The following is a 138,164-nucleotide window of genomic DNA, read 5'->3' as shown; positions in this document are numbered from 1 at the left end:
AGCCACTCCTCCTCCAGCCTAGTTTTGTTTTGTTGTTTTAGATTACTTTGGAGACGGAGTCTGGTGGTTTCCTGCCCAGGCTGGCTCCAGGGGTCCTGCAGATCTCAGCTAGGATTACAGCGTGAGCTACGGTGCCTGGCTTCAGCTAACAGGCCAGTCCTACAGCTCAGAACTGCATTGGGGAGGGGGTGCATCTGCCTCACGGGAAAACCCTGGAGACCACACACGCAGCGCAGGGACAAGCCCCGACACCAGTGCGATCTTAGCAGTCAACTAGGCTTTTTAAAAAATGTTTTGCCAGTCCTGGGGCTTGAACTGGGGCCTAAGCACTGTGCGTGGGCTTTCTCAAGGCTAGAGCTCTGCCATTCGAGCCACCGCACCACTTCCAGCTTTTTCTATGTACGTGCATGCTAGGCAGGCTCTCTACCACCAGGCCACACTCCCGGCCTCGATTAGGTTTTGAGAACGCGTCTGACTGGGCTCCACGCAGCACTTGGAGCTCCCGTGGACTACGTGGGGCTCAGACTCCAACCCCACCTGCTGTGGGGACTCAATCCCGAGAGGTCAGAGGCAGGAACAGAGCCTAGCGCAAGTGGGCCTGCGGCCCCTCACAGAGTGGCTGTGCGGGGAGAGAGGCAAGGAAGGGGGTCTGCGCCCACTGGGCCCTCGCTGGGCACTCACCTGAGGGGCGTGACCACCTGGAGGTCTGCCGTGGGCTGTCTGGCTCAAGTCAGGGCTCCTGATGCCGTGCATCAGGCTCACGTGGCTCTGCAGGAGGGAGGGCCGGGGGAAGCTGGGGCTGTCCTCGGTGCAGTACCTGGGGGCACAGTGCAGTCAGGGCCCGTCCAGGGCCATGGACAGGGCGGGGGGGGGGTCTGCGCCCTGCCTTGCTGGCCAGGGGGTGGGGGGCAGCAGCAGCAGCATGGGGCTTTCACCATGACCCTGGTCCTCAGCCCACAGGTGCCCAGCTGGTCCCAGGGGCACGGGTCTGCCACCACATCCGAGGCCTCAGGGCTCTCCTCTGCCAAGCAGGGCAAGGGCTGGAGAGTGAGGAGAGGGCTGGGGAGCCCGCGGTCCCCACTGCCTTTCGGGGCCCTGGTCTAGCTGGCGGGGCAGCGGGCGAGGGGACTCACTCGCAGGTGTAGACTTTCCTTCCGGTGTCGTGGCTGTTGCGAACATGCTTGCGAAGGCTGCTGGGGGTGTGGAAGGACTGCCCGCACTGCCGACAGGGGTGCCGGCGCAGCGTCTGCGGAGAGGAGCGAGTCGCAGGTCATGGCCCCAGGAGCGCGGGGCCGGCCCCAGGGGTCCTCAGCCCTCAGGCTTACCCGACCGTGGCTCTTCTTCATGTGGGACACGTAGCTCTCCCGGTCCGGAACCCACTCCTGGCACTCCTGGCAGGTCCACCCTGTGGCCCGCAGCCGGGGCCTGGCTTCAGCCCTGCGATGGGCATCGGGCCGGCCCCAGCGGCCGGAGGACAGGGCGCTGCCTCGGACGGCCACACTGGGGGCGGGGGGCTCGGCGGGAGGCCGGGGGCCGGGGCGGCTGGAGGAGGCGTCCCCCGACGACTGCAGGCTGGACAGCTCATCCACGTTGCGGGGAACACCGTGGGTGACCTGGGTGGGAGAGGTGCAGGGTGAGAGCCCCGCCCAGGCCAGGCCCTCCTCCTCGCCCCCTTCCTTTGCTCTCCCTGTCCCTCTCCCTCCCCCCACCCCAGGCACCACCTTGACGTGCTGTGTCAGCTCAGGCTTCTGCAGGAACAGCAGCGGGCACTCCGGGCACTTGAACACGCTGGCCTGCGTGGCGCTGACGCTCTGGTAGAAGTGCTGCTGAATGTGCCTCTTCTTGTTGAAGACCATCTCACAGGAGCACTTGTAGATGAGCCTGGTGAGACAGGGCTGGGGTCAGAGGGTGGTCCTGCTCGGGGCAGGAACAGAGCGTTCAGGCAGGCCCTCCCCCCGCCCCCCCACTCACTGGGAGGGCCTGTGGGGCTGGGTGGGGTGCTGGGCGGCGCAGTGCTCCGCGGTGCTGCTGGCCGTCTTGAAGGCCATGGGACAGAACGCACACTTGTGGAAAACCTGGCAGTGTCGCTCCTGGATGTGGCTTTTCAGCAAGGCCAAGGTCAGGTGGACCACGCCACAGTGGATGCACCTGGACAAGAGGCGGAGGGTGTTAGAGCCGGGGCGGGGGTGCTGCGGGGCCTCCCCTCCTCAGCACCCCGCATGGCCCGGCCCTTGGGCCCTTATCATGCTCCCTAGCTCAGCCTGGAGAAAGTCAAGCCCAACCCCAGTGGCCAGGGAGTCCTGCTGCAAGTCAGAGACGGGAGGAAGGTGGAGCCGGGAGGAGGAGCATGGCTCAGCCAGGCCACTGAAGAGGGCACACGTCTTGGAGGAATCCCGGGGGCCACGGGAGGGGGCCACGGCGAGGGCAGCCACACTGCCAGTGTGGCTGGTCAGATGTTTAGCCACATGGACTGCATTTCAGTCTCAACAGTCACAGGGAGCTGGCACCACTCTGGACAGTGTGGCTCTGGTGAGAGCTCTTCCTCACGCCAGGATTCTGACCAGTCCTTCCTCTTCCTTTTGGAGTAGGGGCTGGTGAGGGGAGTGAGGGACAAAGAATCACTGTTGCACACAGCTAGCACGGAGCGGAAGTCCAGAGAACGAAGGCTCCTCATTGTGAGGCTGATACGTGTTTTAAATTACACATTTTTTCTAGGGCCGACACATGCCGGAATCATACCTACTGGGGAGGCAGAGATGAGGAGATGGGTTCAAGGTCAGCCCAGGAAAAAAGTGAGCCAAGCACAGAGTTGTATGGATGTGACCCCAGCTCTGGGGAAGCCAGACAGGAAAATCATGCTCTCAGGTAAAAACTTAAGAGATCCTACGTAAGTAATGATCAAAGCAAAAACCAAAACAACCCACTTGGGACATGGCTCAAGTGGTAGAGTGCCTCTCTTGCAAATGCAAGCCCTAAGTTCAAACTCCAGCATCATAAATTTATAAAACTTCTTTTCATTCCTGCCAAACAAAGGAGTGAACTCTGAGGAGGAAAAAAAATGCACATATGCCTATATTCACCCAGTAGCCTTGAGCTGAAGAGCTCAGGGCCAGCACCAAGGCCCAGAGTTCAAGCCCCATGACCGACCAAAAAAAAAAAAAAATTCTAAAGCAGACATACATATATGCTTACATTTTACACAAGCGATATAAACTATAACACACACGTACATATGTATTTTTATAGGTTTTGCATTGTCTTTAATAAAAAGTAAACTAGTACAAAATACCAAGTAATTTGGTACTGAGGAAAGCAAAAGAAGGAGTGAAATTGTCCAAAAGAGAAATGTACACGTTACCTAAATTGTGAAATGGTAACCCCTCTGTATAACACCTCAATTACAACAATAAAATTATATTTAAAATAATTTGATAAACTGTTTAGTATAGCTTAGTGAAATTAACGTAGTATCCTTTAGAATTTACCAAACATTAGCTTCAAGAGAACAGGACGAAACCAGTCACAAATCATAATGTAACAAGGGAATGTTTAGAACACATATTTGTTTAACTCTTACAACTCATTAAGATGGTAAATGAACCAATTTTTTAAATGGACTAAGGATCTGTATGAACAGTTCTCCAAGTAAGACACATGTTCACACTCAGTACCACTAGCCATCAGAAAAGGGATAGGAAAGACGGCAGGGCAGGAAAAGGAGGGGAGGGGCAGGAAACAAGGAAGGAAGGAAGGAAGGAAGGAAGGAAGGAAGGAAGGAAGGAAGGAAGGAAGGAAGGAAGGAGTGGAGAGGAAGACAGTCAACCGGTCAAATGTTTACACCAAGTCTGAAACCTGGTATCGGCACTAAGCCTTCCTGGTCACGAAATCTTCACCCTGCTAATTCCTAAGTCCCTCACAAACCCAGCTCTCCGGCCCTGTGGCGGAGACTTCTTGGAGGCAGCCTCCACCGTGCATCAGCTTCTCAGCTGGCCGGATCACAAGTCTCTGTCCAGGGCCTCACTGTCCAGCGGCTGAGCTCACAGCCACTCATCCCCGCCCCAGGTCACTGGACAGGCCTCTGCTTACTCTGTCGGCACAGCTGGCTGTGTTTGCTGGACTCTGCCTGTGCCCTCGCTGATGTGCTGTCCTCTCTCTCTCCTGCCTGCTTATTTAGAAAACCTCCCTGCCCATCCTACAGTGAGGCATGAAGCCCCCGCCCGAGGTGAGGGAGTTGTCTGTTTTCAGACAGAAGGGCTCCTTACACTGCCCAGACTGTTCTCAAACCTGCGGTCTTGCTTCAGCCTACCGCGTGCACGATACAACGCATGCGTCTAGCCGGGCACTGGGGGCTCGTGCCTGGCATCCAAGCTACCAAGGAGGTTGAGGACTGAGGATCACAGTGAGAGGTCAGCAAGGCAGAAAAATCCAGACTCTTATCTCCAATTAACCAGCAAAAAGCTGGACGTGGAGGGGCTGGGAGTTCGGCCTAGTGGTAGGGTGCTTGCCTAGCATGGATGAAGACCCGGGTTCAATTCCTCGGTACCACATATGTAGAAAGAGCTAGAAGTATCTTCTATGACTCAAGTGGTAGAGCTCTAGCCTTGAGAAAACCCAAGGAGAGGGCTCAGGCCCTGAGTTCAAGCTGTAGGACTGGCAAAAAAAAAAAAAAGTTGGACACGGAAGTATGGACAGAAGAACAAGTGCCAGCCTCCATTGAAAAAGTCAAGCAAGCCGGGTGTGGTGGCTCATGTCTGTAACCCTAGCCTCTCAGGAGGCTGGGATCTGAGGATCATGGTTCAAAGCCAACCTGAGCACTGAAGTCCCAATGAACCACTAGTTTGTTGGCAGAGGGTCTATTTATACCACCCAAACTCTTGCCCCCGTTACGACCCCACCTCAGCTGGACCTGGTGGTTCACCCTGCAACCTCAGCTATGGAGAGGGTCGCACCCCAGTTCAAGATTGGCCAGGGCAACATTAGCATGAGGCCTGTGAAAATCAATCCAAAAAGCAGAAGGACGGGGTATGCATAGCTCAAGTGGGAGAGCAAGCCCAAGGCCCCGGGTTCAAAGTAAAGCAGAGAAGATCTAACTAAACACCACGTTCCAGCCTCGGTCTGGGCCTGGGGCTGGGGCACCCAGGGCCTGAGCTGGCAGCACCCACCTGTAGCCCGCCTTGCGGGCGTAGTGCAGGCAATTCTCCTTCACGTGGGTCTGGAAGTAGGCCGAGCGGCAGAGGACCCCACACTCCGGACAGCAGTAGGGCGACTTGTGTGCGTGGATCCGCTGGTGGGCACAGAAGCTGCACTGGTTGGGCAGCAGCATCTGGCACACCTGGCAAGTCTAGGAAAGAGCACCAAGGAAAGCAGGTCGTGCGGGCGGCCGGCCTGGCTCCGAGGCCGTGGGTCTGAATTCTTTCCTCCCATCCATTTCCTGCCCACATCTCCCTGGACGCTTGTGCCACCACTGGACCTCACTAGAAGGGCTTACACTGGCACTCCGTCAGTGCCACCTGCCACCCTGAGTCACGTGGGCGTGAGGCCTCTCTCTTTCCTCTGCATCCAGACAGTGTGGGGTGGCAAGGCCGGAAAAGGACACTGCCCCTGTGGCTCACAACTCCCTGAGGCCCCTCGGGCCCATGGTCACAGGAAAGAACGGAGGAGAGCTTGGCTCTAATCAAAGTAGTGCAGGGGCTGGGAACATGGTAGAGTGCTCGCCTAGCATGCATGAGGCCCTGGGTTCGACTTCTCAGTACCACATACACAGAAAAAGCCAGAAGTGGTGCTGTGGCTCAAGTGGTAAAGCACTAGCTTGAGCAAAAAGTGTCCAAGGGGGGGGCCGGGAGTTTGGCCTAGTGGTTAAAGTGCTTGCCTAGCACGCATGAAGACCCGGGTTCGATTCCTCGGTACCCCACATACATAGCAAAAAGCCAGAAGTGGTGCTGAGGCTCAAGTGGTAGAGCTCTAGCCTTGAGAAAGTCCAAGGACAGTGCTCAGGCCCTGAGCTCAAGCCCAGGACTGGCAAAAAAGAAACAAGCAACAAAAAAAAAAGTGTCCAAGGACAGTGCTCGGCCCTGAGTTCAAGCCCCAGGATTGGGGAGGGGGGGGAAGTGCAGTGAGAAGGTGTGGTGTGGTAGCAACCCCAGCACGTGGGAGAACGAGGCAGGAGGGCTGAAGCTCAAGACTAGCTGGGACAGCGGAATGAGATGAGGGAGGCAAGGAGAGAGGAAGGCAGGCGGATCTACATAATAAACTCACCATGGCCCACCCGCTCCCTTGAAAAGGCTGTTTCTGAGCCAGGTACCTGTGGCTCACGCCTGTAATCCTAGCTACCCAAGGAAGCGGAGCTTGGAGGACTGTGGTTCAAAGCCTGCTCAGACAGGAAAGACAGGAAAGCCCATGAGACTATAGTCTCCAGTTAACAAAAACCTAGAAATGGAGCTGTGGCTCAATAGAGAAGTACCAGTCTTGAGCAAAAGTAGCTAAGGGACAGCACTCCAGGATGGAGTTCAAGCCCCAGAGCCAGTGGGGTGGGAGGGGTCTGTTTCCTAGCTCTGACCACTGACACAGAGATAAACCAGGAGCAAGAAAGTGTGTCTAGTCCTAGATACCTGTGGACTCTGGCTTAGCAAAGGTGATGTGCCTGGAGTCTCAAAAATCACCAAGTGTGCAGCAGAGGACCAGTGGGGGGGACCCAGGCACCACCCCCACTCAACAGGGAGAAGCACCGCAAAGCCTCACGGGTCACCCAGATGCTGACACCACCAGAGGAGGCTGCAGATGGTGGCCAGGGCACGTGCCACGGCAGAGCTGTGGTGGAGAACAGCAGGGGCTCCTCAGAGGTCCCCACAAAAGCACCCCCACCCGGCTGGGCCACTCCCAGACTGCCACCCAGAGAATCAGAGCTCAGAGGCCGACATGCAGAGAGACGTCCCCACACTCGAGTCTACGCTGGACTGTTCAGACCAGCGAGCACCAGAAGAGACGCAAGCCATCACAGACAAATGGGCAGCCGGGAGGAGGGCCACACATGGACGGAAAACCCCACTTCAGACCCCTGGCGAAGTCCCTCGGAGGCGTGGCCACCCCTGGCCAGTTTGGGACCCTAGCCAGTGCGGAGCTCATCCCCCACAGCGCCGGTGGGCGCCGCTGGGCTCCCCTCCCCGGCCTTGCTAGGCCCTGCTCTCTGCAAGCCTTTCGTCCTCTCTGCTGGGCTTCACCTCCAGGCCTCACTCCCCTGCGACCGGCTGGTGCTATACCACTTGAGCCACGAGCTCCACTCCTGACGTTTTGGTGATTAAATTTGAGGTGAGAGTGTCAAGGATTTGTGTACCTGGGCTGTCTTCTGACCTCGGTTCTTAGATCTCGGCCTCCAGAGTAGCTAGGATTAGAGGCCTACACGGCCAGCGTCTGTCTTATTTTGTTGTTATTTTGTGCCAGTTCTGGGGCTTTGACTCAGGACCTGGGCGCTGTCCCTGAGCTCCCCACCACCACCACCAAGACTAGTGCTCTACCTCTAGAACTACAGCTCCACTTCTGGCTTTTTGGTACTTAACTGGAGATAAGATTTTCCTGCCTGGGCTGGCTTCAAACTGCAGTCCTCAGACCTCAGCCCCCTGGTAGCTACGTAAGTTATAGTCACGAGCCACCAGGGCCTGGCATTGTTGTTATTATTATCAACAAGGTCTCATCTATGTAGCTCAGGCTGGCCTGGAACTCGTAGTCCTCTGGCTTTTCCCTCAACTACTGAGGCCATAGGATACACTGCCAGGCCTGCTGGAGGCCTCCTCCTCACTGGGGCCAATCAACACGGAGAGCCAGGAACACAGGGCACACACAGAGGGCACAAAAGGCTGCTCTCAGCTCCCAGCAGATTCTCTTAAAAATATCACACCTGTCATCTTAGCTGTTCAGGAGGCTGAGAGCAGAGGACTGTAGTTCAAAATCAGCCTGGGTAGAAAAGTCTGGGAGATTCCTTCTCCAATTAACCAGCAAAATGCTGGACTTCAGCACAGCTCAAGTGGTGGCGTAAGCAGGCAAGGCAGGCCTGAGTTCAAGACTCAGCCTCAGCACAAAAACACAAAACAGATCTTAATCACTGCCAAGAAACAAGCAGATAAGCCCAGAGGACCCCTGAAGCGCTGTAAGCAAGCAAGCAGGGGCAGCGCCTCGAGGCCACGCACGGTTCTCCTTCCACTGGGCCCTGCCCCCGGTCCGGCCCTCCCAAAGGGCCTCTGTGTCCATCCCAGGGCAGAGCGACCTCTGAAGACAGATCTGAGACTGGGGCAGGGACATAACTCACCTCCCTCCCTCCCTGGGTTCTCTGGGAAGAAACCATGATGACCCCACCCAAGAGGAAGCCGACAACCCCTCCCAGCCCACTGGCGCCTTCGCCCACGGCTCACTTGCTGAACACTTGTGGCGGTTTGAGCCGGGGTCTCACTGAGGTGGCTCAGGCTGGCCTCTAGAGTGCTGGGGTCCCAGGCTCGTGCCCACACCTGGCTACACCCGCTCCATCCTCCACCGGGGCACAGTGCATTCCTCTTTCTAAATGAACACCGGGCTTTCCTGCACTGCCCCCCACCACGCACGCAATCATGGGGTCCATGTGGGCCAAGAGGCCTGACGGGGTCACACGCGGGCGGCTTACCAGACCCTCGGTGTCCTCGGCTGTCCTCTGGAAGTGCGTGGCCAGCACCAGGTAGTCCCTCATCGGCTTGTGGCACTCTGGACACTTGGTTCCGTACCGGATGAGCCGCACTGGGTCCGGGTAGAGGGGCAAGGCCGGGAGCAGAGGGGCAGCGCCACCGCCGGCCGCGGGGCTGGGCTTCGGGGAGGCCGGGGCTGCAGCCGTGTTCAGGGGGGCCGGCACAAACATCTGGTCGGCGGAGAGGGGCTTGACCAGCAGCTGTGAGCACTGCATGACCAGGCCCTTGCCCTTGTGGTCGCGCGCATGCCGGAGCAGACTGCACTTGTTGAAGAAGAGCAGCGACTTGGAGCAGAGTGTGCACAGCACCTCGATGTGCACGCTGCGGCGTGCGTAGTGCTGGCTCAGGCTCTTCTCCAGGGCAAAGGCGTCCCCGCACTCCAGGCAGCAGTAGCCGCTGGCCGGCACGTGGATCCTGCTGTCCGCCGGCGGGCTGAGGTTGGGCGCGTAGAGGGGCACGGGGTTGGAGCTGTGGAGCACCTTGTTGAAGACCTCCACAATCAGGGGCGCGGCCCGCCTCACCTGATGCACCAGGGGCACGGACAGGTGCGGGGGCTGCGGCTGGCCCCGTCCCTGGGGCGCTGGCTTGGCCGCCACGGACGCCGCCACGCTGTGGGGGACCAGGTTCAGGTTGGCCAGGTGCACGGCTTTGGGCAGCAGGGTGGCGGGGGCTGCGGTCGTGACGGGCCTCTTGCCTGCCGGAGAGCCCCCCGCTGCCCCCCTTGGGGCTGGAGGCCCAGAGCTCTCCTCCCCTTCGCTGTCTCCTCGGGAGCTCCCGGGACCCGGGCCGGCCTCCAGGGGCTGCTCCGCGGGCAGGGCCGGACCCTGGTCCCCAGGCACCTTGCCCGGGGCCTCGGAGGCGGCAGTCCCCCCAGGAGACGCGGCGGGGGACTTGCTCGGGTCATCGGGGTCTGGCAGGACCCTGGTGACGGTGCGCTTGATCTCCCCGGAGGAGGTCTTGATGGTTTTGATTCTGACTTTGGGGATGGCGGGCGGGGAGCCCCTGCTGCTGCTGTCGCTGCAGGCGCTGTGCGGGCTGGCGCTGTGAGGGCTGTCCAGTGGTTTGGCGCTTTTTCTCGTGGCCTCCAGTGGGCTCCGGGGACTCTTTGGTGACTTGGGCATTTTGGGGCTGCCTTTAGAGGTCTCTTTAGCTGACCCCGCAGGATCCCTTGTGTGGCCAGGCTGGTCCTCCTTGGTGACACTGGCCACCCGTTTGGCCTGCAGGGCCACCAGTGCAGCAACACAAGAGGACAGCTTGGAATGCGCTGGCTTCAGGCGCTGCCTGGGAGGGACGGCGGGGCAGGCACTGAGCTCTGAAGCGAGCTTCCTGGGCTCTCCACTGCTGTTGGGGCTGCTGAACTCTAAAGCGTCCCCAAAACACCTGCTGGAGTCCAGCTCCTTGGGAGGCTCTGAAGCCCTCTGCCCCGTGGGCCCGGGCTCCGGCCGGCTTTCTGAGGGCAGGGGCTCCGGCTTGGGCTCTTTCTTACAAAAGTGGTCAAACATGTGCAGCTCTGGCACGGGAAACTTAGCCAGTGCCTCGAGGACCGGGCCCGCCATGGTCCCACACCCAGGCGGCGGGGGAAAGTAACTGTCGGAGTGCTTGGACTTGATCACAAACCCGTTGTCTTTGATGGGGTCCTCGGGCTCCGGGCTGGAGATGGGACTGAACTGGTTGAAGGTAGGTAATGGCTCCGACTTGAGGGGCTCCAGCCTGCCAGAGAAGCTCCTGGCGCTGTCTCCGTTCACGAACGTGGAATCAGACTTCCCGCAGTTGTGGGGCTCTGGAGGCAGCTCTGAGCCCCGGAACCCGTTGTGCAGGAGGCTGGGTACCATGTGGTCTTTCTCCACTTCAAACGGCTCCTGGCGGCTCGTGTTCTTGACGATGACACTCACAGCAGGCACGTCTGGGGCGGCCCCCGGGTGTGACAGCACGGCGCTGTCATCCATGCACAGGCCAGTGGGCTTGAGGGGACTCTCGCTCTCCTCGCTGGGGGTCTGGATCGCCTCCTTGGCATCCAGGCTGGTGGGGTCAGGGATGTCGAAAGCAGCCAGAAGGTCGTCGAAATCAGGGGTTTTCATGTCCCCCATGGCTGGATGCTGGTGAGGTGAGAGCAGAGGGGGACAGCTCAGTGACCCCAGGAGCAGAGGGACAGGCCCATCTGCCATGCAGAATCCCAGCTCAGCTGGTGGCTGGCGGGGAAATCACACCTGCAGGTGACACCTGTGTCTTCCCCAGAGGGTCTATGCTGCTGGGGATGGGGGAGCTGGGGAGACAGGCTCATGCCTGCAAGGCCTCACACTTCCACCTGTACACCCAGGCTAGCTACCCCACGTCCTTGGGGGCATCACCGTGTCCAGGTCACAGGCAGACGCTGGGCTCAGCCTCTTAGGTAGAAAGCAGCACTCAGGCCTGGTGGTGCTCTGCTCACCCTAGCTACCCGGAAGACTGAGTACTCGGACTGCAACCCAGGAAAAAATGGCAGAGCCCATCTAAAATATGCCAGAAGCAAAAAGGACCTGGCTCAGGTGGTAGAATGCCTGCCTAGAGAGCACAAGGCCCTGAGTTCAAACCCTAGTGCCTAAGTAAGTAAATAAATGAGCAGATCAATATAAACTGCATTAAACACTTCTTAAGGAAATTTCTGATTCATACATGAATCTTCACTTTCTACCATACCCAAATACCTTTTTCTCTACTCAGCGAGTAGACTTGATTCCTTGAAGCCTCCCTGCTGCCGGCTCTCAACATTTGCCATTTGAGTTGGACTTGCGACACCGTGTCACATAGTGTAATGGTTTCAGGGTTGATGGTCCCCCTTTTAAAAAGTTTCTAGACCTTTCCTGTTGAGAAGTCTCTCTGAAGAAGGCCTAGTGCCAATTTGCCAGTCTCGAGTTGTTCTTTATCCCCAAGGGGGTTCACCATCTCTTCTGTAGGTGAAGTTTGCTCTGAGCTCAGACACAGAGCTAGAGCTCCTTCCTCGACCCATTCAATGGGCCAAGTCAAGGACAGTGCTCAGACGCTGAGTTCAAGCCCCATAACTGGCAAAAAAAAAAAAAAAAACAAAAAAACAACAACAAAAAAACCAAACCAAATCAAAACACAGGGTAATGCTGGTTTCATTACCAAAGGCCCAGAAGACCTCAAAGCCAACTCAGACCTGTGGTCCTGCCCTGCTGTGCACAGCTGCCTGGCTGCGTGGTTTCACTTCCTCACACCTACCAAAGGCACCCCAAAACAGACACCATGCCAAGGGCTGAAGCCAGGGCTGTGAGCAGGGGTGCAGTTCATCGGGGGTCTCGGGGACTGACTGCACTCTGCGCTCACACAACTACGACCACCGTACCCAGGAGGAGGAATAGCCAGGGACCGAGGACGGCAAGTGGATGGGAACAAGGGGTCATCTGCATACACCTAACATTACTGGCCTAAAAGGGGCTGGGGCTAAGTGTCACTGACTCACACCTATAATCGTAGCTACCTAAGAGGCTGAGGATTGGAGCCCAAAGCCAGCCCAGGCAACAAAGTCTGAGAACCTCTTCTTTCCAATTAACTGGCAAAAAGCTACAAACAGAAGCTCAGAGAAGACTCAGGCCCTGAGTTCACATCCTAGGACCGGCGCACACACACACACACACACACACACACACACACACACACACACACACACACACACACACACACACACACACACACACACACACACACACACGGGAAGGGGGCTGGAGACATAGTTCAGTGGTAGTGCCTATCATGTGTAAAGCCCAGATTCAAGCTCTACCCCCCAAAAAGGAAACGTGATGTGTAAGACATAGTCTGGAAGAACCCTGAAACCATTACACTATGTAACACAGTGTCGCAAGTCCAACTCAAATGGCAACTGCTGAGAGCCGGCAGCAGGGAGGCTTCACGGGGACAGCGTGGCAGTGGTGGGGCTACAGTTCTGAGGCAGTGGCAGGCAGAGCTATACACTGAATGTACTCATGCCAACTGACGCATGGTGTCGCCGTCATCTACCCACAAACCAAGGGAAACCCAAGGCCAGCTGAGGTCAGTCAAGCACGTACCTCTGTGCGGCCCTGAGAACAAGGCCGGTGAGTGCAGCTGCTGGAGTAGAAAAGTGACCTGACCTAGGCGCAGGGTCTGGTGTCCACACACCACCTGCGGAGAGAAGGAAAACAAACGCTGCTTAAGCAGGCTTAAAGGTACGTGTTAAAGGGAGGAAAGGGAGTTTAAGAAAAGTAATTGGTGGTATCATCTGTTCTCGTCCATGTGTTCCACTGCGTCCAGGACTCCTCATCCCTCCCCCTCCCTTCATTCTTCCTGTCATCATCCCACAACACCACATCCTTTACCATCTCATCCCGACGACTTTTTTTTTCCCCCAGTGCTGGGACTTGAACTCATGGCCTAGGCACTGTCCTTGGGCTTTCTCAAGGCTAGAGCTGTACCACTTGAGCACCATTTCTGGCTTTTTTCTATGTACGTGGTACCAAGGAATAGAACACTGGTCTTCATGCATGCTAGGCAAGCACTCTACCACTAGGCCACACTCCTGGCCCCTCCCTATAATTTTTAAGTGACAATATATTGTTGTGAAGTAAGGGAAGGCCACCTCTGCCTCCTGGACCTGAGCAGTCACACTGTGCCCGAGCCAGCAGGGCCTGCGGGGCCCCACCAGCAGGAAGCAGTCAGACAGCAGGTTACCTCTACTGCCCGCCAGGACTGGGGTCCTCAGTCCCCTAGGCCCCAGGGGCCTGCTGGGTACTTCTCCTACTCCCTGTCTCCCCTGGATTAATATGTAGGAAGTATAGCCTACTGCTTGATGAGCTGCTAAGCCTGGAGCTCTCTGAGATGGAACCGCAAAGCCTCTGGCTCTAGGGGCTGCAGGGCAGTGGTGGAATGGGGTGGGAGATTCAGCCCTTCTCCTAACAGGGTACAGGCATGCCAGGAGGCAGTGTCCATGAGAGACCGGTGGCTGGCGGAGCAGCTCAGTGCTAGAGCATGCTTGATGCCATCTCCAACACCACCAAATAGGACTGTATGGGCGTCACCACCCTCTTCTCCCAGTGGTTATGTGGTCCATCTTGGGTGCTTGAGAATGTTCCTGAGAGGTAAGAACCCGGGACACCTCAGACTTACACACAGTAGCCACCACCCACAGAAAGAAAGCCTCTGTAACATATTTCTGGTTAGAAACAAATTATTTCCTAATTGCTTTCAGCAGGAGAAGCCCTGAGGGCAAAGTTCATCTCACCATTGTCAAGTTCACAGAGCACCAGCTCTGGGCTGGGCCAGAATAGGCTTTTCATAGCTAACTGAAGGTGAGCGGTCAGGGTTGGCCGGGGTGCAAGAGAGCTCTGCAGGATTTTCAACACAAATACAAATTCTTGTGAGGAGGGGAGGCCACAACTGTGATCTCAGAACAAGGGAGGAAGAGGCAGGAAGGTCTTGAGACCCAGGGCCAGCCTGGATTACTTGGCAGAACCCAGTCTCAAATCAACAACAAAATTCTAATTAAGAAAACAGTGGGCCTGGGAGTGTGGCCTAGTGGTAGAGTGCTTGTCTAGCATGCATGAAGACTCAGGTTCGACTCCTCGGTATCACACTCACAGACAGCGCCAGGCCACACTCCCGGCCCCAGTTTGGCTTTTTGCTGCAGGATCTCCACAAATAACAATCCACTGTCTTTGTTAAAATGAGATATTTAAAAAGCCTTCACAAAATGTAAATAGTAGGAAGAAAGTAAAAAGAAGAGAGTAAAAGCCTCACTGACCCCAAGACCCAGAGGTGAAGGATTTTGCTGAGTTCTGCCCCACAGCGCGCAGCACATCTACTCAGTCAGGCCTGAGCTTCCACTCCCGCCTTGGCCTGAGCTGGTGGACACGTTTTGGGGGAAGATCTCTAACGCTACTTCTGGCCTCACCGGGACCTCCTTTCACTTTTTTTGTGTCAGCCTGGGGCATGAACTGAGAGTCCAGGTGCTGCCCTGACATTTGATGCCTGAGGCTAGTGCTCTACCACGTAAGCCACAGCTCCATTGTCAGCTTCTAATAGAAGAGAAAGTGTCTCACAGACTTTCCCACCCAGGCAGGCTGGATTTGAGCTGTCTACCGATCCGCCTCTTGAGTAGTCAAGATTACAGGTACCATGACCTCTCGCTACCACCTTCAGACGTCCAAAATGGAGGAGGTAAGGGCTTGAAGACAACCCAAACTTGGATCCACAAAATGGACTGGAGATGACATTTTAAACACGTGGTTGGTTAGAAACAATTCTCACACGTGGCTAGCTCCTGTCACTCCACAGCAAGTGATGGGGAGGGCACCGGGCCAGGAGCCCCACAAAAGACACGTCCACAGGTTTGGCGGACCTCACTGCTCTTCCATTCAGGATGCTCCTAGTTTGTTTCAAAAAAAAAGGAAGGAAGAGAAAAAAGAAAAGAAAAAGAATAGTTAAAAGCAAGTGTTAAGCCGGGTGTGACGGCTCACGCCTGTAATCCTATGTAATCCTAACTACTCAGGAGGCTGAGATCTGAGATCAAGGTTCAAAGCCAGCTCCAGCACAAAATGGGAAGTGGGGCTTGGCTCAAGGGTGGTAGCCGTGAGCTGAAGAGCTCAGAGACAATGCCCAGGCCAAGTTCAAGACCCAAGACCCGTGACCCACAAAAAAAAAAAAAAAAAAAAGTGTTCATGTAAAAAGAAGAATGGAAGGGCTGGGAGTGTGGCCTAGTGGTAGAGTGCTTGCCTAGCATGCACGAAGACCTGGGTTCAATTCTTCGGTGCTACATACATAGAAAAAGCTGGAAGTGGTGGTATGGTTCAAGTGGTGGAGCTCTAGCCTTGAGAAAGTCCAAGGACAGTGCTCAAGCCCTAAGTTCAAGCCCAGGATGGGCAAAAAAAAAAAAAAAAAAAAAAAGAAGAAGAATGGAGATAAAGATCTAACACAAACATGGAAGGGCTGTGGGATGTAGCTCGAGGGTGGACACCTGCCCAGCACTCCCCAACACCTGGGGTTGGCCCTCAGGGCCACAAACAACCACAAACTATTAAAATGTCAGTGGTGCAGTAGGCATATCGGCTTTATTAGTGAGCTGGATTAACTATATATTATCAGCATTTCCTAAGTGTTCTGCATGAATATGTATTCCTGTGTATTTTAAGAGTTTTAAGAGGAAAATAACTGGGTATCCATTCATTTTCACTGAAGGGCTCTGTGCATCCCAGTGCTAGAGGCAGAAAGCAGAAAGCAGTGAGTGCAAAGCTGACAGGAGTTTTGTTTTGTTTTTGCCAGTCCCAGGTCTTGAACTCAGGGCCTGAGCGCTGTCCTTGGGCTTTCTCAAGGCTAGTGTTCCACCACTTGAGCCTCAGTACCACTTCTGGCTTTTTTTGTGTATGTGTTACCGAGGAAACGAACCCAGGTCTTCCTGCATGCTAGGCAAGCGCTCTACCACTAGGCCGAACTCCCAGCCCCTGGCAAGAGTTCTGAGCAGCAGGAAAGCCTGCTCAGGATCAGGTTGAGGCATCAATTATTACAGAATGGAGGTCAGGATCAGTCTTTCTTCAAATGCAACTCAAAGTTCCTTTCAATCTCCAGACCTCACAGACCTGGCTCCTCCACAGTTTCAAAGCCCCAGCCTGGGCCACGGCCCAGCCCCCCACACCCCTCAGCAAGCATGGCCTTCCAGTATCCTTCATCCTCAGAAAAGCTTCACGTCTTTAAATTTCACAAGTTGTTACTGACAACATTGAAGGTGCTGGAGAAAAGATTCCTGCTTATGGGAAGCATACATTTTGATGGGACTTGAGAAAAACAAACAGAAATGAAGCAAGGGGTCTGCTGGATCCCGCAGGCCAGAAAAGGAGCGAGGGCCATGCCACAGGGCAGAAGCGTGGGAGCTCCGCAGCTTCACCTCTCACGGTCAGTTGGCACCCTAAGTTCATTCACTGTCTCTTATTCTGCTTCGTGAGTCAGTCTACCTGAAGCCAATGAGCTGAGGGCCTGCAAAATGGAATTTCTGAAATAGAGCAATCCACAGCACGTGTGACCGCTGTGTGACACCCCACAGCATGTATCTGATGTACCCACTTCTCTCTGTACCTTCCTCCTTGTGGCCCACAGAATAAAATCCAGGCACCGGGGCTCAAGTGCCAACCTAACAGCACTTGAAAGGTTCTAAGGTTCAAGAATGCCCCCGCTCCCCAGTGTAAAATCCAAACACTGGGCTCTCACTCAGCATTTCATTTTCACTGCTTGTAAGAGCTCTTCAGCCATATGTGTAGAAGAGAATTGTAACTTTTCATTGTGGCTTGTCCTCTGAAAAACCTGACCACTCCTGGACACTCCAGCTTCTAGAGGAGAGGAACTCATGCTGTTCCCAAGTTCCAACACCACAGTGGAGCCTGGGAGGAGATGTCAGTGCAGAGCTGCGCTTTAGGTTATGGGAAGAGGACAGATGCCCGAGCTCAAGACCCGAAACCAGCCACACTCAGTCCATTCGGATGACCACACATGGTGGAACGACCCCACAGGTGTTTACCACTTCAAATGGTACTCAGGAGACTGAGACCTGGAGGATGGAAGTTCAAAGCTCACCAAAAAGAAAAGCCTCCATCTCTTTAAGTAATCAGCAAAGTGGAAAGTGGCACAGTGCCAGCCATGAACAAACCTGAGGCCTTAAGTTCAAGCCCTAGTACCAACACAAAAGAAAATCAGGACCTGGGGGCCGGGGGTTTGGCCTAGTAGTAGAGTGCTTGCCTAGCATGCACAAAGACCGGGGTTCAATTCCTCAGTACCACATACATAGAAAAAGCCGGAAGTGGTGCTGAGGCTCAAGTGGTAGAGCTCTAGCCTTGAAAAAGCCCAACGACAGTGCTCAGGCCCTGAGCTCAAGCCCAGGACTGGCAAAAAAAAAAAAAAAAAAAAAATCAGTCAGGACCTGGAGTGTGGCCTAGTGGCAGAGTGCTCGCCTTACCTGCATGAAGCCCTGGGTTTGGCTCAATTCCTCAGCACCACATACACAGGAGAAGCTGGAAGTGGTGCTGAGGCTCAGTAGGTACAGAACCAGCCTTGAGAAGGCTCCAGGACCAGACCCTGAGTTCAAGCCCCAGGACTGGCCAAAAAAATTTTTAATTAAAAAATATATACATACATGGGGCTGGGAGTTTGGCCTAGTGGTTAAAGTGCTTGCCTAGCATGCATGAAGACCCGGGTTCGATTCCTCAGTACCACATACATAGAAAAAAGCTGGAAGTGGTGCTGAGGCTCAAGTGGTAGAGCTCTAGCCTTGAGAAAGTCCAAGGACAGTGCTCAGGCCCTGAGCTCAAGCCCAGGACTGGCAAAAAAAAAAAAAAAAAATATATATATATATATATATATATATGTATACACACACACACACACATCTCAATAACGTAAACCATTGACTGGAATCAATTTGTTCCACACACAAAGGCTATTAGATAAGTTTTTCTCTCAGTAAGGATGAGGAAATTTGTATATCTGACTCCAGAGCCAGTGAGCTGGGTTTGAATCCAGGCTAAGTGGTCTATGAACACCTCCTTCTCCCACACAGTATACTGAGGACTGAGTTAAATGTAATAATGTACACACACACACACACACAAAATCATTAAAATAGGCTCTCTCACCTAGCAGACACTCCAGAAACGCTAACTGATTTTCCTTTCCCTCCCCAGAAGCTGAGTGGAGAAGCCTCGGCATTGAGGCTCCCCCTCCGCTGCCACAGCCTTCCCAAACCAACCAGGAAGTTAGCCTGGGCTGACATCTTATCTCACAGGACTTTCACGGTAGAGACCAGAGACCTTTCAAATTGTAAATATTCCTAATTACACTAGAGATACAGCCCAGACTTCAGCGGGAAAGCAGCCAGGACCCTAAGCCAGAGGACTGGACCCGGCCCACCCTCCCACAGACAGTTCCCGCCCCTCCCTCCTTCCCTCCAGCCCCTAGATTCTCTCACTTCCTCCAACTGGCCAGGCCCTGAGCCGTTCCACACACAGCTAGTTCACCAGCCCTCCTCAGAACGTCACTTCCTCAGGTTAGCCTTCCTGTACCCCTATTCAGCCAGCCTCTCCTCTCTTCATCTTTCTCTTCTCTTTCACCTGGTACTCACCACAGTTTGAAATGATTAGTTTAACACGTCTTTCAAAAGTTTGGCTCCCATGACACACCTGGGGCTGTTAAGAGCTGGGCTCGGTTTCTAGCTAAAACAAGCAAAACACTGAGTGCTGGTGACTCAGGCCTGTAATCCTGGCTACTCAGGAGGCTGAGATCAGAGGATCTTGATATGAAGCCGGGCTAGGCAGAAAAGTCTTGAGACTATCACCAGCAAACCAGCAAAAAGTAGGATGTGGGAGTGTGGCTCAAATGGTGGAGTGCTAGACTTGTATGAAAAAGGATAGCTCCCAGGCCCTGAGTTCAAGCCCCAGTACTAGCACACACACATACATGTATGCATGTCTGCACACTCACCCAAGACACTTTCTTAAGAGCTAACCCCTCCCCAGGCTACTCGAATGTAAATTTGACCCTGGCTCAAAGGGAGCCTAGTGCTGCATGCCTGTCATCCCAGCCTCAGGAGGCTAGGGCAGGAGGGTCTGCAGCTGCAGGCCAGGCCAGCCTGGTGTACACACGCACACACGCACAGCGCACGCTTATGACTGTGAGACGCACAGGCACACACACAGAGACACGTCTATACCCAGCCACCCCTCCTACACCCAGTGCTTCCCTGCTTAGTTCTGCTGAGCACTTAACACCTCACGACATGCTAGGTTTTTATTGTGCATTTTATTTACTGTCTTCTCTCGCACAGGGGATTGAAAACTTCACAAGGGGCAGCCATGCCCTGCACGCATTTGTTGTCAAGTCCCGGCTGGCTGGAACCAAGACCTAGGGCCCCCCTTCCAGGCTGGCCGCCGCGCTCACCCACATCGGCTCAGCCATGAGCACGGGCCGAGCGCACCGAGGCGGCGGCCTCCGTGGGGAGGCCCCGGGACCCGAGCCCGTCCCGCGCGCACCTGCCACGGCGCCCCGCAGGTGCCGGCCCGCGCAGGCCCCACGTGGGGCGGGACGCGCTCCCCGCGGCTTCGGCCGCCGGCCGCGGTGGTCAGAGCGCGGACACCCGGAGGTCGGGGTCCCTCCCGGCGCGGCTGGGCGAGGCCCGGAGGCCGCCCGAGGCCCCACGCCCGGCCGGAGGGGCGCGCCGCGCGACACGGCCCGACACCCCGAGTCCGGGCGGGGACCCCGGGCCGGCCCCGGTCGGAGGGCGCCGGCGAGGGGCGCTGCTCCGCGGGACGCGCCGGGACGGCGCCGGCTCTCGGGGCGGCGGGGCCCGCGGCGCTGTCAGGGCGGCCGGCGGGGCGGGGCGGCACCGTTATCCGGCGCGGGCCCGCCGGGCGGCGGCGGCCGGGGTCGGGGCGGCCGCGGGCTCCGGGGCGGGCGGGGGCCGCGGGGCGCCAGGGCCCGGCCGCGGCGCGGACGCGGGCTCGCTCCCGGCTGGGGCTCCGCGGCCCCCGGCCGCCGCCGCCCGGCTCCGCCCGGCCGCGCCGCGGGGCCGGGGCGGGGGGCGTCCGGGGCGCCGGGCGCGGGGCGCTTACCTGAGGGCGGCGGCGGCGGGCCCCGGCTCGGCCGCGCGCGTCCCCGGCGCCGGCTGCGGGAGCCACAACATGGCGACGGCGGCGGCGGGCGGGGCTGCGGCTCCGGGGGCGGAGCGGGGGTGGGGGCGGGAGCCGGGAGGCGGGCGCGGGCCGGGCGCGGGTGGGGGCGGCGGGGGCCTGGGCCCTGGGCCCGGCGGGGCGGCGGCGGGGACGGCGACGGCGGCGCGCGGAGCTGCCACCGCCGACCCCGACGGCCCTTGCGGCCCCGGCCCGCGGGGCTTCACGCGCCTTCTGCGCCCCGGCCTTCAGTAGTCGCCCTGGCCGCCTTCTGGGGGGCCGCGCTCGGCCTTTCGCCCCCGAGGACCTGGGGCGCCTAGGCCGTGTGCGGCCTAGTGACGGCCGTTCAGTGGCGGCGCGGCGCGGCCTGGCGCCCGGGGGCGGCGGGACACCCGGGGGGTCGGTGGGGCCTGGGGTCCGGGGGTTGGCGGGACACCCGGGGGTCGGCGGGACACCAGGGGGGTCGGCGGGACACCGGGGGGTCGGAGGGGCCTGGGGTCCGGGGGCCGGCGGGACACCGGGGGGTCGGAGGGGCCTGGGGTCCGGGGGTCGGCGGGACACCGGGGGGTCGGAGGGGCCTGGGGTCCGGGGGTCGGCGGGACACCGGGGGGTCGGAGGGGCCTGGGGTCCGGGGGCCGGCGGGACACCCGGGGGATCGGAGGGGCCTGGAGCCCGGGGGTTGGCGGGACACCCGGGGGGCGGCTGGCTGGCACTCCGGGCAGGCGCACCCTGACCTGCCGCCTCCAGGGTGACCTAGGGGCGCGCCGCCAGCAAGCTGGACCCAGCCTGGCCAGGTTTCTGCAGGCAGGGCCACCGGGGAAAGAGGAAGAGGAGACACTCGGGGAGGGCTGGGCCTGGCCGCCAGCTGGGGCCCGCTGGTCCTTGGTGAGGAAGCAGGGGAGCTGCAGAGTGGCTTTTCGGCGGGGTAAGGGGAGGGGAACGCTGGCCTCCCGCTCCAGTAGTAAAAGCGGGGTTGTGTTTTGCTGTAACGGTTCCAGAGTGAAGGAATGACTCCCGAGCCGGGGGTTCGAGGCCACCAGAAGCGGCCTGCAGGCCGGGCTGCGCTCCTGGACCCCGCCGCGCAGGGATCCCGGAGCCCGGAGCCCGGAGCACGTGCAGCCACCGGTTCTGAAGTGACCTCCTGTGCGCTCTTAATGAGATGGGGCTCCCCTCTCCAAGCCTAATATTTGGACATTTGATGGACTCAAACAACGAGGTAGGGACACACACAGCGTCCCAGCTGTTTACAGAGTGAGAGCAGGGTGTTCCTTCTCTGGTTTTTCATTGCTCGCTAGATGACCACAGAGTTGGGGAGAGTGTAAACCGGTGAAGAATGAACAGAAATGTGGGTTGGGAATGTGGCTTGGTGGAAGAGCGCTTGCCTAGCATTCATGGAGCTCTGGGTTCGATTCCTCAGTACCACATACACAGAAAAAGCCAGAGGTAGCACTTGGCTCAAGTGGTGGAGCACTAGGCTTGAGCAAAAGGAGGAGGAAGAGGAGGAAAACTTAACTGTTTAAAACTTGATTACAGTCCTCTAGAACTAGACATCTAACATTTAAAATGGAACTGGAACTCTTGATGAGATGGGCGGGACCGAGTGGGAGGACGACTCTGATGGCAGTGCTACTCAGGAGGCTGAGATCTGAGGATCAAGGTTCAGAGCCTGCCCAGGCAGGAAAGCCCAAGAAACACCGATCTCCAAATAATTGCCAGGAGGAAAAAAAGAGAGAGAGAAAGAGCCATAAGTGGAGCTGTGGTTCCAGTGGTACACTAGCCTTGAGCAAAAGAGCTCAGGGACAGCCCCAGGTCCAGAGTTCAGGGCCTAGGCCCCAGCTCACACACCAAGTACACATTGTTAACATTAATGGGAATGCTAAATTGCAATTCCCTTGTACACTATTGTGAAATTTTAAAAAACGCCTTACATCTTAACCAAGAACATTTACCATGTGTGTACACACTCACATTCATACACACATATACCTCAGACTAAGTTTCAGGAAGTTTTACCATAAGCTTAGGCACTGCATGCTGCGTGCTGATATTTTCAACTTTATTTTCATGACTTTTGTTTTGGTGGTTCATGGAGCTTGAACTCTGGGTCTGGGCGCTGTTCCTGAGTTCTTCAGCTCAAGGCTATCGCTCGACCCTTGATCCACAGCCCCACTTTCTGTTTTCTAGTGGTTAATTGAAGAGTCTCAAGTTCTTTAGTGCCAGGCTGGCTTTGAACCATGATCCTCATATCTCAGCCTCCAGAGTAGCTAGGATTATAGGTGTGAGCCTCGCTTTTTCATGTCTTCTTAAATGCTGAAAGGACTTTTTACATTGGGTCTCTTGCCCACTGTAGGTCACAAATATTTTAAATCATGATCAAAAGAAACCAGATTATTCCATTATCACTGCAGTTCTTATTTTGATTGGTTACACAGCCCAGGACCTTAAGCTTGACTTGTTGACATCCCAGAAATCAGGAGAACAGGCAAGGTTCTCCCAGGATGCTGGAGGGGGGGACAGGCGCCATATTAGGGTTCCTCCTCAGTGGATATCCCTAATATCAACATCACTCAAGGGCTTGAGACACAGATTAAACTTCAAATGGGGGAAACTACTGCTTGCAAACCAGTAACAACTTTTGTGCTTAGTTGGGGGTTTTGTTTTTGAGATGACATCAATACGCATCCAGGCTGGCCTCAAATTTGGGATCTCTGTTTCAGTATCCCAAGTACTGGGATGACAGGCTTACATCCCCACACCTGGCTTCATATCTGGTTTAAAAAGTAATTTGGGGGCCAGGAGTTTGGCCTAGTGGTGGAACGCTTGCCCAGCATGCATGAAGACCCAGGTTGAATTCCTCAGAAGGGGTGCTATGGCTCAAGTGGTAGGGTTCTAGCCTTGAGAAAACCCAAGGACAGTGCCCAGGCCCTGAGCTCAAGCCCAGGACTAGCCCCCCCCCCCAAAAAAAAGTAATTTTCAACTGTACTGTAAGCTATTCTAAACCTTTCAAGTAAGTGCTATAGAATAGCTTTCTTTTCATGTTTATGTCTCATTAGTGTACATAGTTTTAATTAAAGGAATCACACTGGGATGTGGCTAACATAAACAGATTTAGGACCAAATATGTACAATAATATTCCTATAGCCTTACTTGAGAAAGCAGAAAGTTGGAACTATAATACATAAAGTCACTGATGAGGTGCAACACTGTATAACTTAACACTCAGTACACAGATGTGGGGGGGCTAGGAGACATTTGATTACACAGTAAGTTGAAAGAGATACAATTGGCTAGAGTGTGTCTAACTGGAGTAGTAGAAAGAGGAGTTGAAGAGAGTAAGCGGGTCCAAAGCACTTGGGGGGGGGGGATGGCAAGTGGAGATCCAGGGCTCCAGGAAGGGGAGCAGGCTGTCAAGTCATTAGCATAAGCTCCGCCCTCTCAGCAGGCTTCGCCCATCATTCTTTCAGAAATGCTTGTCAATACTGAGAGTGGTAGTGCCAAGCACAATGCCCAGCTGTGGAAGAAGCCCTGCTCAGGGACTGGATGAAGAAGGGAGAGGAAGTAAATCTCTGTCTCCTCTCTACCCATCCCCTGGAATGACTGTCCCTCTAGGACCATTTAACTGAAAAGGGCTTTAACCTGCTTTCCCTATTTACTGATCTACTTATGGCTTCACTGTGTGACACAGGCTTGGCCTAGGTCTCCCAATTATTTCACTCTTTCCGAATCTCTCCCTTCCTGGTTTTTATTGTTTATCTGGTTTTGTTGGTTGTGGGGCTTGAACTTGGCTGGGCACTGCCCTGAGCTCCTTTGCACAAGGCTGCCACTCTATCACTTTGGGTCACTGCTCCTCTTCCAGTTTTTGAGTGTCTAATTGGAGATAAAGAGTCTCACAGACTTTCCTACCCAGCCTGGCTTTGAACCGTGATCCTCAGATCTCAGCCTCCTGAGAAGCTGGGATTATAGACGTGAGCCCCCAGTGTCTAACTTCCCTCCTTGTTCCATCATTCTGCAGTGCTAGGGATAAACCTGGGGCTTAAACTAGTGTTGTACTATCAAGCCCCCATAATTAAATGGCTGCCATACAGGCTCACATGGTAAGCTTGCCTATTTAATTAGCAAAACCTACTATGCAAAAGCACTCTCCAGTGTTTAGGAGAAGACGCTACATTCAGAGAACGCTCCAGCACTATCAATTACTGTTTAAAGATTCCTTTTAAGCGCCGCGAGTTTGGCCTAGTGGTTAAAGTGCTTGCCTAGCATGCACGAAGAACCAGGTTCGATTCCTTGGTACCACATACATAGAAAAAAGCCGGAAGTGGTGCTGAGGCTCAAGTGGTAGAGCTCCAGCCTTGAGAAAGTCCAAGGACAGTGCTCTGGCCCTGAGCTCAATCCCAGGACTGGCAAAAAAAAAATTCCTTTTAAAAAGCGACTTGACAGGGCCGAGAGTTTAGCCTAGTGGTAGAGTGCATGCTAAGCAGCATGCATGAAGACCTGGGTTCGATTCCTCGGTACCACATACATAGAAAAAAGCCAAAAGTGGTGCTGTGGCTCAAGTGGTAGAGCTCTAGCCTTGAGAAAGCCCAAGCCAAGGACTGCTCAGGCCCTGAGCTCAAGCCCAGAACTGGCAAAAAAAAAAAAAAAAAAAAAAAGTAACTTGACAGTGCCTATTAAGAGCCTTAATAGAGATGTGCTTCCCTTTTAGATCAGTCTGATCCCTCCCAGAAACTACTTCCTTCTGTGGAAGAGTCCCTCCCAACCGGGTGCCATGGCTCACACCTGTAATCCCAGCTACTCATCAGGCTGAGATCTGGGGATCAGCGTTCAAAGCCAGTGGGTCCAACCAGTCTCTTACCTCCAATTAACCAGCAAAACATAGCCATAAGTGGAGTTGTGGCTCAAGTGATACCGCATGGGGAACTGCCGGGCTTGGGGATTGTTAGTCTGGAAAGGAGTGAGGTCAATGAGGCAGAGTTCCAGTGCGCGCGCGCTCTCTCTCTCTCTCTCTCTCTCTCTCTCTCTCTCTCTCTCTCTCTCTCTCTCTCTCTCTCTCTCTCTCACACACACACACACACACACAATGCCCGAGAGAGGCCACATGCAGGATATTTCCTATCCCCTTATTTGTGGAAGTGGAAAGTTGGAAACATAATAAATGGCTAAGTCACTGATGATGTGCAACATTGTGTAACTTAACACCAAGCACAAATGATGGAGAAGCCTGGGAGACATTTGATGACATAGTAAGCTGAAAAAGATACAATTGGCTAAAGTGGGCAGAGTACCATGAATCTCAGTAGAGAAGTAGCCAAGTGGCACTAGTTCTCCTAAGACACTTTTATGGATCAGAGGAGAGCAGCAAGTGTAGGAAACATCTCCATGGAAATGTGTAACCAAGGGGAGTTGTGAAGGTGCCATGTACAAAGGCAGAGGTCAGGGGAGCAACAGCCAGCCCCAGGTCTAGCCTTCTGCTGAGAAGCACTGCCAGTCAGCCTGTGGGAGAAAGGGAGAGGGAAAGAGAGGGGAGGGGGACAGAGTAAGAGAATGGTAGTTTGCACTGGTAATCCAGCTTTCAGGAGACAGATTTGGAGGAGCCTGTGGTTCAAGACCAATCCAGGCAGAGGTCCAGACCCTGGCTCAGCCAGTAGGCAGGATGTGGGGGGTGCACTGTCCAGTGACTGGAGTGGCACAGATAGGTCCAGGTGGGCTCAGGGGAACCCCAAGAGAGGTCTGAGGATCGCCTCAAGTGGTAGAGTTCCTGCAGACTGTCACAGCCAGGAAGATGGGACACACTGCTGGGAAGGCAAGAGAGAAAGGAAGGTGAGGCCCAGAGCAACAAGCCATCCAAGAACACAGTCCCTGAGAAGGGAAAGTAAGACATTAACCAGAGAGAATTCCAGAGTCAGGTGAGGTGCAATTTTCTTTCTAAAGGTCACGAACACTGTATTTTTTTTTTTAAGGCAAAGGTAGCCACTGCAGATGCTGCAGGAAGGGACACGAGTGTGAAAAGGTCATCCGAGGTATGACAGTATTGCAATGTGGACCTCTGGACCAGCAGCTGCTTTAGGACACTTGCCAAGGGGAAGCAGCTAAGGCTCACAAATGTCCACACTGCCAGACAACAGCAAAGGCAGGTTTGCCCCAGGTCAAACTGTGACTCTGAAGCACCAACGCTTGCCTAATCACAGACACACCTGCAGGTGAAGGGGGCTTTTGTGAACCCTGAGAAAGGCTAGGCGATGTACCTCACAACTGTCCTCCTAGCCGCTCAGGAGACTGAGATCTGAGGATCACAGTTCAAAGCCAGCCCACATAAAAAAAAAAAAAAAAAAAAGAAAAAAAAGTCCATGAGACTCATCTCCAGTTAACCACCAGGAAACCAGAAGTGGAGCTGTGGCTCAAAATGGTAGAGCACTAACCTTGAGCAAAAGATCTCAGGGACAGCCTCAGGCCCTGAGTTCAAGCCCCATGACTGAAAACAAACAAATACCAAACAAAAAAGATGAAATGATGTACAGTGTGGTTCCATTTAGGTGAAAGGAATGGATGTAAAATTGAAGCACAGAAGGAAGAGCCTGGTAGGGAAAGCTATTGATAATAGTGATCAGATCAGAGACGAGAAAGAATTGAGAGGAAAGAGAACATTCACTACTGACTTACTAGTAAACTGGAGGCAAGGCTCAGCAATTCCTGCTGGGCAAATGCCCAGCAACCCAAAGCCCCAAGTTCAAAACTGCAGTACTACTACAAAAAAAACAAAACAAAACACTACTTAGTGAAGCCTGAGGTCTGTGAACAAGCTCAGTCCTCCACTGATGCTGAGTCCCTTGATGCTGCATCCACCTTTTTGACTCACAGGATTACTCTTTGAACATGGATATACAGATCTCTCTCTGTCTCTCTCTCTGTCTCTCTGAGACCTTGACTTTTCATTTTCTAGTAGACGTACCCCATCAGGGGAATTTCAGGATTGCTTGTCTTTGAGCTAAGAGTCTTGCTATGTTGTCCAGGCTGGTCTTGACATCAGGAGTTGGAGCAATCCTCTTGCCTCAGCCTCCCAAGTAGCTGGGACTATAGGCATGTAACAAGCACCCAGTTCTTTTATCCTGTTTCAGCCTTTTACATTGAGTATGTACTCCTATGTTATTTGGATGCTTTGAGGCAGGTGTGGTGGTTTGTGCCTCAGCTCTTGGGAAGCTGAGGCAGAAGGATTACAAGTTAAAAGCCAATCTGGACTACAGAATGAGACCCTGTCTCAAACTTCCTCCTCCCCAAGAGGGAAAAATACATAGAACAATAACACTAAAGGAATCACCAGAAGTCTACTGTGGAGTGGTACCAGAGTTAACCATAGGTAGAAATTGTGTGCTGCCAACACATGACATGTTAGAGATGATTGTCCCGCTCACCGGCCAAAGATCACCTGTGGGTCAGACTGTGTCTAGTCCTTTCATGTATGGATTATTCAAATACACTTTCCAGTTTCCTATCTCAATACTTGTTTTCCTTCAATTTCTCCTTTGGTAATATTTTTTTGTCTGTTAAATTTCCCCACATGTCAAATGAGTTTTATATGCATCTCTATTACCTCCTTCTTTCTGAGAGGCCTGTTAAGTTCTTCATAAAGCTCCCCAACTAAACTGGCTTCTTCCACCTGCAGACACACACAGGACTTTAGCCTCAGGAGAGAGTGGACTAAAGCTCACACACACTTAAGTGGATGTTGGCATGTACTGCATTAACAAGCACAGGGCAGGGGCTCAAAGAGCCAGAATTTAGACTTGAACATATATTCCATTACTTTGAGTATCAGCCTACTCTGTACCTACTACAGAGCTAGGGAGGAGAGCGGGACAGGACAAGCTCTCCCATGCAGAAGTCACTCACTGTTCGGCTCAGTCAATAGGGGGTTCCTGGGGACGGCAGCTGGGGGCACACGTACGCATTCAGCAAAATACTGTGCCAGGCTGGGTGGATGTTTTTCCCGATCAAGCGGCGTTATTGTGGCGTAACTCACACGCTCTACTATCTACCGATTGAAATGTGCCAGTCAATGGTTCTCAGTACATTCAGAGTTGCACAACTTACCGCCCTCCTAAAGAAGCCCCCGGGCCATGGGGTCAAGGTCTCCACGTGGGATCAACCTCGTTTACCCGGCCGGGGACCCCAGGCGGCGGAAGGGGGTCCGGGGAAGGGGCGCCCTCGGGGCGGCCGCGCGGCCCGCTCGTTCACAGGGTGCTCGCGGGGTACAGCTCGGTCGCCGGCTTCGCGCCAGCTCGGCGCGCTCCCGCGGGCGCCCGGCGGCCCGGGACACGCCCGGCACCGCCCCCGGCACCGCCCCCGGCACCGCCCCGGCCGGGGCGACGGCGCCCGATTGGCCAGCGCGCACCGGGGCCCGCCTCCCGGAAGCGGCAGGGCCTGTCAATCCCCGCTGGCCTCCTCCGTGGGCCGCCGGGCCAGGCGCGGGAAGTCGGCCCGGGCCGGCATTTCGCCGACGAGGGAGGGCCACCACGGGAAAGCCCTTCCCCTACCGGGAGCCCGCGGACCGCTCGCGGGCGGGAAAGCCCCTTCCACGGATCGCCGCCCAGAGCGGCTTTCCTCGCCACAGCGCCGGGGCGGGGCCACGTCAACTTCCGGTCCGCCCCGGAAGCGGAAGCGCAGGCGCCCTGGGGTCGTGTCCACCGTGAGCCAGTCCCGCGCGCCCGCCGTTCCGCCCGGCGATCCCCACCGCCCCAGTCTCCTGCCGGTGCCCCGCTCGCCGGCCCCGCCATGCTGTCGCTAGACTTTCTGGACGATGTGCGGCGGATGAACAAGAGGCAGGTGAGTTCCCGCGGCCTCCTCGACCCGGCGACGCGGCCGCCGCGGGGCCCAACGGACCCGCCGCGGAGGGAGGCCTGCGCGGCCGTGCGCGGGGCGGGCGGCGGGGGCCGCCTCGCCGGCCCCGGGCCCGACCTCCGCCGGGCGCCGCCGGAAGCCGCGGCCGCTTCGTCAGTGCGAGTTGGGGTTCCTCATTGTCTCCGGCTCGGCGCGGCGGTGGGGTCCGCGACGCGGGCAGCCTGCAGCCCCGGCACTGCGTCCCGGCGCCTCGGGCTGCCTTCCCCGGCCGCCCTGCCGGCCCCGCCGGGCCCGAGGGCCACGTCCCCTCTCCTCCCCACCACCACCGAGGGCCGCGTCCCCTCTCCTCCCCACCACCACCGAGGGCCGCGTCCCCTCTCCTCCCCACCACCACCACCACCGAGGGCCGCGTCCCCTCTCCTCCCCACCACCACCACCACCGAGGGCCGCGTCCCCTCTCCTCCACCACCACCACCACCGAGGGCCGTGTCCCCTCTCCTCCACCATCACCACCGAGGGCCGCGTACCTTCTCCTCCACCACCACCCCCGAGGGCCGCGTCCCCTCTCCACCACCACCACCACCACCACCACCACCGAGGGCCCCGTCCCCTCTCCTCCACCACCACCACCGAGGGCCGCGTCCCCTCTCCTCCACCACCACCACCACCGAGGGCCGCGTCCCCTCTCCTCCCCACCACCACCACCACCGAGGGCCGCGTCCCCTCTCCTCCACCACCACCACCACCGAGGGCCGTGTCCCCTCTCCTCCACCATCACCACCGAGGGCCGCGTCCCCTCTCCACCACCACCACCACCACCACCACCACCACCGAGGGCCCCGTCCCCTCTCCTCCACCACCACCACCACCGAGGGCCGCGTCCCCTCTCCACCACCACCACCACCACCACCACCACCGAGGGCCCCGTCCCCTCTCCTCCACCACCACCACCACCACCACCACCACCACCGAGGGCCCCGTCCCCTCTCCTCCACCACCACCACCACCGAGGGCCGCGTCCCCTCTCCACCACCACCACCACCACCACCACCACCGAGGGCCCCGTCCCCTCTCCTCCACCACCACCACCACCACCACCACCACCACCGAGGGCCCCGTCCCCTCTCCTCCACCACCACCACCACCGAGGGCCGCGTCCCCTCTCCTCCACCACCACCACCACCACCACCACCACCACCGAGGGCCCCGTCCCCTCTCCTCCACCACCACCACCACCGAGGGCCGCGTCCCCTCTCCTCCCCACCACCACCACCACCGAGGGCCGCGTCCCCTCTCCTCCACCACCACCACCACCACCACCACCACCACCGAGGGCCCCGTCCCCTCTCCTCCACCACCACCACCACCGAGGGCCGCGTCCCCTCTCCTCCACCACCACCGAGGGCCGCGTCCCCTCTCCTCCACCACCACCACCACCACCACCACCACCACCGAGGGCCCCGTCCCCTCTCCTCCACCACCACCACCACCGAGGGCCGCGTCCCCTCTCCTCCACCACCACCACCGAGGGCCCCGTCCCCTCTCCTCCACCACCACCACCACCACCACCACCACCACCGAGGGCCCCGTCCCCTCTCCTCCACCACCACCACCACCGAGGGCCCCGTCCCCTCTCCTCCACCACCACCACCACCGAGGGCCGCGTCCCCTCTCCTCCACCACCACCACCACCACCACCACCACCACCGAGGGCCCCGTCCCCTCTCCTCCACCACCACCACCACCGAGGGCCGCGTCCCCTCTCCTCCCCACCACCACCACCACCGAGGGCCGCGTCCCCTCTCCTCCACCACCACCACCACCACCACCACCACCACCGAGGGCCCCGTCCCCTCTCCTCCACCACCACCACCGAGGGCCGCGTCCCCTCTCCTCCACCACCACCACCGAGGGCCCCGTCCCCTCTCCTCCACCACCACCACCACCACCACCACCACCACCACCACCGAGGGCCCCGTCCCCTCTCCTCCACCACCACCACCACCGAGGGCCCCGTCCCCTCTCCTCCACCACCACCACCACCACCACCACCACCACCGAGGGCCCCGTCCCCTCTCCTCCACCACCACCACCACCGAGGGCCGCGTCCCCTCTCCTCCCCACCACCACCACCACCGAGGGCCGCGTCCCCTCTCCTCCCCACCACCACCACCACCGAGGGCCGCGTCCCCTCTCCTCCACCACCACCACCACCGAGGGCCGCGTCCCCTCTCCTCCCCACCACCACCACCACCGAGGGCCGCGTCCCCTCTCCTCCACCACCACCACCACCACCACCACCACCACCACCACCGAGGGCCGCGTCCCCTCTCCTCCACCACCACCACCACCGAGGGCCGCGTCCCCTCTCCACCACCACCACCACCGAGGGCCGCGTCCCCTCTCCTCCACCACCACCACCACCGAGGGCCGCGTCCCCTCTCCTCCACCACCACCACCGAGGGCCGCGTCCCCTCTCCTCCACCACCACCACCACCACCGAGGGCCGCGTCCCCTCTCCCCCCACCACCACCGAGGGCCGCCGTCCCCTCTCCTCCACCACCACCACCACCGAGGGCCGCGTCCCCTCTCCCCCCACCACCACCGAGGGCCGGGTCCCCTCTCCCCCCACCACCACCGAGGGCCGCGTCCCCTCTCCTCCACCACCACCGAGGGCCGCGTCCCCTCTCCCCCCACCACCACCGAGGGCCGCGTCCCCTCTCCTCCACCATCACCACCACCGAGGGCCGCGTCCCCTCTCCTCCACCACCATCACCGAGGGCCCCGTCCCCTCTCCTCCACCACCACCACCACCGAGGGCCCCGTCCCCTCTCCTCCACCACCACCGAGGGCCGCGTCCCCTCTCCTCCCCACCACCACCACCACCGAGGGCCGCGTCCCCTCTCCTCCCCACCACCACCACCACCGAGGGCCGCGTCCCCTCTCCTCCACCACCACCACCACCGAGGGCCGCGTCCCCTCTCCTCCCCACCACCACCACCACCGAGGGCCGCGTCCCCTCTCCTCCACCACCACCACCACCACCACCACCACCACCGAGGGCCGCGTCCCCTCTCCTCCACCACCACCACCACCGAGGGCCGCGTCCCCTCTCCTCCACCACCACCACCGAGGGCCGCGTCCCCTCTCCTCCACCACCACCACCGAGGGCCGCGTCCCCTCTCCCCCCACCACCACCGAGGGCCGCCGTCCCCTCTCCTCCACCACCACCACCACCGAGGGCCGCGTCCCCTCTCCCCCCACCACCACCGAGGGCCGGGTCCCCTCTCCCCCCACCACCACCGAGGGCCGCGTCCCCTCTCCTCCACCACCACCGAGGGCCGCGTCCCCTCTCCCCCCACCACCACCGAGGGCCGCGTCCCCTCTCCTCCACCATCACCACCACCGAGGGCCGCGTCCCCTCTCCTCCACCACCATCACCGAGGGCCCCGTCCCCTCTCCTCCACCACCACCACCACCGAGGGCCCCGTCCCCTCTCCTCCACCACCACCACCACCACCACCACCACCACCGAGGGCCCCGTCCCCTCTCCTCCACCACCACCACCACCGAGGGCCGCGTCCCCTCTCCTCCCCACCACCACCACCACCGAGGGCCGCGTCCCCTCTCCTCCCCACCACCACCACCACCGAGGGCCGCGTCCCCTCTCCTCCACCACCACCACCACCGAGGGCCGCGTCCCCTCTCCTCCCCACCACCACCACCACCGAGGGCCGCGTCCCCTCTCCTCCACCACCACCACCACCACCACCACCACCACCGAGGGCCGCGTCCCCTCTCCTCCACCACCACCACCACCGAGGGCCGCGTCCCCTCTCCTCCACCACCACCACCGAGGGCCCCGTCCCCTCTCCTCCACCACCACCACCACCACCGAGGGCCGCGTCCCCTCTCCCCCCACCACCACCGAGGGCCGCCGTCCCCTCTCCTCCACCACCACCACCACCGAGGGCCGCGTCCCCTCTCCCCCCACCACCACCAAGGGCCGGGTCCCCTCTCCCCCCACCACCACCGAGGGCCGCGTCCCCTCTCCTCCACCACCACCGAGGGCCGCGTCCCCTCTCCCCCCACCACCACCGAGGGCCGCGTCCCCTCTCCTCCACCATCACCACCACCGAGGGCCGCGTCCCCTCTCCTCCACCACCATCACCGAGGGCCTCGTCCCCTCTCCCCCACCACCACCACCAAGGGCCATGTCCCCTCTCCCCCACCACCACCGAGGGCCGCGTCCCCCTCTCCCCCCACCACTTTGACCTGGGCCTCTCTGAGCACGGAGTTGAATACGCAGTCGAGGTGGCACCCCTCCCGTCTGAGACCTGCGCGAAGTCCATGCCATGCTTGAGGCACGGGGCTCTTGTAATGGAGGTCTCCTGATTTCTACTTGCCTTGACTCTTGTTGTGATATTCTGTGTCAGAATACTTTTGTAATTCTGTGGTCGTTACAACGTTGCACGTTTTGGCCTTCCACATCAACTGGAGACTACTTTTGCCTTCAATGGATCTTTTTCTTTTTTTCTTTTTTCCCCAGTCCTGGGCTTGGGCTCAGGGCCTGAGCACTGTCCTTGGACTTTCTCAAAGCTAGAGCTCTACCACTTGAGCCTCAGCACCACTTCCGGCTTTTTGCTATGTATGTGGTACGGAGGAATCAAACCCAGGTCTTCATGCATGGTAGGCAAGCACTCTACCACTAGGCCAAACTCCCGGCCCCCTTCAATGGATCTTTTAAAAGTACTTTTTTTGCTATGAAGAATTAATCACCGTTAAAGATTTGTATTTTAGTTTATTTTTTAGGCATGCCTACAAGATTGTGTGAGATTTCAGTTGTACCTAGAGTTTAAACTGGCCTCAAACTTGATCTTCCTTCTCCTGTTTGTTTTCTTGTCTTTCTTTTTTTTTCTTTTCCCTCTGTTATGTGGCATGATCTCAGGACCTGGGCGTGGTCCCTGAGCTCTTTCACTCAAGACTACCACTTACTTTGAGTCACAGCTTCACTTCTGGTTTTCTGGTGGTTACTTGGGGATAAGAATCTCTGGGACTTTCCTGCGGGGCTGGCTTTCAGCTAGCTACCATCTTCTGATCTTAGCTTTCTGAGCAGCTAGGATTACAGGCAATTGCCACCAGCCCTGGACTGGATAGAATGTCTTAGTTTCTTGGGTGCTGGGGTTACAGACTGGCACAGTTAAGTCTGGCTGTAAATGTTTTTTTATAATTTGGACTTTTTTAAAATGTTTTTTGGTGCTTTGAATGAAGCAAGATCTAATCAGATTTCATGTACTACAATTAGTTTTTTGCTTCTTTCTAATATAGAACATTCTTCCATTTTTTTTTTTTATGTGACGTTTAGTTGGTTTTTTTTGTTTCTTTATTTGCTTTCCAGTTCTGTGGCTTGAACTCTGGGCCTGAGTGCTGTCACTGTACTCTTTTTTTGCTCAGTGTTAGTACTCTTATTACCTGAGTCCCAGTACCAATTCTGGGTTTTTCTGAGTAGTTTCTTGGAAATAAGAATCTCACTGATTTTCCCACCTGAGCTGGCTTCAAACTGTGATGCTCAGGTGTCAACCTCCTGAATAGCCAGGATTACAGGTATGAGCCACTGGCACCTGGCTAGCATTTAATTTTTCAGAGATCAAGACAATTGCTTTTGGTTCTGTGCATGTATCTTAAGTACCAACAAGTGAGCTTTATTTTACTTATTCTTGAAGCTAGTTTTTTTGTACTTTAAAGTGTATTATGATGCTTTGGGGTGGGGGGGACTCATGTTGTCAGTTTTGTATTTAGTGTTATCCCCAGTCTGACTTTAATGCCATTTTTTAGTCCTGGCAGTGTCCTTGAACTACTGGCCTTTATGAGCTTCCATCCTTTTACCCATTCTCCAGATGTGGCCAAATCTATGTGCTCATGTTATCTCTCTCACTCCAAAAACCTTCCTGCTTTCTGGCTCCTTGTTCAAGTCATGGCAGAAGGCTGCTCTAACAGTCTGACCCTGTGACTGATGAGCTATATGACTTTGACCAAGACTCTTCTCTCTGAGAGGAAGTTTTCCCAATTGGAGTTAAATGTTGAGAGAACAGTGTAGAAAATTAGCACGGATGTATTATTATTGGGTGTGAATTGAAGCTGAAAACTCCTGTGAGAGGTTATGAGCAGTCCATCGTTGCACAGATGTCACTGGGGTATTAGCAAACAAGCTGCACTGATACTTTGGGAGAAGGGCCGTTCAGAGACTGACTTGAGCTGCCCTAGTACTAACTGATGCTCTTCTGGGTTACTGTTGAATACCTAATCTCTTCCTTTTGTCCTTACAGCTGTATTATCAAGTCCTGAACTTTGGAATGATTGTTTCCTCTGCATTGATGATCTGGAAGGGCTTAATGGTAATAACTGGAAGTGAAAGCCCCATTGTAGTGGTGCTCAGGTAATACGCTTTCTCTTCAAGCTTAGAATCATGTGCCGTTGCTTGGGGAAAACTCGAGATTGTCCCTTAGAAACTGTTGCCCAGAGAAAACCTGGAAGGAAAGTGTCACCTTGTCAGGTGCTCCCCCTGGGATCTCCAAGGTCTAGGCCCTGCCTGTGAGAAGCTGGCCATAAAGCTTACTGGCCTGCAGGTCTTCTGCTTCACGCTTCCTTACTTGAGTCAAGCTGCTGCTTGGTGTTTGGTCCTTAGCTTGTGTAGACCAGCCTAGCATGTGCTCAGGATGTCACTGTGACACTTTGTTACCTTTAAATGCTACTGCTGGCTAGGTTTATGGGATTTCAGAGATGCTTATACCATTGTTGTTGGAGGTGGTAGTAGTGGTTTGTGTGTGTTTGGTTCCCATACTGAGGCTTGAACTTGGATTCTCGGTGTTGCCCCTTTTTCACTCAAGGATGGTGTCTCCACTATTCCTTATGCTAGAAGATAATTGGCCAGAAATCTGCTTTCCTATCTTCATTTACCTCCTTAGAGCTGACTATGAGCATCATTTACAGCTCTTGTCATTTCCTTCTTACTCTATTGTTATGACCTTTCAAGAGATGCCTTTATAATCAGAAAAAAGTTAATACATTTTCAGTGCCAGGAGTTTGGCCTAGTGGTAAGAGTGCTTCTCTTTGTGCATGCACAAAGACTCTGGTTTGATTCCTCGGTGCCACACACATACGGGGGGAGAGGGGGGGAGCGAGAACTGGTGCTGTGGCTCAAGTGGTAGGGCTCTAGCCTTGAGAAAGCCCAAGGACAGTGCTGAGGCTCTGAGCTCAAGCCCAGGACTGGCAAACACACACACACACACAATGGTTTCTAGACTTGACATTGAATTATTGGAGTATTGTTACTGTTCTTTGAAATGCTGGAGTTTGAACTTTGAACTTGGGGTTTCACACTTGCTAGGCAGGTGTTCTAGCCCTTAAGCCATCCTACTAGCCCTTTTACTCTGGCAGTTTCAGATAGTATCTCACTTTGGCCTCAGCCAGCTGGGCCCCTACAGCTGTGTCCATCCCCATGCCCAGGCCCAGCTTCTTCAGTTGAGGTAGGGACTCAACGTTGTTCTGTTTTTAGGCAGGATTTCACCATGTAGTCCAGGATGGCCTTGAACTCATGATCCTCTTGCTTCAGCCTACCAAGTGCTGGGGTTATAGGCAGATAGCACCCTGCTCAGTTCATCAGTGAGAATCTTTACAAAATGATGCTACCTCTTGTCCGCAGACATTTTCTGGGAACAAGAAAATGGTTTGGTGAGACCTGGATGTGAGATTTTTCTTTCTTTCTTTAAGTTCCTTAGGAATTTCCAGTGTTTTGTGAAGCTCGGGAGCTGCTGTCATACTTTATGTAGACAGACTTAAGAGTTTCAAACAAAAATGTTATACTTTAAATTTTATTTCCTACAGATGTTTTCTTTTTTTTCCCCCGCCATCCTGGGCTTGAGCTCAGGGCCTGCGCATTGTCTTTGGACTTTCTCTAGGCCAGAGCTCTACCATTTGAGCCTCAGCACCACTTTTGGCTTTTTTTTCTATGTATGTGGTACCGAGGACTTGAACCCGGGTCTTCGTACATGCTAGGCAATCACTCTACCACTGAGGCAAACTCCCGGCCCCCAGATCTGTTTTCTTTTTATGCAAGTTGTTGCAATGGAAAACAAGCTGTGTTTCTGAAATATATTCAGAAACCCTGCATATGAAAAAAAAAAAGGAAGGAGTGAGGAAAGGAGAGAGAAAAGGGAAAGGGGCACATTTGTTAGTGTGGACATTTTCAGTTCTGTCAGGGCTGTGTAGGGGAGAGCAGGCCAGAGCTCCTTGGTGAAATTCCTAGGCAGAAACCTCTGTTCTGGCCTGTGGCTGTCCTATTTCTCTTTTGGGAATAAATGACTTGATGGGCAGGTGTTATCTCTGCAGCTGCTGGTGTGGACAGTGTAGGTGGTGTGGACAGAGGCGCTGCTTCCTTCTGGAGGGCCTGGTGCATAAGGTCATCTAGCTCTCCGTCTTTATAAATGGCAGACAGTGATCCAGGGCTCATTTGAATATTTGAATATGTTTAACGTTTTCAGACAAAGTACAGATCAGGGCAGTGTCTGTAAAGTTCACTCTTTCTGTTAGTCAGTGAACATTTTTAAAGGTTAAGACATTTGTAACAGTGCTCTTTCCAAGACTGCTTTGTGTAGTGCCACTTGAACTGAAACTAACTCATGAAGGTAATAACTAATAGTCCCAGGGTAGTCTTGGGAAACAGATTTTGAGAAGAATACTAAGAAGTCGTGGTAGCGTTGTCACAGTATGCCTAGACCCCAGAAACGGTACTGTTACTCTTGATTGTGAAAGTCAGTCCCATCTCTCACTCCCTTTTTGCTGTTCTGCTCTTTCCCTCCCAGTGGCAGCATGGAGCCTGCATTTCATAGAGGCGACCTTCTCTTTCTAACGAATCGAGTGGAAGACCCCATACGAGTGGGGGAGATTGTGGTGTTCAGGATAGAAGGAAGAGAGATCCCCATAGTGCACCGGGTCCTGAAGATTCATGAGAAGTAGGTGCAACTCTGTCTTCTCCACAGGACAAGCTTTGAAGTATACGTTATGGGAGATGAGGACGTACTAGTGCTTCCCAGCCTTTGATCACTTTCCCAGTTAGGTCATCAGTTTGTTACTTCATGCTTAATATTTTAACACTAAGTACTGCCAGGAGGAGGCATGCGTGGTTATGCCACTGTTTTCTCCCTCACCTTTGCTGTATACATTCAGATTGGCCTAGGGCTAGCATAAGTGTTTGTTCCACCCCAGATCCAGATGAGGTTTCTGGCTATAGCTGGTTGAGCCTGACTATTTCATCCAGAGTTTCCTCTGCCAGTACATCCCTGTACTTCTCCGTAATCCGCGCGTGTGTGTGTGTGTGTGTGTGTGTGTGTGTGTGTGTGTGTGTGTGTGTTTCAGCCCTGGGGCTTGAACTCAGGGCCTGAGCACTGGCCTTGGACTTTTGTCACGGCTAGTGCTCTTGAGCCACCGCTCCACTTCTGGCTTTTTCTGTGGATGTGGTACTAAGGAATTGAACCCAGATCTTTGTGCATGCTAGGCAAGCACTCTACCACTGGACCATACTCTTGGCCCCACAATCTACTTTTGAGTGGCTTGTAATCTTCAGTTTTCTCCAACATTGCTCTCTGTTCGTTGTCATTTTCCAAGTGTGCTGCTTCCCCAGCAGCTGGAGCATCTCCACCTTTCCTATGTCCCATGTGAATCACTGGCGCTCTGTGCTCTGAAGTTCATCTGATAAGTCCTTTACTAAGGAGCTCCTGGACTTGCTTGCAGTTTGTCTGGAGTGGCTTTGTGAAGCAGAACAAGACTGTGGAGCTCGTCCCGGACTTGGCCCCAGTGACTGCAGGGCCTTGTCTTTCCTGGCCAATCTCATGACTTCCTGCTTCTTTTCATGGTCCTTGGGCAGCATCCCGAGGCCTGGAGAGCAGCGGTGACTGCTGCAGCCTCATTAAGATGTCAGACAAAAAGGAAAAGAAGCTGCAACCCCTTGTTCTTGATGCCTGCATGGTATTTTAACTTGTAAATGTGGGACTTTTAGGGGGGCCTGGAGTTTGGCCTAGTGGTAGAGTGCTTGCCTAGCATGCACGAAGACCCGGGTTTGATTCCTCGGTACCACATACATAGAAAAAAGCTGGAAGTGGTGCTGAGGCTCAAGTGGTAGAGCTCTAGCCTTGAGAAAGCCCAAGGACAGTGCTCAGGCCCTGAGCCCAAGCCCAGGACTGGCAAAAAAAAAAAAAAAAAAAAATGTGGGACTTTTAGTTTGTGTTTGTTTGTCTGTTTGTTTGTTTATGGTGGGTCTTGGGGCTTGAACTTGGCCTGGGCATTGTCCCTGAGCTTGAGCCAAGCCCCACTTGACGTTTTCTAGAGGTTAATTGGAGTTTTAGATCCTTTGGTGCCTGGACTGGCCTTGAGCCTTGATCCTCAGATCTCAGCCTCCTGAGTAGCTAGTGTGACAGGTGCGAGCCGCCTTACCCGGATGTGTTTATCCTTTATTAGGAGCCATGCAGCTTTAAGCGTCCTTTTAGCCAATTAGTGCAAGGCGTGATCAAATGTTACAGTGCCACAGGAACTTCTGGCTAATGAGCAAATTGTGTGCCACAAACGTTTTGGGTGACTTGTATTTCCATTATTCCTTTAAGGCAAAATGGGCATATCAAGTTTTTAACCAAAGGAGATAACAATGCTGTTGATGATCGAGGCTTGTATAAACAAGGGCAGCACTGGCTGGAGAAGAAGGATGTCGTGGGGAGAGCCCGGGGGTAAGTAGAGGGGGAGCGCTTTCAACATGGCCCGTTCCGTGGTGCTGTTGTGCCCCTCACAGCTGCACCCACAGCCACTTGGTCCTACTCTGACCAGAGGTGCCCTTCTTCCAAAGCTGCTAACTCTCCAGCAGTGCTCCCGGGAGGGGGCCCGGACACCATGAGAGAGGAGATGGGGAGGAGCTGGAGTTAGTGACAAGATGGGGAGTTCACTTTTGTTCAGCTCACTCGGGAAGTGTTAGGGGCCCTGGCCAGGCCTACCTCGCCCAGGCTTCTGTGTTCACACTGGGCTGAGCTGTGGGAAGCCACAGTGGTGTTAACATTCTTCATGGGACCTAGCTCTAGACTTGAAGTTGATGAGGTCGAGTGAAGGTTACGCATCCATTAAGCCCGTCTATTTCAGGTTTTGTCAGAGAAGAGCAGTGGAGGACAGGAATTGTAAGTCACTGGTGCTGTGGGGAAGTACGGGGTTGCTGCTGCCCTAATATACTAAGAATGTCAACAGAAGCACACCTTCATCAGGGCACACTGGGCGCCAGACACGCGCTGAGAATGCTTTGGGATCAGACAGCCTGCTGGAGGATTTGGGGGAGGGAGGTATTGCCCTGGGGTCTGGCTCGGTAGCATAGCCCAGGCTGTCTTGAGTCCCTAGTCTCACGCGGTCCTCCCGTCTGCCTCCCGAGTAGCTTGTGAGTGTCCGGATGGTAGGTAGGCACCACTGTCCTGGCTTGTTGTCTTTTTCTGAACACATGCAGTGTTAGGATGATAAACCTAGACTCCAGGGCCTCTGTCTTCACCCCGACTTGCAAGAGGGAGCTGCATTACTGGTGAAACAAGTACATGTTTTAAGGCCTTTGCTGTGCTGTTTGACATATGATCCTACCAGCACAACTCTGTGCCTTTAAGTGACTCAAGACGCAAGTGTTTATTATTTTGTTTTGTTACTTTTTTTTTTTTTTTCCATATAGCAAGTGTTTATTATTGCTCCATGTTTTCAGTCAGACCCTTTATTGGGTAAAAGATCCAAGGACTGACAGAGATAAGCTTTTCATTCAAGTAACTTAATCACAGATTATCTAAAATGCTTTTTCTCAGATCCCAACTTGAAGCTGGGCCACACAAGAACTTGGGAGCCTCAGACAGGAGAATTGTAAAGATTGGGAATTTGAGGTCAGCCGGAACTAGAGAGAGAGACTTTGTCCCAAAGATAAAGAATAAATTAAATCCCAGATCTTTTGCTGGCTCTTAATAAAGTAAATAAATAGGTAATGCAATTGTTCTGAGAATTTAGTGTGAAACAGCTGAAGCAGGAACAGCAGGAAGGCAGGATCTTAGCTCTGCAGACCACTTCCCTCTGATTCCACTCTGCGTCACACGCCCGTCGCTCCATCTGTGGAAATTACATTTATAAAACACCAGCACTAAGCCACATTCCAAGTCCTGTTGCACCCAAGCCCAGAGCGGGGAGCTCTGCAGGCAGGTCTGACCAGGCAGAGGTCTCAGGGCACTTTCAAAAATCACTGCACACCAAGGCCTAAGGTTCTAAAACACTTTTTAAGATTAAATCCGCATGTATTGAGATATAAAAGTGACCATGTTGAAGTGTACAATGCATCGGTTTTTCTGATCATCTGAGCAGAATTAGCAGCTGTTAGTCTTTTATTGCTGTTGGTCCTGGGACTTAACGTCAGAGCCTGGACGTTGTCCTGAGTTCTTTTGGTCAAGGCTGGCATTCTACCACTTGGGGCCACAGCGCCACTTCTGGTTTTCTGGTGATTAATTGGAGATAATTGGCCCACCGACTTTCCTTTCTGGGATGGCTTTGAACCACAATCCTCAGTGCATTAGGAAGAGCAGTAGTAATGTACATAAATCCCAAGCATTAACACATATAGAACAAACATGTAGAAGACATGACTCCTGCTTCCTAGAGCTTACTAGCAGGGCCATTTTGTAGCAGCTTTTATTTTTATGTCTGGAGGACCCAGGAGTTAGGACTGATGCAGGGCCTTCAGGAGTGCTGGGCCACCACACTGGCAGAGGGCAAGAGTGTCATTTGGAGCTCTCCTTCAGCCCAGGAGCTGGGGAGATGCCAGAATATGCATTACAAGCTAGCTAAGTGATTATGTCAGTAGATGTCTAAGTTTTAAGAAACCAGGGAGTTGGGAGAGTGCGTCTGATGAGGAGAGGAAGTGACACGCTGTGCTAAAGCTCACCCTGGCTCTGCATGGGCAGAGGCTGCTGTGTCTGCTGCCTGTGTCATGAGATGCGGGGCAGAGGCTGTGAGGCAGGCAGGCTCCTGTGGGACGTGCAGCACTCAGCCTCCGTGCCGGCTTCACTCTAGAGTCTAGCAGCCGAGAAGAAACAGCAGGACTGTGTTGTCTAACCACCTTTTCCTCCCACACCAAGGTCACCCTGCTGTTTCCTTGTTCTGCCCCCGGTTATTACCACGTGGAAGAATGGCACAGAGAGGAGATTTGAAGCCAGGGGAGAATGAGATTTTCCTGAGAGAGGAAAGAAGAGGCCCCGGCTTTCAAGCATCCAGTCTGGCAGTTTGGGGTGGATCTCAGTGGTAGAACACTTGCATAACTTGGCCAGGGTCCTGGGACTACAGAAGGCTTTTCAGCCAGTATTTATTAGAAGCCTGAGATGTGGCCACGGGCAGGGCCCTGTGTTGGCCTCAGGACCTGGGAGAAGGGGTCCCCGGGGTATTGCTTCACAGAGCCTAGAGTCCCTTAGGGAAAGCAAGCAGTGCAACTGGCCTCAAAAGGAACGCCACAGGCCCTGTAAGATGAACAGATGGAACGACCTAACAGTCGTAGACCCGGGAAGTTTCTCCCTTGGCTGAGTCAGGATGCAGGAGGCTGCACTGAGGGTGCTGAAGTGTAGGTACGGTCGTAGAACTCTTCCGCTCAAGGCTGTACAGCCATACCTAGCCCCTGGAACTTGGTCAGCATGTGCCACTGGTCACCACCACCTAAGACCACACCTGTACTGGGCCCTGCCACAGAAGCAAGCACCCAGGGCCCAGCCATCAGTGTCCTTGTCTGTAAAATGCTAACCATCCTAACTTCTGCCATGCAGTGGGAAGGGTCAAGTCTTGTTGCCTGACACAGCAACATGGAAGACGCAGACCGTGTCCCAGCCTGGCAGTGGTGCTCTCCTGGGCGCGGCTGTGCTGACCAGGGTCTTGTCTGTTTTAGGTTTGTTCCTTATATTGGAATTGTGACGATCCTCATGAATGACTACCCTAAATTCAAGGTGAGAGCTTGGACTATCTTTTCATTCAAAATGAAGTAGAGGGGGTAGTGGTAGAGCACTTGAATGAAATCTGGGGTTCTACCCCCAGCACTGCTCCCCTCATCAAAAAAGTAGCTGTGGCTGAAGGTGACGCTGGGCGAGAGCTTGGGCTGACGTCTGGGTGACAGTCAAGACATGGGAGAATGCCTGGACAGTTCCGGAGTGTCTCTGACCTGCGCTTCTGTGCTTTGTTTTCTAGTACGCAGTTCTTTTTTTGCTGGGCTTATTTGTGCTGGTCCACCGTGAGTAGCAAGCCAGCCTGGCGCTTCTGACCCGGGAAGCCGCGTGCTGTGTTCCTGGTCGTCTGCAGTGGACGTTGGCCTGTGGTTGGTGGAGAGCAGGCACACTGAGGACGCTTCCCAGGAGCGCCGGTGTGCATTCGTTTATGTTTCCACGCCAGAATGTGTGTGGGCGGGCGCACGGGCACCGAGGTGTGCACGCAGGGGACTTGCAATCACAGGACTTCATACCTTGTCATTGTCCCACTTTCACATTTTGTACATCAGTGGATTTTTTTATATTAAAAGGTTGAGCCAAAGCCCCCAGTGTTTGTATTTCGAAGCCCAGCTTCACTTCTAAAGTGCCTCAGCGTGCTGCACACGGAAGTGCAGCTCTGCACGGGTGGACCGCAGATCCTCGTGATGCCACCGCGGTTCATGAAGGTGGCTCCAAATCTTAACTTTTCAAACTTCCAATAAAAGACTTTGCACATTTCACCCCTTATTCCTGCAGTGTGTTTGTTGGGAAAGTTCCCGGAGGCCGCCTCTGGCTGGTCTTGGTCCCCGTGGAGCAGAGGCTTTGTGCACAGGCCTCCGCTAAGTGCACCAGCATACGAGCCACTTGTTTGTTCCGTTTGCTTTCGTGAAGCAGAAGGCGCGGTTGACATCCACGGGAAATGTCTTAGTCATAAAATTGCTTTTCACAAGAGCGTGACTCCGACGCGTGTAAAGCAGCAGTGCTGCTGACAGGTCTGGGGGCTGTCGCGCTCGTCATCCTTTGTACCCTCTGCACTCATGGCAGCAGCTGTGAGGTGCGCTGGAGAGGGGGGAGAGGGAGGAAAGGAGCTGGGCGGAGGTACCCCACGGTGCTGGCCTGCCTTCCTGTCTGGAAACGGCATTGCCTGGACCTGCCCTGAGTGTTGGGCTTTGCTTTTCTCTGACATAAAGGTAGGGAAGCAGAACACGTGTGTGTTTCCATTTTTAAGCTTTCAAAGATGAATGCCAGGTAAGCCAGTGTGTGAGTAGCTCAGAGTCCTCTTTAATTCTATCTCCTCTGGGCCTCAGGTCCTGTGGAGGAAGTCAGTCCTAGTGGAGGGGAGGGGAGCCCCCTCTGCAGCCCAACTGGGGTACCCGCCCATGGAGCAGGGAGCACTGCCACCTCCGGTTCTCCATGAGACAGCCCAGCCCACAGGTCTGCGCCAGTGCCCAGTGCTCTCAACCAGGAGGAAGCTGGCAGATCACTAGCAGATGCTTTTCTGAGCTGTCTCGGCAACTTACGTGGGCCTCAGATGTTCTCATGTCCAGAGAGTACAGGCACACTGTACTGCCGCTGGCCGGACACCATTTGTCACCTTTGCAGGACAGGCCAACTACTGAGCATGGGCTCTGATTGCTTCCTTCCTGCCTCCTAGGGATTTAACACAGGGTTTCATAAGTGTTGGGCAGGCACTCTACCTCCTAACCCTTTTGGACTTTGGTTGTTTTGGTAATTTTTTTCCAGGGCCTTTTGCTCCAGTACCTGAGCTATATCCTAGCCCATTGCATTTGTTTTGGGGGTAAGGTCTTAATTAACTTTGCCCTGAATGACGTTGAACTCACAGTCCTTATACCTCTACTTCTCCCTCCCCCAGCCTCCCAGTAGCTGGAATTACAAGCATGTATCACTGCATTTGGCAATGGCTCTGTTTTTGCGCCAACCTGCTTTGCTAGACAGAGTTGAGCTCTCTGACACCTGTCTGAACCTCACCTCCCTGAGTGTAAATACCATTGTACTCACGTCTTCACCTGTACTTGCACTTACACACAGGGCTCTGTGAAAGTATCCTTTTTTTTTTCCTCCTTTATCGGGTGCTTTTGTTGCAAGCAACAGCTACATGTCTCTGAGAAGGCAACTAAAGCATTTAAGACATTTGAATCACTAGTAGCCAAAAATAAAAAGGTTATTTTAGGGGAGAGGTATTATGTTTCTGTTTTTTATATTACTTAGTTTAGCACTAAGGCATAGGACTTCAAACTAGCAGATTTTATTTATATATGTAATATAGTTTTTATATATTATATACATTCTATATGTAATTATATACCTTTATATCCTTTTATCTTCTCAGGTAGGGATTGAATTAGAGTATCATAGCAGGCAGTTGCTCTTCCATTCGAGCTATGCCTTCAGTCTTTTTTCATTTATTCTTGTTTTGACTTTGCCAGGCTTGACCTCAAACTTGCTTCTTCTGTCTGCCTTCCTAGCAGCTGGTATTACAGGCTCGTGTCGCCATGCCCAGCAGTAAATAAATTTTGTTTTGTTTTGTTTCGGCCACTCCTTGGACTTTCTCAAGGCTCAGGCTCTACCACTCAAGCAACAGCACCACTTCTGGCTTTTTTCTATGTATGTGGTACCGAAGAATCAAACCCTGGTCTTTGAACATGCTAGGCAAGCACTCTACCACTAGGCCAAACTCCTGGCCCAGAAGTAAATAAATTTTAGTGACTTTCTGAAACTATAAAAATGAAACCAGGCACTGGTGGCTCACACCTGTAATCCTAGCTACTCAGAAAGCTGGGACCTAGAAGATCACATTTAGAAGCCAGTCCAGGGAGAAAAGTCCATGAGACTTCAATTAACCAGCAAAAAGTTGGAGTGGAGATGTAGGTGTAGGTCAAATGATAAAGAAGTAACCGCAAAACCATTGAGGAGGAGTACAAGGCTCTGAGTTCAAGCCCCAGTGCTGGCACACAAAAAAAAGTAAAAGGCAAAGGAAAGGAATTTTTCAAGTATGATTTTTGAATTCCTGTAAGAATCTCAGCTGCAGGAAGCTGAGGCAGGGAGTTCATTTTATTGTTTTTTTTTTTTGTTTGTTTGTTTTGTTTTGTTTTTTTTTTGCCAGTCCTGGGCTTGAGCTCAGGGCCTGAGCACTGTCCTTGGACTTTCTCAAGGCTAGAGCTCTACCACTTGAGCCTCAGCACCACTTCCGGTTTTTTTCTATGTATGTGGTACGAGGAATCGAACCCGGGTCTTCATGCATGCTAGGCAAGCACTTTAACCACTAGGCCAAACTCCCGGCCGGGAGTTCATTTTAGTGTATGAGTGCAGGGCTAGCCTAAGCAGCATAATAAGACTAATCTTTAAAAAAAGAAAGAAAGAAATTCCCAGGGGAGTGGGGGTTAGTAATCAAAGAACTTAGAAGCACTTTTAGGTTTGTGCAGGTCAGGTAGGAAGCTTAGTGGCTCACTCAGGGCAATCTGAGAATTCATAAAATGTTTAAGAACTTACAATAGGGTCATCTGGTTGTTACCCATCCCCTCTCATTACTCAAAGCAATGCATCTCCACACTATTTCCAGATGCCTGTCCTGTGCTCTGGTCATGCTTCTCTGCTTCTCCTTCCATCTGATGCTGTCACTTTCTGTCCCATCTTGAAACTCGTCATAGCTTTGGTTTTGTTTTTTTTCCCCTGATTTTCACATGTTCAGTGGAGTATTCACCTAGACTGAAATTGTCCTAATCCTAGTCCTGCAGTCTCTCCACTCTAGTTTCACTGATGTTGCATGGGTCTGGATAATCATATTCAAGTTGATGTTTAGGGCCACATTGCTGTGTTTCCATGCAACTTTCCAGCGTGTCCCTTGTGGATAACTAGTCTCTGTGTCCTGGGTTCCCAGTGTCTGGTGTGTCTGCTCGACTCCATGTGTTATACCCCCTTATCTGCTGGGCGGAATCCTCCATCGTGGTCAGTGTTGTGGTCTTGCACCAGTGAAGCGCAGGTACGGCCTCGAGGTCATGCCCTGGCAGGCTGTAAGCTCCTCTGTGTAAAAATCCCTTTGGACGCCCCTCCTCTTCCCCAGGAGCGCGGGCAGAAACGGTCGAGACTCCCGCAGTGGAAACGTCCTCCTCAGTGCCCTGCCTGGGGCGCTTTCCCAGCGTGGGCCCGTCCTGGAGCCGAGGAAGAATAACCCTGCCGAGCGCGGCCCACGGCTCGAGGTCACCTGCCGGAAGCCCAGCTGGCTGCGGGCCGGGCCGGGCCGGGCGCGGGGCTCCCCCCGGGGCTTCCCGGCTTCCCAGCTCCCGGCCTGGCCGCGGTGCGTCTCCGGGAGGTGGTGAGAGCTGTCACCACGGCGCGAGGCGAGCTGAGAGGCGGGGAGCGCAGAGGTGAGACGGCCGCCGCGGGCCGGGGCCGGGAACCGCCCGCCCCGCGCCCACCCCAAACTTGTTTCCGGAGACGTCGGCGCAGCCCTCGCACCGCGCCGCCCGCCAGAGGTCCCGCAGGCCGCGCCCGCTTCCGGGAGGGCCCCGCCCCGCCTCCCGGGGTGCGCGGCCCGCGGGCGGGGGACGTGGGCGGCCTGGGGAGAGGACCGCGGGCCGCGAGGGGGCGGGGCGCGGCGCGATGGGCGGGGCGTCCCGGCCACGCCCCTCCCGCCGGCCCCGCCCACCGCCGGGCCCCGCCCGCCCGGGGTTTAAAAGCCGGGAAGGCGGGCGGCGCGAACCCGCAGCCCCGCGGCGGCGTCGCTCCGACATGGCCCGGCGCGCGGGGGGCGCGCGGCTGCTCGGCCGCCTGCTGCTCGTCACGCTGCTGGCTGCGGGCGTCGCCCCGCTCGCCTGGGACCCGCCCGAGCCCCGCGGCCGCGCCAACAAGGTCCGGGTGCACCCGCGGGGCAACCTTTGGGCCACCGGTAAGCGGGGAGGGGCCCCGGGAGGGAGCCCCCGACGGGCAGGGACAGTCCCAGGCGCCCCTCCCTGACTGGACGGCACACCCGGCCCCGTGCCCTCTCCAGCCCGCTCCGCCTGCACCCCTGCCTGCCCTGCCCGGAGCCCCTCCAAGCCCTCGGCCGCCTCCCCGCCCGCCCCGGCCCCCCCTGACCCTCCTGAGCCGGCGGGGGACCGGCGGGCCGGGGCCTCACGCCCAGGGCTTCCCCCGCCCTTCCTAGGGCACTTCATGGGCAAGAAGAGTCTGGAGCCGTCCGGCCTGTCCCCGGTGGGGTCAGCACGCCCCCCCTCCCTGGGGGACCGGCGGTGGCCGCTGAGTCACGACCTGCGCCGAATCCTCCTGCTGAAGAAGGCCCTGGGCGAGAGCCTCGGCCGCCCGGCACCCCGCAGCCAGGTAAAGCGGGGAGGCCCGGGGCGCTGCACCCAGGAAACCCTGCGTCCCCGCCAGCACCAAGGAAGGCAATGGCCTTCCCCAGACCCCTTCCGCCTTGCCGTCTACAGCCCTAGGCCCAGCCTCGTCTGCCTCTTGCCGCAGTCGGGGCTCTGCTAGGCCTCACAGCCGGCTCCAGGTCTGGGCTGAGCACGCGCAGCTGGACCAGCGCTCAGAGGCCCACCGCAGGGCCATCAACGCCCCAACCCCCACTCCTGAGGTGGACTCGGGGGCTGGTGCCGGTTTGCTGTGCTGTGGGAGGTTTAGCATCTACCCACCAGGTGCCAGTAGCATCTTTCTCACCTCTCTAAGTTGTGATAGCTGACGTTACCTCCAAGCCAGTCATGGTGCCATGCCCCTGTAGTCTCAGCTACTCGGAAGGCTGGGACGACAAGATGGCCTGAACTCAGGGATTTGAGGCCAGACTGAACAACATGGTGACACTTGGTCTTTATTGGGGAAAAAAAATGCAAACCAGTGCAATGGATAAAGAAATCCCAGCTACAGGGGAGGGGAGATAAGGAGATTACAAAGCAAGACCATCCCAGGCTGGAGAGGCCACACCACTTATTCCACCATGGAGCGCACACGTGTGTGTGTGTGTGTGGCCAGTCCTGGGGCTTGAACTCAGGGCCAGGGCACTGTCCCTAAGCTTCTTTTGTTCAAGGCCAACACTCTACCACTTGAGCCACAGCCACTTCTGGTTTTTTGTTGTGTATGTGGTACTGAGGAATCGAACCCTGGACAAGCACTTTACCACTGAGCCAGCCTTAGGGTGTTGCTTGGTTGGTGGGAGCTTCTCTGTTCCCTGTTGCTGGCACACTCCTGGCTGCAGGGGGGAGATATGGTGTGATCTGCACCCAGAGTAGAAGGTGGAATCTGGAAACAGATGTCACTTCACTGCTTAGCCTCCTCTTCCCCATTACAAAATGGAAATGCCAACAGACCCATTTCCTATCAAATGGGGCATTTTGTTTGTTTTTTATTTAGATGGTACTAGGGATTGAATTTAGGGACTTGAGGCTATCACTTGAGCCAGTCTTTGAGCCCCAGTCTTTGATTTTGATTTGTTTTTCAGACAGGGTCTCACAGTTTTGCCCAGCCTGTCTTGGACTTGGATTCTCTATGTCCACCACAGCTCATTAAGGCCTCAGTGAGTCTGTCTGTACTCCTCACAGTGGCGGTGGCTGATTCCCTCCCTTCCCCTCTTCCATGCCTATCTTACATCATGCTCCTGTTGAAAGAGGGAGGGGCATTCCCTAGAGGTCCAGCTCCCTCCCCAGCCAGCATCCCTGGCTTCCTGAAACACAGTTGCTCAAGGGCCTCAGATGCAGGGGCAGGAGCATGGGTGTAAAGGAAGGCGGTGTCACCTCTATGTCTGCTCACTTTGAAGGCTGAGACACTCAGACCAACTGGAGAGTCTCTGGGAAGCAATGCCTGCCTGGGGGAGAGGGGGGCGCGCTGGGGCAGAGCTGCATGGGGAGTGATGCTGACACCTGGCAACTCTATCAGGCCTGACATCTGAAAGAGCCTTGGTCACTGCTACCTGTAACATGGAGGGTGTAATGTGAAAAAGCAGCGTGCTGGCTGGAGCCGCCCCAGCGGAGAGTCCGCCTCTGCTGGTGTCTAAGGAGCAGAGCCCAGCACTTGGGATGACAGGGTGCCCCTCTCATCTGTCACTGCCCAGTTGTTCTCTGTATTTTCCTCCAGTACAGGAGGCCGACAGTGCAAATGCTGCAGGAATGATACCAGGACCCCGCAGGCTGACAACACGGCTGCCACAGCACCCAGCCCTGCAGGTCGCTGATTGGAACCCTAGTGCAGCGGTGGCCACCTCTGGATAGAAGTCCTGAGCGCAAATCTGTTGCTGTGGTATGGCAGTTTCTGGCTGGGTCACTAGAGATGTGATGCAGACACAAATGACGTTCCTGTTTCTTGTTTCCTGATGATGTTGTGAATAAAACCCTGCTCTTTCCATAGAATGCCTGCCCTGTCCTTTTTAGGGAAGGGGAGGGAAAAGGGTGCTGGAGGGCTGCGTGTTTGTGTTCAGTGAGTTGGAAGACTCCCTGCTAGGGCATCACACAGCCACTGACCAGGACTTACTCTGCCGCTCAGCAGGTGGAAACTGCCTGCTGGGCTCCTGGCTCTGCACTCTGCTTTTCTGCCACCAGCTGGCTCAGGCAAGGACCTCTGTTTCCCATGCTGTGATGGGGGCTGTACATAGCACCTTGTGTGACACACACACACACGCACACCGTACACACACCCTGTGTGACACACACTGCCCAGCACACACAGAGCACATAGCACCCCGTGTGACACACACACACACACACAGCACACACACAGCACACACGGCACAAAGATCCAGCATCATTCTGTCCCGGGCCCCCCTCGGGGCCACCTTCTCCTCCCGAGTCCCCAGCCTGGGGTCCCCAGGGCTGACAGGAGAAAGGAAGGTACAGCTTTATCTTCTTTCAGCTTGCTTGATGGTTTCTGGCTTCAGGACACTAACAGCCCTTCTTGGACGGCAAATACCCGGCCTTAAAATAAGAACTCGGGGCCCCCTCAGAGCCCATTCGTGGGCACGTTTCAGAGAACCTCAGCCCAGGGGAAGCCCCGCGGGGCGCGAGCAGCTGTGGGATGGGGGCTGAGCTGGCTGCGGAGCGCTGACCGCCGAGCGCTGACCGCCAGGCTCCGCCCCACCGGGAGGCCACGCCCACCCGGCAGCCTCCGGAGCCACGCCCACCGGGCAGTCCCAAGGCCACGCCCACCCGGCGGTCTCCGGAGCCACGCCCACCCGGCAGTCCCCGGAGCCACGCCCCGTCGTCGTGACGCCCGGAGGCCACGCCCTCTCGTCCTTTCCCGGAAGTGAGGGGCCGGAAGCGGCGGTTGCCATGGAGTCCGCGGAGGACTGGCTCGTGGAATCCTTGCGCCTGTGAGTGCCGGGTCCTGGGCGCGGAGCCCGGCCTCCCCCCCCCGGGGAGGACGCCGCTGTCACAGCCTTGCCTCACCCCCTCGCGGGCCCCGGAGGGCTCCACGGATGAGCCGGGCCCACGCCGTGGCCGCCCGCGCTGCCCCCGGCCCCGCGTGACTGCAGTGTCCCCTGCAGGTACCAGGACTTCCACGCCTTCGAGCTCTCGGGAGCCACGCGAGTCCTGGAGTGGGTTGGTGACAAAGGTAATCGCCCTGCCGGGCACTGGGAGGTGGGCTCTCCTTCCCGAGGCTGGACTGAGGGGAGCGGGCCGAGGGCCCGCCGCCCCCGACGCCGAGTGCGCCTGGCCCGCCCTCCTAACCGTTTGTCCCGTTATCTTCTCCTCTCCCCAGGAGTCCTGGTTGCCGGTTATGAGAGGCAGAAAAAAAATGAGATTCTTCATCTGCTCCTGCCGCTCAGACTTTCAGTAAAAGAAAACCAGGTGACGGGGAATAGGAACGCTGAGCGCATGGGTCAGGTTTTCTGTTTATGAAGCATTTAGGACCGCCTGTATTGCCTGCTGACTAGAGAGACAGGCGGGCACTGGGCTGGTGCAAGTAGTCTAACAGTCAGAGACACACGTGCGTAGAGATAAGCTCTGTTGAGTGGCACATAGTTTACCAGCCTAGTGAATAAACCCTTCAGACTTCCTCCGAATGACTCCACTGCATGCCGGGCACTGGTGGCGCAGGGCTGAAAGTAGAACTGCTCACAAGGCTGAGATCTGAGGATCAACGTTCAGAGCCAACCTGGCGAGCAAGTCTGTGATATTCTTATCTCCAATGAACCCCTAGAAAACCTGAAGTAGAGCTGTGAATCAAAAGAAGTAGAGGGCTAGTTTTGAGCAAAAGAGCTCAAGAACAGCACCCAGGCCTTGAGTTCAAGTACCACAACCAACCTGGAAAAAAAAAAAAGTCCCAGCCCAGTGCTCTTGACCACAACCAGCGCCTTTTCTATGTGGCCACCATTCCTGATCCTTAAATAGACATCCACTTTGACCTGGCAGACCTGGGCTGCGGCTCACAGCTCCATTCCTATGTGGCCTTACAAGTGGAGCTTCAGCAGCTGTGTTCTTGTCACATGGATAACGACTGTGCCTGCATCACAGGGGTCATGAGAATCAAATGGGGTACAGCCTGGGCACAGTGCCTGGCAGTAGACTGTTGGTAGGTGGTGCTGGCTGTACCCCCTGGAGGGAATCACCCGGGCTTTCCTGGATGACTCTGGAACACTGGGGCTCCTCTGGGAGGCCGGGTTGTCTGTGCTGTAGGAGCACTGCCGCAGGCTTTGGGGGCCTGGGGAAGGAGGCTAGCATGAAGGTATGCAAGGTCAGCTGTCAGGTGATCACCACAGCATCTGCCAGGCCAAGGTCTGCTCTTCCCTGGAGCTCCTGCATTGTTCCTTGAACAGCATGCTCTGTCTGATGGCTGCCGCTTTGCTTCTCGTCCTAGGGCTTATTCCCAGAAAGGGATTTCACAGTGCGCCATGGTGGGTTTTCGGACAGGTCTATCTTAGCACTAAAGCACGTGCCCGGCACCAGGTAAGGCCAGTTCTGCACCTCACACCTTGTGTTCCTGACAGCATGGGTGGCAAGGCTGGGCGCCTACCTCCTTATCACCACCCCTACCTCCCCGCACAGGGTTGTATTTACCATACAAAGGTCTTAGGCTGTTTTGGGGTCCCTGGGGTTGTTTCAGGGACTGAAAGCCCGCAGGAAGGCTGCCCTTCTCCTCCCTGGAGCTGACAGGGCATCGGTGCTGCACCCCTGGGGCTGGATTACAGGCTCTGACCCCCACTGGTGTCACCTTCTGGGTGACCACTGGGACTGGAGCCGGCCTGGGCTGGTCCCGTGGCTCTTGGTGACCTGAGCCCGCCAGGGCGAGCCTGCGCTGGGACCCATGGAATGACGGCGGGCATTTCCTCAGAGGTTCCTTCTGGCCAGGCGGGTAGGAGCGGACTTAACACTTCCTGTCTGTCTGGAATAGGTTGCTGGTGACCAGTGGCCGTCCGGGGGGCCGCTTGCAGGTGTGGCAGACGGCAGAGGACAGCGGTGAGTGAATTCTTAGTGGTGAGATAGAGGATCGCGTGCCTGTTCAGAGAAATGCTTGGAGCCAGAAGTGGGGATAAGGCTGCGTCTGCCTTCATACAAGCAAGGGCCAGATGTTAAATGGAGCTTTCTAACCTGGCTGGGGCGCAGCACCCGAGAACTGCAGGCTCACCCTCTGGGCAGGGCGGGGACAGACACCTGCTGCCCGCCTTGCTCCTTCCCCCGGGTCTAGCCCAGGCTTTGCACCTAAAGGCGAAGCCCTTGCCTGCCCAGCCCTCTGTGGTGGCCTGGGTTCCAGCTGTTGCAGCCCCTGTAGTTGTGGCAGGTGTTCTTAACAATTTTTCTGGTTTTGTTTTTTGCTATATTGGGGTTTCACCTCAGGAGCTTATGCTTGCTAGATATTCCCTGTACCGCTTGAGCTACACCCCCAGACCTTCCAACTTTATTTTTCAAACAGGGTCTTACGCTTTTGCCAAGGGCCACTGCCGACTACAGCTCTGCCTCCACCTCCTGATATGACGGGCAACAACCACCCGCTGGTTCTTTTTTTTGTTTCCTTTGCTTGGCTAGTGCTCTACCACTTGAGCCACACTTCTAGATTTCAGAAGTTTTGTTACAGTTGTAGCTGGGTTTATTCAACTGTGGAGTTCATCTTTGTGCATGAGGATCTTAAGGCTGTATGGCTGTTCAGTGTTCCACCCTCCTACCCTTGGTTTGCCTTGGCATCGTTGCTGAAGATCAGCTGGCCATAATTATAAAGGTTTCATTCTAGATTCATTGATCCATGTCTCTGTCCTATACCAGTTAGTTACTTTTATCTTTTCCCCCAAGTAGGCAGGGCGGGGCAGCAAGGGACAGACTTGAGGGAGAGGAGTCTTGCCATCCATTTGGTCTTTGGTGTCAGGGCCTGCCCTGCAGCCAGTGGCTTAAGGCTGTGGTAGGGACACAGAGGGGAGCGGGCAGGGTCAGGGTGGGAAAGCGTCCTCTGACAGACATATGACCATCTTCCTCCAGACGTTAACGCAGCAGATGGGAGGGAAGACCCGCCAGCTTTGTTTAGGATCCTAAAAGGGCAGTGTTTTCTTGGTGAATTTTCCAGCATCTATGAGTTGACCCCCAGCTCTGGTGTGCGCACAACCTGATCTGTGGGTACACAAGTACAGACCTAATCTGTCTGAAACAAAGAAATGGAAAATGGGAAATCTGAATTTCCCTTTAACTCATTGGTGCTAAGCAGGCTGAGGCCAAGACAGACCAAACCTGATCTCATCTGAGGCCAAGCATGGGCTTGTCTGGTCTGCCAGAGTCCAAGCTGCTCTCATTACCCAACTTACACTGCAGTCCGTGGTCTCTGGCCCTCAGTCCACGGCCCGAGGCCTCCTGGTGCATCCTCCAGCGCCAGACGCCGGCACATCACCAGCGGTCCCAGCACCATAATCACTCCCGAGTATTCCTGTTATTTTTCACTAAGGGTGAAAGTGACATCTGCAGTGTCATTCATTCTTTTCCTGTTATCCACCAAGAAAATGCCAAACCTGCTTGCTGAGTTCTGAGCTGCCCGTGTGAACAGAAACAGCTCATAAAACTAATGACGAGGAAATGACGTTGATCTGAAATGTCGATAGAAGCAGAGTTCGCACCTCAGTGTCCTCTGCCAGCAATCAGCCTTCCAAATGTCACCTCTTCCCTGTCCCCAGATGTCATTTCAGCTGTCAGCAACATTGCTGTGGATGAGGAAGAGGGACGTCTCTGGCCCAGGTTGGCCATTGTCCCCTCCATGGCGCCCAGCGTCCTCCACGGGGCGCGGCTCCGTGGCCTGAAGATCATAGACCTGGAATCCGGGAAGACCACGTACTCTTCAGGTACGGGAGGCAGCTGCCAGGTAACGGCACAGCTCCATGGAGTTCAGCACCCTCTCTGGCTGCTCTGCCAGGATGGGCTGTCCACCCAGCATCTGTGGGGTCGCTGGGAAGCAAGCCCTGGCCATGGGGTGGGAGGGCAGCCCATGGCACCCACCTGATGGGCATGCCCGCTCATGCTGTGAGCAGGAGGAGGCCTGGGGTCTGGCACACATCCCACAGCTTCTTGTGGCCTTGGCCTTCCAGGGGTTGAAGACGGGGAGGAACTGAGCAGCCTGCAGGCCCTCGACGCGGACACCTTTGCTTTCTGCTGTTGTTCGGGCCGTCTGGGGCTGGTGGATACCCGCCAGAAGTGGGCACCAGTGGAGATCCCCAGACCCAGCCCTGTGTCTGAGGAACAGAGGTGGTGTGCAGAAGTGAGGGCCGGGGACCAGCCCAGCATTGCCAGCCTGGGCTCAGCTGGTCAGCTCCGCCTCCTTGACCCCCGGCAGCTGCACTGTCCAGTGGGCAGCGCCCAGTGTCCCGTGTCTACACCCAGCCCAGACCCCGAGCTGCTGCGAGTGAGCTGGGCCCCGGGCCTGAGCAACTGCCTGGCCATCTCAGGTACCACTGGGCGGGGGGTGACAGCCGTGCTCTCCACGGGTGTGGGCTCCACAGAACCTGGTTCCCCTTACAGCTGCCCACAGGCGGCCAAGTTTGCCTCCACGGGCGTGGGCTCCTGGCCACTAAACTTGCACACACTGGCGAGGGCCTAGCAGAGAGACCCACGTCAGGTGGTGGAAAGACAGGGAGCTGCCATGAAGTGGTCCCAGAAAGAGGTGACAGAGTCTCGGATGCTGCTCTTGTGCCTGTGTTCTGAGGGGTGGTGGATGAGCTAGCAGGGGGCCCCCGCTCCTAGGCTGGGTGCTGGAGCCATTGCAGGGCCCATGAGGCCAAGAAATCCCCTCGATGGCAGGGAAGGAAGCAAGGGGTTCCACACAGCAGCAAAGAGCCAGGGCAGGTGGCATGGCGTGGCGTGGCGTGGCACCTTAGGCTGTGTTGGGGAGGGGGAGGCTAAGGCCACCTGCCGTGCCTGTGAGGGCCCAGGGCAGCGCCCAGCGTGAGCGCAGGGGGCAGGGAGCAGCAGACCACGGAGCTCGGGGCCCAGGGACTCGTGCAGGCTCGGCAGCCTCTCCCTGCTCCTCCTCAGGCTTCGACGGCACCGTCCAGGTCCACGACACCTCGTGCTGGGAGCCGGCCGGGAGCCTTGCGGAGCCTGTCTTCACGCACCGAGGCCACGTCTGCCTGGAAGGAAGTGAGGGGGACCCTGCCCCACTGGTCACCACCCACACCTGGCACCCCGGCAAGCCCAGGATGGTGCTGTCAGCAGCCGGCGACGCCTCCCTGCACGTGTGGGACTGGGTGGACCCGCGCCCCTCCCGCTGACCCCGAGCCTGCCTGCCCCGCCTGGGGGGCTGATGGGCCTGTGTGACCCCAGGAGCCTCCACTTTCTTTCTTCTCTTTTTAAATTTTTTTTAAATCAGGGTCTCACCAGCTATCCCAGGCTTGCCTCGAACTGAGTTGCTGGGATTACAGGTGTGCACCACTGTGGCCGGCCCACCAATTTCCTAAAAGGACAGGGATAACCACCACCGCTGGGGTAGAAGTTGGCCAGGCTCTCAGCACAGTGACTGCTCGGCCGGCCCTGCCTCCCCCCTGCCTCCCCCAGGGTGAAGCGGCAGCGCTTGCCCGGACTTCCTCATTGTTCAGCTCGGATGAGGACCAGTCATGAGGGCTCCTGATACAGACCGCTTCCCACGGTGCGAGGGCTTGCACAGCATTTCCCTCTCAGCCTGGGCACGAGCCACAAAGCAGAGCTCCAGTGCAAGCACCCCGCCAACTACGCTGTGGCAGCCACCAAGTAAAAGCAGAGCTAGTAGTTTAGAAAGTAGGATTGAGGCTGAATTTACAAGCTGCTTTGCTGAAAAACATCCGTCAGCCCCATCAGTCGTGGCCTGGGTAAGGAAGAGGTAAATCACCTCTGGGGAACTGAACGGTAAGACCTGCGTGGACAGCACCTGCCACACCTCAAGGGCGAATGACACGAAGAACGTGGGAACAGTGTGCAAACCTGGAGATGAGTTAAAATGTTTAGGAATCTGAATTGTCCAGTACATAGGACATGAAAAGCGGCAGGTGCTGGTGGGTTGCGTCCCTACTCGTTACTGGTATTTTACTTGAGTGTCCATTCATGTAATTTGTAGTAGTTTTGAGTTTCATGTGTTTTGCTTCTAGGCTAAAAGCAAAATAAATGTTTCATGTTAAAGGGGAAAAAATGTAAAGGCTGTATTACTCACATTTTGCAAACCTAATTAGGTATAATTATGTGTAGACTGTGCCGTGTTTTATGTTACTAGGTTTCTGGAGGGTTGTGGGAGGTATTTAATAGGAAAGTGTTTGGAAACAGGAAAGCCGAGTCCTCTCATCTCCCAGCCCCATGTCTGCTCCAGCCATACGCGCTGCAGTACTCAGCCATCAGAATCTGGGGGAACCGGTGCCTGCACCTGCTGTCCTGCTGGATGGGGAGCCCTGAGTTCAAGCCTCAGGACTAGCATCTACACAAAAAAATACAAGAAAAGGGAAGGGGCTGGGAGTTTGGCCTAGTGGCAGAGTGCTTGCCCAGCGTGCATGAAGACCCGGGTTCAATTCCTCGGTACCACATATATAGAAAAAAAGCCAGAAGTGGTGCTGGGGCTCAAGTGGTAGAGCTCTAGCCTTGAGAAAGTCCAAAGACAGTGCTCAGACTCTGAGCTCAAGCCAAAAAAAAAAAAAGAAAAGGGGAGGCCCAGCTCCTAACTATATACCCATGTTGGTGTGGCCTGTAACTAAGAAAATACAGGCATATGTACTCAAACTGGCATGCTGAATTGAAATCACTTTGTATAAAGACAATTTAAAAAAAAATAAAATTTAAGAAGTGGAGGCCAACCCAAGGTAAACATTCACTTTAATCACTTTTCTGGACTCAAACCTCTACCAGGAATAAAAGGCCAGGAAAGGTGATGGTCCTGCTGCCGAGGAGATGATGACTACTGCAGAGTTTTTATTTAGTGTTCTGCTCTTTTATCCATTGTTCCTATTAGGTATGTCTTGTGGCTTTAATAATACAGTGGAGTTAAATAGCCTCAGGAAAAGAACTGAGATGCTGGCCAAGTTAGCAAGCCCTCTTACCTACCTACCTCAGAGGGCTGGAGATTGCAGGTAGACATCTTAGCTCCATGTTTTCACCATGATGAAGCTATTATGACTGTAAACTGTAAACGTTACCTAAAAAAAATTCTATGAGACACATCATCTCCGGGCTGGGCACTGTCCCTGAGCTTTTTCTGCTCAAGGCTGGCACTCTACCACTTGAGCCACAGCCCCATTTTTGGCTTTGTGTGGTAAACTGAAGTCTTACAAGCTTTCCTGCCCTGGCAGGCTGTGAACCTTGACCCTTAGATCACGGCCTCTTGAGCAGCTAGGATTACAGGCATGAGCCAAGAGCACACGATACAGTTCTGGGTTTCTTACACACATTGAAAGGGCAGATTCAAAAGCCAGCTGGTCATAGTGGCTCTCATCTGCAGTCCCAGCCCTTAGGAAGCTGAGGCCAGATGATCACAAGTTCAAAGACAGACTGGGCTACATTGTAAGACCCTGTCTCAAAGTAGAGAACGGGACTGCAACACAGTACTTGGCATCCATCCCAAGCTGCGTCTGGAGAATGAGGCAGCTTCACGTTTCCCAGAAACGCCTCGCTCCATCCTGTCCCTCCACAGCACAGCGTCGCTGCTCACCTGAGTGTGTTCAGTGTGCTAAAGGAAACACAAAAACCACGCGTGTGACTCTAGGGCCAGCTCATGGCTCAAGCCCAAATTTCTCCAGGGATTTTAATGTCCTCAAAACTGACATGTTCTTATAAAGTGTTCTTAGGGTACAAAAGCTACTGGATAGGATTGCAGTGCTGCACTGAGAAGATAAACAGGACAAGGAGAAAACAACAAACAACTCGGCATGCAGGCTGGTTCACCCTGGGTGAGACAGAAACCACCACGCACCACATTTAGGCACTTGGGGTGTGTAAACCCCACACTCCCTACACAAAGCACAACAGTAAGTGTGTTCCCAGCAGCAAACTCCCCACAGAACAAGAGAGACAAGTGAAGCACATCTCAGTTTACACTGTTTTCGGGTGGATCCTGACGCTGATAGTACTGTGGTCCTGCCAGCTCGTGGAAACAAGAGCTTTGCTTCGCTGAGAAGACCCACCAGGTCTGACAGGAATCTCATCAAGTATGGGGGACCCTGGGGTGCCGGCTGCGTGGGGTAAAGGCACCTTAGCCTCTTCAAGTGGCAGCAAAACCACCAGAGCCACACAAACCAGTGTCTATTATTTCTCCAGCAACTCAGCTGAGAGTTGACAGGCTTCTTTCCCCATGGGAAAGCATTTCCACCCCGTTTTGCCAAAGCGGACCCTGGAGAGAGGAGGCTGGTCATTTCTGTAACCAGAAAATGACCAGCTTCCAGACCTTTCCAGCCCCTGAACACCCTGGGGTTTGAGCTAACCAAGACGGCTGCCCCGGAGGCCATGCTGACTGGGAAGAAGGACCGACCGCTGGGGCCGCCCCCTGCTTCAGCGCAGTTTCTCCCGCGCGTGCGTCCTCTGGTGTGTGATGAAGTTGGAGCTGTTGCTGAAGCCCTGCCCGCACTCCGGGCACCGGTAGGGCCTGTCGCCGGTGTGGATCCGCTGGTGGATGATGAGGACCGAGTTCCAGCTGAAGCCCTTCCCGCACTGGGGGCACCGATAGGGCTTGTCGCCCAGATGCGCCCGCTGGTGCATGACGAGGATGGAGCCGCGGCTGAAGCTCTTGCCGCACATGAGGCACTGGTAGGGCTTCTCGCCGGTGTGCGTGCGCTGGTGGACCCGCAGCTGCGAGCGCTGGCCGAAGCCTTTCCCGCAGCCGGCGCACTTGTACGGCCGCTCGCCGGTGTGCGTGCGCTGGTGCTTGGTGAGGTTGGAGCTCCAGCTGAAGCTCTCGCCGCACGCCCGGCACTCGTAGGGCTTCTCGCCGGTGTGCACGCCCTGGTGCGCGATCAGGCTGGAGCTCTGGCTGAAGCTCTTGGCGCACACCCCGCACTTGAAGGGCTTCTCCACCAGGTGCGTCCTGCGGTGCGTGGCCAGGTTGGAGCTGCGGCTGAAGCTCTTGCCGCACTCGGCGCACTGGTAGGGCCTCTCCCCGGTGTGGGTTCTCCGGTGCGTGATGAGCGCCGAGCTCTGGCTGAACCTTTGGCCGCAGTCGGTGCACCGGTATGGCTTCTCCCCGGTGTGCACGCGCTGGTGGCGGATGAGGTTGGAGTTGTAGCTGAAGGTCTCCCCGCATTCCTTGCAGGCGTACGGCTTCTCCCCGGTGTGGATACCCTGGTGCGTGTTGAGGCTCGAGCGGTTGCCGAAGCTCTTGCCGCACTCGGGGCACGCGTAGGGCTTCTCGCCGGTGTGCGTGCGCTGGTGCGCGATGAGGTTGGGGCTGCGGCTGAAGCTCTTGCCGCACTCGGCGCAGCGGAAGGGCTTCTCGCCGGTGTGCGTGCGCTGGTGCGTGATGAGGTTCGCGCTGCGGCTGAAGCTCTTGCCGCAGTCCCGGCACTTGTAGGGCTTCTCGCCGGTGTGCGTCGTCTGGTGCCGGCTGAAGTTGGAGCCGTCGCTGAAGCTCTTCCCGCACTGGCCGCAGCGGTAGTGCTTCTCCCCCGTGTGCGTGCGCTCGTGGGTGAGGAGGTGGGACTTGCGGCTGAAGCTCTTCCCGCACTGCGGGCACTCGAAGGGCTTCTCGCCCAGGTAGGTGCCCTGCAGGCCGATGAGCTGGCCGACCGCCCCGTCCTCCGCGGCCGCCTCTCCGCCGTCCTCGTCTCGGGGGCTTCTCGGGAGCCCCCCGGAGCCCAGATGTCTCCCGAAGCCTCTGCTCCCCCAGCCAGGCATCTCAAACGACTCCACACCCCCAAACGTGTCCTCGGAGGGTTCCCCATTGTCACTCTGTATCTCGGAATCTGAAACAATGAACAGAACGCCAGGTCCGCTCAGTACCCTGTTATGCTGGGAGGAGGAGAACATCTTTAAAAATCGCTGAAAAGGCCCCCCCCCAAAAAAGCGAATGACATGTATTCACAGCTGCCCTTCACTTTTTCCTGGCCTGCTTGGAAGCAGAGCAAGAATATATTTTATAGCATGCACTTGACTGAGTTTCAAGGTGCCCTTCTCTCCCCATTACTTTCAACTATAATTGTGCTGACTTTATATAAAATATCTCGGCCTTAATTTTATTGTAAAGCTAACAGCTTGATCACTGGTGATACCAATATAAGACCCGACAAAGCAGGCTCCATTACTTCACAGCCGTGTGTCCTTGCTGAGATTCCATTTCCTAGGAGTAATAGAACACCCCCACCTCACAAGACTTAGTGAGTTTGGCATGGAAGGTGCCCAGGGCAGAGCTAGGGCTGGATCACAGTCAGTCCTTGTCAGTTACTTCTCATCTCTCTGTCCAGCTCTACACTTCTGCCTCAATCTACCTCTTCCCTTGCCCTCTCAGTCTTAGTGTTCCGTGCCAGATGCCTCGGAGACACTCGCCGTCCTGATCCTGGAAAGTGTTTTCTTCCGCACACACATTAGAACTCACTACACCTATGGTACAGCTATGTGCCTATTGAAGAACTTAGTGTCTCCCCTAGTAGAACGAATGCCTCAGAACACACATAAAGTCCAATCAAGCTCTGCCTCCTGCTAGCTGCATGATCTTAAAAGTCACCTAAGATGAGCCCGTGGCTGCTTGGGAGGCCAAGCACAACACGGGTAGATCAAGGTTCGAGGCCAGCCCTGGTAGAAACGTTCTCGACCTCCTGTCCTGAACTCTGGAGTAGCACGGTGCACACTGCGTGGCCTTAAAGCACGAGGGCAGGCTGGCTGCGGGGCGGGGGGGGGGCGGCTCACCACCGTCCCGCAGAGCCCGGGCCTCGGCTTCCTCGCCGCCCTCCGGCCGGTACTCCCGCAGCCAGGCCTGGATCTCGCGTGGCAGCGCCGTCAGCATCTGCTCCTGGGTGTGCAGCTCGGGCCTCAGCCAGCGCCGACACAGCTCCCGCAGGCGGCCCAGGGCCCCCGGCGGCCCCCCGGCCCCCCTGTGCTCCCCAGCGCCCCGGCAGCCGGGCTCGGGCTCCGGGCCGTCCTCCCGCAGGACGGCCTCCTGCACCCAGCACTCGTCCTCCACGATCACGGGGGCCGCCCGGGTCGGCGAGTCTTCTGGGCGCAGCTGGACGGGAGGGCCGAGGGGGCCGGGCAGCTCCGCGGCCATGGCGCGCCTTCGCCGGGCGCGCTCGCCGCCGCGCCGCCGGGCTCCGCACGTCCTGCGGAGAGGCCCCGACGCGGTGCCCGGCGGAGCGGACCGGGAGAGCGGCCGAGCCGGCAGGTCGGGACACGCCCCCCGCGCCTCCGCTTCCCCGGCCCGCAGCGCCCGCCGCCAGGCGCTGGGCGGGACGTCCGGAGCCTTCCGGACCCGCGCAGACCCTCCGCCTCGGGCGGCGAGAACATCCGCGGGTTCGCGGCCAGGCGCGCGGGATCCCGAGCGCCCGGGCCCGCGGAGCCCCGACAGCGCCCGCGACGCCCCGGCGGGCGCCGGGCCCGTTACTCGCTCTTCCCGGGCTGCCTGCCGCGGCCCCCGCGGTCCCGGGCCGGCGCCTCCGCCTCACCCTCCCGAGGCCGCGTCCGGCTCCAGCGGCCGCTCGGCGCGCAAAACCGGCCGGGGCCGAGCCCGGCCCCTCAGGATTCGCCTCAGCTGGAGCCCGCGGGGCGCCGAGAACAATGGACGGGAGAGGCCCGCCCACCGCCGCGCTCATTGGCTGCCGGGAACAGCCCCTGGGAACTCTGCTCCGCTATTGGCGGAGGCGGCGTCCGGCCTGGAGGCGGGAGCGAGGTCTGGCCCGAGGCATTGTGGGAGGTGTAGTCTGCGCACCGAGTCCCGCCGGCAGGGAAACCCGCGGACGGCCGTCGAGTCCCCAGTGCGGGGCTCAGCTGCAGCCTGAGGAGGGTCGTTCGCGTCCGTCCGTCCGTGCAGACGAAAGATGGGCAGGGGAATCTGGAAGTGCTCTCGGACCCGGGGGGACCACCGAGGGTGGACGCCGCCGCGGCGCGTCAGAGCCGGCCGAGTGGGAGCCGAGCCCCCGCTGGGGGAGCCGGCGGCGGCGTCGGGGCGGAGGCTCCCCGGCCGGCGAGGCTGCGCCCCGCTCTCCCACGCGCAGTCCCCACGCCCGGAAGCCCCACTCCGGTCGCCTCCTGGGAGCCTTCGGGTCTCTGCCGCCCCCTGCATCCTGCTCGGAGCCCAGGTAGGAAATGTGTGGGGAGTCCTCACGGTGGGGGGGGGGGCATGCGCGCATGCGCGTGTGTGCGCCTGCCTGTGATCTGATCGTTACCGACGTAACCACCAAATGACTGAAAACTATCAGCGACTACTGTTTCCAGTGAAATCTTGCATATCACGTATATGCATATTATCAATATGCATGTGTCATACATATGTTATGCATATATATGCGTACGTAGCACCAGGGCTTGAACTCAGGGCTTCCAGCTTGCTCTGCTCCCACTTGACTGGCACTCGACTACTTGAGCCACACCTTCTACCCAGCTTTTTGTCGGTTAATTGCAGATGAGCGTCTCTAGGACTTTTCTGTTCCTACTAGACACCTGGTCTGCATCTGATCCCAGGATGAATTGTTTGTAAGAGGTCTTTGTATGCTAAGAAACATATATAGAAATATAAGGAAAGAGTAGTAATGGCTCTGTCACAGAAATTACTGTTTCTTGGTTTGTTCCTTGCTTTCCGATTAAACAGATTCTTGATTTTTATGTGGCCACTTTTGTTCCTCTTGTCATTTTATAGACCCTGAATTTGAGGGTTAGAAATTTCTCTGCAGCACTCCCAAGATCATTTGAAATCCATTTTAACCTCCTTAATTGATATACATAACTGATCCCCCACATCACCTTTATAATACAAAGTATATTACAAATAAATACAAATAAAGTAATTTTAAGAATACATACCTGAAAAGTAATGTTTACTTTGTTCCTGGGTGCAGGGTTCAATCCTGTTGCCCACAAATGCACTCTGGTGACGTCTTATTTGCCTGAACTGTCCATATGGAAGCAGCTCCCCCTCCAGGCCAGCCGGAGAAGTACCTACACTCAGTGCCTGAATATAATTCCCCTCCACTGCTGGCAGTGGGTGCACCCAGAAAGGGAGGTCCAAAAATAATGATCATGGCTTTAACAGAGATTTAATTCTCCATTTACCCATCCTCACCAAGAAAGGAAGTTAACGCAAGAGGAAAAAGATTGGCAGGTGTAGGGAATGCTAAAATAATGAAGTCCAAGCACCCACGGATTACCAACTGTTACCATTCCTGATCAAGCATCATCCCGAAGAACTGCTGCTTGCTTGTCATAGGGTAACACCGAGTCCTAGAAACACAACCAACTTTGGGGTTGCTCTTCCAGGCAGTTCCTTTCTCCACTGGGAGAATTCCAGGGACTGCTCTTGGTTAAAAACTTCTAAAGCCGGGCATGGCTGGTGGCTACTGAGGAGGCTGAGATCTGAGGATCACCATTCAAAGCCAGCCCGGGCACTAAAGTCTGTGAAACTCTTATCTTCAATTAACCATCAGAAAACCAGAAGTGGTGCTGTGACTCAAGGGTAGGGAGGTAGCCTTGAACTGAAGAGATCAATGATAGGACCAGAGTTCAAGCCCCACAACTGACAAAAATAAAATAAAAATAAAACAAAACTTCCTCAAACTTACTCTGCCTAATTTTAAATAAAAGGCACGTATAGTAAAAACATCATAGTAGATAGAAGCTGAAGAGTCAGGCTTGAGAACATTTGGGAACCAGGACACAAAATACAAGGCTTTAAGAACTACAACAATGCCTTAGCAAAAAGAGTCTAGCCTGCCTGCCCTGTACCTTTATTTCATTTATTTTTTTTGCCAGTACTGGGGCTTGAACTCAGGGCCTGGCACTGTCCCTGAGCTCCTTGAACTCAGGGCCTGGGCGCTGTCGCTGAGCTTCTTTTGCTCTAGGCTAGCACTTTACCACTTGAGCCATAGCACCACTTCTGGCTTTTTCTGTATACATGGTACTAAGGAATAAAACCAAGGGCTTCATGCATGTGAGGTAAGCACTATACCACTAAGCCACATTCCCAGCCCCCCCTTATCATATACTGCATCTCCTCACCTTCTCACTCAGGGTGCTAAGTGAAGGGGCTGGGGTGGGGGAGAGAATTTAATTGGTGGAATTTAACTCAATGCCCACCCTCTCTGAACCAGCTTCTAGCTTCTATTAGTTATACCTGGTACAAAGGACAAAAACAGGATTGCCATTCCAGGGACTTAAAACCTAACTTGGTAGGCAGAAACTACATGTGTCATGATTTTAGACGTCAAGCAAGAAGGGGCCTTGTCCCAGGGAATGTCCAGCCTAAGGCCATCTGAGCCCCTTAACTCATCTCCACTTGGTGGAGGTGTTGGGGGTGGTGGTAGGGAGGCCCTGCTTTCCAGGAAGACCTGTTTGTGATCTGGACCAAATGATTCCTGAGTAGAGGCCTGGCATCAAGACAGAGGGTCCTTGGGTCACGAAGCCACAAGAAGTACCTCTGCCAACCTAACACCCTATCACTGCTTAATCCATGCTGCTGTGTCCAGGGGAAGTCTCCTTTCTGCTGTTAAAAAACAAACAACACTTGAATGACTAGAGTGTAAACGATAACATGCCTGGGACTGGACTGAGAGGAAAGAGGAGGCTATATGGTCCCTTGCAAGCATGCTGAGATAGAGAAATGAGGACTTGAGATTGTGGAAGCGTTTATTGTGAAGAGGGAAGAGTAAAAGTTAGTTCAAGAAGTGTCATGTGGCCGGGAGTTTGGCCTATTGGTAGAGTGCTTGCCTGGCATCCATGAAGACCCGGGTTCGATTCCTCTGATACCACATACATAAAAAAAAAGCTGGAAGTGGTGCTGAGGCTCAAGTGGTAGAGCTCTAGCCTTGAGAAAGTCCAAGGACAGTGCTCAGGCCCTGAGCTCAAGCCCAGGACTGGCCAAAAAAAAAAAAAGTGTCATGTGACACACCCATGCTATAAAGGCTAGAGAGGAATTTTTGTTTTCTTTGAGTGGAATTTTTTTTTGAGGTTGAGATCCAGAAGATTGAAGTTTGAACCACCAGGAGCAGGAAAATCTATGAGACTCAATCTCCACTTAAACAGCACAATGGCATACTGGAGGGATGGCTCAAGTGGTAGAGCACCAACCATCAACAAGAAAGCCCTGGGAGTGGATTGGAGCTCAAGTGGAATATTTTCATCCCCAAGGCCAATATATTTTCCTACTGTTATTAATGGTTTGTTTTGAGTGTGTCAGAAGGCTTTCTGGCTCTGGACTTGTGGGCAGTTAGCTTTTCTCTTAGTCATCGTGTGCCAGCCAGGGCTTCCCTGGGATTGTACACTGCTCCTTCTCACCAGAAAGAGGAAGTAGAAGGGATTTATAACCTCCAGCCAATTTCTACACTGTTCTGAGCTGCTCTACTCAAGGACATTTGTGAGCAGGTACGAGGTGTTTCTGGGCTTCACAAAGCAGCTCAGAGGTGTCCCCAGGGTGACACCAGACACTCTGTCTGTCTGCCAGACAGAGCCTAGAAAGGCTAGGGATAGAGTATTTGGGGGATATTTATTACCATAACCTACAGTGACCACCTTCTGGCAAGATTATAAGTAAATGGGAATTATATAGATAGGAAGGGGGAGAAAGGAAGAAAAAAATACATATGCATGGTCTTGAGCATAAACACTCAAGGACTGTACACAGGCACTGAGTTCAAGCCCCAGGACTGACTGGTACACACACACACACACACATACAGAGTTACCTCCCTCTCAGAGCTGAGTTCCCCAGAATCACTCAGGACTGAGAGAGTGTTGGTGATAGATAGCCATCTGCATCCTCTGGACATTCTCTCAGCCCGGGCAGGAGATAGCCTCTGTTCCTGCCATTGCTCCTCACTTCCACAAGGGGCCACTGTTGACGCCCCTGTAAATTACCACCAAGGTGACCTTGCCAGCTAGGCCTTCAGCAGAGGTCTAGGAGATCACTGGAGAGAGAACTGGACTCTCTGGGCACCACTTGAGTCACAGCTCCAGCCTCTGCTGCTATTATGACTATGACACTGCTATTATTGGTATTGTGTGTATGTGCTAGTACTGGAGCTTGAGCTCAGAGCTTGGGTGCTTAGATTCTTTGCTCAAGCGAAGCGTCCACCCCTTGAGTTCCATTTCTGGCTTTTGGGTAGTTAAGTAGAGATGAGTCTCACAGACGTTTCTTGCCTGGCTGGCTTCGAACCATAGTCATCAGATCTCAGCCTCCATCAGCTAGGATGACAGACTGAGCCACTGGCACGCGGTGGGGTTTCCTTTTTGCCACCACTTGGAAATGAACATCCCAGGACTCAGTCTTTAAAAATCTAGTTGGGGGGCCGGAAGTTTGGCCTAGTGGTTAAAGTGCTTGCTTAGCATGCACGGAGACCTGGGTTCGATTCTTTGGTACCACATATATAGAAAAAAAGCTGGAAGTGGTGCTGAGGCTCAAGTGGTAGAGTTCTAGCCTTGAGAAAGTCCAAGGACAGTGCTCAGGCCCTGAGCTCAAGCCCAGGACTGGCAAAAAAATAAATAAATAATAAATAAATAAAATAAAGTTTTTTAAAAAAAAAAAATCTAGTTGGGGGCCCGGGAGTTTGGCCTAGCGGTTAAAGTGCTTGCCTAGCATGCACAAGGACCCGGGTTCGATTCCTCGGTATCCCACATACACAACCAAGCCGGAAGTGGCAGAGACGAGACACAACCAAGTCGGAAGTGGCAGAGACGAGACTGCAACAAGCGACAGAGAGCGAAAGCAAGCAAGCGGAGCCCAACCGAGTGGTGGCCGGAGCGAGCGGGGCCGGAGCGAGCAGGGCCAGAGCGTGCGGGAGCGAGCCGAGCCAGAGCCAGCGAGGCCGGAGCGAGCGGGGCCGGAGCGAGCGGGGCCGGAGCGAGCGGGGCTGGAGCGAGCAGGGCCGGAGTGAGCGGGGCCAGAAAGAGAAGGGGGCCAAAAAAAAAAAAAAAAAAAATCTAGTTGGGAGGGCTGAGAATGTGGCTTAATGGTAGAGTGCTTGCCCAGCATGAATGAAGCCCTGGGTTCAATTCCTCAGTACCACATACACAGAAAAATTCCATTGGTGGTGCTGTGGCTCAAGTGGTAGAGCACTAACTAGCCTTGAGCACAGAGAGGCTCAGGGACAGACCCCCAAGCCCTGAATTCAAGCCCCAGGACTGGCCAAAACAAAAATCTAGTTGGGAACTATTAGAGTTCCCAGAGATGCCTTGTGAAGAACAGCTGAATTACCTGCTAGGTGGGGAGACTTGTAGTTTTGCTAATTGAGAAGCCAGTGGTCAGAGCCTAGGGGCAGCTGCAGGCTGATGAAACCCGAGTCACACCAGTATCCCTGCAACCCTGTCAGGGAATCTAGTGTGGTTCTGGGAGGGACCATCTTGGTGCCAGGGGCTGGAGGACTCATTTCCGGCTGCACCTCTGGCAGGGCCCAGGGGTAAGGGATGGGTGGGGCTGCTGAGGCCCAGGGCCCAGGGAAGAAGAGTCCTGTACCTATTAAACCCCAGGCACAGACTGTGCTTCTCACGGCAGCCACGGGAAGCAGCACCTGGGTGCCTGTGGGGGGTCACCTGGAGGGTGGGGGGAAGGGATGGGAACCGGGATTTCTATCTACCAGTCTTGGAGTCCTCCCTTCCTCAATCCCACCAACACTGACTGAGTGCTATGGGCTCTGCAGGTGTGCCTTGCAGTGCATGTGCAATGCGCCTTACAAAAAGTTACTATCACGGAATTAGGCCCATCTGACACCCAAGAGACTCCCAGTTTAAAACCCCAGTTCCCAGTGTTCTTGACACCCTATCTGCCTCTTTATAGGTTTATTGAAGGCTGAGGATGTGGTTCCAGTGATAGATCCTGAGTTCAAACCCTAGTAATCAGTAATAAAAAGAAAACAATCAAAGTAATAATTATGTATCTTTCATATTCAAGTACATAGTGTATCCTGTTGCTTTAAAAAATCAACACATGGCTGGATGCTGATGGCTCACACTTATAATCCTGGCTATTCAGGAGGCTGAGACCTGGGGTTTGCGGTCCAAAGCCAGCCAGGGCATAAAAGGCCAAGAGACACTTTATCTCCAATAAATGAATCAGAAAAGGTTGGAAGGGGCCCCATGGCTCAAGTGGTGGAGCACTAGCCTTGAGTACGATGAGGCTTGGGGAGAGCATGTCGGCCCTGAATTCAAACCCTAGGACTAGCAAAAAAAAAAAAAAAAAAAAAAAAGAAAAGAAAGAAAAGAAAAAGAATCTGGGCATCTGAAGCTGGGCATTGGTGGTTCACATCTGTAATCTCAGGAGGCTGAGATCTGAAGAGCACAGTTCAAAGCCAGCCAAGCCAGGGCAGGAAAGTTCCTGAGATTCTTATCTTCCATTACCCATCAGAAAAGTGGAAATGGATATGTGGCGCAAGCCTTGAGCAGAAAAGCTCAGGAACAATGCCTAAGCTCCATGTTCAAGCCCTATGACTGATCAGACTCACACACACACACACACACACACACACACACACACACACACACACACACACTGGCTTTCTTCAATATCTTATTGGAGATAAGAGGTTCACAGAGACTTTTTTTCTGCCTGGGCTGGCTTTGAACTTCTATCCTCAGATCTCAGCCTCCTGAATAGCTAGGATTATAAGTGTGAGCCATGGGCGACTGGCTTCTGTGAGGCTCTTATCTCCAACTAAACATCGAAGTGCCAGAAGTGGAGGTATGGCTCAAGTAGTAGAGCACTAGCCTTGAGCACAGCACTGCGCTCTGAGTTCAAGCTTCAGTACTGGCACCAAAATGAACAGAGAAGCCATTGTGTGCCTCGAGGTTGTTGAAGTCAGGGAGCTTTTGGTCTGGGAGATTGGTGGCTTCTGACAATGCTAAGGATGAGCGTCTGGGAGCTTAGTAACACACCGAGGTCTCCTGCTTTAGGAACTGACGACCCTCGATGACATGGCTGGCAACTTCATGGAAGAGTGGGCTACCCAGACACCATCCAGAAAATCCTCTCCATGCATGCCATCTAACACAGCCAGAAGAACAGGCTTTCTAATGGTAAGAGTGCAGTTCTTTATTTTTAACACTTAGGTACTTAGCGAGGGTCCAAGTCTGAACAACCTTACGACATTGGTTTCTATGAGATTAATTGTTGCCTTCCTGACATGAAAAAAAATTATCCTGGTCTGGGAATATTGCTTAGTGGTAGAGTGTTATCTTGAGCTACGCTCAGGGTCAGTGCCCAGGCCCAGAGTTCAAGCCCCATGACTGGCAAAAATAAATAAATAAATAGTCCCTTCTTTGTGTGACTTTATGCAAATGTCTACAGTATTTGTTGTGAATATCTCCAGTCACCTTTTGACATACATAGTGTTGTTCCCCTGTTCTGACTGATAGTTCCTAAGGTAAATGGCAAACATCTTTGTTTGAACTCTGGGCCTGGGCTCTGTCCCTGAGCTCTTCAGCTCAAGGCTACTGCTCTACCACTTGAGCCACAGCGCCACTTCAAGTTTTCTGATGGTTCATTGGAAATAAGACTCAGACTTTGGTGCCCGGGTTGGCTTTGAACTGTGATCCTCAGATCTCAGCCTCTTGAGTAGCTAGGATTATAGGCGTGAGCCACTGCTTCTGGCTGGTGCTGGCTCTTGAACATCATGCATGGGCTGGAGATGGAACGGGAGGAAAGCCTAGGCAGACGCACACAGCATCATATGCACACAGAGAACATACGACTGTCATTCCTGCTTTTCTTCATAGCTGTTACACAATACATGACTCTGCCCAATGCCTTCCAACAAGATTGAATCTATTGATTTATTATCATAAGCAATGGAATGGCTATTGCTTCATAGTCTGCCCCTCATACTGGTTTTATCATTTAAGAGTTTGGGTAAAATGACAGTAAGAGTTCACATATACTGAGGAGTTACTACTGAATCCTCACATCAGTTTCATCCTTGTCCCCATTTTGTTAAGCAAGGCATTGAGACACAGATCCATGCCTGCTGAAGGAAGTGGCTGAGAATCAGCCATCTAGTACAGTGCCCGCTGCAGAGTAGGTAGCCAATAGTAATGGCTGGTATCTGAGGATTTGCTCAGTAGTAGAATGCTTCCCTCATAGGTATGCATCCTGGTTTCAATTCCCACACTGCAAAAACTAAAATTGAGGTCTTCTGTAAAGTTTGATGTGATATTCTCACTTGAAACCCCAGTATGCACATACTTGTACATACTTGGTGGGGTTTATTTATTTTGCCAGACCTGGGGACTTGGGCACTTTCCTTGAGCTTCTCAAAGCTAGCATTCTACCCTTGAGCCACAGCTTTTTCTGTGTATATGGTACCAAGGAATTGAACCCAGGGCTTTGTACATGCTGGGCAAGCACTCCTGGCCCCGCTTGGTGATTTTTATCAGCCTCATTACTAAATAAGCAGTTGGGTTGTTCAGCCATCCATGTCCAGATCTTGCAAAAAAGTAGACTGGAGCTAGAAGGCTGGGGATGGAGCCCAGATTGAATGAGACAGAGCGCTCATCCACAGGAGTACTCCACAGGCCTGAGTCACCTGTGCACCATTACTGTGGGGAGGCACAGTCCAGGCAGATGTCTGTGGTTTTGTGACTGAGAGGCACCAAGAATCTCATAGGCTTAGTCTGTGGAGTGTAAAGGTTGCTTCTGTTGTATTGGCTGCTAGCTGATTGGCTGCAGGACACATACAGATGTCTCCTGATGGACAGGGTTCTGGCTTTGGGTTCAATCCCCAGAACCTCCAAATGAAAAAGAAAAGAAAAATGGGCTTGGCGCCCAGCAACAGCCACAAATCCTCTCGTGAGGGGCGATAGTTACCAAAGACCATAGCAAATGGGCAGCAGAACAAAATGGTGAGTCAGTAAACTCTCATCATTCTGGCTGCCTCAAATAATTCTCCCCTGGCCTAGCTTCACTTTCCTTCCCTCTCATTACCAGGCTTTCTTCTTCTGCACACTCATCTTAGAACTTCAGCCATTATCCGTCAGAACATGCCCCTGGCTCAGCCTGGGACCTACAAGTCCAGCTGCTTGGCAGATACTCCCTAAGGCAGACACTCCCTACGGCTCACTTGTTTCCCAACCCAGGGCTTGGTGCTGTAAGATACTGATCCCCCCTCCCCGGTCCCAGTCATAGGGTTTAGGGAACTCCCTGTCTGTAGACATATGCAGATCCCCTCCATCAAGTCCCCTGGCTACATCTTGGGTCCCCCCACTTTGTGTTGCAATCATAGTACATGTGTGCAGAGGATAGGAACTGATTTTTCCTCTTTGTGGGTAAGTGAATACTCCTCTCCTGCTCATAAGAACTTTTAATACTTTCTCCTGATCCACAGAATAGAATCAAATCTCCTTCAGTATCAAGTTCAAGACCCTACGGGGGGGGGGGTCTGACACCAGCCTTCCTTGTCTGCCTGCTTGCCTGGGATAACCCTGCCTCCTGTCCCAGATACTGGATTCTTGGTCTACAATGAGGGCCCAGTCTAGAAATGGTTGGCTTGTTTCTGTGCAGCTGCATGGCTGGTCCACCCCACCTATTTCAGTTGCCTATCAGATTGTTGAAGGGACAGTCCAGAGGTTCCATGCCAGAACCTTGCTTTTATTACTGAGCAGAGCTTTGCCACTGAATCTGTCATTTGTGCTCAGGTGGCTTGGGCTCAGATGAGGGAAACCTGAGCCACTAAACTTTAGCATCGAATCCTTGAGGTTCGCCCAGGCACAGTCTGTCCTTGCTCTTAGGTCAGAGGAATATGAATATATGCCAACTCCATGTTGTACTTCTTCAGTTTATTCACTTGTTTCAGTAAATGTTATTCACCCAGTATTTCTGGGCTTTCTCCTGCATGCTGAGGAATACATTCATGAACATGACAAGTCTAGAGTTTTAGTACAAGGATTCAGAAGCCTGCCTAGATCAAGGAAGGCTTCATGGAGACAGTGCCACTTAAGCTGGTTGGTGAATTGCTTTGATTTTTCTTTCTTTCTTTTTTGCCAGTCCTGGGCTTGAGCTCAGGGTCTGAGCACTGTCTTTGGATTTTTCTCAAGGCTAGAACTCTACCACTTGAGCCTCAGCACCACTTACGTTGTTTTTTTGTTTTTTTGTTTTTTGCCAGTCTGGGCTTGAGCTGAGGGCTTGAGCACTGTCCTTGGACTTTCTCAAGGATAGGGCTCTACCACTTGAGCCTCAGCACCACTTCTGGCTTTTTTCTATGCATGTGGCACCGAGGAATTGAACCCGGGTCATCGTGTATGCTAGACAAGCACTCTACCACTAAGCCAAACTCCCAGCCGGCTTTTTTATTTTTCTATGTATGTGGTACCAAGGAATTGGACCAGGGTCTTCATGCATGCTAGGCAAGCACTCTAACACTGGGCCAAACTCCAAGCCCCTTGATTTTTCTTTTTTGGTGGTGGTACGAGGGTTTGAACCTAGGTCCTCATATACTCAGGGCACTGGGCCATGTCTCTACTACCGTTGGTTCTTGTTTTTAAGCTTTGCTTAGCTTTCACAATGAATTGTATCACATAAGTCACTAGATATCATGATGCGTGTAAGCACAAAAGCTCAAGGACAGTGCCCTGAGTTCAAGTCCCAGGATTGGCACAAAAAATAAAGACCCAAGCTGGTACTTGAAAGATCTCTTTGGTGGTGGTCTGTAATTTGCTATCTATTGTCTCCTTTGCTCTTTCTTCTAGCATTCTTTGTCCAAGGTGTTCAAAGAAATGAGGTCAGAGATTGCATAGGCCACAACCACAGGAATGCACCTGCACAAAAGTTGATTAACTCCAGAGTGGGTCCTGCTGGGGAGAAGCCAGGGTTTGGTTAGCTACTTTGCTTATACTGCGGCTGGTGTGCCAGGCGGGCACGATATTCCCCAACCATGGTCTCCAGCCCTGTTAATTGCTGGCTCTTTTTGAGATGGAGCCTCACTTCCTGCTTGTTCAAGTGTGGCAGTTTGGGTCCTGCTTGTGTCCAGTGAAAACACCCAGGTCCACCTGAAGGGCCATCTTCCCAGAGACTGGGCGCAGGGGCGCTTACTCAGCTGGCAGGAGAAGAAGAGGCCTGAGGTTCTGATTTCAGGCCTGCAACACTCTCAGCCAAGGCGCTGGCACTGAAGACGGGGCGGGGGCCAGGGAGAGCGGGACTAGCTCAGAACCGGCCTTTCCGGCAGGGCTTCCAAGAGCCCGGTAACCCATAGGTGAGCCCGCTCCGCCTCCTTCCTTCCGCCAGTCTAACAGGGACCCAAGGGCGTGGCCGGAAGGAGGGGGCGGGGCCTTTGGCTTGGGCCCCACCCCACCCGCCCTTGTATCTTCGCGGTGGGCGGAGTTTCCAGGGCGGGTCTGAATGGAGGGGCGGGGCATAATTATCTGGATCCACCCCTATTGGCTTCTGCAACTCGGATGGGCGGGGCCTAACGGGGCGTGGCCGTAGACTCCGGCCCCGCCCTCTTCCTCCCGCCAGGGCATTGCCACAGGGCGGGGCCCCTAGGGTGGGGCTGGTGGCGGTGGCGGAAGGCGGGGCCTCGGGGACCCCGACAGCCCGCGCACTCAACAGGAGCCTCCGCCGCCGTCGCCCGCGCGTCTTCAAGCTCTCGCCGCTTCCTTCCCGGGGCTCCGCCGCCATGTCCGCCGCCGTGGACGAGGTTGACGGGCTGGGCGTGGCCCGGCCGCACTACGGCTGTGAGTGCGGGGCTCAGCGGGCTGGGGGTTCCGAGGCGCGGGTGGGGGCCCGGTGGCCGCGGGCCGCGCGGACGCGGAAGCGCCGGCCGGGCGGCGGGGCGGTGTGAGGCGCTGCGCCCGCTCCCCTCGAGCGAGCCGCAAGGTGGCGGGTAGGACGGGAGGCCTCCCGGCCTTCCCCGTGCGCGGAGGCGGGAGCCCCACCCAGAGCCTCGGCAGGCCGAGATTGAGGGGACGCCGGGTGAGGTGGCCGCATGGAGCAGGGCGTGTCCCGGACCTGAGCGGTGGAGGGGTGCTGCCCCGAGGGCCGCCTGCCAGGCAGACCCGGGGCCCGCGGAGCCCCACGCAGGCTGCCTGCGAGGTCTTCCCGGCCGTCACTCCCACCCTCCAAGCCTTCCCGGGATTTCAAAAGTAAAAAGAAAAGAAAAATGCCACAAAACTCTTGACTTCCTCATTTTCTGTGGCCATCCCCGGGACATCAGTGAACTGGGTGGGGGATTAGGTAATTAGGAGAGTCTTGGGGGTGTCTGTGGGGTTTTGATCCTTTGTGTTCTTTTAGAATATTTTTTAAGAAAGGACAAATGGACTCATCCACAGCTATTGTGAGGTTTTGTGCCATGCTTGTGAAATTAGGATGAAAAAGACCTTTAGAGAATTTATCACCTGAGGGGAACGACAGGTGTACAAGCGAATAATAAACTTAGGATAATAAAGACGGAAGAGCTGGGTGGTGAAGGAGATGGGGAGGAGATGGACACATGGTGATTTTGAACAGAGCCTTTTCGTGGTCCTTGGAGAAAAGACTGACTACAGAGCCAGACTGGAGACAGGACATAGAAAGGAAGAGGATGAGCTAGGATGTCAGCGTTCAGGGGTGCTGATGTGGATGTGTGTGTAGGAGGAAGCAGGAGCGTGAGAAGAGAGAAGGGTAAACAAGTACCTTCCTAAAGAAGTCAAGGCCTGACTGGAAAACCTTGAATGCTTTCAGATGGCATTAGGGATTCCATTTCATACGCTGGGTGACTGAACTCCCTTGCTTTAAGGTTGATCCCGCAGGCTGATGACTACAGTTTGAATTCAGGTCCCTCCCCTTAATAGCCATAGGGCTAAGCTTCAATTTCCTCATCTGTAAAATAAAAGTGTTAATCTCAGCATTGTTGTGGGCTTTAGTGAGAGAATGCACTTACATTGCTTAGCATAATTACTACCAGTTATCTTTCAGCAACTGCTGGCTTTTGGTTACTAATTTAAAAGGGAGAAAGTGTGATCTGATGTGTATTTATAAAGGTTCTGACAGTGACACTTTTAGGCGACATTCTCGAAGGTACAATAAAATTTTGTACGTGTTCCTGTTAACTTACATTTTTACCAAGAACAGGCTGAGTATAGTTGAAACTCCATAGTTTTTGTTTTAGCTATCCACACGTCCACTAGTTGCCTTGACTTTCTGGGTGATTTGATAGGTGGAATTTGATGGCTGTGGCATTCTTTTGTCCATGGTCTTTTTTCCCCCCTCCCTTCCTGGGGTTTGAACGCATGATGGCCTGTGTGCTGTTCCTGCACTGCTTCTGCTCAAACATATCACTGAAGCCACAGCCCCACTCCTAGCTCTTTTGGCAGTTTAGTGCAGATAACAGACTCATGGGCAGGAAAGGCTTTCCTGGCTGGGCTGGCTTGAAAACAAGATCTTCAGATCTCAGCATCTCAGTAGCTGGAATAACAGGCCTGAGCTACTGGCACTGGCTCTGACCCTGGTCTTTACATTCCTTCTTTCATGTTTTAGCTGTCCTGGATAACGAGAGACTCACTGCAGAGGAGATGGATGAGAGGAGGCGGCAGAATGTGGCTTATGAGTACCTTTGTCATTTGGAAGAAGCAAAGAGGTAAAGATGGGCTGTCTGGAGGGAAGACTGGGAAGGGAGTGATGTGAAAACCCAGGTAAGGTTTGCTCTGCGTATGTTGTGGGTGAGCCTGGGAGTAAGTATGGATAGGATGCCTTTTCTTGGTAGCAAGTTTCCCTTTAATCACGAGATACTGTCTATGGAATCATTTCCACATTTGTGCCCTTCCATTTCATGCTCTGGTACATATTTTGGGTCCTGCCAGCTGTCCGTGAGAAATAGCTTGAAGTTTTTACTGTTCTACAGCTCCGCACTGGGTTTGATGTCTCTGTGAATTGGGTTCCTCCCCCATGGCTGTGGAGTGGGTGGTCTGGGAAGCTGCTGCCCGTCGTGCTGTCCATCCCGCAGCGCTTAAGGACAAGCATGCATGGCCGCTGCTTTCTCAGCTACCTCAGGACCTTGTGGTCTTAATTGTAGGGTGTCAGCTGGCATTAAAGATTCCTTTTGTTCTCCATATATGTTTTTTTGGCAGGGAGGAGGTTTGCTCCCAGAGCCGTCAGATAAGGTTCTCTGGAGGTGAGCGCTAGAGGATCGGGCATGAGAGGTTCAGTGAAAAGGTGTGGTCATCCTTGAGAATCAAGGATGTGTTAAAAGGGGCCAGCAGTTGCTGAAAGATAACTGGTAGTAATTATGCTAAGCAATATATAAGTGCATTCTCTCACTAAAGCCCACAACAATGCTGAGACTAACACTTTTCTTTACAGATGAGGAAATTGAAGCTTAGCCCTATGGCTGTTAAGAGGAGGGACCTGAATTCAAGCTGTAGTCTGATGCGTGGTGGGTTTGTGGTGTGTATGTAATGATGATGGTGGAGATTAAACCCAAGGCCCAGCACATGCTAGGCCACTGTTCTGCCACTGAGGTACATTATCATCCATCCTCTCAGGAGAAATACTTGTTGACCCTTGAGGTCGCCCTCTGTTCTAGATAAAATGGCAGCCCCAGTTGGAATTCCCTTTGTGCCCCTTCCCAGGGGGCCACTCCAGCACTGGTGTGCCTGCTGCTGTTCCAGAAATCAGGGCCTGGTGTGATTTAGGAGAGGATCAGATGACAGGTTGTAGAGATCATTTTACTGGTGCTGGGCCTTGAGTGTATCAAGCAGGTATTCTACACTGCACCGTGCCCCTAGACCCCGCCAAGTGCAAGTTTGTGATCGCAAGAAACAAATGTATATTGTGAGAAAAGGAACACAAGTGTTAAGACCTCTGCCACTTAGGAACTTCTAGTCGTGGAAGCATTTGCAAGATGCGAGAGACTGTCTTGTGCTCTGTGTAGCAGCAGAGTCTGTCCAGGCCACCTGCGGGTGAGCAAGAAGCACAGCTATTGGCCCTCTCCTATCATTGCTCGCTGTTTGTTTTAGGCGATACTGTGGATTTAACTCACTTTGTACTTGGTCTCTGCCACTCCAGCCACTCTGTCAGATCTCTGTGTGTGCGTTTACTTATTTATTTATATTGGTACTAAGATTTAACATGAGGTATCAACTCAGACTTGCTTGTCATATCCTCCTGAAACCCCACAGCAGTTTTTTAAATGTTTGTATGTTTATTAATCTCTTTATTATGCAGAGAATCATCTCATGCTTGCCAGTCCCATCCTTAGGCTGCTTGTTAGTAAAGTTTCTTATTTCTTTATTAGTTTTACACATTTTAACTTGGGGGTTCCACCTCGGGCCTGCTAGGTAGAGACTCCCCCTTCATCCAGAATCCCCACAATCCCATTTAAAGGACTATCACATTGCCTTGACTACCTGTGTTGTTATTATTTTTTTAATGCTCTCAGTGTAAGTTTATTTTTAGTAAAATTACAAATGTATTTAATGACCATAGTTGTCACACAGAGGATTTCCATGACTTTAAATGACTGCGTTGGTCTTTTGAGGTTGGATCTAGCTTTATGTCTGAGCTGGCCTGAACTACAATCCTTCTATTTGTGCCATTCCACATTTCCCTGTAGCTGAGATGACAGCCAAGATGGATTCTCAAGTGAGCTTTTTCTGCTTGAGTGTCCTCACTGGATCCTCTCAATCCCAGCCTTCCTAATAGCTGGTATTAGTGGTTCTGGTAGAATTTATAGCATCTTTAGAGAGCTGCTGAAAGCATTGCATTTGCATCTATCTACTCCTAAGCATGTTATTCCATGTCAGGTGTCTCTTCCAGAATAGGGAAATAGCCCATTTACTTGATGACCCAGAGGTCATGATTCCTGGGGTACCCCCTCCCCCCTACACCGCCTTCCATTAGCTTCATTGTGCAGCTTTGCCTGGTTCATTAATGGAGTGAATCGATGAAGTCTGATGTGTGGTGGGTTTTGTCACCATTGTTTTCCATAAAACTTTGGTGAGAAAAATCAACTTTGGACTGGTTTTAGATTTTCCATCCAGAAATAAATAAAAATGTTTTGGTGAGAAAAGAGGACTGGGATTCCCTACCTGCCTTCTAATGTGGCTGCCTCCATCCCTCACCTGGTAGGCTGCTCTTCATGAGAGCCTGGGTTTCCTCTCCTGCCTTAGGGAGCTGGGCTGCATCCCCGGTGCCTGCAGCACCCTCTTCCCTAAAAGCACAAGGCCCCTCAGCTTGGAGGAGCCCCAGGTATGAGGTTTCCCGCTGCTTGGAGGCCAGGGATGAAGATCAGAAAGGTGGAGGGGGAGGTTCTCTGAGTTCTATTTATATCCTCCACTCCTCCTCGGTCGTCCCACCCAGAGCTCCTCCTCTCAGCACAGTAGCCCCATTGTGCATCTGTCCCCAGGGTGTCTGTTTCCCCAGTACCTTAAACCAGCTCACTCTTGGGAAAGGAGAAGGGAGGGGAGCAGGAGCTTGTGTGTGTGTGTGTGTGTGTGTGTGTGTGTGTGTTTGTGTGTGTGTGTGTGTGTGTGTATTGAGTAGATGGTAGAGTGTTTGGGTATGGGTTTTGAACTCAGAGGGAAAACAGGGTAGGCATTACAAATGAGCTCGGGAATGCTGGGAAGTAGGAAATTCAGAGCTCTCTGCTGTGTGGCTGAAAATAGCTTCTGTGTAGAAATGAAGCTGCTGTTCCTTAAATACTTCATTATTTAAAGAGTCCAGTCTTTTTGCTAAGGGCTATAAGCAGAACAAGGCCTTTATAGAAGGGGACCTTGTGCAGAGATTTTTTTGGTCGTTTGTGGGGCTTGAACTCAGGGCCTGGGCATTGTCCCTGAGCTCTTCAGCTAGCACTCTACCACTTCGAGGCACAGTGCTACTTCCAGTTTTCTGTGGTTCATTGGAGATAAAAGTCTCACATACTTTTTTGCCTAGGCTGGCTTTGAACCCCAATTCTCAGACCTCAGCCTCCTGAGTAGATAGGATGACAGGCGGGAGCCACCAGTGCCCAGCTCACTTGTCTTTTTGGCCGATTCTGACTGGGTCTTGTGTTTGTTTTCGCTTAGGAGCAGCTGGGTAGGAAATGAAAGGAAGTTGAGGAATGCAAATGCTCAGGTACAGGAACAAGCAATGAAGAGAAGAAGCAGAGCAGGGAAAGGAACCAGGATAAGGACTTAGTGGGCAGGGCAGAAAAGAGGACCTTAAGTGAGGAGAAATTGTAAGTTGCTGTTAGTGGGAATGGAGGAAAACTCCTTTAGGCTAAAGGTCTCTGAATGAAGATTAATTCTGAACACTCCCTGAAGTGATTTGTGTGGTGTTGCTTCTTCCAGAGACTTTGTCAGATGTTCTTTCAATTCTTGCCTGGGCTACTGTCTTCCTGCCAAGTGCCCATGCCCTCAGCTGCTCTTGGAAAAGGGCTGGTAGGGTCTGTGGCTGCTGGAGACCCAGAAAACACATGAAGTTAACAAGAACTTAGCTCTAAACAGAAGCACTCCACCATCTGTAGTTTAAAGGAATTGATGTATCTTGGAAACAGTCAGGAAAACAAATTCTCTTTTGTGTGTATGTCTTTATGGTTGTCCTAGGACATTTTCTGGGTTGGCTTTTTCAGATCTCTCCTGAGTGGTGTTAGAATAATTCCAGGAACATCTGGATATTTCTAGGTTAACATACTGCAATTCAGAAAACAGATGTTAAGACATTTAAGATGAAAGAAGCCAGGCCAGGTAGTGAAGAGGAGGAGGCATCACTTAAAGGTTTAGGGAGGAATCTGGGCTTGGTGGTGCTTGCTCTGAAGTCTGGCAGTATTTCCACCACTCTGTAGAGGAAGGTAGGAGGATTGCAAGTTTGAGGCCAGCTTGGGCTACATAGTGAGACCTCACTTTAGAAAACAAAGGGTGAAGCTGGGTGCTGGTGGCTTATGCTCGTCGTCCGAGCTACTCAGGAGGCTGAAATCTTAGGACCACGGTTCAAAGCCAGCCCGGGCACTAAAGTCCATGAGACTCTTACCTCTAGTGAGCCACCAGAAAACTAGAAGTGGCATTGTGGCTCAAAATGGTAGAATCCTGGGACAGGGCCCAGGATTGATCCAAAGAAAGAAAAAAGAAAAGAAGATAAAGGACAGCCTAAAGAATTAAGGAGATCCTTTTAGTAAGTCTTGATCTTAGGGCCCAAGTACTGTGTCTCTTAGCTTTTTTCATTCAGATCTAGCACTCTCCCTCTTGAGCCACAGCCACACTTCTGGCTTTTGGTGATTAATTGGAAATATGAGTCTTGAGGATTTATCTCTTCAGGCTGGCTTTGAACTGTGATCTTCAAATCTCAGCCCTCGTGGGCAGCTAAGATTAAAGGTATGAGTTGCATTAGGTGGGAAATTTACCTTGGTTGGCCCAAACTTTCCGTAACAGCTGAGTAAACGAGTCACTTCAGGAACCCAGCTGGAGTTAGGGACCAACCATTGTACATAGCCACTGAATGGCACCTTGGGGCTGGAAGCTAGATGCATGTGCATTCATAACCAAGGGAAAGCCCGAGTGGGCCTCATTCCTAGTTCTTAAAGTGGTAACATAGATGTAGACACTCATTCTCTCCTCTGAAACTCAGTGTTACTGCCTTTGACAGACTCACTACCTCTGACAGATTTGTGAGAAATTGTTGCAAAGTCTATTTGTCAAAGTGCTTGAAACTTGCATTTTTTTCCTTAGTAACTATGTTACACATGAAGTATTCACTCCTAGTAGAGCCATGTAGATTTTATCCAGACCTTACCTTACAGCCTAAATGCTGCAAAGTTTAACATAAACTTGGAGCCAGAGTTGAGTGGCTTCTTAGTAATGCAGGCCCCACAAGGCCCCCAGCATATGGCAGCACGGCTTTCCCAGACACACAGGCACTGCAGAGCAGTGTGGCGTAAGGCAGACAAGTTGTTAAGTAAGCTATATTATTACTAAGAAAGTCATATGGCGTTGCTTTCTTGATACTTGTAATGAGGTAAAACAAATCAAGAAGTCTCAATCGGTGTCCTTGAAAATCTTGACTATAGAGCTATCCTATAGAGGTGGAGAGCTGGAGAGGGGGTCTGGCCTGGCAGGTGTGATTCCTGATCCTGGTTCTGCAGGCTGTCTGACCTCAGAGAGTGCGCCTACATGTGTCCTCTGTACTTCCTGCTGGGGGAAGGCGGTGTGGGTGAGTGCTAGCCCAGCCATGTGCACAAGGTGCGTGTGCGTGGGCTCTCTCTCTCTGTGTCTCTCTGTCTTTGTCTGTCTGTCTCTGTCTCTCTGTCTCTCTCTCTCTCTCTCTGTGTCTCTCTGTCTCTCTCTGTCTGTCTCTGTCTCTCTCTCTGTCTCTCTGACTCTCTGTCTCTCTCTCATTCTTTCTTCCTGGTCCTTGGACAGGAAGAGGTTTGATATGGAGGTAGTAAGATGTGAAATGCACTCTGGGAGAGAGTTTCCTAGGCACTCTCAAGACCCTAAAGGATGGGTAGTCTTAGTGTTCTCACTTGGGACTTAGGCTTTTGTCTGAAAGGAAGGGCCAGGGCAGATAGTTGCAGACTTGTCATTTTTATTTAATGCTGTGCCTAACTATGTCTAAAATCATTTTCACAATGATGTTTGGCATGAAGAAAAAGGGAAGAGATCTTTTTAATTACCGTATTTTTTTTAAAAAAATACTGTTTTTGGTGTGTATATAATATCTATACCTTATTTAGGTTTATTCTAATTTAAAGCTACCTGGCTGTAATGACTGTTTATCAGTTCTATTTTCATAGGAGAATCTTGTGTAGCTGTCCTATGTCCTGTCTTTTTATGCTGCACACAGGGGCCACCTGTCATATTTGCTGATTTTCCATCCTCTTTGCTTTTTTACTGTACAGTTTTAGCTTTTTTTTGGGTCACATTTAATATATGTGCTGCTGAAGTAAGCCAACAGATTTAAATGTTTTGGTGTTTTCTATCAGTTCTAGGGACCCTTTCGCATGCTGTATATAGTTGGAGCTTAAATGTTTTACAAGTTCAAAGCCCAGAGTTTAGTTTCTCCAAAACTTTTTTTTTTTTACTCTGTTAGCTTTTCTATTACTTAAAAAAAGACTCTAAGTCTTTGAATCTCATAGTCATATTAAAATTATTCTAATATGATTTCAAAGCCATCTTTACCTGTTAGCAATTAATGTCTGTTCTGTAAAATTAAATTATATCTAGTTGTAGTGATGGGCTTTTTATCTTGTTAGGATGAACTCTATTTTCTCTTGTTTTTTTTTTTTGAAAGTATGCTCAAGCTCCTTATTACTGAGAAACCATATCTGAAACTAGTGTAATTTTAGCTCCTTGAAAAGTAACTTAAATTCCTTTTTTGCTTCTTTGTGATTTGAAACTTCCTTTTCCCAAATTACATACAAGGGTCAGTGTTGGCTTGGCAGTTTGTCTGTAATGTGCTGAGACCATTTTCTCAGTGGTGCTAAAGATCAGACGCAGGGCCTCACACATCTCCTGCGTGCTGGGCATGTGTAAGCACGTACTCTGCCACAACTAAATCTCCAGCCCAGGCTTCTGTGAGATCTATAATGTCATTTTTGTTTATTCTAGCTGTGGGATATTATTCATTATAGCTTTAATAACTGATTCTGATTCATGGCTCTTCTTGGGGGTGAGCCATGCAGACTGCCTTACCCGACTGCTCTTCATTTCATTTGTTTTTGTGAAATGCTAACAACCAGTGGCAGAACATAAGTCATCTACAACATATTTTAGGGGTGTGTATTTCCCAAGACTTCTTTCACTGTGTTAGTTTTCTACAGTCTGATTTTCTGTGTGTCTTACCCTGTTACTTTCTTCACTTAAGAACTATTTAAGTCCTTTTCTCCTGCTCTTGTTCATGGATTAAGTGATCTTGGTTTGGTTTAGTTCCTGGTGGGTAAGAGTTCCTTTGGAAGTGGAACAGAGCATTGGGTTCAGCAGTGTTGAGTGGATGGTGTGAGCAAAGAAGCCTGGTACTTACTGGCCTGCCCCAGGTGAGAGGCCTCTGCGTGGGTGTGCAGTCTGACCAGCAGTCAGGGGTGGCAGAGTCTTGCTGGCTAAGTGGCCCATTCATTTCATTTCGTTTGGCATCTGTTTCTTCTGGCTTTAGAGATCAGAATGGCAGCCATGCCTGCGAGTTTTTAAATCCCTAATGACAAAATAGTAGCTGTGTATCGGTGTATTTGAAGTCCTAGACTTGCTTGGTGATCCATCTGATAACTGTATGATTTCTTGGAGGTACTGTAGTTGGTAGCAGGATGGTTTTTGAACATTTCTAGGCTGACAGGTTTTTTTTGTTGTTTTTTTTACTGTGTCCTGTTGGGGCTGCCTAAATAAGCCCTTCAACAAGTATTTGTGTAAGCAAGTACTGGTAGGCAAAGTGAGACCTTCCGGAAGTGATTCATGTTACTGTGGGCGGTTTGTTTAGTTTGGGACTCAGTTGCCTAGCAACCATATCTTTAAGCAAAAGGAGTGTGAAGCCCTGGGCCAATGCTGTGGGCCTGGCAGACCTGACCCAGTAAGTCAGATTCTAATTGTGGAAGGCTCCTACACATGGTTTACCAGTGTGTTAGTAAAAAAAGATTTAAACATATACATGAAACTTTTGGCTAATGATCTGTTTTGAAGAGCAAGTGTTTACTTCAGTTTGAATTTAAAAAAAATTGTTATGTTGGACAGAATTGTTTTACTTTAATAAGGCCCTTTAAGACAAATGAAAGAAAGCAAAAAAAAGAAATTCGTGCCCCCCCCCCCAAAAAAAAAATCCCTCTCGAAACCAAAGTCTGACCTCATGGTGGAACGTGCATCCCATGTATTGAGTCAGTGTTTCCTCTGTCCTCGCTGGACCAGTACGTGGAGGGATGACGAGGACCCACTGTTCGCTCAGCACTAGATAGACATGGACTCTGCGTACTCTACATTTGCACACGCCTGTGTGTGTGTGCATGCAACCTATTGAGCATTGTGATGCCTACAAGTACTTCTTATTCACACTTGTCAGACAGAAGAGCAGAGCTCAGAGAGGGTAGGCAGGCAAGCCCAGCTCTCGGATTTGTCCAGTCCCCCAGCCCCCGTTTGTCACTAGCCATACTTCCTGCTTGTAGTTAAAGTATCACGGACAGCAGCTCTATACAGACTCCTGTTGGCAGCAGAGCGTCAGCAAGGAATCTCACACTGAACATCACTCTTCTTTGAAGGCGGGAAGAGTGACTTTTTATCCTGCCCTGGGTTCAGTCGAAAGGCCAACATCTGATCCACAGTTACCATGGGGCAGCACTGAAGTCTGGTGTCCAGTCATCTGTGGCCCGGAGTCCTCGGTGACCACCCTGGCTGTCAGATGAGCCTGCAGGAACCAGAGCTGTTTCCTGTCACCTATTGCAGAATCTTCCACCCAGCAGTCTGCAGATGGGCGGCTCTCCAGGCTGTGTTTGTTGAACACAAGGTTGAATTTAGGGCCTTGTGTGTGTCAGGCAAGTGTAGTACTAGGGAACTGTACTCCTCGTCCCATACCTCAGTTTTCTGAGCAGTGAGCACATCCACCACACCTGACTTATCTTCATGCTTGTTGTGTTGTTGTTGTTTTTGTGCTAGTCCTGAGTCTTGAACTCCAGGCCTTGCACTCTTGCTTGGCTGTTACCACTCGAGCCACAGCTCCACTTCCAGCTTTTTGCTGGTTAATTGGAGTTAAGAGTCACCATGGTTTCTCTGCCCCGAGCATTTATCTGCCTATACCGGCTTGGAACCCATTTTCTCCTAGTGCAGATTCCTGAGTAGCTATTATTATAGACCAGTCCCAGAGGGCCGCCTCCCCTTCCGTATTTTGCATCAGATTAGATAGTTGGAGTCCTCTCAGTTATTCTGCATCCTCATAACCTGGTATCTGCCTCCAATCCAACTTGGAGGGGATTCTTTCCTACCAGTATCACATGGTGCTGTAGTGACCTCATACAGACAGGAGTGGCAGGCTGGATTGGAAACCGCCTTGGATCACTTGGCAAGAACTGTCTTTTGGGGCTTGTGGGTGGAGGACAGACATGTCTAGAGGCCTCCATTTCTTCTTTACTCAGAATACCTTCCTGTTGACTCACTGGAAATCATAACGAAAAGCAGAAGGAACACTGGAGAGGCTGCTGCCAACCCAGGGCTCTGCTGCTGTTGGGTCAGACATTTGGGATTTAGAGAAGGAAAACTATTATTGTGATAGGCATTTACCCATAATATATGTGTGTGTGTGTGTGTGTGTGTGTGTGTGTGTGTGTGTGTGTGTGTGTAAAGTATCAGGCTGTTGCTTGGAATCACTGATTAACAACATAGAATATTAGTTTTTTAACATGATCTAAACACAAAAATAGAAGGAATGGGGAAATAATTAAGAGAATGGGGCCAAGCATTGATGGCTCACAACTATAATCCCACCTACTTAGACTTAAAGGATAGAAGTTCAAAGCCAACCTGGACAGAAAATCTGTGGGATGTGAAACTCTCATCTCTACCCAGTTAGCCATTAAAATGCTAGGCTGGATATGTGGCTCAAACATAAAGCACCTACTATGGGCAAGAAAGCAGAGAGTTCAAACCCTGATACACATACACTCAGAAGAAACAGACAGAGAAATTAGTATGTGTGTGAGATCCAGGCAGATGCTACCATGCTGACTGTAGAGAGGTTAGGGACTGATGTCGGCACGGCAGAGACCTCAGGGTGAATCCTGACTCACGCTTCCCTCCATAAAACAAAAGTAATATTCTATGTGAGATTCCTTGCTGCCACTCTGCTTATTAAAGCGGGTCTTTTTGTTGTTGTTTTTTGTTTGTTTTTTGTTCATTGTGGGGCTTAAACTCAGGGCCTCAGAGCTGTCCCTGTGCCTCTTTCTGCTCAAGACTAGTGTTCTACCACTTGAGCCACAGTGCCACTTCTGGTTTTTGAGTGGTTAATTGGAGATAGGTTTCACTGGAACTTTTCTTCCCCAGGCTGGCTTTGAACCAAGGTCCTCAGATCTCAGCCTCCTGAATAGTTAGGATTACAGGCGTGAGCCACCAGCTCCTGGCTGAGGAGGGCCTGTGTACCGCTGCTCTCTGTGTTACTTTAGCATCAGAAGCAGGAAGTACTGCTATAGCAAAGGCGCTCTGCCTCTGAGCCACACCCCTGGTTCTTTTGGAGTGTGTTTTAGGTGTAAAGAGTTTCAGCATTTAATTTTGTGATCCATTTGGAGTTTATTTTGATTTGTTTCTGACTTTTGGGTGTTGTCCTAAACTGTCAGCGTGGTCCCTGGTCTTTGATGGTGTGCTATGCACTTTGCCTATCTGTTTGGTATGAGCCAAGGCCTTAAGGTTTTATATTAAATGGCAAGGCTAGGGTAGCCTTGATTTTCTGATCATAGCGCTTAAATAACCCTTGAGGGAAATGGATGGCCAGGGTTTCCCAGCATGCTTCAGGCAAGTTGTGCTGTAATGTTAAACAAGTTGAGGAGACAAGTCTGGGTAAACAGTTTTGATATAAAGACTGTAAAGAGATGTACAGACTTGCCAAACTGACCTATTTTATTTTTTGCTGAAAGAGAGTGCAAGTTTGGGGTTTGAAAAACTCCATGGCTATACAGTTTCAGGAAGTTTGAGTGAATCTAGTCAGAACTACTTAGCTGGAGTTGGAGTTGGCTATAGAATCCTCTTACACACAGTCTTTCTTAGGGTCTTCTGTCCCCATTCTCCATTCTTCTTTGTGAAACACCCTGACGGACAGTCAGAGACTGCTTCACAGGAGAATTTGGACAAGCTCACTCCCAGCCATTCTTGAGCTTTGTGCTTTGCTATCAATTCTTCCCATTCTCCCGTGCTCTCCACTCATAGCATTAGTCCCTGGCGAACATCATGTTTAAGACGTTGTGAGGGACTGGAGTGTGGTTCTGAAAAAAGAAGACGTGACCAGTTCTGTCTGGTGACCTAGTGTTGGGCAGCGTACCCAAGTGACAAAACTGCGGGGTACACGTGAGAGCTGCAGAGCCCAGGAGCAAGAACAGGCTTTGGCTCGGATCCTGACTCCTCCAGGATGCCAGCGTGGGGGCCCTGGGCCTTGGGGGCCAGCTTGGAGAGGCAGAGGGAGCCAAGTGGCATCCAGAGCTCTACACCTGAGCATGCCTGTGACTCCTGCAAGGAGAGTGGAGGACTGACTAGATGGCAGGTTCAGGGCTGCTGGGCCGAGTGATGCTGGTGGGGTCAGCTTATTTTTGAGTGTGAAAGAGTTGTGGAAATTGATCACTGTATTGGAAGCTAAAGTGGTTAAAACTGGAGAATTTGCAAAATGTAATTCCAAAACAAAAACAAAACCACTCCGATTGAGATGGAGTCTCAGGGACTTCTTTTTGCTGGGGCTGGCCTCAGACTGGCATTCCCGATTTCCTAAGTGACTAGGGTATAGGCTTGAGCCACTGTGCCCAGCTGAGACCTCTATTATTTATTTATTTATTTTTAATTGCATTTTATTGTCTGGGTGATGTATAGAAGAGTGACAGTTACATCGTCAGGTAGTGGGCACAGTACTTCTTGAACATGGATATCCCTTCCCATGTTTTTCTCCCACTTTCCCTCCCCCCACTCTAGACCTTTATTTATAGTGGAAGAGCTGCTTTAGGATAACTCTGGGTTGCAGATTTTCAAGCGTAGCCTGTGTAGTGGTTCAAAGGAAAGTCATTGCTATGCTCTAACTTCAATATTTCTCAAGTTATTTAAAATAATCATTATTTTCATTTCTATATAAAAAAGCTATTTTTATTTTGAAAGACTTAATGATATTCCATCGCTCATTTTTTTCTGACATGGCATGAAAGTTGGGGAGAATACATTAAGTCATTAGTTTAAAGCAAGTGAAGAACATTTTTAAGCTCTTGCTCAGGAAGATTCAGAACTATGACGTATTCTCGCCATGCAGACAGAGCACTTGGATAGACAGGACCCTAACATTTGAAAAATTACACAACAGAAAAGGCAGCCTAAAGGACAGAAGAATGGAGGAAGGAAAGGTCTAAATGTCATTCGCTACACTGTACATGATAGATTGATAAGAGAATGGAGCAAGCCACACTGTGGGAGAGTTTAGATGAGGGAAAGATTATTTTATGACTGCATTTTGCAAGGGAAGCTGAAGTTGTAAGGGAAAGGGTAAAGCATACCATACATACGTAGACTTTTTTTTTTCTTATGCCAGTGCTAGGGCTTGAGCTTCTCACCTGGTGACTGTCCCTTACCTTTTTTGCTCAAGGCTGGCACTCTACCACTTGAGCCACAGCTTCACTTCTGGCAAACACTTTTGGTGTTTGGTGATTAATTGGAGATGAATCTTTCAGACCTTCTACCCAGGCTGGCTTTGTACCTGGGTCCTTAGATCTCAGCCTCCTGAGTAACAAGGATTGCAGACATGAGACACTGGGCCCCACTCCTATGTAGACTTTTGTTCTCCTTGAGACTTGGGCTTTTTTTTTTTTTTTTTTTTTTTAACTGCCATTACCCAGTAACACCTCTGACCACAGAGCTTTTCACAATGTAAGTGCTCAGGGACCTGAGTGGGTTGGGTTAAGGCAGTTGGGCTGAGAGTGGCTGTGGTAGGTAAGAGGATTGCAGTGGTGTGATGAGAACTTGCTGTAGAATTGGGACCAGAAGGCCAGGAGTTTGGCCTAGTAGTAGAGTGCTTGTCTAGCATGCTCAAAGACCCGGGTTCGATTCCTCGATACCATATACATAGAAAAAAAAAAAAAGCTGGAAGTGGTGCTGAGGCTCAAGTGGTAGAGCTCTAGCCTTGAGAAAGTCCAAGTGCTCAAGCCCAGGACTGGCAAAAAAAAAAAAAAAGGGACCAGAAGTAACAAATCCCTTAAGCAAAAGAAGTGAACCGTTTACGCTTTTCAGTAGTTGGAACTCCATGCTGCAAAGACAAATTAGTAAATACCTGTTCTAGGAGGCAAAGGAACACAGAGATCCTTGACATAGGAGAAGAGTTTGCTCTGGTGGTAGATCCTGGAGGAGTCTGTGAAGAGGAAGCTTTCCAGATGCTGACCAGATAGATGCTTACCTAAACCTCCATTCTAGTCCTATAACCCTAGTCGTGGCTGGATGACATCTCTTTTCTCTACCAACATCCTGGAGTTTAGCCCTAAAAAATACATGTCCCATTTCATTTAGCAAGCTGCCTTGGCCTCCTTCCTGTAGCTGCAGGCCAGGTGTGCTTCTTCTAGGACTCGGCCTTCCCTGCATGCCCAGACCCTAACTCCTTCTTGTCTTCCTATCGTGTTCTTCCTCACCGTATGGAAGCACTCCTAGGCATTCCAGGTTTACTCCCTTGCTGCAGAACTTGCTCCCTTTTTCCTTCAAGGAACACATCCTCTGTCAGCTTATCTAAGTCCTGTGGACAAAACTCTTCCTGCTTTCCTTTCCCTCCCTCACCTTTGTCTCAATCCTCATGACCTAATTTCTGTGTTCAGAGGACCTGTCTTACTTCATCTCTGCAGCATATCCTGCTTTCTTCAGGAGGAAAACCTCATGTGAAACATGAATTTTTTTCCCACCGAAGAAATTAAGTTGTTATTCCTGACCCCACCCTTTCCCCTGTGCTGAGTTAGAAGGTCTTCCTCAGGTTTCGGTATCCTCTGTCTAAATGCCACATACTTTTCTCTTCCCTAAATGTTGGGAACTTTAGAGGAAGGGCTATCTATGCCCTTAAAGGTTAACCTTACCTCTTAAGAAATAGATTTGAGCCGGGTGCCCGGACTCCCCGCTGTAATCCTAGCTACTCAGGAGGCTGAGATCTGAGGATCGTGGTTGAAAGCCAGCCCCAGCAGGAAAGACTGTGAGACTGTGTGTGTGTGTGTGTGTGTGTGTGTGTGTGTGTGTGTGTGTGTGTGTGTGTGTGTAGGGTCATAGGGCTTGAACTCGGCCTGGGCACTATCCCTGAGCTCTTTAGCTCAAGGCTACCACCCTACCCTTGAGCCAAGCCCCACTTCCCATTTTCTAGAGGTTAATTGGAGATAAGAGTCTCAGATCCTTTTGTGCCCAGGCTGGTTTTGAACCTTGATCCTCAGATCTCAGCCTCCTGAGTAGCTAGGATTACAGATGTGAGCTACCACCTGGGCAAGACTCCTATTAGAAACCACCAGAAAACTGGAAGTAGCTCTGTGGCTCAAAGAGGTAGAGTGCTATCCTTGAGTGAAAATTCTCAGAGAGAGCACTCAGGCCCTGAGTTTAAGCCCCCCAGTGCTAACACAAACAAACTAAAAAATAAAACAGCATACATAAAACACAACATTAAAGGCTGGCTTATATACTATAATGTTTATTTGTTTTTCAATCTACAATTCAGTTATATTTAGTAAATTTCATTGTGAAACTATAACCAAAGTATGGTTTTCATCATCACACTTAAACCAGGAACTAAGCTGAGTGTTGGTGGCTCACACCTGTAGATCAAGCTACTTAGAAGGCTGAGAACTGAGGATGGAGGTTCAAAGCCAACCCCAGGCAGAAAAGTCCCTGAGACTCTTATCTCCAGTTAACCACCGGAAAACCAGAAGTAGAGCTGAGGTTCAAAGTGGTAGAATATTGGCCTTGAGCAAGAGAGCTCAGGGATAGCTCCAGGTCCTCACTTCAGGGCTCAAGACAGATGAGAGAGGAGAGGAGAAAGCCGAGGGTGGAATGGGGAGGGGAGGGGTGGGGAGCCAGGCAGCCTGTGGAATTATAATTACACATTTAATTCTGGCAAGAGATTTTACCTTATCCAGTTCAGCTAGTAATGAATTGCTTTCCTCAGGAATGGTCCTGTATTGTGTACAAATAAGCAAAGAAGCCAACTTATCACTTAAGAAAAAACATTTCCATTTTTTACTTCTTCTTATAACATTTCCCATCTTTTAATTTACATGTGAAAACATAAAATCAAGATTTCTCATTGTTCTGGCCTGGCTTGGGAAATAAGCTTTTTATCAGTTCTTGGCAGAACTGTTGCCCAGCTGTCTTCAGAGGCTCCTCTCCCCACCCCCACTTGCCCCTCCCCCTAACCCTTACTGCTCAGTAACTGAATTTTTTCCTCCCAAATCCCTTGAGGTCTGCCTGCAGTCTTCCTAGCCCCCAGGTTCCCTCCACCCCCAGGCGAGTCCTTCCTAGCCAGGTGCCATTTCTCTGTCCCCTCCCTCCTCAGGACAGGAATGCATCCTTAGGTGCTCAGCATTCCACACCACCAAAGTCTAGGCTGTCCCTGAGCCCCGAGTGTGAATGGTGCGCCAGGACCAGTTGCAGGGGAGCTTTCAGCCTAGGGTAACCCTATCATGGGGCTAGGGGTGGGGCACAGAAGAGGGGTTCCTGGAGGAACTGAATCTCGGCATTGCCTTGTTCCTCTTCTGTATTGTAGAGCTGGAAACCGCTGAGGTCATGTGCTCCACGGAACCTGCTGGGCGGGTTTCCTCCATGCAGACCCCTCATCCCACTCCCACCCCATTCTTCTAAGCACATGCCCTGGGTCTGGGCTTGTCCTAGGCTTCCCATTTCCTTGTCTTGCTAGTACGGCAAGTATTTATTCCCTTTGAAAGTGCTCTCTGTAGTACTAGGCGTACTAGTATTGTGTAATTGTGGGTGTCAGACTCTGGAGTGGGTTTGTTTCTTGAGAAGTAGCTGTTCCACACGTGCACACACGCACACAAATAGCCACCATCATTAGCATCTTCTGCAGTGTCACTCATATAATCCCCACAAGAACTTTGGAGGCTAGGTGTTGTGACCCTGCGGTAGAGACCGGAGAGACCGGAAGCGGAAACCTAGAGAGGTTAGCTAATGCATCTTCTTGCTTTGCTACTTCCTTCCCCTTGCTCAGGGAAGAAGCAGGGTGTCCTCCTTTCTCAGCTCGCCACCACCTCTGCCCTATAGGGCCGTGCTAATGCTGTTGCTCTTTGACTTGTATTTCTAGTCCCCTTCCTCTCCTCTTGTTCCTTTCCTATAGGCTACGACTGTGTGCTTATTCCATAGTAATTAACACCTATACTTTCCCTGGACATAACACCATCTCTGATTAACACTTCCTATCCTTCCTATTTTTTAAAAATTTATTTTTATTATTATTATTGTGTGTGTATGTGTGTGTGTTGGTATTAGAACTTAAACTCAGAGCCAAGATGCTGTGCCTTAGTTTTATTCTGCTCCAGTCTGGCACTTTACTGCTTGAGCCACAGCTCCACTTCCAGCTTTTTGGTGGTTAATTAGAGATAAAGAGTCTCATGGACAGTAATGTCTGGGCTGGCTTGGAACTTTGATCCTTACATCTCAGCCTCCTGAGCAGCTGGGATTGCAGGTGTGAGTGACTGGTGTCTAACTTGTTTTTGTGTTTGAGTCATGTTTTTGTGTTTGAGTCAGGGTCTTACTATATAGCCCAGGTTGGCCTTGAACTAATAGTTTCCTGCTTCAACCACTCAAATGCTGGAATTAGGGGCAGGCACCACCATGCTTCTTCCTTGCCTTTATTATTTTCCTATCGTTAGTTCATTTATGTCTCTTATTAACAAAAGGCACAATAATGTATGTGTCTCCAGGTTTGTTGATGCAGTAAATCAGACAACACCCGCTTTAGAAACATTTGTGGGAGTGGCTGACCACAACTGTGTCCAGCAGTGCCCATTTTGCTTTTGTCATGCAGCCAGCTTAACCCTCTTTCTTCTTGGGTATGGTCTTCTCCCCGCCTGTCTCAGTCCTCCAGGGGTCGAAGGCTGGACAGCTTCTTTCTGTATTTGCCCACATCCTTTTCTGTCTTACCAGCTTTTTGAAGCATTTGGTGATGAGGACATCTTCCAGATTCCTGGAATTTTTTCTTCCTCAATGGCCATCATGTGCCTCCATTCTGACTCATTCCACTACAGCCGTCTTCAGTCCCTCAAGAGCTTGTCCCCCCCCCCCCCCCGCATCAGAAAATGCTATTTCTCAGACCTAGATCTCCCCCACTGCCTACAGGATGTCACCGTTGACATAGGAGGCTGGGCTCGTTTCAGATCTGGATCCTTCGCCTCCCCTGCTTTGTGGGTCGATGGCATCATCTCTTACTTAGTCATCCTTGCCACAAGCTACCACGTCCCTTTTTAAGAATAAAACCTTTTCTTTTCCTTTTATAGAAGTTTCTGTAGTTTGTTGTAGATGGGACATGGTGGCAGATATTTTCTGGAACTTCTGTGAGAGTGAGGGGTTCCCACATGCTGGAAAACAATTTTTTCCATCTCTGACAATTTCTAACTGATGGTTATATCGGTAATTTGCGTTTCTTTGATTAGCATAAGATTGAGAATTTTTCATTGTACTTCTAGCCACTTCCTTCTTTTAGGACTGCTGTTTGCATTCCAAGCCTCTTTTTCTAGGAAATATTTGTCAGTTTATTTCAAGTGTTTAAAATGTACATATGTGTATAATGGTTATAAGAGACAGTTAGCATTTATATGTATATTGCATATTTTACCTTGTTTCTTTTAAAATTTCAGTTTTTAAAATAATTGTTTCAAGCCAGGCACTAATACCTTTCACCTATAATTAATCCTAGCCACTTAGGAGCCTGAGCTCTGAGTATCATGCTTTAACCTCCAATTAACTGAAAAACTGGAAGTGACACTGTGGCTCAAAGTTGTAGAGCACTAGCTTTGTGTGAAAAAGCTTAGGGCCTTGAGTTCAAGCCCTATGACCGAAGCTCCCCCCCCCACAAAAAAAAGTTTCATAGTGGGGCGGGGAGTTTGGCCTACTGGTAGAGTGCTTGCCTAGCATGCACGAATACCCGGGTTCGATTCCTTGATACCACATTCATAGAAAAAAGCTGGAAGTGGTGCTGGGGCTCAAGTGGTAGAGCTCTAGCCTTGAGAAAGTCCAAGGACAGTGCTCAGGCCCTGAGCTAAAGCCCATGCCTGGCCAAAAAAAAAAAGTTTCATAGCAATTTAAATATTTTTCATATAAATGAATGATTTTTTCCTTTCTGATTTCTATTTCTGTAGACCTATTTGTAAAACCCTTCCAATTTTTAGGATTGTACAACTAATTTTGTGTGTGTTCAAATGTATATACAACTATTCATGTAGGTGTGAATATATATATATATATATATATATTTAAATCTCAAATCTATGTAGGGTTCATGTTAATTGAAAAATGCCAGGTCTAAAGCTACATTTATGCACTGGGTATAGTGGATTAGATCTGTAATCTCAGAATTTAGAGACTGAAGGAGGATCTCTAGATCGAGGCCAGCCTAATCTGCATAGGCCTACCTGAGCTACAGAGTAAGACTCTGTCTCTACAACCGAATCCAAACAAACAAAAAACCCTCAGATAGCTTCACTTTCTCCTCCTTTAAAATTTTTGTTTATTCTTTTCATTGTCTGGATGGGGGATTGGCCTGGGACTTGAGTGTGCAAGATAGATATCTGCCACTCAGCCCCACCCAGGCCCCTGCCTCTTCACCTGTCCAGCTTCCCAGCCCTCGTGTCACCAGCCTTTGCAATTGCTGCTGTCTTTCTGTTCATGCGGTTTCTGCCGATGAAGACCTGTTTCCTCACATCCAGATTTCTGAGCGAGTTGCTTCTGAACTCTTCCACTGGCCAGTGTCTGGTGGATCCTACTGTCTGCAGAACATAAAGTACTGAGATTCTAGAAACATCTAAACCACAGTGATTTGCCATTCCATGATGAACATGCGCATTTTGCGCTTTCTTTTTTTTAATTAAATATAATTTTTTATTGTAATTAATAAAAGGGTTACATGATATTTGCCAGATAGAAGGTGCATTAATTCACATATATTAATACCCTTTCACATGTCTTGGTACCCATCACCCTCCCCCCCCCATCCTTGCGCTTTCTTTTTGCTGGTTTATTATCTCCAAAGCCTGATTCCAGTACCACTCTTGTGAGGTTACTTGTTTCCAGAGAGTGGTTCCCTGAAGACAGGGTAGGAACTGGTATGCAGCGCACATTTTACCACTGATGAATGTTGTCCCAGGGAGTCAGAAATATTTCCTGTATTTGTGGCTGTAGGAGAAGATAGCAAATGCTACTCCTTTATAGAAAACACTCATATCTAGTCATTAATTGGGTCTGATGATGGGATCTGATGCCTCGCCCATTACTTCCCCTGAGTAGATAATGGGGAGCATCCAGCTCCTCTGCATCCCCTGAGGGTCTGCCAGTGCTCCACATGACACCCTGCTGGGAGGGGGAGGTGAGGAGACAGAGGTTAGAGATGTCACTTGTAAAAGATGCTTCCTTTTATTTTTATTTTAACATGGTAACTTCAGAGAAGAGGCAAACTCAACTACCTCTTGTAATTGGCCTACCTCTGGTAGGAAAAAATACCTGTTTATCAACTTACTGATTTATTTATTGAGATAGGGTCTCACGATATAGCCCAGACTTACAATCTCCATTCTTCTGCCTCAGCCTCCCTAGTTTTGAAATTAGAGCTGTGAGTGACCTGCACAGCTGTCTCCAGGTTCTTTACCACAGAAATTTTGTCTGTGTCTTACTGTGTGCCAGAAAGGCGGGTTTTGGCCCAGATTGTAGTTGTTAGGTTTGTCCCTGTTAATGAGAACCCAAGTTAGAGTGTCCCTGGAGAGCTGCGGTTGCCAGCAATTGTTTCCCACAGTGATTTTATCTGTGTCCTTTTTATCAGGAAATACTGGAATTATTTGATCTGTGCCCTTGTACTCCAGCTATTTCATACCAACAACCGCCCTGCTGGCCTCAAACCTTGATGCTCCATATCCTTGCCTTTTCACCAACTGATAATCTAGGCAGGTGCCACCATGACTCTTCTTAGGACTGTAAGGAGCAACTTAAGGATTTGGGGAGAGCCTGAGGCTCTCAGGGCTGCTGCACTGGGTAGAGGGTGGCACTCGTTGTTGGCATTCTCCTATGCTAAGAGTGGGCCAGGAAGTGACTGTGGAAATGTGTCTTGAGAAGGTGTTGCTATGCACAGTGGAAACTTCTCCAAGACGAGAGGAAATGAGGTGTGGAGGTTTCTAAAGAAGAATCTGACCGACCGCTCTCCCTCGTCCAGGTGGATGGAGGCATGCCTAGGGGAGGACCTGCCACCCACCACAGAGCTGGAGGAGGGACTGAGGAATGGAGTGTACCTTGCCAAGCTAGGAAACTTCTTCTCGCCCAAAGTGGTGTCCCTGAAGAAAATCTACGACCGAGAGCAGACCAGATACAAGGTAAGCTCTCCCTTTCCCGGGCTTAGATTTCTGGAAACCCAGGATGGTAGAATACTTCATCCTGTGTGCAAGGTGTATTTATTCCAGCCAAGAGCAGCCTTCTTAAATGCCCAGCAAGCTGGAGGAAAAAGTGCAAAGCCAAGATTCAGTGGTAAAGGAATTGTAGCTGTGCAGGTTTCTAGTAGATTTCTGAGGTTGTGGTAGTCACTGTTGCTCTCAGGGATCAAACTGAGGGTCTTGCCACGCATGTACTCTGCCACTGCCCTTCTCCAAGTGGAACCATTATGGCAGCGGGGTGTACCTAGAAATTTTCAGAGTCCTAGTGGATTTTTTCATTTTCAGAAAGTAGAGGAAGTAACTAAGGGGATTACTACTTTAAAGCTAATTTTAACCAAGTGCTGAGATTTGCCAGCAGGTTGCCATAACTACAGCAGTATTAGTAAAAAGCATCACTATTCTGTATTGAGGTTAGAAGAAAAACCACTCTGTCTCAGAAGACGTTTGATTCTTGTGACTTAGGCCCTAAAAATGAATGCTCATGGGCTGGGATGTAGCTCAGTGGCAAAACGCTTGCCTAGCAAGCTCGATCCCCAGTGCCAGAAAAGACAAGACAAAAAAATACAATTAAAAAAAAAAAAGAATGCTCATTAAATTGGCAAGGATAAAGTGTTATCATTTAGAAGGTTCTCCACATGGTTTTTAAGTGAGGAACTTGTGTTTGGCTTCTTGGTATTAGAATGTGGGGAAAATGACCTTGAATTGCAAGATGATATTTTATTTCATGTTTGCCCACAGTTTCGAATGCTCTTTTATTTCTTTTAGGCAACTGGCCTCCACTTTAGACACACCGACAATGTGATCCAGTGGCTGAATGCCATGGATGAGATTGGATTGCCCAAGGTAACTTCCCTGCTTTTGGTTCGTCTCTTCTCATTCTACATGTAAAGTTTTCAAAATTTCCCTCCCTCTCCCTGGCTGCCTGGGCTTCCAGAGTGCTGCACTACACGTGTGCACTACCATCTGGCTATTTATTATTATTATTATTATTATACTAAAGGATTTCTTCTAGTTGAGTCAGGAAACAATTTTATCCCTTTTCTTTTAGAGTTCTTGTAGTTTTTCCATCTCACCTTTGAGAAATTCCCTGTGAAGAGATTTACTTCTACTTCACTAGTAATTTTGCATGAAAGTGGCTTCCTCGCCACTCCCTGCGTGCTAAGACTGCCTGCATGCACCATTATGCCCAGCTATTTTAGCCGGCTATCCTGGACTTCATAGGTCAAGATTCCTTATCTTAATGATTGGCTGAGTGACTGTCATTCATGGGGCTTGCACTCAGGTCCTAGGCGCTGTTCTTTGAGTGATTTCACCCAAAGCTAACACTCTACCACTTTGAGCCACAGCTCCACTCTTAGTTTTCTGGGAGTTAATTGGAAATAAGAGTCTCATGGACTTCCCTGCCCTGGCTGGCTTTGCACCTCAGATCTCAGTATCCTAAGTAGCGAGTATTACAAGCATGAGCCACCAGTGTTCGGCGTGTCTGTAGTTTTGATAGAGGGTTTGCACCCTCCGAGGGTTTTGTCCAAGTTTATGAGGAGTTGCCAACTAGCTTGTATTAATCAGAAGCCATGCTGCATCGCCACCCTTAGAAGAGTAGTTCATTTTTCATTCTTTTTTCAAGTTACTCTGCGACATAGGCACTCTGGTCAAACTCTAGTTGGGCTGACCTGGAATTTGTCATCTCCAACCCCTTAAAACTCAGAAAAGCACAAAAAGATGTGTTTTAAGGATTCCCACATGGCTTGGCATAGAAAAAGCTACATATTCCTTTATTTAGGGGTATTATTTATGTTAAAGCTAAATACTAAGGCCATTAAAATCACCCATTTTTTGTTAACTGAGCTGAGGAAAACCATTTTAAGATCACAAGAGTTGGTGTCTGCCTAGGATGAAACCATTACCTTGGGTAAAAATAAAATGGGTATTTAGGAAAAATCTGTAAGGAGATAGGTGTTCCATCTCCGTGTGATGGAGTTGAGGGAGTATAAGTATTTGTGACCAAGTAAAGAATAAGTATACAGATTTGACTGCAGAGTATTAGAAAGTGGCTAAAAGCACTTCCTGTTTAGCATGCCACTGGTCAGCATGCTACTCAGCGAGCTCGTGATTGCATATAAAGTTATGTATCTGTTGAGCTGACTTAAGTCAGATCTGAGTCTTTCTCTCTCTGACCCCATAGTGCTGGTTATCAAACCAAATTCTTGGCCTTGTGCATGCTAAGCAAGGGCCCTGCCGTCAAGCCACATCCCAGGCCCAGTGCTGTGTCTTTGCAAAAGGCCAGCTTCAGTCCTGAGTTTTCAGAGCAAAGTGCTGGAGTTCTCTTTCTTGCCATTGGCATGTTTGAGAATTGAGCTACATGGGTAGATGGTAACGGAGAAGAATGAGCGTTTGATCCTCACACATTTGCCAGTGGTGTAAACTTGAAACTAGCACTTGTGTTCCATTTGCCTACATCCAGTATAATTTAAATATCTCAGCTTCTCACACTTAATTGAATTCAGTGGGCTGACCAAGTAAGGGTTTTCTAAATAGTTATTTTTTTGGGGGGGGTGGGGGAGGAGGGTAATGGGTACCAAGACATGTGAAAGGGTATCAATGTATGTGAATTAATGCACCTTCTATCTGGCAAATATCATGTAACCCTTTTATTAATTACAATAAAAAATTAAAATAGTTATTTTTGTTCTGTATTATGGCATTTTTTTTTACAGTACTTACAGGGAAATGAGCATTGGCCCTAAAGAAGTGCTTTTAGTTGTTTGTAGTTTTATTTATATTACTAATGATTGATGAATTATCAAACAAAACCAGCAAATGGGCAATCTGATTCTCCTCCTATTTCTCCCTAGATTTTTTACCCAGAAACGACAGACATCTATGATCGGAAGAACATGCCAAGATGTATCTACTGCATACACGCACTCAGGTGAGCCAGTTTCCCTGCCAACACACGCGCCCAGGGAATAAGCTCTCGCTTGTGCATGCTGCCTGTGGGATAGAATTGAAAAAGCTTGTCCATTTGCTCACCCAATGGTGAAAAAACAGCTGTGTTTCTTTTTTTTTTTTAAGGAGCAGAGACAAGGACTTGTATATTCCTATAATAACAGATAATTTTGTTGTAAAAACATGGCATAGTCTTCCATTGTTGAGCAGGTGTCTGTGGGTGTTGTTTTAAACAGGAGCAGTCTCTTTTTGTTGTTCATGGTCATGGGGCTTGAACACAGGGTTCGGGCACTGTCCCTGAGCTTTTGTGCTCAAGACTCACACTCTACCACCATGAGCCACAGCCCCAGTTCAGCTTTTTCGGGGGTGGTTCGTTGGAGATACGAGTCTCATGGACTTTTTTGCCCTGGCTGGCTTTGAACTGTGATCCTCAGATCTCAGCCTCCTGAGTAGCTAGAATTACAGACGTGAGCCACCAGCGCCCAGGTGGGCACCCTCTTTTATTTAGTCATCTAGATCCTTGCTGTTATAAAGCCATCTATCTGTTCACTAAAAATGTTATAACCACACAAATATACTAACAGAAACTGAAACTTAATTCCCATTTTTCCCCCCATATCTCATGCAAGGCTCAACCCAGCCCTATCTCCTTTCTTTTGGCCAGTCCTGGTCTTAAGCTCAGGGCCTGAGCACTGTCCTTGGATTTTTCTCAAGGCTAGAGCTCTACCACTTGTGCCTCAACACCACTTACGGCTTTTTCTAAGTATGTGGCACCAAGGAATTGAACCCGGGTCTTCGTGCATGCTAGGCAAGCACTCTACCACTAGGCCAAACTCCCGGCCCATCCCTTAGCTCTTTTGCTCAAGGCTAGCACTCTACCACTTGAGTCACAGTGCCACTTCCAGCTTTTCCTTCATATATAGTGTTAAGGAATGGAAGGTAGGGCTTCATGCATGCTAGACAAGCACCCTACCACTAAGCCACATTCCCGCCCCTTACACCCCCCAACCCAGCCCTATCTTATAGGGAAAGGTAGATGGTCAAAAGGAGGATAGGATAGGAGGGGAGACACTCCCATCATGCTCTGGTCTGCATGCTGCAGTAATGTAGGGCAGCGGCCAGCCCTGCAGTTCAGCCCCTGGCCTATGGGTCTGGAAGCAATGATGGGAACAGGCGTGACAGGATATGGGATTTCTCTGTGTGGAGTGACTTTTATATAGCCTGTTGTATATGTGCTTGATAAAAGTTAACTGTGTGAGTGAATGTGCGTGTGATGGTGATCTGAGAGAAGTCTGTTAAATTGATGCTGTCTTACGTGCTACATCACTCCCAGTCCTGTCTCTAGAGTTTTGGTCAGATGGATGCTGGGTTATTGTTAGCAATAGCATTCATTTAACGCACTTAAAAGAGTGATGAGGGCTGACAGATTGTGGGTCTCTTATACTGGAGCTGTAGCAGTTCCAGTGTGTCTGAGCCAGAATCAGATTCATTCTAGGCATCATGATTGGCTTAGTGTTACAGAAGGCCTGCTATGCCCATAACCTTGTGAAGGTTACCAACAATGGCTCTGTGAACTTGGCAGACATACAGCCAAGCTGGCAGAATTCCTTCCTACAGATCCTACAGCCACTAATGTAACCGGGGTCCCAGGCCCTCACATCTCTGAAATACAGATGAAGAATTAACTGTGTCTTTCTAATTAATATTGGAGTCAAAGTGACAAAGAGAGGAAATCCACTATTGTTTTCCATTTCTTGTGCATGTGCGCCTGTGCTTGGAGAGCGCATATGAGCTGTGCGACTGACGGACCAATGTGTGGGACCGATGGTTTCTTCCCTCTCTCATGCGGTCTTTTTCCTGCAGGGTGGGCGGGCATCAGTGGATAGTGAGGGGTGAGCATGACTGCTTAGCCCCTTCCGTCCCCATTAGATTTCTCACCCTCCTTATTCATCTCTTTTGCATCCAAGTTGACAGGGGATTTTTGTCTGTTCATCCGTCAGCGCGCGTGCGTGCATTCGTGCGTGTAAGAGAGAGGGAGAGGAATGGAGGGGGAGAGAGAGAGACAGATGAAAGATGTTGAGACTAAACCCAGGGTCTTAAGCATGCTAGACAGAAGTTCTACTACTAAGCTATACCCTTAGCCCGCCCATTTCTTTGCCACTTCAGTCTTGTCTTTTGCAGCAGGGACTTGTTCTATTTCTCAGGCGAAGCTTCAACCTGGAGATGGTCCCTACCCTCTTCTCTCCATGCCTAGCTTTTTGGCTTATATTGAGATTCTTCAAGTTGAACTATACCTCTAGTTCAGCTTTTTGTGGGTTAGTTGGAGAGAAGAGCCACATGAATTTGTCTGTTAGAGCTAACTTCCAACCAAAATCCTCTGATCTTAGCCTCCTGACTATAGGCTTTGTTTTTTTTAAAACATATTCAATTGGGCCAGCAGTTTGGCCTAGTGGTAAAGTGCTTTCCTAGCATGCATGAAGAGACCTGGGTTCGATTCCTCGTTACTACATACATAGAAAAAGCCAGAACTGGTGCTGTGGCTCAAGTGGTAGAGCTCTAGCCTTGAGAAAGCCCAAGGATAGCGCTCAGGCCCTGAGTTCAAGCCCTCGTACTGGAAAAAAAAAGTATTTTTTTTTTTTAAATTCCAAGCTTTAGCAATATAAACTAAAATAGGGCAGATAGCATTTCATCACAATAAAGGTGCTGGTTAGGTGCCAATGGCTCATGCCTTTAATCCTAGCTACTCAGAAGCCAAGATCTGAGAATAGCAGTTCAAAGCCCACCTGGGCAAGTCAGAGAGACTCTTAACTGCAATTAACTACAAAAAAAAAAAGCCAGAATTAGAGCTGTAACTCAAGTGATAGAGTCCTACCCTTAAACAACAGAGTTCAGGGGTAGCTCCCACACCCTGAGTTTAAGTCCCTGGACCAGAACATAGACAGATACACACACGCGCACACACACACACACACACACACACACATACACACACACACACCCCTCCTATAACTGCCTAATAGTTAAAGATTTAGGAGAGATGCCACCCATGCTCTTCTTCACTGCCAGCCAATGATACTGTACCATTAATTAATTAATTAATTAATTAGCTAGAGAAAGTGAACTCACTGCTCTAGAATCAAGTGGCAGCCAGTGTTATATTTCAGAATAGGAGTTTAAAAAATATCCTAGAGAGGAATACGTTTTTACTAGTTTAGAATGCTAGCAAGGCAGAGCAGTCTGAAAACTATTTAAAGAACCATATTACATGTATAGAAAGCTATTTGTTATTTTGCTTTGGAAATATTTTTGAGTAGATTTTAAATTTTTGAAGAGAGAAACTTTATAGCATTACATTCCAAGAAAAACACCCAATTATATTTATATATGTGTGTGTATATATATATATGGCTTATACTCATATTTCTAAGATGACGAGCTGCATGGATAATAGATGAGCTTAACTAGTTTTCAGAACACTTGATATTTTGGGCGGGGTTACATTTGAGCTTACTTTATATTTTAATTCTGGTCTATTCTGTGATGCAGTCTTGCTTGGTCCATATTTTCAAACTTAGATGATGTTGAGGTTTAAGATATTTGTAAAGGGCTGAGAATTGTGACCTAGTGGTAGAGAGCTTGCCTAGCAGGCATGAAGTCCTGGGTTTAATTCCTGTACAACATACACAGAAAAAGCCAGAAGTAGTGCTGTGGCTCTAGTGGTAGAGCTCTAACCTTGAGCAAAAGAAGCTCAGAGACAGTTCCCAGGATCTGAGTTTAAGCCCCAGAACTGACCACCCCCCCCGCCATTTTTATTTTATTTTTTGTATAAGTCAATTATGCTTCTAGAATTTTGTTCTGATGTGTTCTTACTACTTTTCTTGCTGGTAGGCTGCCAGTGTCTTGGTTGTGTCAATCTGAAACAAGCCCTTCAGATCTCTTCTAATTTATCACATCCTGTCTGTTCAAGCTTTACTTAACACAGGCACACAGGCATCTTTTTATCTGTAAATGCTGGTTGATATTTATTAATGTTTGCTAGCTCTAGTGGACATCAGCAAATGAAATCTACTGTTTCTCCCTGCATATCAGTAATACCAATTCAGTTTGAGTGAGATTTGATATCTGGATTACTTTTTCTTAAGACCTTTCTAAAATAACTTCTTAACCAATTACAGAAAGAGGAGCTAGAGTGAGGAGACCTCTCTTATATTATGACCTTAGTATTAGAACTAACATGTAGTTCTTGATAGATTTCTTTCAGGCCGGGGCCTTGTGTCTGCTGACTTCCCTGTCTATTGTTTGCATGATGTATTGGCTTTTTAGGACAGTGTTAATAAGTAAAGCCAAAATCTGATCTGAAGTCAAAGCCTGTAGCAGCAGAGGGGGTTGGGGGGACACACCCCAGTCTCTGTTCACAATGGTTTTATTCTTTAAGTGCTTCAGCAGCTTGCCACAGCAAAGGCTCAACTCTTGCCCTTTGTGTCTTCTAGTTTGTACCTGTTCAAACTAGGTCTGGCGCCTCAGATTCAAGACCTGTATGGAAAGGTTGACTTCACAGGTAAGGAGTTTTCAAGTTAGCAGGGAATGTTTGATTTATAGTCTGGAAAGTCAACAGTTCCAATTTTAGATTGAGGACATTACAAATATTCTGGCAAGGGAGATGAAAGAAATGTAAATAACTTGTTTGTCCTGTTGTGGTAGAGAGAGCTTGTGGTTCCAGGTTCTGCCTCCTTACCTCCAAGGCTTGGTTAGGGAATCTCACTTTCTGTATTTGTAAGGGTATGCATAAATGTGTATTTATTTGAGAATAACACAGGAAGTATAATAGGATTAACAGCCAGCATTCACACATGGTCCCTTCTAGGAAACACCTGTTGCAGACAGAGTGAGGCAATAGCTCAGTAACGTCCCAGTTTAAACTTCTTTGGGTGGGTGTTTCTATGTATATTAGTAAGTCTGTTGTTTGTTTGTTTGTTGCTAGACCTGGGGCTTGAACTCAGGGCCTGGGTACTGTCCCTGAGCCTCTGTGCTCTGCCACTTGAGCCACAGCACCAACTTCTAGCTTTTTCTGAGTAGTTTATGTGAGATAGAGTCTCACAAACTTTCCTACCTAGGCTGGCTTCGAACCTTGATCCTCAGAACTCAGCCTCCTGAGTAACATGAGCCACCAACACCCAGCCCCATTTTGTTACCACAACAAAATGCCTCTACAAAGGAGGCTCACTTGAAGCTCACATTTGGGGGACGGGGGCAGGGGAAGGAGTCACAAGTCCCATATCCAGCCACCCCCATTGGATTGGCCTCTGGTGAGGAGCACTTGTGTGAAAGGTCACTGCCATACAGGAACCAGAGAGCTGAGTGGATCAGGCTTGCTTCATTCTTGCGTGACTGCCAGAACTGAGAGTGCTTCCAGGGAACTAAGGACCCTCCTACTCCCCTCTCCCATCGCTGCACTCTTGGACCAGAGTTCTAATGCAGGAGTCCTGGAGAAACATGGCGCCCACATAGCATGGCACTGCATGTGCTTTCTATTCAGATGCCTGGGGGAGGAAGGGAAGAGGTGGTAAGTTGGGAATAAGAGAGATGCCATCTTTGAAACTGGCGTTATTTCGTAGGCCTAAGTGTTTAAAAATGAGTAATAAAGCTTTTACCTCTGATACTTTTCCTTCCAGGAAGATTGTTCACTAGACTTGGGGCAAGGCCAAACCATACATGTTGTTTTCTTTATCATTTGGCTTTCTGCCTTAAAAAATGAATTGTAGCCTGGCGCCAGTGGCCTACACCTATAATCCTAGATACTCGGGAGGTTGAGATCTGAGGATCGTGACTCAAAGCCATCCTGGGCAAGAAAATCCATGAAACTCTTATCTCCAAAGAACCACCAGGAGAAACTAGAAGTAGCACTGTGGTTCAGGTGGTAGCTTTGTGCAAAAGGTGCTCAGGGACAGCGCCCAGGCCCTGAGTTCAAGCCCCAAGACTGGCAAAAATAAAGAATTGTCAAATACTGGCAGTGATTTGGATTTTATAAAAGCTGAGATAACTGTAACTCACTGCTGAGCTGCTTTTTTTTTTTTTTTGCCAGTCCTGGGCTTGAGCTCAGGGCCTGAGCACTGTCCTTGGACTTTCTCAAGCCTAGAGCTCTACCACTTGAGCCTCAGCACCACTTCCAGCTTTTTTCTATGTATGTGGTACCGAGGAATCGAACCCGGGTCTTCATGCATGCTAGGCAAGCACTTTAACCACTAGGCCAAACTCCTGGCCCATTGCTGAACTTCTTCTAAAACTTTTACTCTTAAGTTTTATTGTAGGAAATACCAGAAGTGGCAGTTTTGAGACGGTATGGTAGGAAGTAGGTCTTTCTGATTTACAGGTCTGTTGATGCCCCCAAGATGATCATAGTTTCAGGGCTCTCCTAGAGTGGGTACGGTGCTATGTGCTTCTGTACACTACTTCCTTGAGTCCTTACAGTTTAAAGCAAATGCCATCTGCCCCACTCTGTAGCTGGGCACTGTTTCCTTCTTGGAATGGTGAGGTGCCTGACCTGCCCCGCCCCCCGGGTTCCCCTCCTCTCCTGCAGAAGAAGAAATCAACAACATGAAGATTGAGCTGGAGAAGTACGGGATCCAGATGCCGGCCTTCAGCAAGATTGGAGGCATCCTGGCCAACGAGCTCTCGGTGGACGAGGCTGCTTGTGAGTCGTGGTGGGGTTTGGGCGGAATCGTTGCCACCAGCAGTAATCAGGGCCCAGACTGCAATCGCGGGTGGATATTAAGATGAAGTCCACAGAGGCACTTTCAAACATTTCTCTAGGCCTCATTTAGTTTTTTCTTCTTTTGTTGGTTTTGTTTTATTTTGTTTTGTTTTGAGACCAGGACTTGAACAAACTCCTTGCTTATTGGTTGGTGCTCTACCAACTGAACCAGGCCTTCAGTACCTCTAGTCTTATTTGGAAATAAATCATTGACTTTCCTTAACATAAAATTGTTGACTCCTGTTCAGGAAGTGAGTCCTACATTTTAATGCCTTTTAAAGTTTTTCAGACCTTCTTGCTTTATTTTTCCTTTGTTTTGAGATATGTGTAGAAGCCCAGGCTGGCCTGGCATTCACTGTCCTTCTGCCTTAGCCTCCCAAGTGCTGAGATTGCAGGTGTGTACTCCATACCTGTCTTCTTTCTCGTGGTTGTTACAATTCTCTCACATTTGCCTGTGAGACTGCAGGTTGCACCGATGCCAGGCAGAGCTGGGGCTGAGACCCCGCGGAGGAGCCGGCCTCGACTGTCTCTTACTCCACACCAGGAGCCCTTCTTTGAAATAGGGAATGTGACGCTGTGGGGTACGAGGGTCCTCCCTGGAACCTGCTGCTGTCTCCATGCTCTTACCTTCTGAATTTTCTCTAGTACATGCCGCTGTCATTGCTATCAACGAAGCCATCGACCGGAGGATTCCAGCCGACACATTTGCAGCTCTGAAAAACCCCAATGCCATGCTAATAAACCTGGAAGAGCCTCTGGCTCCCACCTATCAGGATGCTCTTTACCAGGCTAAGCAGGACAAAATGACCAACGCCAAAAACAGGGTATCTATGGGACAGCTCTTCTTGCTAATTAATTTATGTAATTTATATTAATATATTTTATGTTTTATTTCATTTTTTTTCAGTCCTGGAGCTTAAACTCAGGTCTTGGACAATGTCCTTGGGTTTTCTCTATTGTTCTACCACTTGAGCCACAGCACCTATCAGCTTTTTCTGTGTATGTGGTACTAAGGAACCAAACCCAGGGCTTCACGCATGCTAGGCAAGCACTCTACCACTAGGCCAAGCTCCCAGCCCTTAATATCTATTTTAGATATGACTCCATTTTAAAATAATTTTTATTGAAGTATACAGGTACACACACACACACTGCCAGTCGTGGGGCTTACACTCAGGGCCTAGACACTATCCTTGAGCTTTCTCAAGGCTAGTGTTCTACTACTTGAATCACAGTGCCACTTCTGTCTGATTTTTTTTTTTTTTTTTTATGTATGTGGTTCTGAGTAATCAAACCCAGGTCTTCGTGCATGCTAGGCAAGCATTCTACCACTAGGCCTAACTCCCAGCCCCAATCTATCTGTTGTCTATCACTATAATTATCTTGTCAAGAATTTCATAGAAGCAAGGTTAGGTAGTGTGTAGGTTTTTGTTTTGGGTTTTTTTTTATTTTTTTACTTTTTTGACTTTTTTTATTAGAGAATTTATTAACGTTGATTTTTACATCATATTTTAAATGACAAGTTTAACAAACAAGTGTTCAAGGAGGGAATCTATTTACAATCACTGGGACTTAGTATTTAGAACTTTATCAAAATTAGGCTAAGGGTTTATATATCATAGAAACATTAATTTATGAAATAAAACATTATGTCTATAGAGTTATAGGTTTTTATGTCTATATAGTTATGTTTATATTTCTATTACCATGTCCATAGAGGTTTTTGTTTTGTTCTTTTTTTTTTTTTTTTTTTCCCCAGTCCTGGGCTTGAGCTCAGGGCCTGAGCACTGTCTTGGACTTTCTCAAGGCTAGAGCTCTACCACTTGAGCCTCAGCACCACTTCCGGCTTTTTTCTATGTATGTGGTTCTGAGGAATCAAACCCGGGTCTTCGTGCATGCTAGGCAAGCACTTTAACCACTAGGCCAAACTCCCAGCCCTTTTTCTGTTCTTAATATTAGATCCTTTTGGGTGGGAAGCAGGTATATGAGGCTTGAACTCAGGACCTTGAGCTTCCCTTGGCTTTTTCACTCAAGGCTGGTGCTCTACTGCGTAAGCCACACCTTCACTTACGGATTTTGGCTGGTTAATTGGAGAATAAGAGTTTCATGCAGATCTCAGCCTTCTGATGAGAGCACCCATCCATCTTTAGACTCCTTTTGACCTCTGTTCCTTTTTTATTTTTTAATTGAATTTTGTTTGAATGAAGCTTAGGAATGAAGCCATTAAAAATTAGTGGTGTCAGGGGCCGGGAGTGTGGCCTAGTGGTAGAGTGCTTGCCTAGCATGCACGAAGACCCGGGTTCAGTTCTTCACTACCACATACATAGAAAAGCCGGAAGTGGTGCTGAGGCTCAAGTGGTAGAGCGCTAGCCTTGAGAAAGCCCCAAGAACAGTGCTCAGACCCTGAGTTCAAGCCCCAGGACTGGCAAAAAAAAAAAAAAAGCCAGCCAGCTGCTGGTGGCTCACCCCTCTAATCCTAGCTGTCTGATCTGGAAATCATGGTTCAAAGCCACCCTGGGAAAAAAAAAGTTTGTGAGACTCTTATCTCCAATTAATCAGGAAACCGGAAATGGGGCTGTGGCTCAATTGATGGACTACTAGCTTTGAGCTGAAGAGCTCTGGGACAGCACCCAGACCCAGAGTTCAAGCCCCATGACTAACAAAAAAAAATACAGTGGTGCCTCTTAGAAAGATGATCATCTAATATTAATAGAGGCTGCCTCCTTTCCCAGTGCCAGGGTGAAATATGTGTTTACCACTGTGACGGGCATGTGGGAGTGAGTTGGACGATTCTGTCTGCAGCACCTGAGGCTCAGCACCTCGTGGCAGACTTCACACGCGTACCCATCACATTGTGATTCAGATGTGGCACAGTGAAGGCAGCCTCCTCAGAATGTTCTTTACCTCTTCTTGCAGAGCAAAGGTCTTTAGCCCCAAGATAGGTGAGAGGCCACGAGATTAGCATCCCGAGAGCCCCTTCAGCCCAGGTCCGTAGTCTTGCCCTGCCTGCTCAGGAGTGATCAGGGTAGAGTGAGCTGGGCAGGGGTCTCCCCACGTCCTCGCCAGGATCTCCCGAGCTCCCATTGAAAGCAAGTCTATGCCCCACGTTTACTTAGAGTCACTAGGCATTTGGCTCCGATCTTTACAGAGGGTTTTAAGGCACACTTGCTGTTACTCTCGGTTTTCTGTGGTGGAGGAGAGAAGCAGGCAGCACTTTGTGGTCTTGAAGACTTGAGCTAAGTGGACTGCATTTACCCATCCTCAGACAGAAAATGCGGACCGAGAAAGAGACGTTTACGAGGAGCTGCTCACCCAGGCTGAAATTCAGGGCAACGTGAACAAAGTCAACAGTAAGTGTGCTCTGCCTGCGGGCTTGTACAGGACGCTGGGTCCATTTGACTGTACACAGCGGCATGGTGGTTTGCATACAACACTGTGAGTGTTCCTTTCAGATGCTTAGTGAATTTGTTTGAGTGTGTCTTCTTGGAGTCCCGTGCGTTTCTCTGGCTGTTCAGCCATCGCTGGTCTTTGGCAGCTCCCTCAGCATCTTCTGCCACTACAGTTCCTTTACTCTCACACTGTCACCTACTTGTTTTGTTTTGGGCTGGTACTGGGACCTGAACTGAGGGCTACCAGCTCTTGCTTTGCCTTTTCTCACATAGCTGGTACTCTGCCACTTGAGCCAGGAGTCCACCTCTGGAATTTGGCTGGTTAACTTGTCTGTCTTGTGCACTTGTCTGCCTGCACTGGATCTGAACCTCAGATCTCCAGATCTTAGCCCCCTGAGTAGCTAGAATGGCAGGCACGTGGTACTGAATGCAGCGACGGGCTGAGACGTGAACCATGTCATCCCGTGGTAGTGCCTTGTTCCTCACTGCCTGCCCCGTCCTGACTGCACACAGCGTGCTCTGCCCAGCCCAGCTCTCCCTTGGGTGTCTACTGCAGTTCCAGCCCTTATTTTCCAATCTCATACAGGCTATGCCATATATATATATATATATATATATATATATATATAACATATAATGTATATATATAATATATATAAACATATCATATATATTATATGTATACATTATATATTGTGTTGCTTTGCCTGTGTTGCTTTGTTTCTGACATTTGTCAACTCTTTCAAGTAGAGATCGCTTACTTTGCTTCTTCAGAAATTATTTTGATTCCTAGCATCAATTCAACCAGACATGCCAGACCTGATCTTGCATGGCAGTGTGGGAATTAGCATCCTTCTCATTTCCCATTTGAGCCAACTGAGAATTTGCAGAGATTTTGTGACGGTCCTATGGCATCTCGCTCTAAATTCTGACCAGGACTGCAGTCTGCCTTCTGGTTCAGTCCTGCCTGGAGGACTCTGCAGTCTGCCTTCTGGTTCAATCCTGCCTAGAGGACTCTGCAGTCTGCCTTTTGGTTTAGTCCTGCATGGAGGACTGGTTCCAGTCAGTCACAAGCCACCAACAAGCATGACCTCAGTGCCTGGCACCTGTTCTCTGTATGAGTGTCACAAGATTTTGTTTTATCAAGGGATTTTTTTTTTCTACAGTACTGTTTGGGAGTTTGTGATTTCTCTGTCTTTTTTGAAGTGAAATGATTCTGAGGTGCAAATTGCAGAGATGCTTCCTTCCTCTGCGGAGCAGTGTGTAGGCATTACCAGGACAGTGACTTGTTTAACGGGGATGTGGAAACCCCCCATTTGGTGGCTTGGTAGCTTCCGTCAGTGCCATCTGTACATGGAAGTGTTAGGACTTGGTGTGGGACTCACTGGGTTTGGTGACTTTAAGTTCCCTTCTAATCCTGAAATCTCTCGCTGTCTGGCCCTGGGGTTGTTGTGACAGAAGGAAGCATATTCTAGCCCCCGATGCTGATATAGGTGTTGGAAATGTTTTTTGTCCTTTCCTGTTCCCAGCGTTGTCTGCACTGGAGAGTATCGACCTGGCCCTGGAGCAGAGGGCAGCGCCTGTCTTGTTCAAGGCCCTGCAGTCGCCTGCTCTGGCGCTGAGGGGATTGCAGCAGCCCAACAGCGACTGGTACTTGAAGCAGCTCCTGAGTGACAGGGAGCAAAAGCGACAGGTGAGGAAAGGTGTGGGGCCTGCAGGGTCTACCCTGGCTGTGGGTTCCTCCTAGCGGGTCTTCTCCTTTCATACATGGTAGTTTGTTCTTCAGTCTCTAGGCACAGGCTGCATTATCTTCCATCCTCTTTGGCTTTTAGAGTTTTGAATCCTTTTGAAAAATAATTAGGGGCTGGGAGTGTGGCCTAGTGGTAGAGTGCTTACCCAGCATGCACAAAGACCCCGGTTCTATTCCTCAGTACCACATATAGAGATATGGTGCTGTGGCTTAAGAAGTGGTAGAGCTCTAGCCTTGAGAAAGCCCAAGGACAGTGCTCAGTCCCTGCGTTCAAGCCCCAGAACGGGGGGGGGAGGGAGAATATGAGAATTAGCTGTATATCACCCTTCTCAAACCACTCTTCACTCCAATTTTCCCTCGCCCACCTTTGGGGAAAACCTGAATTTGACGTTTTACTTCAGGAATTTCCACTTCATAAGAAAACCCCGTCCGTAGTGTCCACTGCTGCGGTGAGGGTCAGCTGTGTGGGCTTGCACTTGTGGGATTTTCCTAAGGGACACGAAGGGCAGTCTTTCCATCTAATAAGGGCAAGTATACATGGGACAGACTCCGGGCCTGTGCTGGTCAGCCTTAGCAGCGGTCCAGTACACTGCACGCACGTTTCTGAGGAGTGGTTTGGCGCTTCCCGGTGTTTCTGAGGATGTCTGGAAAGCCACTCTCAGGGCTGGGAGGGGTTTGGGCTCCATCAAAGGCAGCTCTGGCTGCACCTGTCCTGAAGCCAGCACTGTGTGCGCAGCTCCCTGCGCCTCGTGACTGCACTGGAGACACGAGAAGGGCCAGGTGGAGGCCTGAGGTGAGCGACTGTGTCCTGAATGTCCATGCTTTGCTTTCCCCAGCGCGGTCAGGCTGATCGCCTGCAGAAGGAGGAGGTGCAGGGTGGAGTGGATGCTGCCAACTGTGCCGCCCAGCAGTACCAGAGAAGTAAGAGTGCTCTGCCCAGTGGGGCTTTCATGGCGGCTGGCGCTACCCCCAGCCTTCTGTTGTGACAAACTAGCGAGTCCTGTGGTAGCGCAGAGTTCCTGCAGTTCTAAGAAGACTTGCTTCCACTGTGGCGCTTTGTGACTGGGGCTGGGGCGGAGGAGGAGTGCAGGGGGAGGAGTGGAGGTGGGGCAGGAGGCAGTGGGTAGTGTCGGGTAAAGTGCTGGAAGATCATGGGGAGCCTTGCCAGGTGCCAGGGGAAGGCAGAGGCTTCAAGCATATGGGATGAATGGGGGGTGCGGGAGGGGGACCGACTGGGTGAGAACAGTCAGACTACTTTAAAACACACCCACAAGACACGTTTAGTGAGATGAGACCTCCCCATGAATTCACACAGAGACAGCTGCTTCAGTATGTACCCCCAAAGCTTCCCGCCCGCTCCCGAGGCTCAGCCTGCCGCCTCTGTTGGTTTCCTCTGCAGGACTGGCAGCCGTGGCAGCCATCAACACCGCCATCCAGAAGGGTGTCGCAGAGAAGACTGTGCTGGAGCTCATGAACCCTGAGGCCCAGCTGCCCCAGGTGTACCCATTTGCTGCCGACCTGTACCAGAAAGAGCTGGCCACGCTGCAGCAGCAGAGTCCCGAAGTGAGCACGGGTGGGAGCGGGTGGGAGCCTGCGGGAGCCTGCCCGTGCGCTCCCGCAGCGTCTGGAGAGCCCTCACTCACGGTTCGCGGTCTTCCCCCTGGCGTCCAGCACAGCCTCACGCATCCTGAGCTCTCCGTCGCCGTGGAGATGCTGTCCTCAGTGGCCCTCATCAACAGGGCGCTGGAGTCCGGAGACATGACTACAGTGTGGAAGCAGCTGAGCAGCTCTGTGACGGGTCTCACCAACATCGAGGAGGAGAACTGCCAGAGGTGGGCTCCCGCGTCCTCACCCCCGGGGTGAACCCTGTGGAAACGTGGAACCCAAGAAAAAGGGGCTTGGAGACATGCGCAAGTGGTGAAGCATTTGCTAGGCAAGCACAAAGCGCTGACCTCAAACCCCAGCCCTTTGGGGAGAAGGAAGGAAGGAAGAGAGGGAGGGAGGGAGGAAGGGAGGTTGTCATAGAGTAGTTCTCCATTTTTGGTGATACATACTTCAAATTGTCTCCTATCAAAAAGCATAGAAATTGTCTTTCCTGTCCCTGAATTAGGGAGACAGCTTTTTCTGCATTGTATATTTATCATCTTCCTCTATCACCAAAGCATCATTTCTTTTGAACCTTTGTCTATCAGACTGCCCTTTCCCCGTTACCTGTCACCTAGCCTTTTTACCGGGTAGATACTTTTTGCTTACATCAACTCTTCAGTTGGCTCATCTTTCCTGTCCATGTTTTAGCTTGCCTGTGGCTTTGTTGGCATCTTGGTCATGTACCAGGAGGGCTGATGCGTGCTGGGTCGAGTGCTTGACAGTCAAGCCACAGGTCAGCCCTGGCTGGTTACAGTCTTGTTTTTAGAGGAATGACTTGAGCTGTTGCCCCTGATTCTAGATTTAGTCTCACATGGAGATTGGAATTTTGAGGCTAAGTGGTTTCCTTGCATTTTTACACTGTGTTTGGGTAACTGCCCAGTCCCTAGATGGGCCTGTACACTATTATCACATGCTGTAGCTGCAACATCCTAGAGGTCTTTGTCCCTTAGAACACTGTCTTGCCCCTGCTACCCATAGTAATTGTTTTGGTTGGCCTCGGGCAGGTATCTGGACGAGTTGATGAAGCTGAAAGCTCAAGCACACATAGAGAACAACGAATTCGTTACGTGGAATGACATCCAAGCTTGCGTGGACCATGTCAATCTGGTGGTACAAGAGGAGCATGAGCGTGAGTGACCGCCTGTTTACCCACATCACGTTGATGCTAAAGATACTTAAATGGCTCCAGACACCACTTTTAGAGATGGTTTTCAGAATGCCAGGATATTGTTGTTATTATGTGACCGTCCCGTAAGAAATGGCTCAAGTTGAATGTGACTGTTACTGTTAAAGCTGCTTGAACGTGGCTTCTGACATTAGCGCCTGAGATGAGAGCAGCATGCACAGATTGAGGGCCTGGTCCTCACTTCAGACACCAGCCGCAAGCTCCAGAGTTGTTGGCTGCAATGTGGGGGCTCCCTGCACCCCTCGGTTCAAGAGTATAAGAAACGCACTAGGCTTCTGATTGTAGCTTTATTATGAAGGAGATAAATGAAGTCCAATTACGGAGGCAGTGTACAGGACTACCCCAGACACAACGCCATGCCTCCAAAGGTGTCACCTTGCGGGCAGTAATGGGTACGACCAACCAAGGAAGCTCAGCTGAGCTTTGAGAGATAGCAGGTTTTTGGTTTTGTTTTTGTTTTTTTTTTTAAATCTCTGCCTCATTTCATACACACAGTTGACTGAATTTTGCGCCATGCGATTGAACTCAATTTCCAGTCTTCCTCCTCTCCCTGGCGATGAGGAGGCAGGCCCATAGGACAGGACCTGAGCCTCACAGTGCTGCTCTTTGCAGCATGCCGGTTCTGTCCCGAAACTTTGAAGGCGTCCTAAATAACGAAGACACACCTGTCACTTAGGATATTCCAAGGATTTTAAAAAGGCTCTTTCTCTGAGATCTGAGACAAAGACCAGCTACATTCTGTATTAACTAGTGGAGTCCTTGCAAAAGTAGCAAATTCAAATAAGGTGCCTGGGAGGTAGTGTTTCTAATTTGTATTCCCTGTGAGAAATCTGAGCCAGTGGAAAGTCATTTATTTGCCTTGGAAAGGGGAGCTCTAGGCTTGGTCTTCCATTGACCTCCTGTTTGTATTATTTAAGACAGGAGATTCCTAAGCTTTGTCCTTTCTTTAAAAATGTTGAATCAGGTAACTTAAAAAAAAATCCCTTAAACTCTTAACTTTTGGTTACATGGTTGAATGCACCTGGAAGCTGTGAAAGCCAATTTTTTGCTGGGTGCAATGGTGGACTCCTGAAACCAAGTTCCAGAGAGGTCTGAGTTGTACACTGAGAACCTATTTCAAACAGTAACAACAGATCTTCATCACTTCAGAGCTGCCACACTGCATGATACAGGGAAGTTGGAGTTCCCACAGGAGTTGATACAAGCGAGATTGAGTGACATAAACACTGGCTTTTTTTTTTTTAACTACACATTGCTGCTTCGTTGGTGACAAGTTATAGTCTGAATCATGGCCACTCTGAGGTAGATTTACAAGTAGCATATTTTAAGATGGATAAAATAAGGCTATTCTTAAATCTCAGACCCAAGTAAGCCTCGTGTGCAGCTTCCCGCATGCGGGACAGTGCTGTGCACAGCGTGGATGGGAACCGCAGCCACCCCGTAAATTCCTTAATGGAAACATAATGCCTTTTCTGTGTACATTTAGGGATTTTGGCCATTGGTTTAATTAATGAAGCACTGGACGAAGGAGATGCCCACAAGACTCTGCAGGCTCTGCAGATTCCTGCAGCTAAGCTTGAGGGGGTCCTTGCAGAAGTGGCCCAGCACTACCAGGACACACTGATTCGGGCAAAGAGAGAAAAGGCACAGGTGAGTGTCCTCCTGACCGCTCTTCCTCCAGAGCTCGCCAGCATGCCCAGCCCTGCTGCTTGTGTATCTCTTCTGTCCATCTGTCTCTTTCTTCCTCTTTTGGGTATTGGATTTTGAACTCAGGGCTTTGTGCTTGCTAGGCAGGTGTTCTGCTGATGAGCCGTATCTCCAGCTTCTACTATCTCTCTTTAGGTAAATATCAAAATACCAGATCCAGAGCTGGCCACCAGTGGCTCATACCTGTGATCCTAGCTACTCAGGAGGCTGAGGATTGAGATTCGAAGCCAGCCAGACAGGAAAGTGGAGCTGTGGCTGAAGTGGTAGAGCGCTCAAAGACACACCCACACACACCCACACACACAACCACACACAACAATAACAACCTCATTTTATCCCTAGAGCTTGGTAGGTTTTAGTTCTACTGACTGGGAATCTGACAGGGTCCTGTCCTAGCTGGATGATTCTGTAGCCATGGTCTGCTTTTACCACCCAGAGTCCATCAGGAGCCTGGTACCTGACTCTCAGAGTGGGTGTGTGAGAATAACCCAGGTTCCTTCCATGTGTGAAAAGGAAAGTCAACTGGGGATATAACTTCTAAAGATAGCTCTCACTTATGAGACGAGATTTGGGTCAAAGGAGTTAAACGTTTAGAGGAAGTGGGTGGAACTTGGAGCTCTTTCCTTTAGCTGTTGAATAGCATCAGATTCCTCAGAAGTGGAGGAAGAATTACAGGAAAATTTGCTCAATATTGCCAGGCCAAATTGGGTGAACTAAACATTAGTTAGAATTGCCTTTTTTTAGGCATCGGTTTAGCCTCTAAGTCTTATGAGCCATTTTGGGAATGGTTTAAAAATTACCACTGAGTTCCAAATTTAGCAAGCAAAGTATCTTAATTTATAGCTTTTTTTTTGCGCCCCTCCTCCCCCTAGGGCCAGGGACCGAACTCAGGGCCTTGCACTTGCCAGGCAAGGGCTCTTCCGCTGAGCTAAATCCCCATCCCCAAAGTATCTTAATTTAAATTCAGTCTGTAGTTTGCTTGTGGTCTCTTTTGTATGTGGTGCTGGAATTCAGGTATACTGGTGTTATAGAATGAGTTAGAATGTGTTCCATTTGTAGTTTTGGAAACGTGACAGAATTCTCCAGTAAAGCTAGCACATTCTATTCGGGGATATTCCACGTGAAATATTCTAAAACTGAACCAAAAAGCGACTTTTTTTTTTAAATGATGCAAAGACTTTCGGCTGCTACTCTGGACCTCAACCTTCTTGCTTGAGTAGTCACAAGTCTGGACTGACTCACCGTAGCTTTCACATTGGAACTATTGTTTAGCATTTCCAGCACTTATTTCTAGGACTCTAGGGGTTTGTGTAGTCATTTTCTATTTTCAGCAGTAGAAAGCGTCTAGTGGCAGAGCAGGTTATCAGTATCTACTGCTATAGTGACTCGTTCCTGCATTCAGTTCCTGCTCCTTTCCCTTTCCTGAGCCTGTGGGACAAGCCAAGCACTCAGTGTGGTTAGACAGATAACCGTTCTTTTTAAAACGCTCCTGTCCCTTTAGGTTCTAACCACCAGACTTCACCACCCGAACCATTCCCTCCCCTCAGCATTTCTACCAGTTGTTATTGTTTTATTTGTGCTGGTGTTGTTTTTGTCACTTTGTCCACCAAGTCCCTGTAGCTCATGTTTGACTTCTTCATCCATTTGATGTGACTGGTTCTCAGGAGCCCATCCCACATACTTTCCACTGACACTGTGACATGACATTTGTTACTTTGCTTTTAATGACACAGGAAACCCAGGATGAGTCTGCTGTGTTGTGGTTGGATGAAATTCAAGGTGGCATCTGGCAATCCAACAAAGACACCCAGGAAGCACAGAGGTGTACGTGTGGATGGCTTTGCTTGCTTGGGTGGGGGTGAGGGGAGTGAGGTACTCTATGTCCCCCTACCCAAGACCCCTGGATGAGGGTGACAGAGGCTGGCCGGTAGGTAAGTTAGGAATTCAGGCCCTCTCCAGACCTTCACGTTGATACTTTCCTTGTGGAATAGTTGCCTTGGGGATTTCCGCCATTAACGAGGCGGTAGAGAGTGGAGATGTTGTCAGAACACTGAGCGCCCTCCGTTCCCCGGATGTCGGCTTATATGGAGTCATCCCTGAATGTGGTGAGACTTACCTGAGTGACCTTGCCGAAGCCAAGAGGAAAAAACTGGCAGCAGGTAAGTCATGGGAAAACCAAAATGCACCTGACAAGAGGCAGCAGACGCGAGGGAAGCTCCGGTGCTGTGGAGGTTATTGTAAAAAGTCCATGGGTGCGTTCATTGCATTTTGAGTTCACCTTGTCTATTAGCCCCTTTTCTTCCTCCTTCCGTCTTCAAAGAGTATTCGATAGGTTTCTACACACACGCGTTGATACTTACATATGTCTCTCTGTCTATCTATATATGATAGATAGGCAGGTAGATGGATGGATGGATGAATATAAGGTGATCCTCTTAACCTTCCATTACTCTCTCCTTTCCTGCTTCCCCGTTCCTGCTTTCCTTGCTTGTTGCAGTTTTGAATGAGCTCAGACAGACAGAACATAGCCACAGTCTGTTTGGACTTCAACTGCCCCTGCACTGTCAAAGAGCCGAGAGCAGGTTTGGAAGCAGGTTTCATGTAGGCTTGACAAACGAGCACAGCGACATTAGGCAGAAGTGAGGAGTATAGTATGGCTTGGTTTCTTTATCTTCCCTTCCCTTCCTCCAGGAGACAACAGCAGCAAGTGGGTGAAGCACTGGGTCAAGGGCGGATATTATTACTACCACAATCTGGAGACTCAGGAAGGAGGATGGGACGAGCCCCCAGACTTCGTGCAGAATTCCATGCAGCTGTGTCGGGAGGAGATTCAGGTAGGTCTCCTTTGTTCTTAGAAGGAGGAGGAGGAGGAGACGTCCCGTACTGACTCAGAGCTGTAGCATGTCAGAATTCCGGGACTCCAAATTATGCAGCGTACCATTTGGAGGAATTGTTTTTTGGTGATTTGGGGAAGGTGAAGGCAGAGGAAGGAAAAGCAAGAGCACGCGGCCTGCTCCCACTCGCTCTCCAGTGTGGCTGCAGCGGCAGCAGCACTCTAGTTCATGCCCTGGCTTAGGACGCCACTCCGGGCTGTCAGATACTCTGCCGACAGAGCCATTTTTCTAAAAAGAAATCTGCTCCCCGCAGCAACAGCCCAAACGGTCCCGTGTGCTCTGCAAGACCAGTAGCATTCTGGGGACGAGTGAGTTTCCCACACTGGCCTTGTAGACCTGTCACAGCCACCTACTACCGAGCCTAGTGCAGTCTGCAGGGAGTGGGGAAGGCCGAGGAAGGAAGGGAAACAGTGTCAACGTGGGGTGCTGGCTGGCATCGCCTGGCTGGGGGTGTCACACGGACGTGGGCCGCAGTGAGAGGAAACGGATGCTTTTGCAGAGCTCCATTTCTGGCGTGACGGCAGCATACAACCGAGAGCAGCTGTGGCTGGCCAACGAAGGCCTGATCACCAAGCTGCAGGCCTGCTGCCGCGGGTACCTGGTCCGGCAGGAGTTCCGAGCCAGGATGAGCTTCCTGAAGAAGCAGATCCCTGCCATCACCTGCATTCAGGTACTTCCAGGCCCGCGACCCACACAGCAGGCCGCTCCCAGAGCAGGAGAATAAATGTCAGCTTTGCTTCTTAACACCTGGCCTCTTCCTCATCTTTCCATGGACAGCTTCTTGTGCTTAAGAGTGTGTGATGGGGGCACAACAGTGTGTGGGGCACCTCTTCTTCTTGTCTCCTGTCACTGTGTCTCTGGGTAAGGTTTGAACCTTGAGCCAAACAAGGGGTTTGAAAGAATTCTGAGTAGGAGTTTTAGCCTGCTGTGGTGAGACCTGAAGAACTCTGTGCTGACTTCCCCTCTGTGAGGCAGGGGCTGAGGCTGTCTCCACCTAGATTTGTCCGTGTGAGCCGGGAGGGAGTGCTGATGTCCAGGCTCTAGAGGGTCGCTGTTAGAACTGCCTCATGGTACAAGAGTGCTCGGTGTATCAGCGTGATTACTTGCTCCCACCACCCCTTGGGAAGTAACACGGCACCTGTGATGTTTGACGCCTTTAGTCCCAGTGGAGAGGATACAAGCAGAAGAAGGCGTACCAAGATCGGTTAGCCTACCTGCACTCCCACAGAGATGAAGTCGTGAAGGTACGGCAGCCACACACACTCCCACTCGAGGGGCGAGAGGGACGAGCGGGGCTGAAGGCCAGCGCTGAGCTCAGGTCCTCTCCCATAGATTCAGTCCCTGGCCAGGATGCATCAAGCCAGAAAGCGCTACAGAGACCGCCTGCAGTATTTCCGAGACCACGTAAGTCCCGAGGGTTGGTGGGCCAGGAAAGATGCCTCTATCGAGTGTCTGTGGACCATGAGCAAAGCGTTCTTCCTGTTCCGTAGATAAATGACATCATCAAAATCCAGGCTTTTATCCGGGCAAACAAAGCTCGTGACGACTACAAGACTCTGAGTGAGTGATGAGCCTGGGGGGGCAGAGTTGAGGTCCTGGGAGCTGGGTGGTCCTGGAGACAAGACTTGTGGCTTAGCCTCTTGGCTGGCATGTGGCTAGTAGTGGAGCTGCCATCACAGAGCCCTGCGGGGCTGAGGGGACTGCAGGTGGAGCTGAGTGTCTCGAGTAGGGCCAGGACTCAGAGCGGGCTCAGGAGCTCAGCTCTCTTTCCCTCAGTCAATGCTGAGGACCCTCCCATGATCGTGGTCCGCAAGTTTGTCCACCTCCTGGACCAGAGTGACCAGGACTTCCAGGAGGAGCTTGACCTTATGAAGATGCGGGAAGAGGTCATCACCCTCATTCGTTCCAACCAGCAGCTGGAGAACGACCTCAACCTCATGGATATCAAAATTGGACTGCTGGTGAAAAATAAAATCACACTGCAGGTATGGCGCGCGCGTGTGTGGGCATGCCACGTGTGTGCGTGCGTGCGTGTTGAGGGCTCTGTGTTCAAGGCGGACCTCAGACACCTGGGCTTAAATTATCCTCCTGCCTTATCTTCTAAAGAAGCTGCAACTACAGGCGTGTGATATTATTGTTCGTTTTCTCTTTGCAGTACCGAAGTTGAACCAACTGCCCTAATAAACCTTAGGCAAAGCTTAAGCCATGCTTGGCTTAAAGACATTGTTTTGTCTTTTGTCTTGTTTCATTTTCTTTCTTCTTTTTTGTTTTGTTTTTTTTTGGGGGGGGGGTGTAGGGAGGACTGTGCTGCGATCAAGCCTGTGCCTTGGGTATGCTAGGCCAGTGCTTCTGCTGAAACGCAACTGGACTCCATAAGATTATCTTTGGGGGGGGGGGTATCTGTCATGGGGCTTGAATTCTGGGCCTGTCCCAGAGGCTTTTCAACTCAAGGCTAGCACTCTACCACTTAGAGCCACGGCACTACTTCTGGTGTTCTGGTGGTTAATTAGAGTCCCATGGACTTTTGTGCCTGGGCTGGCTTTGAATCATGATCCTCAGATCTCAGCCTCCCGAGTAGCTGGGATTCCAGGCGTGAGCCACTGCACCTGAGTAGATGGTGCACGTCTCTAACCCCGGTACATGGAAGGCCTAGGTAGGTAGATCACAAATTTGAGGTTAGCCAGGGCTCTGTAGAGAGACCTGTCCCAAAAGATGGGAAATAAGTAAACAAGGGATTGAACTCCTCATTTAACTGGATGGACATTTTCCCCTCGAGTCCACCTGGAGAAATCAGACTCAGGTCCCACATGGGATGCAAAAGTAGGAGCGGGGTAGCTTGAGCTACTCCAGAGAGGGTGGAGCTCTGGCTCCACAGTGTATATTGGGGTGTGGCAACACCCAGATTCTCAGATGGGCTGCCCTGGGTGGTGTGTGGCTGCCGGAGAGCTTCTCACATCCCATGCTTTCCTCTTTGAATGCTTCCTCATTGCTCTTTGTGTTGTTTGCAGGATGTGGTTTCCCACAGTAAAAAACTTACCAAAAAAAACAAGGAGCAGTTGTCTGATATGATGATGATAAACAAGCAGAAAGGAGGCCTCAAGGCTCTGAGCAAGGAGAAGAGAGAGAAACTGGAAGCCTATCAGCACCTGTTTTATCTGCTGCAAGTAAGTGCCTGCTTGAATTGATCTTGGAAAACTCAGCTAATCTACTTTTCCTTCCATCTCGCTGGAGGCACTTGCCATTTCCGCAGACATGCATGGTGGGCTGACGAGGTGACCCCTCGCCTATCACAGAGTTAATTCCAGAGACCCCCGCGATAGCTGAAAATCCGCAAAGTAGCTGCGTTACGTAGTCATCCCCGCTCGCTTGCTGCTATTGGAGGATTTCCACCTATCGCGCAGGTCTCTGGAACCAGCTCCTGCGATAGGTGAGGCATCGCTATGTATTTCTTGAAAAGCCCGCCGTACAGTGAAGCTGCCACCAACAGCGATGGAAGACTGTGTGTTTACTCCTACAAGTTTGGGAAGCTCGTTTTGTATCAGCCGTGGTCTAAGTACTTTCCCCTTGGCTTTCTTTCAGACCAATCCCACTTATCTGGCCAAGCTGATCTTCCAGATGCCTCAGAACAAGTCCACCAAGTTCATGGACTCCGTGATCTTCACGCTCTACAACTACGCATCCAACCAGAGGGAGGAGTACCTGCTGCTGCGGCTCTTCAAGACAGCCCTGCAGGAGGAGATCAAGTACGCACGCACCTCTGCCTGTGCCTTGTCCACATCTCAGTTCACTTACGGAAAATACACTGAACACATAATGGCTCGTACGCTGTGGTGGTTCACAGCTGAACTCTCAGGAGGCTCTCGGGTGTGAGCTAGACTCACTTACATAACAAGGCTACACCAGAACAGAGCAAATCTTCTTTTCTATTAAGATACCATTTCAAGCCAGGTGTCGGTGGCTCATGCCTGTAATCCTAGCTGCTCAGGAGGCTGAGATCTCAGATGGCAGTTGGGAGCTAGCCTGGACAGGAATGTCCACAAGACTCTTATCCCCAGTCAGTTACTCAAAAAGAGCCAGAAGTGATGCTTTTCGAGCACGTGGTTAGAGCACTAATCCTGAGCACAAAGAAGCTCAGGGGAAGCACCCAGCCTCTGAATTCAAACCCAGGACCACCCTGGTCCTCTCCCTTCCCCAAAGAAAAATGAAAGAAAGATAATTTCAAGCCACACATGAAGGTTCCAGTCCTGTCTCGTTAATTGAGCTGGCTTAGGAGCATTCTGTTGAGTTCCGAAATGCTTCAGGAGGCAGGATCTTTTATGTTCAGGATTCCAAGGCTAGTTTAAAGTAATTCTGCTTTTGATTGTATTTAGATCAAAGGTGGATCAGATTCAAGAGATTGTCACAGGAAACCCTACGGTTATTAAGATGGTTGTCAGCTTCAACCGTGGTGCCCGGGGCCAAAACGCTCTGAGACAGATCTTGGCTCCTGTTGTGAAAGAGATCATGGATGACAAATCTCTCAACATCAAAACGGACCCTGTGGATATCTACAAGTCCTGGGTCAACCAGATGGAGTCTCAGACTGGAGAGGCCAGGTAGGATGTTCTGTCCACTTCCTCGCGTCCTCTTCTCATTTCCAGCCTTGAAACCATGCAATTACGTCTTGTTGCACACCAGTCACTGTGCAGATAGCTCTTCCTTAGAAAACTGTCCTTCCTGCCTGTGAGATACACACGCTGTCACGCTTGTGGCGGGGACTGAAGCAGACCCGTCCACTGCCCTGTCTTCCTAGTATCCTGGGAAAGGAGATGACAAGTAGGTGCATACAGATAGCAGTAAGTGCAGGTCTCCTGGAGCTGCCTGTGTGAGGCAGGGAAAGTTCAAGTAGCTGAGGTCGAACGGAAAAGGCGGGCCAGCCTGGTTAAAAGGACTGCCTACAGAGGCTGAGACCATAAGGGAGCCTGGCAGAGCTAGAGGTAAAAGTGGCAGGAAGACTGCTAGAGACCAAGGGACAGACAGCTCCATCACTGAAAGAGAGGAAGGATCAGCTGTCCTGGATACTGAGCTGGGATAAAGCACCAACAGGAAAGTATCTAAAACCAAAAGGAATGCATGTGCAGGTACCTGCAGCTCACAACTTAATCCTAGCTACTCAGGAGGCCCAGGTCTGAGGATCCGTTTGAAACTAGCCTGGCAGGAAAGTCCATAAGACTATGTCCATTTAACCAGCAAAAAAAAAAAAAAAAAAAAAGCTACAACCAGCAATGGCTCAAGTGGTAGAAATCCAGCCTTGAGCAAAAAAACCAAGTAATGCTAAGAGAATAAGTTCAGAGAGCCAAAACATCTGTATCTGTAGAGAGCTGGGGCGGGGAGATGAGAATTCTCCTTCCTGGCTATTTATTTTATAGCAAGACTTTCTCCACGAAGAAACTAGTGTATTTTTACCTTGTGGCACTGTCTCCTCCGCTCTGTTGGCTGGCACTAGCCCACATTAGAAGAGCACTGTCCTATATCATTCCCCCATGCCTTACACAGCGGGAAACAACCCTGGGTACAGTGTGAACATGCAGACTCCTACCTACCGAGATCCACTTGGTGACAGCACCATGGAGGCAAGTCATTGCCACTGTGACCAACACTGATCTAGAAAGTCTCTGTTCCTCCCTCCCTCTCTCCCTCCCTCCCTCGCTTGCTCCTCCCTTCCGCTGAGGACTGAATCTAGGGCTTTTCTCCCACTAAACACCTGCTGTCAGTGAGCCATAACCACGCCTGCCTGTGTTCATTGTGGCCTCTCCTCCTTCAGGACCCCTCCTCTTCCTTTTTTTCTGAGCTGGGGTCTTTTTTCTCCCCAAAGTCCTCTTTGCCTTTTCCGAAGAGTCGACGCCTCTTCCGTGTGGGGTTATGTAGCACTGCGAGTCAGCGTTTCTCTTCTCCATTGCTGGGGATGGAATCCAGGCCTCAGTCGTGCTAGGCAGGTATTCTTAGCACTGAGCTCTACCTGCAGCTGGCACATGGCATTTACCTGCTCGTGTGTTTCTTCCACTAGACCATAGGAGACTCAAGATGGCATGTCTGACTCATCTTGAGCTTGATTGTGTCTGGCTTGTAATGCAAGGCACTCAGTTCTCCCTGAGCTCAAACCGTAGCCTCACCACTGACCAGCTCTGAGTCCCACCGAAGCCACCGCACCTGAGTGTCGCTGCCTGCCTGACACGGCCCCGCCCCTGCTCGTCTGTCTAACGCTGTTGGGGAACCGTTGCTTTTCAGCAAACTGCCGTACGACGTGACCCCTGAGCAGGCGCTGGCTCATGAGGAGGTGAAGATGCGGCTGGACAGCTCCATCAGGAACATGAGGGCTGTGACAGACAAGTTCCTCTCAGCCATCATCAGCTCCGTGGACAAAATACCGTGAGTGCCTTCCCTTGCGGGGCCCCCAGTCAGCGCCCGCCATGCGAGCGCTTCCGCCCGCTCCTGCCCTGCTCACTGGCCTTCGTCCTTCCCGCAGCTACGGCATGCGCTTCATCGCCAAAGTGCTGAAGGACTCATTGCACGAGAAGTTCCCTGATGCTGGTGAGGATGAGCTGCTGAAGGTGAGATCTGCAGGCCTCGCACAGCCTCAGCATTGATTGTGAGCTCCGATGGCATTGAAAGGGGTAGATGAGAGCTCTCAGGGGTAACCCTTCCTGTGACAGCCAAATGGCACGCAAACCGTATCACACAAGTGGAGGAAGGTGGATGATTTTTCCTGTCTGAGTTCTGTCCTTTTTGCTGAGTAATTGCTCCCTCTGCTGGTGGCCAGGTGGCCAGCAGCAAGCTCCATGGTTTCTGCTCAGGCTGTTGCTGATAACTCCCTACTCAACTTTGCTCTTTTTTTTTTTTTCTTTCTTTTTTAAATCTGAATGCTTTTTTCTTCTCTCTCCTAGTTCTGTGCTTTCCTACAGTGAGGCCTCGATTCTAGACTTTCTGTCCAGGTGAATTCATTTTATTTTTTCTGAATGAAACTCCAGGGAAAATGCTGTGACTGTCCTTGACTTCTTCTGTGGAAGAGATGTGTGTTGAGTGGCCTTCATTTCAGAAGCATGATCTTGGCCTTTGAAGTCTGCAATACAAGGATGAGGGGTTGGGCAAATGAACACTTGCAAATGGTCGTGTGCTGAGTCCCTAAGAACTTACCTGGCCGCTCTGGTGAACCTCCTGTTCACAAGGCCTACGTGTGCAAGAGCAGCCTCCACCAGAGGTGCCCTCCGCTGCCTCAGAACAACACTAAGACTGCCAGATTTACTCTGAATCCTTCTTCAGTTATTGCTCATAACAGTGTCCTTTGTTCCTCACAACCAACCAGGGAAACTTTATATTAGTTGTGGGCCTAGTGAGAAAGCGCCACGTCTTGTGTGCATGCATGCACGTGTGCATATGTGTTTTGTTCACTTTTTCCTCACAGGACTGCATTTTCTCATTGTTGGCTAGGGAAGTCATTGGTGGCTTAGGTGGTGGTGCGGTTTCTGTTCCAGATTATCGGTAACCTGCTGTACTACCGGTACATGAATCCAGCCATCGTTGCCCCGGATGCCTTTGATATCATTGACCTGTCGGCAGGAGGCCAGCTCACCACAGACCAACGCCGAAACCTGGGCTCCATTGCGAAGATGCTCCAGCATGCAGCCTCCAATAAGATGTTTCTGGGAGACAATGCCCACTTAAGCATCATTAACGAGTACCTCTCCCAGTCCTACCAGAAGTTCAGGTAACAGGAGAGGCCCCAGATGCCCAAGAGACTTGTGGGTGTGTCTTTATCCCTGAGAGAAAGAAGAGGTTGGGGACCATAAGCTTTCGCCAGGCCTCCCTGCTGCAGAAGCTCTGTTCCTTGTGCTCAGGGCTCCAAAGACTGAAGAGGAATTTCCTATGAGATGGAACTGGATATAAAAACAATGGCTGTTTGTTAGGAGAACTGGAGAGCACTATCTAATAGTTGCAGATTAACACTGCTTTAGTACCTGAGAGCTCATCTTAGCTAGAGGCAGACAGCACAGCTGTCTAGGAACTGCTTTTTTTTTTTTTTTTTTAAAGTGTGGTTTCAGTGTGCTTTTTAAGTGGAGAGAGAAATTTCTAGAACCAGTTTCCCATACAGCAAGCATTTTGTCTAGGGTGAAGTCTCCCAGCAGGCTTCTGTCTGACTCATTGCTTGAGAGGTAGTGGGCTGTCGTCTCGACACCTTCTCCTGTGCATTCCCTTGTGTGATCGCTGCCTCCTGGCCTTCCTTCCCTCCAGACGCTTCTTCCAGACTGCCTGTGATGTCCCAGAGCTCCAGGACAAATTCAATGTGGACGAGTATTCCGACCTGGTGACGCTCACCAAGCCCGTTATCTACATCTCCATCGGTGAGATCATCAACACCCACACCGTAAGTGGTTTCCCCTAATCGCCTCACTGCATGCGCTTCCTTCATCGCTGTCCGTGGATTTCACCTTCTTGTAGACTTCATGACGCCCAAGTCCTCCTGGACTTTTTTTTTTTGTGGTCCTGGGAATTGAACCCGGAGCCTTATATGCTTGCGAAGCAAGCGCTCTGCCTCCTGGCTCCACCTCTGCCTGCTCTGATATCTTGGTGTGTGCTGCTAGGTTTCTACAGCTCAATCCAGGCCACCTGCGTGGGACCCAGACTGGTGTTTAACATGTTATGTTGGTATCACTGACCTGATGAAGGGTCAGACACCCGGGGATGAGCTGCGGGCTTGATAAAAGAATGTTTGTTTTCCTTTCTTTGACCCCAGCCCCTACATTGTTCTTGTAACAGTCTAAACTGCCTTTTCCTCTCTCCTAGTACAGTAGTCCTCCCTATTTCCTCAGACTGTGTTGAAACGGGTCACCGCCATCTCTTTTAGCTCCTGCTGGACCACCAGGATGCCATCGCCCCCGAGCACAATGACCCGCTCCACGAGCTGCTGGACGACCTCGGCGACGTGCCCACCATCGAGTCCCTGCTGGGTAAGTGCTCTCTCCTCCGCTTTTGAATTTTTGGGTCCCTGTCGCCGAGTAGCTGACGTCTAGTGACAGGAGGACTGGGACCCAAAGCACAAGAACCCTGTGATGAGAAATGCTGTGTGCCGGGAGGGGCGATGCCATGCTCACAGGCCTGGGCAGACCGAGGCCGGACGTGGCATGGATGGTCGCCCCGCCTTGACACCATAGCATGTTGCCTCCTCTCCTCACTAGGAGACCTGGCCACCCAGTGCCTATCTGATTCGGGGGGCACCTTAGACTTGCACCCCCTGCCTTATTTGTGCTCTTGTCACCTCAGCGTCTCTCCCTCTAACCCTAACCCTGCAAAACTACAGGGGAGAGCTGTGGCAGTTTAAACGACGCCAGTAAGGAGGCACTGGCCAAGACAGAAGTGTCTCTCACCCTAACCAACAAGTTCGACGTGCCTGGAGATGGGAACGCAGAGACAGACGCCCGCACCATTTTACTGAAGTAGGTGTAGACAGGGAGGCGGGGAGGAGCCTTTGCTGAGGGACTCCTAGGCCACCCCGGAGCCTGCGCCCCACCCTGCCTGAGATTTGGGTACAATATGGATTTAGGAGGAGGCAGAAATGCTGTCCAATCCAAGTGTAGGATGGTCAGCCTGCACAGGACCTACCTGCCAAGCTTTACAACGTAAAAATGAAAGGGGCTGCGGGCAAGGCCTCCCCACTCCACCGGTGGCCTGCCTAGCATGCACGAAGCCCTGGGTTCGATTCCTCAGTGCCACATACGCAGAAAAAAACCAGAAGTGGTGCTGTGGCTTGAGAAATCCCCAAGGACAGTGTCCAGGCCCCAGGACAGGCAAATAAACAAATAAATAAATAAGTAAATAAATCATAAGAGCACCTCTCTGCTCTGGCCGCCGCGGACCCTGAGACAGTGCTTTGAGTGTGGATCACTTAGGCCGTGACACGAGGTAAACCTGCCTCTCTTTGCAGCACCAAACGCTTAATCGTGGATGTCATCCGGTTCCAGCCAGGAGACACTTTGACTGAAATCCTAGAAACGTCGGCCACCAGTGAACAGGTGAGTTGAGGGTTCGGCTTCTGTCTTCCCCAGGTGGACACACCTGCCGGGGCTGGTGAGGGAGGGTGTGCATCGTGGGGAAGAGGCTGAGACCTCAGTGTGATATGAGTGCCAGTGTGCCTAGACCACTCAGTGCACCGTGAAGAACACAGTGTCATCGTTTCCATGTCCTGAAGTGAGATGTGGAGCAATAGATGGAGTCCAGTCTCTTAGCCCAGAGAAAACGTCGCATGGCTGAGGTCTCTCCGTGCGGTTCACTCGCTCTGTTTCTAGAATGGGATCTGGAAACTGGGTGGATTCGGATGGCGGCAGATCTGCTACTGCATCCAAGTTCAGGACTGGCACGGGTGGATTTCCTGAGCACTGTTTTCTCCAATAGGAAGCCGAGCACCAGAGGGCCATGCAGAGACGTGCCATCCGCGATGCCAAAACTCCCGACAAGATGAAAAAGTCCCGCTCCATGAAGGAAGACAGCAACCTGAGTCTCCAGGAGAAGAAGGAGAAGATCCAGACGGGTTTGAAGAAGCTGATGGAGCTTGGGGCTGTGGACCCAAAGAACAAATACCAGGAGCTTATCAATGACATTGCCAAGGTACTGCAGACAGGAGACGCCGCACACAAGGACAGCACACTCTAAGTTGACATCAGGCTCCCGGGGGCTTTTGTTTCTTTCTTAAATCTTATTGATTTTTTTGTTGTTGTTTATGTAGTACCAGGTAATGGAACCCAGGGCGTCATGCATGCTAGGCAAACACTCCACCACTAAGCAACATTTTCAGCCCTATGCTGTTATTCTCATTATTGTTTGGTTCTGTTTTTTTTTTTTTTGCCAGTCCTGGGGCCTGAACTCAGGGCCTGGGCTCTGTCCCTGAACCTCTCTGTGCTCAAGGCTAGCACTCTACCAATTGACCACAGCTCCACTTCTGGCTTTTTCTATATATGTGGTACTGAGGAATCGAACCCAGGGCTTCATGCATGCTAGGCAAGCACTCCACCACTAAGCCACACTCCTAGCCCGTTTTGTTCTGACTTTGAAATAGGCTTTTGCTTTGCAGCACAGAGTAGCCTTCACTTTGCTATGTAGTAGTCCAGAGTGGCGTCAAACTTACGCTTTTCCTGCTTACGCCTCCCGAGTGCTGGGGTCACGGGCATGTGCCACCGTGTCCTCTTGGGTGTTCTCTGTCATCATATGCAGTGATGCCATGCACACACAACAAGCCAGGAGTGGATGTATTATCCTCCTTATCTTCCTTTTTGGGTAATATACTTGAGTCCTTATCCAGCTTAAATTGGAAAAAAATGGAAGTACGAAATAAAACTTCTTCAAAAGATACAGAGAGAATGTCTGAGTTCCTCTGTGAATTTGTGAGCACAGACAATTGCTATTAAGAATGGATAGTCCACAGATAGGAGTCTTTACTTTTGAGTCTTTACTTTCCATCTCCTGCTCCATGTTCCACTAAATCACTCCTTGCTGAGAGAATGCGTGGTTGAGGCAGAATCAGCCTCCAGAGGTTTTAGTGCTGGGAAACACTAGTCACTGGAGGAGCACACGCTACCTGTTGTTTTCCTAATTCTGAGCGCTGTGTCCCAGGACATTCGCAATCAGCGGAGATACCGGCAGAGGAGGAAGGCTGAGCTCGTGAAACTGCAGCAGACCTTTGCTGCTCTCAACTCCAAGGCCACCTTCTACGGCGAGCAAGTAGACTACTACAAAAGCTACATCAAAACCTGCTTGGATAACTTGGCCAGCAAGGGCAAGTGAGTGCGGGGTGTGGGGTGAGGGGGGATCAAGGATGCCTGTCCTGAACCTTCCTTGTCCCAGTGTGTCTCCTTGGCCTGAGAAACTGGAGAATCACAAGAGTAGATCTGCTGGCCGCAGGCCTCCAGGTGCTTCTGCGTATTTTAGGGAATACCATAGCATGGCTTCCTCCACCTCCAGGAGCACAGACTCCAGGGAAGGCACGATGTAGCTTACTACTGTTTATCCCTGGCTGGCAAAGGCCCTGGATTCCAAGGACAGAGCAAAGCACTGAACCACTCTCAGGTTCCCAGCCCTGTCCTCCAAGTGGAAGCAACTTAGAGGTGTGGCCCTGCCTGTTTTGTCACATTTGTTTGCTGCTCTAGAGTCACTGCACTAGTGACACCAAAGGATGACTCTCCTGACCTCCTGTCCTTGGTTTTCAAAGACAGAGCCACAACACACAGTCACCTAGAGGCGGGTTTATTTACTTACTTTTGTGTTTTTTAAACAGGGTCTCCAAAAAGCCTGGAGAAATGAAAGGCAAGAAGAGCAAGAAGATCTCGCTGAAGTACACGGCGGCCAGGCTTCACGAGAAGGGCGTGCTCCTGGAGATCGAGGACTTGCAGGCCAACCAGTGAGTCTCCGCCTGTGTGCTGCGTTCGTGTGCTTTGAAATTGTTGTGTTCATCACATCTTTTTTTTTTTTAATCTTCTTTTCTTTGTTTCTCTTTCCTGGTAGCTACTTTATATATCCCTTATATTTATAGATTTTCATGTACAGATTTAAGCGTCATGTGCAGAGTTAATTTATCTCTCACAGCAGAGAGCAGATTTTTTTCTTTACTCTGGGCCCATATTCCTGCCTGTTTGTTTTCACACCCATGTGTGTGCCTCGTCCTCGTCTTAACTTTTCCTCTTAAGCGCAGGAAGCCATTCCTTCTGTTTCTTAAGTCTCATCCCAGAGTAGGTACCAGACATGATAGCTACATGACTTCACAAGTAACGAGGGCCACGCACTCGTGCTCATCTGACCTGTCTTCCTGCAGGTCTTTGGCCTAGCATCCTCAGCAAACACTGGCTGGGGGTTCAGTCAGCCAGCTGTGGCTTCCGGATGCCCAATGGGCTGGCTCTTCTTGTTTCTGTTTAAGAAGATACTTACATGCTTCTGGCTCCCAGTGTGTACTGGTTACTGGACTTGGAGAATATGGGGAGCAGAAAGCCTTGTGTTCCCCGAGGTGAGCCCAGCGCTTTGGGCTCCGAGTCTGGTGTTTGCAGAGCTGTCCTCGAGTCTCCACCGTGGTTGTGAAGCTCTGATGTCTACTCCTGCCCACACACTTTGCTTCCTGAAAACCAGGCCTGGCGGACAGTGTGCATCGCCCTCCCTCGCCACCACTGAGCAGTTACTTCTCAGAGTTTCCGTTCCTTAGGTTTCTTGCTGAAAAGCATTGTAGTGGGTTTGGTGTTTGTATCTTTACATTTTCGGTTTACCTTTTTTTTTTTTTTTTTTAATATGGCTTATGCCTATTTTCTCTGGTCGGTTTTTTGGCTGGGGAGCTTAGTCTCTAGACTTGGCTGCTATTGTACTTTTTTTAGTTGAGCACTTTGTATATCTGCTCTAATCTGTTTTGTAATAGTTATTTCTTCTTCCTTCTCTCCCTCATTCCCCCTTGGCCATGGGGTTTAAAGTCAAGGCTTCCGATTGCTAGGCAGGTACTCCATGCTTGCCCTGCACTCCCAGCCTTTTTTGGTTTTGTTATTTCTTTGGATAGGGTCATGAGTTTTTGCCTAGGCCAACCTGGACTGTACGATCCTCCTTCCTCCAGCACCTGAGTAGCCAGGGTTACAGCTGTGAGCCACTACATAATCTATTTCATTTCTTCTTCCTTTTTCTCCTCTTCCTCCTCCTTCTCCTCCCTTTTCTTCCTCCTCCTCCTCTTCTTCTTCGTGTCAGTCATGGGGCTTGAACTGGGCATTGTTCTTGAGCTCTTCAGCTCAAGGTTATCGCTCTACCACTGAGCCACAGCACCAATTCCAGTTTTCTGGTGGTTAATTGGACAGAAGAGTCTCACAGTCTTTTGTGCCCGAGCTGGCTTTGAACCAGGATCCTCAGATCTCAGCCTCCTTGAGTAGTTGGGATTCTAGATGTGAGCCACCACGCCAGCTTCCATTTTCCTTTATCCTGGCCCTTCAGCCGTCCAGGAGAAAGGCCATTCCCAGTGGCACATGCTTATGGGGGAGAGGGGAGCCTGCTTCACCTGCACCCTAGCCCCCTGGAGACTTGGTTCCTAGTAGACCTGTTACAAGAGAAGACATTGTGCTATGTTTCTACAGGTTTAAAAATGTTATCTTTGAAATCAGTCCAACAGAAGAAGTTGGAGACTTTGAGGTGAAGGCCAAGTTCATGGGAGTTCAGATGGAGACGTTTATGTTACATTATCAGGTGGGTTTGCGCCAGAAGAGCAAGCTGTATGGGAAAGTCCGGGGACACAGCCCTGGGAGACAGCTGTCCCTGTGCAGCCCAGCCAGTGCATTGGACTGGACTTGGCTGCAGGAAGCTGCTGAGGTCCAGTAGCTTGAAATCTCTCTTCCACGTGCCACGGGCACTTCCAGGGTTAGCGGCGTTTGCACATTGCACCTTCAAAAACAGAACCCCACTTTCAACTAAAACCTGTCAGCAGGTTTACATGGGAGGACTAAATGGCATGCAGGCAGCCTTGAGTCTCAACCACTTTCTAGGCCGGTGGTGCAGCAGTGCAGCAGGGCTGCTCACCCCATTTCCCCGGGGTGCAGGAGGTGCCGCTCCCCTGCTGCATCCTCCTCTGCGCCTCTCCCTCCCTTCTCCCCCAGCCCGGCAGTAACAATGCTGTTGTTTCCGCACAGGACCTGCTGCAGCTGCAGTACGAAGGCGTTGCGGTCATGAAATTGTTTGACAGAGCTAAAGTAAATGTCAACCTTCTCATCTTCCTCCTCAACAAGAAGTTCTACGGGAAGTAGCGGCCGTGTGCTGCCAGCCCGGCAGCATGAAGGAAAGAAAGCTTTGCTGCCACCTTTCTGGGATCCCTCTCCTCCTCGGACACAAGATGGAGCCCACCAGGGTTCCCCGATCTGCTGGCTCCCCACGCCCCACCTGTTACTCCTTCCCCAGACAGGACGAGCCGCCCTCTCCTCCTCGTCAACCGCTGCCAGCGTAGTCGCCCTTCTACTTCCTTGTCTTCCTCCACCATGGGGTGCAGAGAGAGCGAGAGAGCGTACCCAGATACTACTCCCTCTCCACCACTGCGCTGGAAGCTCTGTGTCTTGTACTTAGCAATAACATCAGTTAGAAGTGCAGCCACAGATGCGCAGGGAGAATGCCGGATTCTCTGTAGTTGCTGGTGTGTCATTGCCAAGTGGGGCTCTCACTTTTCTCCCATTCTTTTTCCTCTGTTTCTGCTGAGGGAAGAAGCTCATGCACGTCATTCTGTGTTCAGGTGAAGTGGTTTTAGAAGAAAAGAAATCCTGGTTTTCACTTCACTACCAGCCATGAGTGGGGCTGTTGGCCTGACGCCCTCCCTAGTAGAAAGAGGTCCACTGAGCTCAGCTCCCAGACCAACGGCAGGGAGCTGTCCTAAAGTAGAGCATAATTGTTTGGAGTCTTTTGTTATGAGTGCCTTATTAAATAAAGCATAGACTTATTTCTTAAAATGTGAGGTTATAGGTATCTCAGAGACTCATATAATGCTTCAGAAGCCTTTCAGATACTGAGAAAAGTATTGCTTTTAAATGATTTATTTGTATATCTGAACTCTAGGATTTTTACTGGCAGGAGGCAGAGAGAATCCTTCCTGAAGAAGCTCAGCCAACCCAGAGAAAAATCCAAACTCCTCACTTCCGTGTGGCCGCCCACAGTTGTGCCTTTGTTTTATGAACTCTTGTTTTTTAGGCGTAAGCAAATCAATTAATTTCTAAATATTGAATTTAGAGGCTTTTGTTCTTGGATTAAAAAGTCACAAATCTTTTTTTCTTTTTTTACCTGTCCATCCAGGAAAATGAGGTAAATCATGCTATTGAGCCTCCAGTTTTTCTTTTGTTTTGGTTCATTGTTCTCGTCTAAAACAGACAAGTTAAACTAACATAGAAATTTTTACTGATGTATATTTGAGGCCAATAAACTTAAATTAATCACAAATGATGTGCTGTGTCCCTGTAACAAAGGTACATCGTGGACACGTCTGTCCCCGGGATGTCAGTACAGCTGTGGGTATCGCCCACAGGGAGGAGTGGCTACCACGCACCTTGCTTTCGGCGGTGTTTGGGAAGACCATTATTTCAGCACTTAATTAAGCTGGCTTTGGTGGCACACACCTGTAACCCCAGCTCTCATGAGGTGCGGGCAGGAGGCTTCTAAATTCCAAGTTGAACCTGCGCCGTAGAGCCAGATCCTGTCTGAGGAAGACAGAGTGCCTGCCTCCACATCTGAGACTTCCAAGTGTGTTTTCTTAAAGGAAGACACCTGGCCCAAACGCTGCTCCATCACTTGTAAGGGTTGTAGATCTGGAATACAGCCTCAGAGACCAAACACGCCTCGAGAACCCCCAGTGTTCACATAGCACCAGACTTGCCTCGGCTGTGTGCTGGGCCGGGACGGCTGCAGAAGCCTGGTCTTTTTTTTTTTTTGGATGGTGTTTCATGGGGCTTGAACTCTGGGCCTGAGTGTTGTTTCTGAGCTGGTCAGCTCAAGGCTACTGTCCTATCCCTGGAGCCACAGCCCCACTTCCCATTTTCTAGTGATTAATTGGAGATAAGTCTCACAGTCTTCAGTCCCAGGCTGGCTTTGAACTGCAATCCTCAGATCTCAGCCTCCTGAGTAGCTAGGATGACAGGCGTGAGCCACCATGCCCAGCTAGCCTGCTCTTATTTATTAGCTGTAGCCTTCTTTCTCCTCTCCTCTGACCTTCTCCTGGGCCATCATGACATTTAAGGGACTTTCCTTCCTCTCCAGCATTTGACTGTGGTTCTGACTGTTACTTTGTATGAAATGAAAGGTCATCTGATCCCATTCTGTTTCACTGTTAGCCGTTCATACCAGACCACATTAACTAGGGTGAGATTTGATCATTGAGAACCATGACAAGCAGGTACCAGTCCAAGCAGGAAAGCCTGTTAGACTGTTGCTCAAGTGGTAGAGTGCTAATCGTGAGAATAAATAAAACAAATTAAGTACTCAGGCCATGAGTTCAAGTTCAGGACCAGCACCAAAAAAAAAAAAAATCATGAACTCCTGGACTTCAAATACAGTGGATATCTTTTGAGCCCCTCTGTGTGTGTGTGTGTGTGTGTGTGTGTGTGTGTGTGTGTGTGTGTGTGTGTGTGTGTGTGTGTACATATACATGTACATACCCAATCTAATGTTCACATGTCTCCTCTATGGCCATTGAAGTCCTTCTACCTTATCCCTAGTCATAGCCTCCAGTCCTGGCTTTCCTTGGTTGTTTTCAAAATAGGGTTTCACTTCCTACCAGAGAAACAGCTGAACTGCTGTCCACCTGCCTCCGCCTTCCTGTTTGTTGGGATCACAGGCATGTGTTCCAGTGTCCAGCTTACCTCCCTGAGATGGACTCCCCAGACTTGAATGCCCAGGCTGGCCTGGAACTGCTGTTCACAGCTTCACAAGTAGCCAGAATTTACAGTGTGAGCCACCAGCACCTGCTGTTTCCTTACACTTGTCACCAGACTGGGGATTGGCCATCTCTGCAAGGACCCCTGCTTCCTGCAGTGAGAAACAACATTTAGAAAGCAGTCTGGGCCTGGTTTGATGGCTTATGCTCAGGAGGCTGAGATCTGAGGATCACTGTTCAAAGCCAGCCTGGCACTAAAATCCGAGAGACTCATCTCCAAGTAACTACTAAAAAATGGGAAGTGGGGCTGTGGCTCCAGGGGTAGGCAGTAGCCTTGAGCTGACCAGCTCAGAAACAACACCCAGGCCCAGAGTTCAAGCCCCACAAACTACAAAAAAGAAAGAAAACAGCCTGGGTACAGACTGGGGGGATCCAGGCAGTCAGGGAATCATTGCAAGCTTCTCAGTGGAAGAGTTAGGAGAAAAGTACTTCATACAGAACACTCACACGGCAATCTATGCTGCTCAGT

The 138,164-nt window shown here is 51.3% G+C and overlaps 6 protein-coding genes and 1 pseudogene across 10 annotated transcripts in view; 4 read left to right on the top strand and 3 right to left on the bottom strand.

The window, feature by feature from the left end:
* The window catches only part of Znf592 (zinc finger protein 592), a 21,585-nt gene extending 1,175 nt beyond the window's left edge, over positions 1-20,410 (bottom strand). Inside the window, exons 1-9 of the mRNA XM_090321484.1 lie at positions 20,324-20,410; positions 12,770-12,863; positions 8,648-10,801; positions 5,163-5,341; positions 1,972-2,148; positions 1,722-1,881; positions 1,326-1,613; positions 1,134-1,246; positions 682-817 (exon numbers count right to left, since the gene is read on the bottom strand). Coding sequence (XP_090177610.1) covers positions 682-817; positions 1,134-1,246; positions 1,326-1,613; positions 1,722-1,881; positions 1,972-2,148; positions 5,163-5,341; positions 8,648-10,792 — 3,198 coding nt within the window. The 5' untranslated portion in view covers positions 10,793-10,801; positions 12,770-12,863; positions 20,324-20,410. The remainder of the gene's footprint in view (positions 1-681; positions 818-1,133; positions 1,247-1,325; positions 1,614-1,721; positions 1,882-1,971; positions 2,149-5,162; positions 5,342-8,647; positions 10,802-12,769; positions 12,864-20,323) is intronic.
* Positions 20,411-29,002: 8,592 nt separating this feature from the next.
* Sec11a (SEC11 homolog A, signal peptidase complex subunit) lies at positions 29,003-44,004 on the top strand. Of its 2 annotated transcripts, XM_090321729.1 has the most exons (6): positions 29,028-29,198; positions 35,540-35,649; positions 38,075-38,224; positions 39,869-39,988; positions 43,192-43,249; positions 43,488-44,004. In XM_090321729.1, exons 1-6 carry the CDS (start codon positions 29,148-29,150, stop codon positions 43,536-43,538), a joined length of 540 nt encoding a protein of 179 aa, XP_090177855.1. In that variant the 5' UTR covers positions 29,028-29,147; the 3' UTR covers positions 43,539-44,004. The 2 variants fall into 2 exon arrangements, with proteins under 2 accessions (XP_090177856.1, XP_090177855.1); XM_090321730.1 differs by lacking the exon at positions 38,075-38,224 and having other exon boundaries at positions 29,003-29,198.
* On the bottom strand, positions 38,366-39,138 carry LOC150044474 (small ribosomal subunit protein eS25 pseudogene; annotated as a pseudogene).
* A 4,004-nt stretch (positions 44,005-48,008) lies between the features above and the next one.
* Nmb (neuromedin B) lies at positions 48,009-50,604 on the top strand. Of its 2 annotated transcripts, none has more exons than XM_090321502.1 (3): positions 48,009-48,170; positions 48,426-48,598; positions 50,350-50,604. In XM_090321502.1, the coding sequence occupies exons 1-3, from the start codon at positions 48,014-48,016 to the stop codon at positions 50,476-50,478; spliced, it is 459 nt and encodes a 152-aa protein (XP_090177628.1). In that variant the 5' UTR covers positions 48,009-48,013; the 3' UTR covers positions 50,479-50,604. The 2 variants fall into 2 exon arrangements, with proteins under 2 accessions (XP_090177628.1, XP_090177629.1); XM_090321503.1 differs by having other exon boundaries at positions 50,345-50,459.
* A 907-nt stretch (positions 50,605-51,511) lies between these two features.
* Positions 51,512-56,992, top strand: Wdr73 (WD repeat domain 73). The gene is made up of 8 exons (XM_090321723.1): positions 51,512-51,572; positions 51,747-51,814; positions 51,962-52,050; positions 53,060-53,148; positions 53,594-53,658; positions 55,353-55,517; positions 55,761-56,117; positions 56,704-56,992. Exons 1-8 carry the CDS (start codon positions 51,532-51,534, stop codon positions 56,937-56,939), a joined length of 1,110 nt encoding a protein of 369 aa, XP_090177849.1. The 5' UTR covers positions 51,512-51,531; the 3' UTR covers positions 56,940-56,992.
* A 2,765-nt stretch (positions 56,993-59,757) lies between these two features.
* On the bottom strand, positions 59,758-62,872 carry Zscan2 (zinc finger and SCAN domain containing 2). Its single transcript, XM_090321615.1, has 2 exons — positions 62,515-62,872; positions 59,758-61,574 (listed from the first exon to the last, which is right to left on the bottom strand). Exons 1-2 carry the CDS (start codon positions 62,870-62,872, stop codon positions 60,169-60,171), a joined length of 1,764 nt encoding a protein of 587 aa, XP_090177741.1. The 3' UTR covers positions 59,758-60,168.
* A 7,873-nt stretch (positions 62,873-70,745) lies between these two features.
* On the top strand, positions 70,746-137,334 carry Iqgap1 (IQ motif containing GTPase activating protein 1). Of its 3 annotated transcripts, none has more exons than XM_090321603.1 (38): positions 70,746-70,815; positions 77,243-77,342; positions 97,766-97,922; positions 98,745-98,822; positions 100,832-100,908; positions 105,416-105,483; positions 107,503-107,616; positions 108,322-108,500; positions 110,942-111,026; positions 112,595-112,758; positions 113,652-113,736; positions 114,215-114,378; positions 114,487-114,647; positions 115,467-115,591; positions 117,135-117,298; positions 119,089-119,179; positions 119,347-119,514; positions 120,047-120,189; positions 120,749-120,919; positions 121,410-121,493; positions 121,582-121,653; positions 121,740-121,809; positions 122,026-122,234; positions 123,258-123,413; positions 123,829-123,992; positions 124,620-124,844; positions 126,517-126,657; positions 126,755-126,839; positions 127,761-127,993; positions 128,518-128,650; positions 129,131-129,233; positions 129,584-129,719; positions 130,208-130,295; positions 130,675-130,887; positions 131,890-132,056; positions 132,551-132,673; positions 134,370-134,478; positions 134,919-137,334. In XM_090321603.1, the coding sequence occupies exons 2-38, from the start codon at positions 77,278-77,280 to the stop codon at positions 135,030-135,032; spliced, it is 4,884 nt and encodes a 1,627-aa protein (XP_090177729.1). In that variant the 5' UTR covers positions 70,746-70,815; positions 77,243-77,277; the 3' UTR covers positions 135,033-137,334. The 3 variants fall into 3 exon arrangements, with proteins under 3 accessions (XP_090177729.1, XP_090177727.1, XP_090177730.1); XM_090321601.1 differs by lacking the exon at positions 70,746-70,815 and adding an exon at positions 75,260-75,462; XM_090321604.1 differs by lacking the exon at positions 70,746-70,815 and adding an exon at positions 75,747-75,870.
* The last annotated feature ends 830 nt before the right edge of the window (positions 137,335-138,164 follow it).

This window comes from Megascapheus bottae, chromosome 30 (assembly GCF_031878675.1).
Source record: "Megascapheus bottae isolate mThoBot1 chromosome 30, mThoBot2.hap1, whole genome shotgun sequence".
In the NCBI taxonomy this organism is placed as follows: domain Eukaryota; kingdom Metazoa; phylum Chordata; class Mammalia; order Rodentia; family Geomyidae; genus Megascapheus; species Megascapheus bottae.
The sequence above is the reverse complement of the archived record's forward strand: the minus strand, read 5'-3'. Positions and strand labels throughout refer to the sequence as shown.

Bases quoted from the DNA above. Each gene is read 5' to 3' on its own strand.
- Sec11a (XM_090321729.1), top strand. From the start codon at position 29,148: ATGCTGTCGCTAGACTTTCTGGACGATGTGCGGCGGATGAACAAGAGG. The intron at 29,199-35,539 runs GTGAGTTCCCGC...TTGTCCTTACAG, and splicing joins GGCGGATGAACAAGAGGCAG to CTGTATTATCAAGTCCTGAA. The intron at 39,989-43,191 runs GTAAGTAGAGGG...TGTCTGTTTTAG, and splicing joins GTCGTGGGGAGAGCCCGGGG to GTTTGTTCCTTATATTGGAA.
- Nmb (XM_090321502.1), top strand. From the start codon at position 48,014: ATGGCCCGGCGCGCGGGGGGCGCGCGGCTGCTCGGCCGCCTGCTGCTC. The intron at 48,171-48,425 runs GTAAGCGGGGAG...CGCCCTTCCTAG, and splicing joins GGGCAACCTTTGGGCCACCG to GGCACTTCATGGGCAAGAAG. The intron at 48,599-50,349 runs GTAAAGCGGGGA...CCTCCAGTACAG, and splicing joins GCCCGGCACCCCGCAGCCAG to GAGGCCGACAGTGCAAATGC.
- Wdr73 (XM_090321723.1), top strand. From the start codon at position 51,532: ATGGAGTCCGCGGAGGACTGGCTCGTGGAATCCTTGCGCCT. The intron at 51,573-51,746 runs GTGAGTGCCGGG...TGTCCCCTGCAG, and splicing joins CTCGTGGAATCCTTGCGCCT to GTACCAGGACTTCCACGCCT. The intron at 53,659-55,352 runs GTGAGTGAATTC...CCCTGTCCCCAG, and splicing joins GCAGACGGCAGAGGACAGCG to ATGTCATTTCAGCTGTCAGC.
- Zscan2 (XM_090321615.1), bottom strand. From the start codon at position 62,872: ATGGCCGCGGAGCTGCCCGGCCCCCTCGGCCCTCCCGTCCAGCTGCGC. The intron at 61,575-62,514 runs GTGAGCCGCCCC...TCATTGTTTCAG, and splicing joins CCGGGCTCTGCGGGACGGTG to ATTCCGAGATACAGAGTGAC.
- Iqgap1 (XM_090321601.1), top strand. From the start codon at position 75,405: ATGTCCGCCGCCGTGGACGAGGTTGACGGGCTGGGCGTGGCCCGGCCG. The intron at 121,654-121,739 runs GTAAGTCCCGAG...CCTGTTCCGTAG, and splicing joins TGCAGTATTTCCGAGACCAC to ATAAATGACATCATCAAAAT. The intron at 130,888-131,889 runs GTACTGCAGACA...GCTGTGTCCCAG, and splicing joins TTATCAATGACATTGCCAAG to GACATTCGCAATCAGCGGAG.